This window comes from Pipra filicauda, unplaced genomic scaffold (genome assembly GCF_003945595.2).
Source record: "Pipra filicauda isolate LSUMZ 115617 unplaced genomic scaffold, ASM394559v2 scaffold81_size6448238_pilon, whole genome shotgun sequence".
Lineage (NCBI taxonomy): Eukaryota > Metazoa > Chordata > Aves > Passeriformes > Pipridae > Pipra > Pipra filicauda.
The window spans coordinates 4,286,399-4,430,577 of record NW_024104998.1 but is presented as its reverse complement, the minus strand read 5'-3'; the positions used below and the strand labels follow the sequence as shown (position 1 = coordinate 4,430,577).

At 39.9% G+C, this 144,179-nt stretch overlaps 3 protein-coding genes and 1 long non-coding RNA gene across 8 annotated transcripts; 3 read left to right on the top strand and 1 right to left on the bottom strand.

Annotated features, from left to right (window-relative positions):
* Positions 1-7,075: 7,075 nt before the first annotated feature.
* On the top strand, positions 7,076-31,200 carry TGS1 (trimethylguanosine synthase 1). The gene is made up of 13 exons (XM_027749047.2): positions 7,076-7,177; positions 7,922-7,986; positions 9,745-9,917; positions 11,761-12,613; positions 14,050-14,167; positions 15,120-15,206; positions 16,261-16,432; positions 17,798-18,152; positions 19,022-19,195; positions 20,137-20,280; positions 21,519-21,735; positions 22,819-22,897; positions 30,898-31,200. The coding sequence occupies exons 1-13, from the start codon at positions 7,080-7,082 to the stop codon at positions 31,012-31,014; spliced, it is 2,652 nt and encodes an 883-aa protein (XP_027604848.2). The 5' UTR covers positions 7,076-7,079; the 3' UTR covers positions 31,015-31,200.
* Positions 31,201-31,904: 704 nt separating this feature from the next.
* On the top strand, positions 31,905-33,624 carry LOC120325085. Its single transcript, XR_005566900.1, has 2 exons — positions 31,905-31,940; positions 32,972-33,624. It is a non-coding gene; the product is annotated as an uncharacterized LOC120325085 (long non-coding RNA).
* A 31,130-nt stretch (positions 33,625-64,754) lies between these two features.
* Positions 64,755-116,471, top strand: LYN (LYN proto-oncogene, Src family tyrosine kinase). Of its 3 annotated transcripts, none has more exons than XM_027749051.2 (13): positions 64,755-64,865; positions 86,649-86,722; positions 87,995-88,043; positions 88,136-88,241; positions 88,714-88,812; positions 88,918-89,021; positions 90,448-90,597; positions 91,879-92,031; positions 98,747-98,929; positions 99,814-99,890; positions 107,857-108,010; positions 109,751-109,882; positions 114,839-116,471. In XM_027749051.2, exons 2-13 carry the CDS (start codon positions 86,654-86,656, stop codon positions 115,039-115,041), a joined length of 1,479 nt encoding a protein of 492 aa, XP_027604852.1. In that variant the 5' UTR covers positions 64,755-64,865; positions 86,649-86,653; the 3' UTR covers positions 115,042-116,471. The 3 variants fall into 3 exon arrangements, with proteins under 3 accessions (XP_027604852.1, XP_027604849.1, XP_027604850.1); XM_027749048.2 differs by having other exon boundaries at positions 86,649-86,785; XM_027749049.2 differs by lacking the exon at positions 64,755-64,865 and adding an exon at positions 65,018-65,075 and having other exon boundaries at positions 86,649-86,785.
* A 1,296-nt stretch (positions 116,472-117,767) lies between these two features.
* On the bottom strand, positions 117,768-142,850 carry LOC114002790 (kinesin-like protein KIF20A). 3 transcript variants are annotated; one of them, XM_027749059.1, is made up of 19 exons: positions 142,819-142,850; positions 142,444-142,592; positions 141,159-141,233; positions 137,905-138,024; positions 136,897-137,035; positions 136,626-136,810; positions 133,174-133,270; positions 132,505-132,699; positions 132,301-132,412; positions 130,759-130,830; positions 128,636-128,782; positions 127,850-128,015; positions 126,001-126,171; positions 125,182-125,321; positions 123,555-123,720; positions 121,782-121,899; positions 121,632-121,699; positions 119,883-120,002; positions 117,768-118,674 (listed from the first exon to the last, which is right to left on the bottom strand). In XM_027749059.1, exons 1-19 carry the CDS (start codon positions 142,832-142,834, stop codon positions 118,399-118,401), a joined length of 2,532 nt encoding a protein of 843 aa, XP_027604860.1. In that variant the 5' UTR covers positions 142,835-142,850; the 3' UTR covers positions 117,768-118,398. The 3 variants fall into 3 exon arrangements, with proteins under 3 accessions (XP_027604860.1, XP_027604861.1, XP_039246377.1); XM_027749060.1 differs by having other exon boundaries at positions 132,505-132,696; XM_039390443.1 differs by having other exon boundaries at positions 142,444-142,832.
* Positions 142,851-144,179: the final 1,329 nt, after the last annotated feature.

Genomic DNA, 144,179 nt, shown 5'->3' with positions numbered 1-144,179 from the left:
CAGCCCAGCTGTTGAATCTGGGGAAATACCTCCCAGATGAACCATATGTCTATAATTTATTACAGTCATAGGCTATAACTAAGGAAATTAAAAATAACTGATTGGCTAAGAGGGTGCAGAAAGAGCAGAATTAAATAAAAGTTTCCCATTCATCAAAAGCATTGAAAAGGAAAAGGTAACTAGAGCTTTTGGATCCTCAAGTATGAACTGGAAGCAAGAGGCTTCAGTGATTAGTTCCAAAGAAACAATACATCCCCTAGAATTTTATTGAAAATATTAATCATGAAACACAGAAAATAAGTTTAAAACATATATACAAATCTCTCATGAAAGAAGTACACACATAATTGTTATGAATTTAATAGAAAGAAAATAATAAAGCTACCGGTCACTTTAAGTTTTTTCCTAAAAAGAAGTTCTAGCAAATGGCCAGCCTATTACTGCTAGAGCTTGCCCTGATTTCAAACATTAAGTCACAACCAAGGACATCCTTGTAGCTGCAGATCACGACCTCAGCAGGAATAAGTTCAGTTTCAGAGGAAGATCCCCATATGGAAGACCTCCTTTTTTATTATGGAAGGACTAACATTAAACTGCTTTACTGCAGATAGACAAGGGCACATCCCTGATTTGCCACCCTGTTTCTTGGGAGGTTAGATCCATCACATTAGTTTTGTTACCCTGCAGTTACTTAAACCAGTAGGATCTTGTTTTGTGGCTAGTGGTGGCTGTCGAGGTGAAAAGTTAATGGTTTCTCTAAGCTCTTGCCTATGGCCATGTCCTTTGAATTGTCTTTCTTTGACATCACTTTTTTGGCCTGAAAGCATAAAGTCTTGCATTATTCATGCAAAGTTACTTCTCACTCTTTAGATAAGAAACAATCTTTTCACTCAGTATGTATATGTTATTTAATATAATGTGTTTATGATTAAGGGCTCTTATACAAGGCCAAAAAGTCCATAAATCCACAAGTAAAAATTAATAAGCAACAGAGAAACATAAAGTTATTATTTTCATAGCTATATTGGAAAACAAACCTGTAATATAGCACTATAAAACTTACTTATAGGAATATATACAAAAACTAACACAATTACAAGATTAATATGCTTTACAATAGAGAATATTTAAAGTTACACCCCTTCAAACTAGTTTTTAAGATGTCCCCAAAGCGTTCACAGTTTTATTATGTGGCCTCCTCTGGCTTAAACAACATCAACAGCACTTCCAAAGGTGCAAATGAGCAGTGGCTGCTAGCAAAATAAAATATCTGGCCCATCATCTAGGGATATGCAACTGGATATGATTTAACTGCATTTACTACAGTACAATACAAAAAGTTAAACCCAAGACTACAATGGGCAGAAACAGAAGTACGGGGTTAACAGTGTCTGATAAATGGCTAGACCAAACAGGTACTGTTCCAATTAATTATAGTTCCCACATGATTCAAAGGCGCTTTGAAGGCAGCAGGCACTGAGAGTATTCATCTGGGCTGTGAAAACATATGGAACCAGGGACAATCAAACTCACAGCAGAAGCATTATAAAAGTTATCAGTTATCTTTGTAGTCCTTCCAGCTTTTGCCTCCAAGTGAGAGCTAGAAGATTCTTTATGTAGGAATTAAAGATGCTAGCAACAACCAGTGGGACTCCCCAGTGCTGCATCAAACCAGTTATCTATTCTGTGGCAATTTCTCCAGTCTGGTAAAATGTTACGTATGCTTATTTGGCCTGGTTTATACAGAGAGAGAAACAGAAAAGATGTCACTACTGCAAAAAAAAAAATCAAAACCAAACCACAAAAAATGCACACACACACACACACACAGACAAAACCCAAAACAAAAGTAAACAAAACAACAACAAAGAAACCCAGAGCCCTTCATTGTATAAAAATAAGAGCAAGTAAAAATCATATTCTGTCCTAGAATCACAGAATGTGGAGCTGGGGCTGAAGCACCCCTTTATTCCATGTTTTTCAATAGGTTTTCTCTTAAACACTTTTGCTTTGTTTCTGTGAAAAAGAAGTAATTACTGTTTAACAGTGTTATTGTTTCATTGCAATTGCAAATACCAAACAACCATAACAGCTAAGGCAACTACAATGATTACAAGAACCTGCATCTCCCACAAATTTGTCTAATGACACAATCTGAGTACAATTACAATGTAATTAGAATGCTGAGATTAAGGTGTCTTTAAGAAGGCAATTAGGGGTTCAAAAATCCATGATATAGTAAGTAACACACTTAAATAACATGTCTGGATACCATGTTTGCTCTGTGTCTTTTTAAACATTTGTTTGGCTCATCAACCATTTTTTAAAAAATACTGAATCTGTCTGAGATGGCTAAATGTTCAAACTGGCATTTCTTTCACGAGGAAATGTCCTCCACGTGCACCAGGGGAGGTCTAGGTTAGATATTAGGAAAAATTTCTTCATGAAAACGGTTGCCAAGCATTGGAACAGGCTTCCCAGGGAAATGGTTGAGTCACCATCCCTGGAGGTATTTCAAAGACTTGTAGATGTGGCACATGGGACATGATTTAGTGGTGGTCTTGGCAGTATTAAGTTAATAGTTGGGCTTGATGATCTTAGAGGTCTTTCTCAACCTAAATGATCCTCTGTATTTCAAAATAAAAGCAAAAATTGTTAAATGCTGAACAAGAATTAGAAGTGCAAGGTTTTCATGACTATCAGAGTTTAATTCCCACTGAGATAATGTTGCCACATAGAATTACTTTCTCATGTGCCAGATCAATCATATCTAAGTGTCAAAGGGGACTTTGACACAGAAAAAACACCTTCTCTCAGAGATGGCCACAAAACCATATGTCAAACTATCCTGGCCTTCTGATTTGTATTTGCTCAGTGGACTCTCAATTCACCAAAAAAGTGAAAAGGAGACATTACTGCGAGACTACTAATTCTGCAAGTCATGAATAGTATGTGAGTATTTGGTCATTTGTACATTGGTTAATCCCTTTTTAGAGTACTGGAGGGTGTCTGAAACTTAATCCAATTGTTCCATGTACATCTGCAACTGGTGCAGTGACATTTCCTTCATCTCCTCCTGTTTATTAGAGACTATTTTCAAGCTAAAAGAAAAAAAATGTACTTAGCATGCCATAATTTTCCATACAAATTCCACAGATATGTTACCATTTGCCACCTTCTGTCCCACATTTCATTGGAATAATGTCTCTTTAAGCCACCCTTTCTACTGTAAATGGGAAGCTAAAGATGGAAAGGGTACGGAACACCAGACAGAAAAAACTCGGGTACAAAGACCATTATGGCTGGCATTTGGATCAACCAGAAGCAGGGCACATATTGTAGAAAGTCATACAGATACTTCAGCTGAATCAATTCTTCCTATATATGAATTACAGAGATTAGAGATTCTTATGTAGAGCATTCAGGTCTACATATCCCTTCCTGCTAAATGAGAATACAATGCATTGAGTTAAACACTCCCAAATATTTCTCTCAGCTTATCCACTACAGAGAGATGGTAAAATTACTTGTCTTTGGTAACATGTAACTTAGAACATTTTACTTTGTTTAAATACTTTTCTTAATCCTATAATCTGTTTGTAAACTGAGATGTTGATAAACTAATCATTTTTATTCTATTCAGACACATATCTAATCCAAAAATTTCCTCCAAGAAAACAGTGAAGGTTCTTTTCTATGGGCTCTTACATAAACGTATAATAAACCTCAGCTTGACTTATTGCTCCAGCACTCTTCATATATGGTAAGGGAGATATGCATCTAAGGGTAGAACTCAGTATTACATGAACAGGTAAGAGCTACTGTGAGAATATGTTCTATTTTATAAACATTGCATATATTTGCTTTTGTTTCATTTTTAACAGCTAAAGATGCTATTCTCAGCATCCCTCATCTTATCTTTATTTGATCACTATCTGTCTTGGAATTTAGCCTTGAAAATGGATTTAAAAGGAAAGAAATAATGAAAAGCTTTAAAGCCAGCTGAGAGGCAAGGTCACATTCTGAGAAGCACAGTTAAAAGCAGCAAAGCCAGGATCACTGGGACGTGGAGATTTTCACTAAGATACATTAAAAAAATAACACAGGTAGGTCCAAGAAGGGCTTTGAAGCTGAGGCCCAAGACTCTGTATGAGAGCAAAGAGCAGAAAAGAGGTAAGGGAAGTGAAGAAGTATTTCAGAACAGGATGTGCCAGAGGAAAGCAAGGCTAGGCAGCGAAGGGCAGGTAGCCTGGGGAGCAGGGCTACAGAGACACAGGTTGCTTTGGTGTCATTCATGTGGATCAAGTAAATCATTTCATGTTCTAGTAGAAAGACATGCCATCCCCATACCAACTCAGTGTGAAACAGTCCATTCTTTTCCTACAGGACAGGCTTATTTTATTTTAATATTTTATTTTAAATTAAACATGTTATTTGCCAGTGCAACCTAAATTGAAACAAGTGTTGTTACAGGCATATTTTTGCTAGTTTAAGTGGAACATTCTAAAATCATGTCTGCAAGAAATCACTCTCCAAGTTTATTGCCCTGCCTAGGTCAGACATATCCATGCAGTTGTGGTCCAAAGAGGATATCTCTAGTATGATAGAAACATGTCAGAAGAGAGTAATGAGGAAAGCCAGAGGTATAGACTGGCTCCCAGAGAAGGAACACTGAATATGCCAGGGCTTGGCATCTTAGAAAAGAGATTAAAAGGAATATGACTGATATCTATAAAATCCATCAGCACAGTAGCAGAGTATGGATCAATTGCTCACTTACTCTTTCAAGAAGGGAAGCAGCAATTGAATCTGAGAGAAACCATGTTCAAAATGAAAAAGGTTACTTCTTATGCAAGAGCTGTGGGGTAAACTGGAAAGTATCATGAGAAGAAATCCACTGTCTTACTAAACAGGCAGAAAACGTAGGCCATCAGCTGCATTTTACCTGCTGGTGGCTGCTCCTCGGGACTGAAGGATATTGGGCTGTAATATTATAAAAGAATAGCCAGCTTGTTCTTATATAATAGTATTCTCCGCATTTTACTAGAAATATAACACTGTTTCCTTAAGAAGGGGAGTATAATAATTCTCAAAATATTTTGCAATTCACAATTCAACTTTTATGCACAGCATTTGGCTGTTGCTAAACAATTTGTGTTGAAAGATTTTCACTTTACTGAATTTTCAGTTTTGAAATATCATCCTAATTGCAGACACAGTTATACCCATACAAATGCTAGAACTGCTGCAATCTTTCCCTGTATTTCTAAAGCATTTAATTACTGTAGAGATAGACATACCCAAGTCCTGACTAATGCTGGCATTTAATATTTTTGTTTATATCAGATGTAAGATGGTGTGTGATTCACGATACAATTAAGATTTTATTTGTAAGTTGATGAAATTTGCTTTTGGATGGTTGTTGTGCTACTGTAACCTGAATGGTCAATCCTTCTGCCTCCAAACTCCTCTTTGCATATTTCCTACATGAAATGTCTTAAAAATCCTGAGGACATCCTGCACCTTCATGAGGCTGTATAGCCTTATTACCTAAAATGTACTGATGCAAATGGAATGAGACAGCATAGCAGACAAACTGCACAGCTCATCACACACACTGAATGTAAGTAGTGTAAAGCCCAGTTCCCAGCTTGTCAAAAGCAAACACCTTGTAGAGGGCCTAAAAGTGTGGATGATGCATTTCTTTCTCATACTCTCCCAGTGTCCAGTAGGCAGGCTAACAGATAAGAAGAGATCACAAAGTCCACAATTATTATCTGAGAAACCCTGTCCCAGTGATTGCAGGCTTTGCAATGGTCTTTAGAGAAAGGGATTTTGTGCATTTTACAGATAAGCTCTGAGTAAGTAGAGCTGTATAGTCCATTGCTAAGTGTTTTATGTAGGAAATCTCTCAAACCTTGTGCATCATCATATAAAGTCTCTGCAGTAGAGGCAAAGATAAAATAGGGCACTATCCTGTGGTCTGCTCAACAGTGCACCTTCCCTTGTCTTCTACCAACCTCCTAAACACCCTCTAACTCTCTCAACAAGAGTCAGCAGGTATCAGATACAGTCTGCCTAACTCCACAATGATGTTTTCCCAGCTTATATCTTGATCTGGTGTCTGAAGCAGGTCTTCAGAGGAAAGAAATCTGTGAATAAAGCCCAGTTATCTCTATCACTGTACCCTATCACACCTGGCTGCTTCCCAATGCTTTCCTCCCTCCCCATCCAAACCCTGCCTCCAGACCCTCACTCCGACCTTCCCACCTCACCCTGCCTCCTCCCAGGTTCCTTTGTTCACCAGGCTTAGCTTTCATTTTGACTACGTCTGTCTGCCCTGTCCCCATTCTCTCATCATTTTAAGCCCTCCTGTTACTTCTTCACTAAGCAGGTGGTGAGGCACTAGAACAAGTTGCCCAGAGAAGTTATGGATGCCCCATCCCTGCAAGTGTTGAAGGCCAGGCCAGATGGGGCTTTGAGCAACCTGGTCTAGTGGAAAGTGTCCCTGCCCACGGCAGGAGGATTGGAACCAAGTGATTTTAAGCTCCCTTGCAAACGTTCTGTGATTCTATGATTCTGCTCTGGCCACTACTCCAATATGCCTTGTTCAGGCTTTCCACTTCTGTCTCCCACTCCCGGTTTTACCAGACTTTGGCTGCAGCATCCTTTGTTGCAGGTTTTTGTGGCGATGCCCTTTCCTCCCCTCCTTTCACTCTGAACCCCAACAACACGCAAATACTCCTCGCGGGGCGTCACTGAGAGCACAAGAAGCCGCGTAACCGCGGCTGCCCTCCACCCCCACCTACAGCTCTCGAAAGCCCAGCCACCCCGCAGCCGAGCAGCCTGGGGCGCCGACAGGCGGAGCGGGACACCCAGTTCGGGTTGAAGCAGCTGCGCCTGGAGCGGAAACCCTCCCCACGGCCACAGCGACCGCCCCCCGCTCAGCCGGCGGGGCTCGGGCCGCCCTCCGGCCGCGGCGGGGCGGGCTGGGGCGGGCTGGGGCGGGCTCGGCCCCGCCGCTGCCTTCCGCCGGAACTGCCGGCAGGGCTGTGCGCGGCGTGGGTCTGCCCCCGGGGATGGTGCAGGACCCGGGCGGGATGCTGGTGGCGGAGCTGCTGCTGCGGGCGGGGGCGGCTCGCAGCATCCTCTGCCTCTGCTCCCGCGCCTTCGTCGAGTGAGTAGCGCCGGGCGGAGGGATGTTCCCGCCGGGGAGGTGCGGGAAGGGCCGCGCTGCTGCGGCCGTGGGGAGGGGGATGCGCACAGAAGGACCCCGATAGGTGATGTTTACCACAGGGTACCAGCTGGGGGTGAGCAGAAAAGGGCGAGGGGAGCCCCCCAAACGCCGGCTCCCGTGGGGGCCCTTGCCGGAGCGGCCCCGCCGGCCGCATCCCGCTCCCCCCTGGAGCCGGGGCTGGGCGTCCCCTTCTCCCCTTCCCAAACGGGCGCGGGGGTAACATCGTCCTGATGTCATCCTGAAAGGACCCCGAGCTGATCCTCCTCATCCTGAAAGGAGGAACCGGTTTCTCAACGAGGGAATAGACCCTAAAGTTTAATTCCGAGGTGTTCTGCGTAGCTGCGACGTTTTCTGGGCGTCTCTCTTATGGGCTTTCCCGTCAGGCTTTAATTAAAGTGTTGCTTTTTCCGGATTGTTCTTTTTATTTGCTTTGCATGTTTAGAGTCACAGGGCAGCCCGTGTGGGAAGGGACCTGGAAAGGTCTCCTGGTGCAGCCTTTCATGGGAATGCAAGCCTAGATGAGTTTATTAAGTACCCCGTCCAGTCACATCTTGAAACCTCCAGTGATGGGGACTTTACCGGACCCCTGTGGACGTTTTTTCCATTGCGTGATTGTTTTTACTGTAAAAAAACCGTTGTTTCAGTGATGACTTCCTGCATCAATGTCTGTTTTCATTTTTACAGAGATCGAAAATTATATAAACTGGGATTAAAAGGATTTTATGTCAAAGATGACAATGACAGTACAGGTAACGTAATGAAATGTACTATGCAATGTGATGTGCAGTCATACTTAAAGTGAGTTATGTGTGGTTATTTAAGTTCTGAATAATAGCTTAGCACTTGCTTAGCTTTCAGGTTACCATAATCTTGATGTGGAAGTTTGTGTCAAACCAGGTGTGATATTTATTCCTGTCCAGATAGACTTTACCACCTCACATAATTTTCCCCTGGTGCATGGAACAGATTACCTCACAGGTCTCTGACCTGTTCTCAGATCATAATTTCAGCTAACTCAAAAATAATCGCATAATGGAGAGTCTGTAGATCCTAGATGTTTGCCTGGGAGCAGTTTTGTCCTGCTGCCTCTGTGCCAGCCTAGGACATTAGCTGTTGCTGATTAGTCTGCTGGGCCAGAAGTAGAGAAAAAACAGTAGCAATGATGGGGGAAATTATGATTTGCATATATACAAAGGATCGTATGAGGAGGACCAGGAGAGTCAGTCTCTCCCTTGGCATGCTTATTTTGAGGAATTCTCATGGTGTATACTCTGACAAATTCAACACCACTCCCTCATTCTGTCCTCCTGAATTCCTCACGTATGCCTACATGAACCATAATTCTTTTGGTATCTGTTTTTTCTGTTGCTATGTTGGTAGATCCAGCAGCATATTAGCTTGATTTGAAAGGAAGTCTGAACAGAAATAAAAACTGATAGTTAATAGCACAGATTAGATGGAGGCAGTATGAGAGGAGTGAAGAAGGAGAATGTAAACCATGTTTTTGTGCATGTATATGAGTGAATTACGGTGAGAGTAATCAACTAAAAACAGAAAGGTCTTGTGTTATATGATAATTCAGCAGTAAATATATCCTGAACAATAAAACCAAAAATGTTTCAGTATTATCAACTGTGTCAAGAGCTTTTGATTTCATAATTTCCATCAATATGCAGTTCCTGCTTCCTCAGTAGTATTTATGACTTTGTATACATATGATATTGCTTAACAATTTGATAATGTGCAAGCAGTTGATCAGGTACATCTAAGATAATTTGGTTCTGTAGTTCACACATTACATTTTTGTAAAATCATGTTATCTCTGTCAGTGTGGTTTTGAAAGATTTGTAACAAAACCAAAAATTTCTTGTATTTTAAGTTTGCTGTGACATATACCACAAGAACTCCAGTAAAGAATTTTTGTTTCATAATCCTGGTTTTCCTGTTGTTTTCAGGGCATTATTGCATTTCGCTCTGCAAGTTATTGAGGTGAATGTTCGTGGGGGGTTGACCCCAAGCACCTTCACCCTCTACCCTAGTTCTTACTGCTGCACATCACATTATGTGGTGTGGACCATCCCTTCATACAGTTTCCATCTGCAGTCCCAGCTGTGTTCCCTCCCAGTCTCTTGCCCATCCTAGCCTACTCCCTAGCGAGGGCAGAGTGGGGAAAAGAGAAAGCTATGAGACTGTGCAAGCACTGCTCAGCAATAGCCAAAACATTGGTGTGCTATCCACACTGTTTTACCCACAAATTCCAAACACAGCACTAGAGGCTTCTATGAAGAAAGTTAACTCCATTCCAGACAGACCCAGAGCAATGTTTTTGTTATCAAAGTTACATTTTGGTTCCTACTGATAGTTATGCAGAAATCGAGGTATTTATGAGGGAGATTTTAAATGGGAAAGGAAGCATAAGAGGCAGTTTTGCTGGTTTTTGTGTGCCACAGTGTGGCACTGAGGTATCAGTACCAGATTATAGTCACAAGTAATATATCTGTTAACAGGGGAAGAAGAAGCGTCTGAGGAGGAGAACCATTGTCCCAACGTGAGATTTAAGGTGGATACTAATCATGCGCTGGACCCAGAAGAAGTTGAACTAGACTCAGAAGCTGAGCTTATGAAGAGCATGGGGTTGCCTCTTCAGTTTGGTGGGCAGTCAGCCCAGAGAGACTTTGTGGTAAATCTTTGCTTTCTTTATTTGTTCTGTTTGTGTTGTGTTTCCAGATGTAAGGCTGTGCCTCCTCACTTATTTTTGGGATGACAGTTAATGGAAATGTATTCGAGTTGCCTTTAAGCTGCCTGCCTCGCCTCCTTGTAACAGCACACAGCACCTTGGTCTGTCCAGTTTGCAAAATCCACCTGCCAGTTCGACTAAGCAGGTTTAAGGCTGTACTTTATGCTTCCATATCTGTATTGCTCGAGTGACTAGAGAGACCTGATTTAAAACAGCAATGGTAATGCTGGTGCTGATGTATCAGGAAACTAGAACGCTCCAGTCTGAGCATGCATTTCACACTGTCTGCTTTAACTGCTTAGCTTTTGATACTAACATAAAAAACTAATTTTCAAATCCCCCTTGCAGCTGATAAAGCCAAGCTGTTCCAAAGGACAGGACTGAGGCTTTGGTGCTCTGCTTCTCACAGAGAACATTTGAGCTTTAGAAGGGGGCTAAAGTTTTCACAGATGAGAAAAAGACTGAGGGACATTCAGTGTCCATTTTATGGAATACAGACCTCCCTGGCAGTGAGAGAGCACTTTTGTGCAGAGCACTGCATGGTTCTGACCTGATTAATTTGTAAATAAATAGGAGAAACTTGTATGTGATTTAAATTGATGGCATGTAAATAGACAATACAGGCATCCAACTTTGAGCCCAAGGTATATGTGCAATTTTTGTTACTATGTAGTAATACTGCAAATAAGTTGAATGGGAAAATAATATTTTTTTTTACTAGATTACTGCTAAGCATTGTGCGTTGGACTGGATGTTTTAACATGACATTATAAGGGATGCAGATGAGAGATTAGTGCCAGTTCTCTGATTCTAATGTTCTTATGTAACGTCCTTATGCTTTTGTGAATGCAACAAAACTAGGGATTGCAGCTGATGGGACATTTGGAGTAATATCTGTACATTTTCAATCTTTTGCCTGTGTGAATTCTTTAATCACAGGAAGCATCTGCGAAACAAGTGGAGTTGTATTTGATGAAACCACCAGGTTACCTTAGTGTTCCTTTCTGTAACAGGTTTCTATTCCACTTAACAAGTGTAGTAGCCGAGTTTGTTGTAATAAGTGAAATGGTTGTGTTGGACAAATGAAAGGGCCACCTGTTAAGAGAGGAGGCTGTTTTTCCCTTGTATTTCTGTTTAAATCAGTGTCTTCAAACATATCCGAGATTCAGCTGTGGGCTTTACAGAGCTTATGAGTATAAAGTGATGCTTTTTTTGTGTACAGCACCCAAAGACAGCAAGGATTTAACATTCTGTGAGGCTGAGCATTATATGTTTGCTATCCTAATAAGACACTGAACAGTGTTTGCGAGTCAGGCAGCTACGGGGTGAAAGTAAGGGTCAACCTCCACAGCCCCCTAAAACAGGTCCTTGATGTTACTGAGATGCTGTTGAGCTCAAACCGGTGACCCCTCAATTCCTGACCAACTTCCCTTTAGGATTTTATAGTGTTTCATGTTGATGTCTTTCCTTCTGAATCCTTGAGCTACTAATGACTTCCCTCTCAGCAGCCCTGCTTCTGTCTGTAATTCTGCCCTTTTTTTGTGCATGTCTTTCTACAGACTTTCTTACAGCTCTTTCTCACAACTTCCTCAGAAGTGTCAGACAAGGTTATGCAGCAGGGCCATTTCAGACCCAAAAACTCTACTGCCTTTTTGGGGAGATGTCTAATAACAGTAGGGTTGCACTGAGAGGGATGGTTACAATCAAAGGAGAAATGTGCTCGGAGAGAGGATGAGGCTGTATATACATTGTGGACTTCTAAGAGTGTTTTTCCATTTTATTTTAGGCAACAGAAAATTATAAAAAGAGAAATAATATGAAATTTATGAAAAAGAAAAAGAAGAAGAAAAAAGAGTTACAGCAAAAACATGAGGATAAAAGGGGACAGGAATGCCAGGATGAAGGTTGTGGTGGTAGTATCCAGGCCATTTCTGGTGAGCTAGCCCCAGCTACAGAGCAATGTGAGATGAGCAGTAAACCTCAGATTGTAGTTGAAGAGAACTGTGAAAGTTCAGAAAGCCTTGCAAATGAGGCTTTATCCAGTGATCTTCAGGAAAAATGGGAGAAGTACTGGAGCGAGTATGGAGAGGACCTTCTTTGGCAAAGTTGGTTGCAGAAGCATCAAGAGGTCTCATCATCTGAAGCCATCACAGCCTCTGAGCCTTGGAATAGTCTGGACACCAAGGGAGAATGGGAGCAGCATTATAATGAACTGTACTGGTATTATTGGGAACAGTTTCAGTACTGGACAAGTCAAGGATGGACTACTGATAGCTCACATGGGGACAAGGTGGAAGTTAATGGGGTTACGCAGGAGACTGGTCCTTCGGGAGAAATGAACTTGGTTAGCCAAGGGCCTGAATGCAGTGAAGTGCTGAGCTTGGAGCTGTCTCCCTCTAACACCAGAAGTGATGAAACACTCCCTTCAAGTGCTGAGCTCCACAGTGAAATCATCTCTGGAATTTGTAATTTAAATCTGAATTTAAATGAAGTGGAGCAGAGCAGCGCAGCTCTAACAGTAGCCCACCAAGGTCATCAAGAGCACAGTTTGTCTGACACTGGAAGTCAGAAGGAGCCCTGTGATGGAGGAACCAGGAAAAGGAGCGCATCTTGTGAAAATAAAAGTGTTAACCAGTCAGGTAGTACAAAATCAGCTAAAATTGATTCTATCAGAATTTTTCTCTAGGTGGTTATATATCAGAAACAAGGGCACATCTGTATTATGCCATTTTAAAAAAGTCGATCAAGCATGTTGTGGAATGATTGTATACTTGATTCCTTTTTCTTCCTCTGCTTTTCTGGATGATTTCTCTCATCTCTAACTTGTATATTGAATGTGTTCTTCAACCAGAAGTGATTTTAACAGAACACGTACTTCATAAATCTTCAAATGTACTACAGAAAGTGGTGAGAGAGCACTGTTAGTGCACATTTATTTATCTTGGTATTGCAGCTGTGTCATGCAGCTGATATGTCTCTTCTTACTGATAGTCTAAAACGACTGAAAACTCAGGCTGATGTTCTTATGAATCTGACACATTTTAAGAACAACTTGCTGAGAAAAAAAAAATAGTTCTGCAGTTCCAGGGTTGGTGTTTGTTTTGGTTTTTTGCCTTCTATCTAAAAATGCCATACTTGAAAATAGACTTTTCTTTTCTTGTTGTTTGTTACGGTGGACAAATGTCTTCCAGAGATCCTTTCCAGAATGGAGTTATCAATTAAGCAATGAGCTGCAGTCATCTTTAAACCCTAAATTCATATATTCATAACTAGTGCTAACATGTTATGTGCTAACATGTGCCAGGTAGTAGTGTAGTACTGTGGTGAAAACCAGTGGCTGTTCCTTACACTACTTCTGTGAGGGATGTAAAAGATGGGGCTCCACATCTTTTTTGCCAGTCAGTTAGTTCAGCATGCAGAGAGAGAACCATCTTGTTTGCTTGCCAGTTCTTACCAGTGTTCATTGTAAACAGCAGTGTCACCTCTTTCCTGACTATTAGATGTTTTCTTCTGTGAAGAGGGGGGATAAAACACGAGTTGTCAGCAGCTCAGGACTTCAATTTGGTGGGAAACCTCTGAGTCTGCTGCTAGTGACTTTTTAAGGGGCAAAGAAGCAGGTGTGGTCCCACCTTAATCCTACAGTAGAGTTGGAATGGGAGAGATGAAAGGAAAATCTCCTTTACAACAAGAAATGAGAGGAGTGTTTAAATCTTCTGCTATTAAATGTATGAGTACCTTTGCCTAGCTAATGGGATGGAAACCAAGTTTTACATAAAGGAAGAAACTGTTTCAAATTTTTTACCTTGTAGGCGTTATATTTTTCTTGCAGAGCTGACATAATTTCAAGTTGGTCCTACGCAAGATTTTTAACTCTACAGTGTAACTAATACCAGAAGCTTTTTTGGTATGTTGTCCCTCAGACAAAGACAGGTAAAGATATGTGTGTTTAGCACTTGTGCCTTATTTGTCAGATTCAGGTATGTATGACAGCCTAACTGTAGCTGCGGACGTACTATGGGGACAGGAAGATAAGGAATTGATTTATGCAGAAGAAATATGATATATCTTTTTTTAGGTTCACAGGAGTCATGTAGCCTGAATTCAAATGAAAAAGAACAGTTGCTGCTCCATGACCAAGATGAAGATGAGGACGAAGAGCCTCCTGAATACAGACATGTCAAAGTCAAGAGAAGGCAAGTCATGAAATTTAGATGAGCTTTTTTTTCTCCAGAAGCCCAGGTCCAGAAGCCTCCTGAATTTATAGTAACTATATCTTTGATTGAGGATGTGAGTTAAAACGTCAGTACAAAATGGCATAGTCTTCCATCACTGCTTTATCACTTTGCCTCGCAACAAGCAGTGGATGTTTCTTCTGTTGCTTTATGAAAACAGTGTATCGCCTCAATGACTGTGCAAGGTGACAGTACTATTCTTGTGTCACTGAAGGATACGAGATTGGTAAAATACACAGGAGAACTTGCTAGGTCTAATTAGTGTAGACAATACAAGAACAATAGTAAATAATTTGTATTTTTTAACTGAATTTTATGCTGCCTGTTAAATGTTCAGAGCTATAGCAGTCATAAAATAGCTAATCTCTGTCTTGTCACTGTCTTTTTCTTTCTTCTCTAAAAATCTATAGCCTCAAAGATAAGGAGATGGCTCTTCCTCTCTAATAAATTTGCAAACTCAAAGGTGGAGGAATGGATGGAATTGTTAGCTGCTAATCATGTAGCTTTGGTTTTGTTCTAGTGTTTTCCAGTTGCCATGGCACTAATAATAGTTAATAATATAGTTAACGTAATAGATGATGAAGGCAATTTGGAAATAGAGTGAACAAATGCTATCTTCATCAGTTCCATGTAGGTCTTAATATTAAATATTTTCAGAGGTCATTCAGAATAGTTGGGATATTATAATCCCAATAAAAGGACATATGAGCCTAGAATTGGGTAAAAAAACACAAAAACTCATACACATAAATATACTAGTGTTGTCTGCTTTGTTTGGTTTCAGCAGTGTGTGGAGGAGCTTAGTGAAGCCCACATTTAAATGTTTTCAATACATGAGACTTTTAGTATATCTGCAAAGTAAAAGTGGTTTTTTTTACAGTAAGTAACTTTGTCATCTGTGTTTTCTTCCTAGTCATGAACTGGATGTGGATGAGAACCCAGTGGAAGATCCTGAAGAAACCTGCTCTGTGTTGGGTTTCAAGTGTGGAACAGGACAAAAGTAATTACTTATGAGGAACTCAAGGTTTCTTCATAGCAAGTCAGCTCTCTTGTTATTATTGAAATAGACCATCCATTTCCCTTTTGTTAAACTTTTGAAGATAATTCCCAAAGTTCGTCTCTGCTCTAAATAAAACTGTCATCCTTTGGCTAGAGAGAGAGAGATGCAAAGTTACAGAGACTAGTTAAAGTGCTTTGAAGCAGAAGTGTAACTCGTACTTATAGTCATGTAAATGTTAAATGGCTGGTCAGCTACTTAAATTAGAACTTAAAGGCTCTGACAATGAATGGTCCTCTCAGTTTGGAGTCCTGTGAGCTTAGATAATAATTCATATCTGTTTTGTATTAGAATAAGGTTGCTTTATACTAGTAAAATGTTGCTGTATTAATAAAGTGTTGCCAGGGTGTTGACCAGAGAAATTTCATTTTTGGTGGTATGACCTAAAATTACACTGGTCAGTGCTGTAGGAGGAACATCATAGGGCACAGGTCTTAGCAATTCTGCAAAATGCAGTTGTTTATTACATACCTGTTTCAAAGAGAAGCATGTTATGCAGTTGACAACTTCTGTTCTACTTTATAGAAATTATTTAAGTCAACAGTCCATATTTCCTTTTTGGGGGGAAGTTGGGTTTTTTTGGTAGATTATTTTCTTATTGCATTTGCCAGAAGACAAAAGTAGCTGTTTTGGAAGTTCTCTACAGCCACCAAAAAGATCTTTTATTCTGCTAATCAAGAACTTTTTTCATTTCCCATTCTTCAGACTGGTCTGGGAAATTGCTTCTATCTGGAGTTATAAACGTATTAAAAAAAATTAAAAATCTAAACTCAATTTCATTAAATGTTTTTCAAATAAAAATATTTTAAAGTTTTCTTGAAGGTACATTGTTTTGCAGCTGCATCCATGACATATATTTTAAGTGGAGCAAATGTCTTATAAAGAAATAATTTAGTCTAAATTGTCTTTTTGTAGACATCAACATTCATGTTAAAGCTTCCAGACTGGAAATTACCCAACTAAATACTTGTCTATCTGTCTATTTATTTACTCTCAGGTATGGTGGAATTCCAGATTTCACCCACCGAAGTGTGCAGTACTTGGAGAAAAAAGCAAAACTCAAGTCCAAATACTTGGACATGCGTAAACCAAGGAAGAGCAAAAACACACACATCTTCTTTACAGAGGAGTCTGAAATGACATGCAAAAAAAGCAAAACTTTGAAGAAGGTAGTTTTAATTGTTAGCACTGTTGTAGTTCATATACTTATCTGCTCCTTAGCTCTTGTTGAATTATGAAAATGAAAAACAAATTAATTGCCCACAGTAGATGGCATTTTTAAGTGTTAGTCCACTGCTCTTCTTTTTTTTTTTTTTTCTTTTTTTCTCCTCCTCCTCCCTGCTCATCACCTATTTGAAGAGTATTTAGATCAGGGTGGTTATAGAAAGGCTTTGGTGGACCCTGGGGGCAATCTGTCAAGAGGAACATGAACTTAAATGGCCAAGTTATGTGAAAGTAATTCCTAAAATATGGGTGCACTGTACCTTTAGAGGTGTGTGTGGGTTTCTGTAGTTACTAAAAGTATCTCTGGTTTTAAATTACATGTGAGACCAGTTGTTAGTGCTGGCATTTCAGCAGTGACAGAAAATGTTTATGTAGATTAGTGTATTTCATGTTCTTAGTAATTTGTATCAACAGTTTTGCTTATACCTCTACCTGCATTTATTTTCATCTCTAACTTTATGCTTTTTTTAAAAAAAACTCAGAAATTAATAACAAGTAGAAACCCTTGTTCACTGTACATTTTACTTAATTGAATCTCTTTGAAAATCTGAGGGAAAGATTTTAATGTTACTTTGCCTTCTTCTGGGATGCTTGGCATTCCCTGACACCCAAGTGTAAAACACTGTTACCCGGTGGTGACAACACATGTTGTACTGAACTCCAGTCCCATTGCTATAATTTTTGATTAATTTTTGGTCTTGTACCTGGGGCCAGTACAGTTCAAGGGCAGCTTTAATTATGTGAAGAGAAAAAAAGTTAAAAATTCCTCAGACTTTCAGGTAAGGAACTGCTCCGGGTCGAGAGCCACTCAGAGCAACTGTAATGTAAAAGGGAGCATCTGTGTGTGCCTTTGAATTTGGAGTAGCATCTGCACATTGGTTAGGAGGTAAAGTTGAGCTCTCTGCTGTGCAGCAGAACCCTTTACCACATGCACCATTCGTTACATCTTGGAAATGAGGCAACTAATGTATGAAGATAATTTCACCTGTTTATGCTAAAAAACTCTTCCCTGAGAGGCAGAGTACATCTTTGAATGCAGATTGGAGAAAGATAGTCAATTAAAAAGTAGTAGATTTGGTCTCCTGTGCTGTAGCAAGTCTTAACTATTTATGTTTCAGAAAAAAAAGGGGGCATGCATGTTTAAGGACTTCTTGAATGTTTTGACTCTGGATGTTTTACTGTTTCCACAATACACATGGTAGAGAGTGCCTGCAATGGCAGGTGCTTTTGAACTGTGAGACTTTTAAACTGTGCTCTAGGTAACTGGTAAGCAGTACCATCTGATTATCTGTGATATTTGACAATTGCAGGTGGAAATGTTCCTGAAGCGGGTTAGTAAACCTGAGGAGGAAGCTACATCCCAGGCAGCCGTCCCTCAGAGTAAATCGGAGGCATTGTCTGTGAGCAGCAGCGACTCAGAGGGTCAGGAAGGCATTACTGCCACACAGACTGTGATGCTGAATGCTGAAAACCAAAAGCCACCATCTTCCAGTGCAGCCTGCGCAGAACCTGTAGGGAGTAACCTTGAGGAGGAGGCACAGGAAGCTGCAGAGAGTGGCTCCAATGAGCAGGGTGCAGCGGGGCCAGAGTGTGGTGATGGGCGGCAGCTTGTCCCTCTGGATATTCCCGATTACCTCCAGGCAAACCCAGAGGACGTCAGCCAAGGTACATCAGTTTCCTACAAACTGGTGAAATGAATTGGCAATGGACTTACTGCTGCCTTCCCAAGTTAGTGTTGTGCACCACTTATTTATTTTGTTTATTTAAAGAGACTCATTAGGTCCAAGGGGCAATGAGCATGATTGAGAGCCATGCTAGTCAAAGTAGCTTATTCCTGGAGTGCCAGAATCCCAGGTCTTGTCTTTAATGTTGACATTAAAGATAAACAGTAATTTTTGGTGTTCAACATGGTCTAGCAGGTTTCTAATTGATGTCTTGTTCCTCTCGGCAAGGATGAGGGTGATTGACTTCAGGTCAATCACAGACCATCAAGTTTTGGGTTCTCAAATGCACAATGCTGAGCTTCGTGGAGCATGTGTTGTTAAAATTATTTTCTAGAGGGAAAAAAATCAATATTATGAACTTTTCTATTTAACACTAAACAAAGGAAAAGGGGATTATTCAGGTTTTTATACATAGGTAATCCTTCCTACAGTAATTCAATTATGTTAGATTCCTACTGTAACACTCTTGTCTAGATTGGTTCTTATTCTTTACTGATATAAGGGCATTAAATTGGTCTCTGATCAACTTGTTTGCTCGCTACATAGAGTTTATTGCCATCAGTTGAAGATTAAGGCTCTTATATGATGGGTGAATTCTTATGATTTTTAGGACTGTGACTGATCCCTTGAAATACAGGATGCTCTTTTTTAACTTAAAACCACTAATCTGCATAATCTGGTGAACAGTAATAAAGGACATTTAGCAGTATTTTTAAACAGGAGCATCTTATATCTTAACTCTCCCCTACCTACCAGTTACATTCCTCACCTACAAGAACAGTAACTGTTAACTTTTGCAGTGTCTTCCAGCTGCAGATGAAAAAATAACCACAAAGAAGAAGGAGAAGAAAAGAAGAAGAAGGAATAAAATTACACTGAGATCTATACCTGCTGAGATTGCTGCTGATCCAGAGCTGGTCAAGTACTGGGCACAACGCTACCGGCTGTTCTCTCGGTTTGACGAGGGAATTAAACTGGACAGAGGTGTGTTTAGTACCAAGTGTGCTGACTTTGTGGTGTAACATGTATCCAAACCACTGGCCCTTCTTGCAGTATATTTCTGATTTTCTTAAAGGAGGAACATTACTGAATGTGTGTTTGCACCTCTGGATAAATTCCACACCCCCCAGCAGGCAGGTGAACAGAAGTCTTGGACTTCGGAAGTGCTTCCGGTGTGGGACATCTCTATCTGCGTTAGTCCTGATGTTTGCTGAGGATCCTACTGGACCCAAATTATACTTGATCATGACTTTTTCAGAAACTCAATAACATTTTTCTATTTCTATATTTTATAAAATAGTTTTGTGAAGCTTCCAAATATGCTGATGGATCCAGTTTTGTTATTTTGTTCTGACTTTCAGCAGTCACTTTCAAAACGACTTTTTTCCATTTTTTACATAGAAACCACTTGAAATCATAAATTTATAGGTAAAAGAGGAATTAGGATTAACGTTCTTTTTGTTTGTTGAGTTTGTAAGCCTTTCATTTCTAATGCTCTCCTCATAAACATGCAGATTATTTGGCAGACCAGGCATTGTGGTGAAGAAAATAACATGTCAGATAAGAGAGAATATTTCTGGTTTTGTTTGCTACAGAGCATAATCCTGATGCATAAAGTTTTTCAGAGCTGTGTCTGTGGACTTGTCCTTGATAAACCAGAATCCTCAGCACCAAGTTCAACAAAGCACTTACTGAGATCAAGGCATATCTCTTTGCTTCAGTGAGGCTTTGTTTGCTTAGCAAATCGCTGGACTGACTGGAGTTTATCATCTTCAAAGCCTGTATTTCCTGGTCAAATGCACTAAGCCAAAATTCTTGGGATTAATGCTAAACCTTCAGTTGTATATGGGGGTTGGTTGGTTGTTTTTAAATTAGGTGACCTTGAAATAAGAGGCAAAAATACATTTCTTCCCTTTCCTTTGCAGAGGGTTGGTTTTCTGTTACTCCTGAGAAAATAGCTGAGCATATTGCAGTCCGTGTTAGTCAGTCATTCAACTGTGATATCATAGTGGATGCGTTCTGTGGGGTTGGAGGAAACGCTATTCAGTTTGCACTGACCTCAAAAAGAGGTAAGTAGGTGTTGTATATAGCATTATTTTGTTTCTTCAGTCTTTTTCCCTAAAAAATTTGGGTATGTGCTTTGTTGGCAGATTTTTTTTCAGTGCTTCTGTAGCAACAACAACTTTTTTTCTTCATATTAGTCACAATATGACCTTTCTGTTTTCAAAAAGGGCCTATAAAACTGCTTTTTGATTTTAAGTCAGAGTTGGATTTGTGTTTTACTAGTCAACGTTATTTTTACGTGGCATAGTATCTAGTCTGTCAGATATTTTGAAGATTGCTGGCAAAAGTGGACTTCTGTCAAAGCTGCTACTTTTCCCAATTGTTACTCCAAGTCTGTGTACTCAAAAGCAGGTTATGTGTGAATAGTACTTAAAACAGTTGAATGGAATCACCTGCAGGTGCAGTAGAACCAAGTACAGAAAAGTGGTGATAACTTAGTATTAAGCTAATGCCAACTAATGGAATTGTAGTGAAACATTGAGAGTACTTTCTGTAAAAACATTTCCTACTTGATATTCGTCTGCTCATCAAACACTGGTAAATTACAAGTTCGTCTAACTCTTCTGAGCAAGACAAATGGTAGTTTCTACTGCATTAAATTTGGTAGGTAGTAATCCATTCTATAAGTATTTTCTAAATTTTGCTTAGCTTTTTGTTTTTCCTGGCTAAATTTTTATATTTATTATTATGCCCTTTTATCACCTCCTTTGTGCTGTGTTAGGTGTGGGTTTTTTAAACTCAATTTTTAATGTGATCACCCACAGATAAATGTTTCTTTTTAACAAAGAAGAAGAGTAAGTTTCTAATTGACACCATTTAAGTTGTCAGGCTCCTGCCAAAATTGAAGCAAGGAGGACTTCCTCTCTTAGGTGGAGAGCCTTACCCACTGTTGAGCCTAGATGTGGGGTTGTCACAGCAGCAGATGTTTGAGTGCCAAAAGCTAAAGCTTCCCAGATTTGCAACAGCAGCTGAGCCTTCCCAGTCTTGGCTACGTGGCTTCCCTTGCTGGTTTGTAAATGCAGCTGTTCTGCTCTTGGCAGGTCCTTCCTCTCTGAGGTGCTGTAGCTTCATGTCTGCCACAACCTATAAAAGTGAAGTAGCCACTCACCTCACGGCAGTAGATTATAGATGTGACCTGTATCTGATGGCTACAGAAGGACACCTTCCTTCTGAAACGTCCTGACCGTGGTTGGGTGGCACAGTCCACGGTGACCTGCATGTTTGCTCTCTCTCTCCCTGGCAGTGATCGCTATCGACATCGATCCCGAGAAGCTCAGCCTGGCGCGCAACAACGCCGAGGTGTACGGTGTGGCGGATCAGATCGAGTTCGTGTGCGGGGACTTCATGGTGCTGGCTGCCGACCTGCAGGCAGATGTGGTGTTCCTCAGCCCACCCTGGGGGGGACCTGATTATGCCACTGCCGAAATCTTCGATATCCAGACCATGATTTGCCCAGATGGATATCCTTTCCAAGTTATGCACTGTCGTGATTGTCAGTCATTTACAGGTTTTCTCTTTTTCTTCTCCTCCCTCTCTTGACATGGGGTTTGCACATCCAGTTGCCTGGATGATACGGTCAGCAGCTGAACTCCCAGAAGCGCCACATTTGTTTAATTCTCTTCCCCCAGCCACAGCTATGTGGCTTTGACCACCTAAATTTAAATATTTTTATTTAAAAAATAATAGTTATGAATTATTCTTAAAAGTAAAAAATCCATTAGAGGATTGAGTAGCTTCTTAATTTAAAGCATTAATTCAGCAGTTTTAACTCCTTTATATAATTTTATTAAAATACCCTGAAGTAATCAAATAGCCATGTGGTGTATATATATATAGATAGATAATAATTAGTTATGTGAGCTATGACTTTGTCATTAATTCCACTTTTTGACTGATTTATAAAGGGAATATCTTATTTAAAAAATCTTACTAAAACTGTTCTCAATCATAGCACCAGCCTGTGACTTGGGAAATCACAGAAGAGTGCAAGCAAAATATTAACCCTTTTAATTAATGTATAAAATTCCATGTTAACTTATTAACAGTGCTATTGAGCATTCATCTGGAAAGGTATTAGCAAAATAGTTTCATCAAATATGAAGTATGGGGAGTCTTCTGTCCCAGAATAATCTCATTTGTTTCCTGTTTTGCTAAAATGTAGCTATGTTTATAAGCATAAGAAAGTCTTTGTATTCATGTATGAGAGATGCCACAAAATGGATTAGAAAACAAATGTAAATCAAATGTATTACCTACAAAAAACATTGAGATTTCTCAAATACTTCTCTGTAGTTCAGTTAAATTTTCTTAAAGTGAGTGTTGGGGCCTTTTTTCTGCTTTCCAGGGCACTAGTGGTAAAATAGAATTTCTGCATTTAGACAGTAGTAATTTCTGCATTTCAGAAGAGATTCCTACTCACCCACTCAGAAGACTAACTATAATTTAATTGCATAATGACTGAATTTGAGTCCTACTTTAAAAATTAATGAATATAAAGCAATTTTTTCTTCCTCATTCTTGTTTTTTCCTTTACTGGCTTCTACATTTGAAATTTTCAGGCTTTCCAAGAAGATCACCAACAACATTGTGTATTTTCTACCTCGGAATGCTGATCTTGATCAGGTATGTTACTGGATAAGGGCTTGGTAATCAACAAAATGCTCAGCTGGCATAAAACAGGTATTATAAGCACAAATGTAAGACTTTTCAACTGAATGTGGAGAGTTAGGGTTTTTTAACTTTGACCCTCATGTTAAATGATTTCTGTGTTAGCAGTACTTTTGATATGTTTAGAAATGGGAGTAGCGGATTATTTCCATGATTTTGGCACTGTCCCATCTAAAAGCAACAGATGGGAGGTTCATACAAAAGATCCAAAGTCAGTAGCCAGACAGATACATAATTATAAAAGAAAAAAGATACATTTTAAAAGATACATTTTAAAAATATACATTTTAGCTCTTACTATCTGATAAGTTGCTGAGTCCCAGCCTTTGATGTCTTTCAGTTTATGAAGGAGTTGCAGGAAATTACTGCGTATCCTGCAGTCACTGCTATCACTGATGAGTAGATCAGACACAAATGCTGTGCCACCAGAGGTGGTACTGATGCTTTCTACACAGGTGTGTGGTTCCATATGGACTGCTTGCATTGCAGTGATTCGTGATAAACACACCATTTGTTGCACTGGTGCAGGGGAGTTTGTATTAGAGATTTTTGTTAGAATTTTTTTTTAACCAGTTAGGTGACTAACAATTCCCCTGAGTGTCTGGTTTAGTTTCCTCTGTGTATTTTCTATGCTAATTACGTCTTGAAGCTTTTTGCAAAGAAGGGATCGGTGAGATGATCTCCTCACCTGCAACGTGCCACAGAACTTCCCAGCATTATTTCTTGCTTTTCCAAGAGCTCTGTCTGACTTAGAGCAAGCAAGGTGTCAGGCCGTATGGTGGCTTGCGGAATCGTTGGTGGCAAACAGCTGGCTTGAGAAACAGGCTGAAATTCACATGGCTTGAGTATTAGCACACTCTGATCCCACGCTATGAACAGCACCATTGGTATGGCAGGTGATGATGATTCATTTCCTTTTTGCACTTTAGGCAGGTGAAATGTCAAAGTGGCTTATGAGTCTTTGAACAGGGACCTTAATTTTAGGCATAGTTTCTCTAATTTCAACTTCCAAGCACTGCATTTTACGAAATATTTCATTCCCATGATGAAGAATGACTTTAGCAGTTTTCTGCTCTGCTTATGAGCATTTTTTACTGGGTTTATAAATGGGCAAAGGCATCTGCGTTTCAGTTACATTCCCACAAAAGCATCCAAGAGTGCTCCCTGCAGGCCACATCTATTTCTGTGGAAGAGCTCAGCACCTCCATGTGGTTGGGTCAGGTGTCTTGCCACCTCTGCATCTTGGTGTGATTGGCTCTCAGTGGTGTTGATGTATATCCATGGCTTTGCATTTACACAGATGGCTGAAGAGTAGCAGCTGTTGCTCAAAATCATGGCTTAGTTGTTAAAAGTGCATGGTTGGAGATCTGAATTGAGTTCAGTTCAATGTTCCAGGCTGTGGGCTACTCTCAGGAAGAGAAATCGGCTCCTCATGCCGTTCTCTAGAGATTATGTCAATATGAGAAAAAAAGCCCCGAACAGTTGATGATCTCAGAGCAAGGAAAGAGAATGTCAGTCTAGCCCCCTGTTTAGGGAAATGTTTTAATCCTGTGTGGACAAACTTGTGTCAAACATGACTAATACCAAACGTGACCTTAGTGGATACGCTTTTCCATAGGACACTGGTTATGGGTTTGGCTGCCAACATCTCTGGCTGTATTTAAGAACGAAGCTTCTGGATTTACTGCCACTACACTTCCACAGCCGTGAATCTCCAGAAGAAAACCTTTATTGTTGAAGTTCCTTAATACAGGCAGTTTTCTTCTCAGTTTGCTCATGGTTTTGTCCACGGTTCTTATCTATCTTACTTTTCTCATGAACCAGATAGGGTGGCTTCTGCTGCAACAACTGCCTTGGCAAGGGCCTGTGGGCACCACTGCAGGGGTGTAGCGATGTAGCTTGGGGTGTGAATGTGCTCCATAAACTCCAGGGGCCTATAAAAGCTTGATGGAGTAAACTTTAAACTTAATGAAGTAAACTTTTTGCTGAAGACTAACACCCAAAAACCGAATAACGGATACAATGTTATTTGCTGAACAGATTATCTGCTGCCTTAGATTTGAATGGAAGCTTAAAAACCTAAGTTTGATTTCTGATAACATTGCTCAGGCATGTAGGATTTGCCTCCTCTGTGTCTTCAGAAATTAATTTAGTATGCTCCTAGACATATGTAAGGCTTTCAGAGATCACCTAGCTTTTTCTTTTTATGAAAGATAGCTGTTAGATAGCTAAAGGAGAGCAGGGATCCTGCTCTGGTGAGAAAGCAGGTGGTAACTGACCTTGACTTAGCTATGTTGAGGAACTCTGTGTTCATTGCTTTATTAGTAGACAAGAGATCCAGCCTTGTTCCACATGATTTTATTGCAAAAACAGTGCTTGTTATGTCTGCAGGCAATGCCTTTTCTGTGTAGAGTTAGTGTTGCAGAGAGACATGAGGTTCTTTGAATTTCCTCATAAAAAAAATCACTGAGATCGAAGAGAATTGAATTTTTGTACTTCTGCCTCAAGAGGGAGCAGCGAACCAGTGGAATATGGTCGGTGCATTTACGAGAAATGTAAAACATTTCCCTGAATTGCATCAAATTTCCTTGATTACAAACATGTACTTGTTAGAAAAATTGTAATGTTTGCAGGTCCATTTTTAGGTTGAATCAGTCTTTAACAGTATTCTTTCTTGTTAAGGAATAATCAGGAATTATATATATGTGCATGCACATACATTAAAAAATATTGTTTTATTAATGCCTATGATGTAGCTCACATGTGATACCCTTATTGATACCCATTTCTCTGCAGCATCTGTCCCTCAGTCTTTTCTTTCTATAAGTTTTTTTACACCCTTAAAAAAAAAAAAAGAGAGAGAAAAAGGGAACGTTGTAACAGAGACTTCCATGAGTGCCTTAAGAAGCATGCTTGTTGAGACAGGATGATTAAATATAGTTTATGAAGTGTTTAGCAAGCTGTGCTCTGCCTCATTGTGCAGAGTGAAAAGTGTATACTCACCTCAGAGACACGGATTCATCTCAGGTAGTCCAGTCTCTTTCATGGACTGTTTTCTGTACCGTATAATACTTCTATATCTTAATATTTGCAGCAAAGAACAGAGAGCCTGAGAATTGTTGGTGTAGGGCCTTCTTCCTAATGGTGGGATATATTCCTATCACCTCATTGCAGAAGGCACACTCAGTTACTGTTGATCTCTCACTGATGGTCAGAATGGAGTCAGGAGGCATGATGGCTCCCCCCAATAAAGTGATGAGCCTAAAATGTTGGTGACCTGGTATGTTGTGCTACAGATGTCCACATCAGCATCTTTACCAGCCTAGCCATAATTGAGAAATAGAGTACTGAGGAATCAGGAGATTATTAACTATCCTGACTGTGGATCATTAGTGGCTCAGATACTGTATTGTGCCTTATTGATTATATAAAACTTCACCATGCTTTGAAGACAGGCATACTGTTGTTTGTGATAGGTATGCCTAACTCTGTGAAACTTTACTGTTGTTGCAGATTTTTCTGCCCTAAATGTTTGTGTCTCAGACCTGTCTTATATTCCAAATACTGCTAGAATATAGGAATGGCTTTTTTGTTTCTTGTCTAGTGTATAAAATGATTCCCTGAGCCTGGAATTAAGTAAAGTGCTCTTGACCTTGATAGTCCTACAAAAAATCCACATTATGCTGGTATTTTCCTTTTTTTCTTGTCTTTGTTCCCACCTCATCTTCATCAATCATTCTGAGAAAATCTGGAGTTAGACACTGAAATCTTGTTCTGTCTGCAAGTCTAGTACCTGGATGGGAAAATGTTTGCTGTGTTTCTGTTTTTGCAAGTCCTCTTGTTAAAAGTGACTGCTCAATGAAGGGAGTGTAAAGATGGGTAAAGCTCATTTATTTATTTTAATTCTCTCTGGTGTCCTTCAGAGAACAGAAGATCATACCAGAGAGACCAGTTTAATAAATGAACAGATGGTAACCCCTGTGAATTAAGAAATTTGATGGGAGGCTGGGTGGTAAGACTATTACTGGTCCTGTTCATTTAGCTATGAGTTTAGACTGAAGACCTTGCCAAATGAGACCCGCCAAGCAATGGCATCTTTATTTAGGAGTAAACAGAACAATGAGCAAAGCGGGGAGTGAGAGGCCAGGAGATGAACTCAGATTAATCTGATCATGTTTTTAAGATGCTTGGATATTAGGGGAGTTAGCAGGTAAAGAACTGTGGGTTGATGTGTTTTGCAGGCTGATCATTTCTAAGTGAACATAATTGCATACACCTCAACTGTGACTATCATGTTAATAATGACAGCTTTTAAGCAGCCCGCTTTAAACTCACATCTGTTCTTTGTCCTTGGTAAGAGGTAAAGCCAGAAGTTACCCACAGCATATACTGAGCCAGAGTGACACTTCTGGACTTCAATCTTCCTAAAGCTCATAGTGCTTAAATACTGAACTGTATTTTGCCTACTCCAAGTTAACAATAAATAAATAAATAGATAAATAAATAAACGTCTGGCCTGTCAAAAGGTGGCAGCATCACTGTAACAGTGGCATAATTCACCTGCAGACCTGTACAATATGAAAAATGCTACCTGAGAGCATTTTATTTTCTTATGTTCAGTGTAAAGAATACCATTGCCTTTTTTAAGTGATTTGGGGTTTTTTTTCCTCTAGCCTTTAGGTTGTTTGCAGGGGGAGGGGAATCCTCTTTTTACTAGACCTGTAAAATTAATTGAACCACAGTGTCCATGTGTGAAGCCAAAAAGATTCACACTTTTTGGCTTCACAAGCTTTTGCCTGTCAAGCCAAAAAGCTTGTATTTCTTATCCGTCAGAAAAGTTTTTAGGAGGGGAGAAAAAAATGAGGATAAACATTTTGTCCAGTTACCTTAGGGGTAAGGTGGCTAGAACAGATAGGAAGTCACTTTACTAAAGGAATTTCAGTATAATTAAAAAAAAAAAAAGAAACAAAACAAAAACTGCGAGACCAACAGGTAAACCTTCAAATTCAAAAGTACAGAAGAAGAATATAAAGCAGGTTTGCACCTCAAGCAGCTTGTGCTCCTGAAATAATCTTCTATGTTCATTTCCCTTTTCATATTTCTTTCCCAATGTCTCCTATTTTAAACTTCAGACCAAACCTGTTACCTGCTTTTTTAATGCTCCGTGGCTGTGTCTGTAGCTGTGGACTTTTTCTGTCAGTAGTCACTGAACTGAAGAATGAAGCATCCAGGTGAGAGGGATGCAAGGAGGCAATGACTAAAGCTGCATCCTTTTCCTCTGCCTGGGGAGGCGTGTGGCACGTGCAGAATTATCTAGCACAGCAAAGGAGGCAATATCTGTCTACTTGCATACATGGGCTTGGACTAAAGAACAAACCAGGATAAGGAGAGTTGCCAGCAGGAAATCATTGTATTTGCACAGGAAAATGCAAAGTAAAGAAACTTTGGAATAGTCCAGTTTTTAAAAGAAATTAAAAAGCCTTTTTGTAATTACCGTTCACTGCAAAACCAGGAGATGTGTGTCGGTATCTCTAAAAATAGGTGAGCACCTTTGTTTTTCTCAAAGCATCGTTCCTCAGTCTGCTGTTATTTTTAGAGGGCGTCCCTCTGCCAAGCTGGCAGCTTTCTGAAGCTTGGTGTGTGGCAGCTTTCCCTCACACCGTCAGGGTTGACTAAGCCCTTCTGAGGAAAACTTGGCAACTCCCACGTAATCAAATTTGCAACCACCAGCAATTTACAAATAAACATCATTGCAGAGGGTTGGGTTGAAGAGCGTACTTTGCCAGATCTGTCACTGTGGAGCCTGTGCTCATGTGCTCATTTAAATTTTTGTCACCTTTGGGTTTGTCAAATACTCCTAGTCGTTGTTTGAAATAGTCTTAGTTATCCTGGATTTAGCACTTAGAGACTAGACACGGCATATGTACATTCTCGGCTGCCCTTTGGTGGACCCGTCAGTGTAGGAGCAACATTTGTCTGCATGGTGATGAAGCATCTTGTTTTACTTGGTCTTCTAAGAGAAATATGTAGTAAACACTAGTGTTTAATATCAATGCATTAGTCATACTTAGATATGCAAGTGACACAAACTGTGCCCTGCAAACAGGAGTGCATAACCCCAAGACACTCATTTCAATATTATATTAAGTTGACTAATCCAAGTAATATTTTAGAATACTTAAATGACACTAGCTATAAAGTGCAAAGCCTCTTAATGCTATTTGGAAGGGACAATCCAACTTTTGTTTGTAATAAATTAAAAGTATAATCTTAACATCTTCCTAAAATAAAGATACGGATCACTGCAGAATGTTAACTGCTTTTAGGATTTCAAGTACGAGCAGATAAGTTGTAAAATTAACATTCCTGATCACTTGCCAATTTCAGATTCTTGTGCTATTTATAAGTCAGCCAGCCTCTGCTTTTTTACTTAAGTGGCAGGTTCCTCTCTGACAAGAACATGGAGGGTTTTTTCCTATCACTATTAAATTGAAGGATGAAGAAACCTCTCACTTCTGTTTTTGTCTACAGAAACAAAAAAATGAAAAGGGGGAAAATAAAACCAAAACAGAAAAGTAAATGCTTGATCTAGATAAGTGTGGCGATTTTCTGGGCATGTCAATAAAGGTTCAGAGTATAATTTAAATTAACCTGTTATTTTCTCCTGATAGTAGGTTGATTTTTTACTTACAGTAAAATAGAGGAAGTTCAGCATGTTTATATTTAAACCTGCACAACGGAGTCAAGTCTCAAGGGAGTTTAGAAGTGTTAATAACACAGCCTGAACTTTAAGTTTCAGCTGCTAACATCTTGGTTTAAAGATCAGTTAAAATCCACTGCAGGCTTCTAGACCTTGATCACTTTGTCTGCCGGGGAAGTTTCCCTGCAGAGGGAAACTGCAGGAATAATTTTCCTGCAGCAGCCTGGGAAAACAGAACTGGCTGTGGAGCAGGGACCCCCACTACAGGACAGGTCCTTGGGGTCCAAGATGGAGGGGGAAAAAAAAAAAGCAGTCAGTGTTCAGTTTTGGTGGTTTTCCTTCTGACTGTGCGGTCTGTCCTGATGAGGAATTGGTAGGCTGTAGGCTGACATTCCTGAGAGGGATCGTACTAGGTATCATGAGTAGGAACAGGAGAGGGGAGAGTATTGCATGCTCCAGTCCAAAATGCAAAGTCTGCTGTCTGTCTGGAATCATAAAGCATTAAAGGTGTGCACCAGGCTTGGTCAACAGAGCATGAATGGTGAAATTCTCACTCCAGTGATTGTAAACATGAAGCTGGGACCAGCACTGCCTTGACAGGCTTTCCCTGCCTGCAGATACACTGCTGCCCCCAGCCTTACCTTCCGCGCTGCCTGCAAGTCCAATCAATGCACACAACAGCTCTTTTTTTGGTTGCAATAGCAACAACAAAAAACAGTAACTGTTTTTTGTGAGTTTCTCTGCCTGTTTGGGGGTTGGTTTTGTTTGGGTTGTTCCCCTCCACCCTCCCACTCTTCAGTGCAACCTTTATGCTTCCTAATTCTAATTCCTAAAATTGGTTTTACTCTTCCTCCAAAATTTGGGATTTGAAGTCTTTTAAAGCACAGTTTACAGCTTGCTTTTTGCCACAGCTGGGCGTCTCAAGTGTCAAGTACCCTGTAAACTAGAATTTAGGATCCCTTTCTCAGCACAGCATGTAAAATTATGAGTATTTATCTTTGGTTCTGAAATCCTCTTATTTTCATGATTTGGGTGAGGAGGGTTTTTCAATCACAAGAAAGCCACAAACCACTTCTGTGAGTTAAAGGAGGCGTAGAAGGAGGATCAGAGGCATTAGGTGCCAAGGAAAATTTCCCACCAGTATTAACAGAGCAGAGATGAGTTTTAGGTGATTATTTCATGTGAATAAAAGGTTTGGGGTTTTACCTCTTTTCCCATGCGTTGATTGCTTTACTTCTCATTCTTTGTTTTTCAGGTGGCTTCCTTAGCAGGCCCAGGAGGGAAAGTTGAAATAGAACAAAATTTTCTCAATAACAAACTGAAGACAATAACAGCTTATTTTGGTGATCTAATAAGACATGACATCTCCTGAACTCAGTGTGGATTCTTCCAAGCCCAACCGCCCTGACTGCTGCTTTGCTTAAGCTTTTGTACAGCTGGCTGGTCAGAAATGACTTAAAGCCATTTTCCACTGTAATTTCTGTTTACAGAAGTTTCTTCTCTTTATTGCTACTGTCAATAAATGTTTTATAATAATTTTGACGAATTTGTCAATGTAGAGAAGCTGTGAATTTTTGAAAAAAGATCTTTATAAAATGCAGTTTTGCAAGGTTTGAGCCCTACCCATGGAAGGGGCACTCATGATTTCTTTGCAACTCTCACAGGTGCTACTTCTGTGCTTGCTCTGGTTTTAAGCATCCAGAGGGTCAAGAAGAAAAGCCTGAAAGCTGCCAGGTGTTTCAGGAGCTGTTGTCTGTGCTTGAGAAGCATAAGTGCCTGAACATCAGGTGGAACTAGATGATCAGGTACACCATGAGAGGTTAACGCCAGTCCACCTCTCTGGCTCCATGCTCATTGGGAAACCTTTTCAGGTTTTCTTTGTAGGATGAGGGTTCACATGTTACTTCCAGTGAGTGCTCTGGATTGTTGCAGCACAAGGAGAGAGCTTGTTTGTGTCTGGAGGCAAAGCTCTACTCTCTGGGTTTTGCCATTTTATTAAATTTTATTTTTTTCCTCCTTGACAGTCCTTCTTCATTGCAAAGATATTTTGAAGAAACCTGACTGGAAGTTTGTACCAGTAAACAGAGGGGTATGTGTCCCCCTGTTTTTGAGGAATTTTGGATCCTCACACAGGCTTCAGGGAGGCAGAGGGAACCCAGCTCTTCCTGGTGAGGCCTCCCTGCTCCCTCGTGGTTCGGAGGGGAAGAGTGGCTTTTGGCCACTTCTCCAAGCAGAAAAGGAGACAGGCAAGAAGTACCTAGGGCATGGATATGGCATTCTCACTGAAATGCTTGTACAGTAAGTCCCCAGTCTCAATGTTGAGCTTGTTTCTGACATAAGAGTGTAGGAATAATAATTTTTAAGACAGGTTAGTGCTGCTTCTTCTCTGCTTGGAGTGCAGCAGGATGCTGAAGGCAGCAGAGACTAAGCACTAAACCATGCATTAGTGTTATCAAAGAAAAGTATAGCATAACTGTAGAATAACCAAATAAAGAGGATCTATTTTCCCCCTTAAGGAATGAAACCCAACTCTTCAAATCATTCAAGAGAACAAAGTGTTTGTGTGCATATGGGATGTTAAAAAACATGCAGCCTGACGTGCAAGTTCACAGTGCAGTAAAATAGCACTTGGGAAATAATTTTTTTCAAACTCTACCATCCGTCTGGTACCTGACAAGTGCTAAACTGTTAATGACTGTTACATCCATGCTTTATATAATGTATTTTAGTTTACTTTGAAGATAATTTGGCTAATTTGCATCACTGCATTTTGCCACAGTGCTACAGTGAGGAGGAAGTGTTGTGATAGTGCTGGACTCTGTATCAATATTTAAAGGGAATTATTAAGGAAATAGTATTTCTTAGTTTGCTATTAGATGGTAAGGGAAGTTGGCGAGAGTGCTAGTATTACAAGAGCTCCAAATCTGTTGTGGCAGTGGCATATGAATGTAATGATGCTGTTAAATTTTCACTACAAGCCACAAACAAAAATGCAAGAAAGTCATGAGGCCAAATGAAGATTAGATTAATTTATACTGTGTATGTCACAGTACTCTGTACACTGAAATTTTACTGTATTTGACTTATTGCTGCTTATAGAAATACCCTTGTCTTATTGTTTGGTCCTCTTTCCCTCCCTAAAGTTAAGGGAGTGCTTTAGAGGCATTTTGAGATCTTGCTGACGCTAATTCTATAAAAGGAAGCTTTGAGGGGGAAAGGCCCCTGAATTTACATTTACTTTCCAAAAAGTAGTTCAGTGCCCAGTATACAAAATGTGGAAGCTGAAATATAAAAGGTACATAATTTACTGTTTTAATATTTACTTCCAGGATCGAGAACTTCATGGTAAAAAGGAACAATTTCTCAAAGGTCTCTGCTGAGCTTTGCAAGCACATGAAGTATCAAAAGCAGAAGAGTATCTTTGTTCGTAGCTGTTCCTGTCTCTAACCAAGAAGTAAAACAGTTCTTTTTTTTTTTTAATACAACTTGAAGTTGGAATACACTCTGCTGGGTTGTGATAAGTGTTTGCCCTCATATTTCCACTTGCACAGAACTGGTGAAGTTCCCCAGGGCTTTGAATCTATCAATCTGTTAAGCCTAAAATACATATATGACTATTTTTACTTTTTTGTTAGTAAATTCAACCAACAAGCACTTCATGGAGGACAGCCTAAATTATGATATGAGGTTTTATAAAATTTTATTTTGCTTTTTATTTCAGAAAAAATTAACATGGGCTGAGACGCTGTTAAATTTCTGGACAGCTCATAGCCAATGCTTGAATACCCTTTTGGGACTTAAGCAGTATTTTGTAAATGATGCATTGGGCAGCAAAGAAATTATATTGCTACTGTAAATATTCATAGAGGTTTGGTCTTTTACCCATTTTAAGCTACAGAATAAGCTATAGAAAAATGCAGACTTTTGATTTGGAAGTTAACTAATATTTGGACTAAATGCAATAAATACATACAGTGTTACACTTTCCAGTGTGCTCTTGAACACATCTCTTTTGGTTTATCTTAATTAAATCCAGAATTAAACCAAGCCAATCAGTTTCTTTTTCTGGTGCATGGTATGAGGAGATGCAACGGAACAAGGAGTAAGTACATTACGAGGCTGAAGCTTAATTTTAGGTTCAGGGGGACCAGAGCAGAGCATCATCAGGGCTGAGCAACTGTCTATTCATGGTAGGACAGTTAGCATTGTGCCCTACTCTGAAGGAGGCCCCATTAATGTTAAGGTAAAAAATTAACTGTTCCATGAAGTTTTCATTTACACATTTTAGAAAATCTTCCCCAAGTGTAACGTTTCTGAAATAACATCTGGGTCTATATGTGCAGCTCAGGGGTTATATAAACAAATTAATGTTACGCTACAGTGACCATGGTAATATTTAGCAGAGGGAAACCCCTTAAATAGCAGAAGGGAAAAACTACTTGCAGTAACTCATTGAACGAATCACAGTAGAAAATTGAGTCATTTTCACTTGGTTTACTCTCAGCTTTCATATGCCTCATGGTCACTGTTTGTTTTAGCTGTCCTCCCCTCATACATGGTGTAACTCTTGGGGATGGTCCTGTGTGGGACTAAGAGTTGGACTTGATGATCCTTGTAGGTCCCTTCCAAGTCAGCATATTCCGTGATAAATCTTCCCACCTCCAAATACGAAGGAAGGAGGGTAATCCTATCGTGTAGTATGAACTGATTTACCATTGCTAGTATAGCCTTTCCAACGCAGGTATCTTAGTATTTCTGCCACTGGAATATCTTTGTGTGGTCTAGAGTACTTACAAAAAGTTGATTTTCAGCGTGAGGAAGTTTTAGATTTCTTTATGAAGACAGAAGAAAGATCTTTGCAAGTGTATGTTGCAGCGGCAAGAGACTAAGTGCTCTAAAACCAGGCTTGAAATCAATTCAGACCCTTTTCTGTTTCAGTTGTCAGATGATGAAGCTGTCAAGCAGTCCAGCCTGCTGGATCAGGGCAGAATATTATCGATAGCCACACTCCAGCAAAATACTTTTAAGAGTGATGCTGTGTTGATTCAGTTATGTGAAGTCCCCCAAACACCCAAATTTATTCATACAAAAAAAAAAAAAAAATAAAAAAGCAATTCATTACTTGGAGGCTGCAGAAGTTATCGCTAGCTGAGAGGAAGCAATAGGAATGGCTAAAGCCAGCTGAAGTGACTGAATGTAGTGAGGCTGGATATTCACCCGAGCAGTGAAAATCCTAGCTGCAACCATACAGAGAGGTTGCTGAAGTAAAGATTGAGTCTGCAAACAGGCTTGTCCACCCCAGAGTTTGGTTTCCACCTCTACTCGGCATGGTCCTGTGGTGTCTCTTACCAACACCTGAGGCTTTGGCAGTGCCTGTTGATACTGTGAGCAGGGCTGTTGCCCAGGGTGGAGGTGGGGCAAGCAGCAGCCCATCAGGGAGCTCTGACAGCACTGGGCTCTGCTCAAGAGTTTCCTCAACCAGGGGAATTCCCAGTCAAGCTGCACACACAGCTCTGTGAAACACTCCCTGCAAAGTAAGGGTCAGCCCCGGATTTCTCCATATAAAAACCCAAGGATCAGTGTCTTTTTAGCACGTGGTCACACCAGGTGCATCTCTGGGTGTCAGGGAGTGTGGTTTTGCCATCAACCCCTTGTGGACCCTTCTTCAAGGCTCATGCAAATGTATTTTGTGAGCTCCTCCTTTCCGCATTTTGAGGTTTTGGCCTGCCACCTTGCAAAGTTCCAAAACCAGAGCAAATTTCAAGGTGCTTCCCAGCAGCACAGGCTTCACTGAAAACCTAAAATGTCCCTCTGGGTTTCTGGGTTCTGGGTTCTCAGACCGCTGAGGAAAAAAAAGTGCTGTTGGTGGCAGTCTGGGTATGATGACAGCGCGATCCTTCCTGTCTCTCTCTGTGCCTCAACTCATTATCTTACTTTTTCTCAAGACTGCTCTGCAACCTTCTTGTGAAACCCCTGTGGTTTATTAGAGGAGTGTAATGGCAGCACCAGAGCTTTTAGCACTGCATAAACATGAGTACAGAGGTTCACAGTGTGCCTTTGGTGTTTTGGGAGCAATGAAGTGCCTTTCCCTAATGTTCTATCCTAAAAGTAGGATGTCCAAAGAATGGACATCAGAGAGGATATTCCTCTGCACAGTTATCACAGGTTGATGCGGGTTGAATAAACACATCATATTAGTGCACTACTACCTAGACCTCTGGGGGTTCTTTCATGTTGTCACAGTGTCAGACACAGTGATGGTAACACTGGCAAGAGCTTTTGTGAAAGGCGGTATTATGATCTGACAGCAAAACCTGTCCTAAGTATTCATTAAATTGTTCCAGGCACTGGGACAGCCTATGATTATGTCAAACAAGGGAGCAAATTGTACACTTTGCTTTCCTGGTATGTGCGAACTTAATCTGAAAATCTGCCTAGAAAGGTTAAACACAGCCAGCTTTGTTTAGGAGAACTCCAAACTGGCAGAGCCCATCACCTCAGAGGGTCACTTGTGGGGGGCTACCTGTGCCAAATGCTTGTGCTGGTGCAAGAATGATTTCTGTGGGTGCAGGTTGCAGCTGAACTTATCCAAGGGGTTCTCTCAGGGGTCTGAACATTTGGGTGTTCCCAGCAGATGCAATGCTATCTGTAGCTCAGGCTCTGACCTGTACGTCTGGAAAGCTCCAAAGCAGAAGCTGGAGTTCCCCAGGAAGCAGCTGTGTGGGGAACTCTGGGCTGTGGCTCCTGCTACAGGAGAAACCGTGTTCCAGGAAGTGCTTTTAGTGATGGATGGGCTTTGACACCAAAAAGCCCAGTTCTCCCAGGAAAAGTGAGCGTTGTGGGGGTTCTTCACCTTATATAGAAATTACCCACCAGGGTATTCATTAACTCTGCCAAGAGAAGGTGCTGTTAGGAGTCAGGTTTGAGAAAACTCTTCTGGTCATGTAATGTAGAGTGGGACACCAACAAGCAGGGGATCCTGTTTGGCCAAGGCTGAGCTGAGTACTGGGAGCAGAACAGAGCATGGGACCAGCAGAGCCATGTTCAGTCTGCAGAGCTGAATGCCGTGGTGCCTGGGTTGTGGTTTCTGTAAGACACACTGCCTGTGTTCACTTTTGCTTCTTGCTGCCAAGTTTTGTGACTTCACTGTCAGTCTTTTGATTTTTTTTCTGCAGCTTGTAAAGAGCATTCTCTGAAAAAAACCTCCAACCTTTATCTAAAAATAAATCTGTAGTCCTTGCAGCTAAAAAAAAAAAAACAAACCCAAACAAAAATAGCTGACACAAAAACAAGACCTGAATGCATTATAATAGTTCAGAAATCAGATAAGAATGTCTGAAATGTAAGTAATTTGCAATTACTTTGTAGGTAGGTTCACCTCATATTTTGCCCTGAGGCACAGAGATAGAGGCTGACATGATTTTTCAGCAGTTTGGATTGACCATGCTGCTTGTCCCTGCTGCTGCTCTGATTTATCAGCTTTGTTTAAAGATCAAAGCATTTAGTATAAATAAGTTAAAGTAGGTAAGTCTGACTTCTCGCACGTTTATTTTCTCTATTAATGTGAAGAATGACGATCTGTCCAGTTAGCTAAAAAATAGCTATGCCGGTACAGAAGATGCAAAATACCCTGGAAGATTCATGATCTCTACTGAGCCCAGAGGAGGAACCAGCAGTGAGCAGCTGTTTGACAGCTATGAACCGTGAGGGAAGTGAACCTGAGTATCTGGCCAGCTCAGAGCATGTTGACAGGCATGATAAGCAACAGGGATTAGGGACATGAGAAAACTGCCAAGAGCAGAAATTCCAAGGAGCAGTGGGTCCCAGCCTGGAAGTCACCTGTTTGGGTGACAATTAAAAAGAGCCAGAATTTATAGATCACATTTTATATGTATCTGGTCCTGCAGAAAGTTCATGAGTCTTAAGAGAGAAAGGAGCAGCAGCTTGTCTTGCCCAGGCTAGTGCAGGTGCGTGAGGGTATGTCTGGGAGCCGGCCTGGATTACTGCATAATTTTTGCTGGTGCTAAAAGATGCTACTGCCTTTCAATGCTGCAGAACCATCATCAGCAAAGAGGAATAGCAAAAATCCATGGCAATTTGCAATAACTTAGATAAAGCAGGATTAAGAAAGATCAAATTCCTGCTGGAGTCCATGTTGCGTTAAGCAAACACTGCCCCTTCCTTTCCTCTCTTCATCTGCAATATGAGTTTTGTATTGCTTTTGGGCCATGCAGGGATCTTTACTTTTCATTTACTCAAGAAAAACAATCAGGCAACCTTGGTGACAGGTGTCAAGTCGTGTTTTTGAGACCACACGCTGAGCAGCAATGCTAGGATCCCCACCAGCACTATCAATTTCCACAGCTTATTGCAGAGGAAGTAAACACACAAGTTGCTCCATGCTGGCCACAGCAGGACTCTCAATCCCTGTAGCACACCACACAAACTGCATTTTCAAGAAAAATACCACAGATGTTTCAACTGGTAGGCCTGGGAGCCATGCTGGGAGTAAAGAATAACTGGCCAATGTGACCCGAACAGGCAGCAGGGTGATACCAGGTACCTTCTTCATGGCATCTGAAACTCTTCAAGCTCCCCATGGGTCTCTGAAGAAAACCAGGGGAAGGAGGCAGTGCAACCAGTGGTCAACCCCATCTAGGCAGGGTGGAACCTGCACTGTCCTCTCCTGGTTAGATCTTCATTAAAAACAGGTCAAAATGAGTCAGTGTCCTAAGGCAGTGACACCTGCTGGGGTGTGATAACTGTTAGCTTTCTGATCTTAAGAAAAAATAGCAATGCTGCAGTTTGCTGCTTGCACTATAAAATGTATTTGCTAAGACCATTGGGGGTTAATTATTGGGTTAATACAAAGAGCTGTGAGTACACAATATGAGTAAGAGTATACAGTAGAAATTCTGAAGTTATGACTTCTAGCTGATGCCTGGTTATTCCAGGTGAATGTTTACTTGGTACCACAGGTGGCATGAACCCCAAATCCCTTTCTTGTAGCTGAAGAGAGATTCCCAGTCTTCTTTCTGTCATTCCTACTAGGGCAACCCAGATTCCAATACCAAAATCGGTATCAAAACATGCCGGAGAAGTTACTACAGCTAAGTCTGCATAATCAAGTCATGCAACACCCTGGAAGGGAGCTACAGAGGAACAGCCAGAGCAGAGGTCCATGCAACACACATCACTCTGATTTTATCACAGACTAGCTCTCACTCAGTCCTGTGGGTCACATGTGCATTGGTGGTTGGAGTGATCCGATTAAGTTTCCTCTGGCAGGAATCCAGATTGCACACTCCAGGCGATGTGAGCCACAATAAAGGGAGCAGCCGCAAAATTAATTCTAAAAATGTGTCCATGATCCAAATTAAACTACCAGCCTGGAAATACCTAGAGATAACTAGTGCCTTACCCAGTGCCTTAATTCAGCACCTTGTGGGTGACTAAACCCCATCCAGCTCAGCATCCCAACACTCTCTAACTGGGAGAACTGGAGGATCAATTGTAGCTGATAAAAAAGAGAGAATCACTGCTAGCATCTGTCCTTCTCCATATTTCTGTGTGTGTCTGTCTCTACAGACAGCAACTGAATGCTTATACTTTTCAAAATAATTTCAATCTGCTTTCACTTAAAATTTGTTTCATTTTGAGGTGGGTGATGTCAGGCTGGCTGGCTAACAACCAGTATCTCAGTCTCTAGGGAACAGCAGTCCCAGATGGGACTGTGCAAGCAGGGCCCACCAGCTGCCAGCAAGGTCCCTGTGGATGCAGAGCCTGCATCCAAGCCATGAAGGCTAGTTTGAAGGAGCAAAAGGCAGCCAGGAACTGGAGTAGCACTGGCATAGCCCAGGAAAGGGAACACCCAGATCCTGGCTTCCTCTCCAAAATTATAATTCTTTCCTTTCCATGGCATTCCCTAAGGACTAAAACCATGTGTCATCTCATGTGAGAGCTGCAGATATGCTACCCACCCTTACAGGTATTGGCTCAGAGATTAATTTACAAATAAATATTATTCTGTTAATTATGTGTCTACCATGGGTTTTCTTAAAATACCAGATGCTGCTATGTAAACACCACAGTTATCTAGATAGGTTACCTCACACCCTGCCTCCACCTCTTTTCCATTTCTCTCCATCATGTGATGCCCCAAATGCACACAGCTGCTGGCCATCCTTATGCCCACAGGTTCTTGGGACAGCACGGCCTCAGAGCTGCAATGCAGAAGTGGATCTGCTGGGTGTAACTCAGAAAAGAAATGATGCAACTCTTAGAAATTAATGAAGTAGTAGCAAGTGGGGCAAGATTGTTTTGAAATGAGAATTAATTATTATTGCATACTAAGCTGGTTATGCATCCAGGTTGAGATGTACAGAGTGGGTGGGCTACACTATAGCTGGGAGAAGTGAGGCACACAGCCAGCCCCATACAATGTGTGTGTTTGTGTGGCTGGTGGCAAGAAAATCCGTCACCCTCTTTGGAGAGTACTGTAAATGTGAGCAGAGTCTGCCAGATGGCAGACATCCGGAAAGACACAAGGAGGGAGCAAAGTGTAACTGCATTGTGCATGGCAGTAAGCACACTGGGTCTGTCCACACATGGAAATTTGCAAATCCCAGCCCTTGGGTGAGCTCATGGGAAAACGCTGGCAAAGTCAGACCTCAACTCCCCAGACTCCTCTGAGAAACTGAAAAACCAGGACAAGATCCAGATCAATCTCATCTTCTAAGGCTGCACAAATCTGGAAGAAATGGCAAGCCTGGATGTGGCTGAGCTACTCTTGGTGCAGGGTGCACAGAGGGACTTTAGAAAGACAAACTGACTGACAGCTCATTAGCTCCGGGACTAATTAGAGTCTGGATTATAATCTACAGACGTATTCTCTGTTTATAAACCTGTCTATGGAGTAGACAGAATAATATTTCAAAATCAGAAAGTACAAGGAATGCAAATAATGTTCTTTTTTCCTCCTCTGGCTTCCTTTGCTTGTCACTCTCCCTGGGCAGCCACAGGGTAAGGTATCCTAGAACTCCTGAATGCCAATGTGGAATAGGGAGGGGGAATTTTTATGTAGCTGTTTTCTTAGTTGAATCATGCTACTATTTCCAAAATTGAATTCCATTAAATGAAGACAAGAATGGCTGGAAGAAAAGAAAGTTTGTTTCTTTTTTCCCCCTACAGAATTCTGTCTGTATTTGACTAACTTACTTCCTTCTTTGCAAAACTTTTTGTCTGTTTTCCCTTTCAAGGCAGGCTGAGAAAACAGAAAGCAACATGGAACTTGTGCCTGTGTCCTCCTCCTTTGCCTTGTCTGCCTCAACTCAAGACACAGGCAGGCAAAGATGGGGAGAGGGTGCTTACCAGAGACTTCTGACTTAGGCAACTGACTGTGCAACACACTTTCTGAATCACTCCTCTATATGACAAATAGGGCTAGTCTTTTTGCTTCATGTGTCCTTTAGTTTTATTCTTATCCCAAATAAGAGAAACCTAAGATATCTATCTCAATCCAAATGAAAACAGATAGCTTGGAATAGTTGATTTGATTTACACCAAAGGACAAACCTGTTTAGACAAACTGGTATGTGTTTTAAAGCCAGATACTGATAAGTCTTCCTGATAAGTTCTTCTGAGTTATGCTTTACTCCAGAAACAAAAAGACCTAGCAGAAACACGATAATTTGGGTGTTGATCTGTGATATATTTTAACATCTTCTGTGCAGCAGCCCTTGAGACTATGTTGGGGTGTGTATATGTGTCAAGGATCTACGGAAGGGCGCTTTGTAAAGGTACAAGGCTCTTCCATGCTGCTGTGATATAATGGGTTGTTAGTGACTTGTCAGTTCATGTTTTCAATTACTGTTATTACTATTATTTTAAAACTGTGGGTGTTTCTAAAATTGCTTTATATCAGATAATAAGTATACTCATTCTTCAGTTACACTAATTAGTGTTCTGAGTTTGATTCTGCCACCTCACTGGCTCCAAGAGCTGGGACTGGTTACCACACACACAAAGCTCTTAGCTCTTTTCCATAAATAAATTACAACCTCACAGTTTTAACTCTTAATGTCCCAAAGATGATTATTCCTTCCTCTGGCTTTTCCGTGGCTCGTTCCTGTTACTTCTTTAGAGATTCTCTCCCACCCGATGATGTGTCTTGCAAAAGAATTAATCTTTTTGACCAAAATAAAAATGCAATCCCTAAGCAATATCCATTCCATAGCATGTTGCTGTAGAGCACATTTATTTGAAGTGTCCCTAGCGAACAGCTTCCATATTAGCCTCTCCTAGGCTGCTCTTATGTTTCCTCCCAATTTTGCATGTATTCCCCAGCCCTGCGAGGGTACACTTCTGACCATTGCCAGGCTACAGCCTGGAGTAGCCTGAAAATGCTGTGTGTGCCCATCTAGCTGAAAACAAAGCTGATGAGCAGTGAGTAGAGCAGAGAAAAATCTTGCTTTTAAAAGCTGCCTTAAGAAAATATCTGAATCTGGCCTAAAGAGAAGCAAAGTAGAAGAGTAAGTAATCAGAGCAAAGAGAGGAGAGGATTCAATAGTGTGCATGCATTTTATGGTCCACCTCCTGTCTGAAGAATATAATTTTCTCAGTGAAAATCAAAATATGCCTTTTTAGTGATTGGGAGATACCTAGAGCCCTGAAACTGTGGCACAACCAAATCTATTTAACGAGGTAAACTGTTTTTCTCCTCACTGGCCTATACTTGCATATCACTCACTTGCCTACTTACCTTCTCATCCAGAGGTTTGTTGGTCTCCTGTCGCCAGATGAAGCATCTCAGCTCATTTTCTTACAATATGAACATAAAGCAGCTGCTGGTAGATATCAGCTATGAAGCTCACTTCACACCTTAGGTTTGCCATCAAACAAGTCCCTTCACTTTCCAGGCCCACTACAAACCTGCTCCTTTTCTCATCACTGATACCAGGTTTTCTATTTATGCAGTAGCTTGAATGGCTCACATAGTAGATGCCCATTCCATTGAACTGCCAACATGGAGAGAGATGACATGGCCATCTTGGAGCTAAGGATAGAACCAGGTCTGTTGATGGCTGCCTGGGTGTGTTGGCACACAGGTCACTTCACTACAGCCACCATCCAACAGCTGTGAACTGATATGTGGCTTTACTAAAGGTGCAAAAAGAGTCAAAGTGACTCTTTGCTTAAAAATGCCAGGATTAGAAGATATTGTGTTTATTTTAAGAAAAAAATATACAAATGCTCCTATTTATAGGATATTGATTTGATTTCTAGCAGGTCTATTTGTAGCACATTTCCATCAACACTAGGAGACAGCTTCCCAACCTAACCAACCAATGGTCCACTTACTGCATTAAACCAATACATCTTCCTTACTGTGGTAATTAGTTGTATTAATAAAGCAAAGAACAACCAAATCATAAAAATGAACTCAAAACACTGCTCCTGGCTTGGCTTCTGCCAGGGGACACATTGTAGATGTGATGAACTCAGATGCTTTCCCTTGTTTTTGACGTGCTGGGGACATGTCTTGGGGTGCCAGAAATACCACAGAAGCTGTTTAACTCTTCCTTGAAGGCTGCATCCCAGAATAAACCCCTGCCTTCAGGAGAACAGTGCCAACCCATTATTCACTGCTGTTGAGGAAGATTGTAGCTCGTTAAGATGCAGTGAGTAATGTTTGAGAATGTAATTAAAAAGTTTTTTGGTCATTAATGGAAACTCTTTTAATGCAGAAAAAAGCTTGATAATGTCTGTGATTGTACTTTGACCTGATGAAAGCTCTGAATGGAAACTTGTACAGTAGGTAATATTTATTCTGGCAGTGTGTCAGTAGGCAATGTCTACTGCTTTTATTGCTCTGCGGAATAAAAGTTTTGAATTTTGCTCTGTACTGAACCCTTTATTGTCTTGAAATTGGCACCAGTAACACCCAGCTGGATGCCGGTATGTTTTGTGTTTGTGAACAGACTGATCCATGGGAAACAATCTAGCAGACAAATCAACCTCGTTATGAATTAAACAAAATCTTTACTTGGGTATGAGACATTTGAGCCTGAGGGAGCTATTATTTTGGAAAAGGCCCATAAAAGGACTTTTTAAGACATGGACTTTGTGAGTCTTAAGTGTGATACTCTTAGATTGCCTTTAGTTATGCCTTGCTTTGCACAACACAGTAGACTTTTATAAAACAAGAACTTCTATGCAAATGGTGCTGCGATCCCAAGCTCTGAGTTGAAAGTCAGAACAGAGCTTGGTGTCTTGCCAAGCCAGTGAGATGCTTAAATTCTTCTTCTGCCTCCTACCTTTTTTTTCTGCCTGTCCCTGGGACAGGAACTGCCACTTCCTATCTGTACCTCTATTGCAGACCACTGAAAAATTCCTTAGTATAAGCAAAGAGAGAGGTAGAAAGTTTACCCAGAAATAACTGAGTGTTCAGTACCAAAAATAAGCATAGCATGAAGAGATAATTCTGTGTGCTTAGAGCCAGTCCTATCAACTCTCACAGTCTTGTGGATGTCATGGGATCTGACGTTTTCTTAATTCCCCTGCTGATGGCAATCGAGGAACCACATGATAACCTTGATTTCATTAACACTATGAAAAAAGTCACATGTAAATTTCTCACTTTGTGGTTGTTGAGAAAATATGAAGCCAGTCTTAAATTTCAAAGGTAAATAAAATCACCTGATGGTCATTCTGACCCTTTTTTTCAATCTTTCTCTCTTAACATGCCTAATGTTTCTAAGCTTCTTCTTAGACAGGGCCACACAAAACATTAGGTCATCATGAAATATCCTGTAACAGTCTTTGCATTCACTCCAAGTCAGCCATCTTTATGATTTTTTTTTCTCCTTCACTGGTCCAAAAGTGTGTGCTGACAATCAGCCCACACCAGTATATGTTGGATATTCTCACAACTTACACATGGTTTGTTCTTGCTGTAGCTTTAACAAAGGCCTCATGTGGTCTTTTTCTTCCTAAAATGCTGTATACTCAGGCTAATACTCATTGGAAATAGTTTCCATTCTCACAGACTTCCCACATGACTTTGGGAAAGCCACCATAACAGTTCCATTATTTTTTCTATATGAAATGAGGAAAATTGTATTTCTGTCCCTAATCTGTTTGGGACAGATTGTTTCTTAACACAGGTATGTACAGGGCAGTACCCAGTCAGGCTTTATAATTAATCTCTGTTTACTTTATAATCAATCTCTGTTTACTTTGTATGTTCTTTGAAGCAGGGACTGGGATTCAACTTTCCCCCCTGTCAGGCTGGGCCACAGGAGATGTGACAAAGGGAGGAAGCAGACCAAACTTCCCCACAGCTGTGCACAGGCCATGTGCCAGTGATCCACAGCCTGGACACTCAGAGGTGAGCAACCTTGCACTGGGTTCCATAAAACACAAATCAGAAGAGTTTAAGGTTGTTAATGCTGCTGTGAATTGGGGTGAGCATGACTAACCATCCATGGGCTTTTTAAAAAAAAAAAATCAGGTTCAGTCTTTAATCCATGTCAAAGAATATGCCCTGAGCAGGACTTTTCCCACTGATTGGGATGATACTGTTTGCTTTCTTGTTGCATAGCTTTCAGAGATGGGCAGGCAGGTTTTTGTCACGTGACTTTTTTCTGGACTATGACAAGCTTCAAAGGTAGACTAAGTTTCCTTATTCTTTCCTTGAATTCATATAGCTTTAAGATATTGCCTTTAGCCATGTTTCACAGTTTGAATGCTTGATATTTTCAGGAAGAAATGTGAGAAAGAAAGAAAAACATAATAGTTTCCGATCATCAAATATTTTGGGTGAGTCATTCGCCTGCATCGCCAGATAAATGCAACAGGACATCCTGTAACCGTTGGGCAGTTTCTTTAACTTCTCCTTTTTTATCCCTACAACATAAATAGTGAAGTAGGGAAGACAGTGGCGGTGGAGTCCTGTCCAGACACTCCCCTTTGCTTGGATTCTTTCCCAGTAGAGGGGGAAAGAATCAGTAGAGGGAAGTCAGTCACCTCTGGTGGTACTACCTACCTTGGTACTCGGATGTACAGATGTATTGTGGTTCGCTCCCGGCTGGTGGCAGGGAATTCAAAGGCAAAGCCTCCTGAGGGAGTTATGAGAAGCTGATGTTATTTTCCTGAGCATTTTGCCTTGTGGAGGAGTTTCTGCCATCAGAGGGAGAGCATAGCTATGAGTCTTCACTGGAGCTTTCCTGGAAAAGACCTGGAAGGAGGATTTCTGTGCCACCAGTCCCTTCTCTCACCCACAGTCTTGAGACTAATCTCCCCCAGTCATTTTTTAGCTCTTGTATGCCAGTAGAATTTCTAAGAGATTTCTCTTCTTTCTTTTGGATGCTGATAAAAGGATACATTTGATCAGAATACCAATAAGAGTGATATAACTGAAGTCAAGCAAATGCCGCTTCCAAAACAAGAAAGAAATAAATCAGAAGACCAAAATTCTGGTCATAGACTTGACATATTTAAAGGTAACAGAGACAGAAGGAAAAGTTGAAAACCTGGCAAAATAAAATATACTTTCTTCTTTCTACTCCATCTGCAAGTACAAACAAAGCTTTGAAACTTAGATCTATCAAAAGCCAATCTGATCTTACCCAAAGGCTTTGGGAAAAAAAAATCTGATCTGTGGAAGATATATATCTAGTCGGAAATCTTAGAGCAAGCCTGAGAAACAGTTTGCATGTGTGTGAGTATACATATATAATCACTAAAAATTAAACAGACAACTTTATGTTGACAGATCAAGTGAAAGGGAATTAGTGGAGAGATAGCAAATTAATAAAGCAAAACTTTCAGCAATAATTCTTGACAGAACTTTGGAGGCATGACTTCACATGAAATAGCTGGAATCTCCTGAAACTCATCTCCATCCTCAAAATCCCTTTTCAAGACTTGTCCCTACTATGACACTTAAAAGCTGATGAAACTGGAATGGTCATGTATTACAGAGGATTTTCTTTCATTTTTCATTGTCAGTTCTTATATATTCCCTTTACTTCATGTCAGTAAATGCCTTTCTGTGTTTACAAAGTACATAGTACAGTGGTCTTCGGTTGTGGAAATGGTTTCAAGTAACCTCATTAATAAGTACCAGGAGACAATTCTGTCAATAATAAGTCTCATAACTTCATGATCTGACAGTGAAACAGGGAAGTCAATGTCCAGCTGCTATCATATGTGTTTAATTGTGGCACTGTTCTTCCCCTCTCTCCCATATGCACACAGCTCAGCAGACAGAACAATAAAGATGAGGCTCCTTGGTTTCATTAGTTACTTACATCAGCATTTTCTTCAGGGTGAGAAGTTCCCAATAGTTCTTTTGAACACATCTCATCTGCACTTCTCCCACTCCCTCATTCTTTGAGTCTTTTCCTGATCTGATCACAGGTACATTGGCAGCAGGCATTTTAGCTTTTGTATTGGCAATTTTTTTTCCCCATTTTTCAATCACTGATTCTCCTGTCCTCTTCAAGTGGAAGGGTCACAACACATTTTGTCAACAAAGCATCTTCCACTCCCTATCTGCTCTTCACATTAGATTCATGCCTAAAGTCAAGACTGGGAAGTCTGTGGGACAGGGACTGTCTCTAGGCTAGCATGTATGTATGTTTACTTATTCTCAAAAAGCCCCAGCCCCAAACCTCAGAGTCCTGTTAGAGTAACTAATATTGGTGTGGGTGAAAAAGCTTTAGTCTATTTATTCCAGGAAGCACTCTAAACACTCTTTTCTGGCCTTAACCAAAAGGCAAAGGTTACTATCCACTTCTTCATTGCCCTCCTAACCCTTGAGCTCTTCTTTCATCCAGCTTCAGGCTGTTTGACAATAGTAATACAGAGCCTTTCCTTTTCTCCCCTTTTATATTGCCTTCCTGAATAATTTGGGCTTTCCCTGCTTTTTTTCAAATACTACCTAAATCATATCTACCTCTCCTAGTCGTTCTTACACTATTGTTTTCTAAAACTTTTGATTTAGTTGGCTTAGTAATATATGCTATGAAAAAATGCCACAGGAAAGAAAGTGTTGCTTTGTTCTAGGTGGTATTTTTATTTCTGTATTAACTGAGAACACTTTACAATTTACCCACTAACCTGCTTTCAGTGTTTGTTGTTGTTGATTGTGGTATCCCTTTTCTTTTATGTTCTTATCACCTAGTCTGGTGTAATCACTGCAATCCTTTACTGCTCTTTGTACTTCAGAGTACAACTAACACACCAGTTTAGAGTTGTTCTTATTTCCTTTATTTTTGATGACTGACACAGTTGAGTCAGTTCACAAAAATAGACTTTTCTGAGTAGTTAATTGAAATTAACAATTTGTTTAAATTGTCACAGAAAATAAATAGTGAAGGTGGGAAGGGAGAGTTTTTGTTATGCTTCTGTTAGATCTTTACATTCGTCATTGTGTGTATTTATTTTTGTAAAGCCTGTTTCAACATAACCTACATACTGGATAATGTCAAGAAGCATAACACTCACAAAGCATATGCAGCAGCGTGTTAAGAAGCAACGCGCTTGTTTTCACATGAGGTAATTCTCTGCCCACTGTCCGTATCTAGCCGGCTTCATCTGGCCAAAATACTTCTCTGTCAGAGGACTGCTGTATGGCTTATATGGAGGTCACCACTGTCCCTTTCCTTTAGTACAGCACAAACCATCCTCAGGGTTCATGTTGTTGTTTGCAGACAATGCAGGAGAATGATAAGGGAACAAAGGAAACTGCCCTTTCATGGCTTGGCTTTGCCCCAGTCTCCTGGGGCTGGACAGGCTGGGTGACGGAGCCTGCAGCTGAAGGCAGTGGTGTCCAGGGAAGGGAATACGGTGTTACTTCCCAGAAGCCATGACCTGTGCCTGCAGTTGCATGAGACTCTGGCAAATGCTGCATGACTCCTCTGCACAGGAGTTTGATCCTAGCTGATGCACTCAGCCTCGGAGGACTGTACACAGCTGCTGTCAGAGGTAGGTGTGCAGTGTGGTGGTCTTGGGCAGGTGCTTCCTGACTGTCTTGGAGCTGAGGCTGGATTAAACACCCCTCCTCTGCATAGCCTTCCCTTCACCCACACAGCCAGATGAACAAGAACCATAAGACTGTCCTACAGATGTCTTTGTGGCTCACAAACTTCTGCTTCTGCCTCTCTTTGCCTTCATGTCCTGCCCCAGTACAGTGTGGCAGACATATTCCCACTCACAAATGTGACACCCAGGAAAGCTGTCCTGGGATCCTGGCTGAAGCTCATCCCCATAGCTGGGGGATCTGGTTCCCACCAGACCTTGTTGCATTTACACACTCCCTATCTGAGGGTCCACACAGTTTTGGGATCTCCTTGTCAGCTCCTTCCTGGCACATGCCAGCAAAGTGTGGCTGCTCAGTGGAGAAGTCCTCTACCCTACCGAGTCCCTCTTTCCTCCATCTGTGTCATTCAACCTGACAGGTTCTTTGAGCAGTGGGAGTTCCATGGGACTCCTTCACAGAGATTTTTGCTGTTTCTCTTTTTAAAGAAGTGGCTCATGCCAGTTCCTGTTTATCTTCATTTGTGTTCTCCACTGTGCAGTTGAGGGGGAAGCCACAAGATCAAAAGTAAATGGGCTGCTTAGTCCTTGAAGATTTTATCTGCTGTGCCTGGGGGATCTGTCATGTCAATGACATTTTTAAGTGCTAAAATTAAATATTTTTATCATTCTAAGCAGTTTGTGTTCTGCGCTAATTCTTTCAAGAAACTTCAGTGAGCTAGGTTTCTTTGTGTGTTTACAATGAGTGAGCAGCCTTAACTTTGCTCTGCATGCCATGATGAAAAGTTAATACCGTTGTTGGTAACCAGAACTAGACTCTTGCCAAAACTGGTATTCATAACTTGCCTTCCAAGAAATAATATACTACTGACTGCTGCTACCATGCAGTTCTCAGGCATTTGCTACTTTGATTTTTGTTTATATTTAATTAAATATTAGGCTTTTTTTTATACAGTTTGCCTCAGTGATAAACTTGGAACAAATGTGTCTCAATATCTCTGTTATGTTTTTATGTTTTTTCATCAGGATTTTTCTATTCTTGTCAGTACAGTAAATTGGATGTTAAAAGCTGTATTTCTAAATTGGTTTTTAAATATCAAGCAGGGAAACAGCTGCGCACAGTGTAAGGAAGTGCTGTCCTATGCACTTACTGGATACAGCATCAGGATGCAGTCTGGATGGGTGGGCTCAACCTCATATGCAACTAGCTGGGTGTGACTCTTTCAGCAGTTTTATTTTTGTTCAATAGACTTCTTCCAGTCACTACCTGCAGAGCAGTGAAGAGCTAAAGGAACTTCTTCCAGTTTAAAGACAATCAGGTACGGGAGAGCATGATAAAAAATTGCAGTGTGGACGGTGTTTACGTGAATGAATAGCATGATCTCACTTTGGGGCCACTGTTGCTGATGGTGACCAGGTAGAGCAGAAGGCTTGAGTGGGGTGGGTTAAAATGAAGCTTATTTGAAAACAAAGCCTTAAGAAAACAGAGATTAGCAGACCAAGATAAAACCAGAGAACAATTTATGTTGGAGTTCACCTTCTCACTAATATCAGGGCTAGCTTCAAAGTTGTATTGGGTTGATGAGGGCCCTCTCTCGGAGTTTTGAGTATCTCCAAGAATGGAGATCCTACAGGCTCTCTGGGCACTTGTACATTTAACCACTCTCATGAAGAAAATACTTTTCCTTAGATCTATCTGGAATTTTTACTTCTGTAACTTCAGCTATTGCATCTTATCATCTCATTCTGCCCACCCAAGAATCTGGCACCTTCTCTATAACACGTCTTCAACTAGCTGAAGATTATGATTAAAACTTCACTGAGCCATCTCTTCTTCATGATGAACACAGGTCTTAGATTTTCCTCATGCATCATGTGATCCAGTTCTCTAATCATCTTTGTGGCCCTCTGCTGAACCAGCTCCAGTTTGCAAATTGATCCCTGATGACAAGAGTTGAAAGATAACAGGATAGGAGAAAAGGCAGAAGAATAAAGAGAACAAGGAGGGAAACCTTCAAAAACCAAAACCCATAGCAATTAGGATGCTGCATGCAAAAGAAAATGGAAGGTAGGAAGGCAAAAAAATAGTATGAGAAAAGTGGCCATATAGTTCCAGCTGTACTCTGTAGTGGCTCTTTGGCTAGAGCATCTTAAGAATTTGTTCCAAAAAGCTTTTATTGGAGAGAGCTGTTGTTCCACTGATTCATATCAAAGGTTAGTGTTGATGTGGGTTTCTCTCAAAAATGGCTTACTAAAAATCTAATTAATTTTGCAGCGGTGTGCATAAATTATGGAGAGTATGAAATGGAAGGTTACTCACATAAGACAATTATCCAGAAAAGTGAGTGATTCCAGGTTTTGCACTAGGCTTATTCTCTCACAGACACAGATGTCTAAGACAGACAACTCTGAGACACAGATGTAGGGGTAGCAGATAGTGATGCCCAGGCTCCGATTCCTTAATATTCTTTAACATAAAAGGCATGTCCACTCACTTGCTGTGCAGTCACATTCCCATCTGTTTTGCAACATACTCATCTTGTGGAATCCACTCTCATAAGAGTCACTTGACAGTTTTTGCTAAAAATGGTCATCAGGGCTGTGGCTATCACTAGTAGTAAGTTCCTCTACTTATTCAGGACCTCTGTGAACCATTCCTCTGATTATGAGCTTGACGGATCAACTGGCTGTTGCTCAGTGACCCTGTCACTGTAGCTGGCAGACATGGATTTGACACATCAGGGCACGCAGGTACTCTGGAGGCCGGGTAATGTCAGTCCCTGACAATGCACTACACTCATGCAGAGGTGATGGCAAAGCAGAGCAACATTTTGAGTAATGTTACCAAGCAATGGGACAGCAGCTACCGTGGTTAAAATGTGTGCACGTTTCTGTTTCTAGAGAAATCATTTAGTGTATTACTCAATCAAGAGATATTTTACATTTTCGGCAACATCTGCAAATTAAGAAGTATCTACGTCTGCTGTGAGTGGTTTTTTTCCATTTTTAAAAATATTTCTATGACTAATCAATCTCATTAAGCATCTAGGTAGATGTCAATAGTTATCCAAAACTGTGACCTGTTCTGCAATAATAATGTTATTGATAAAGAGCATTTGAAAATTTACAGAAAGAGATGAAATCTTCATAGTTCCTCTATATACTCTTATTAAGTCTAAATGCCAAACTGAAGAGGAAATCAGAAGTCAGAGAAGGAGGAGAACACGCAGTGTCAGATATGGTCATCTGTGTCCCATTTTAGCCCATTTAAGAGCCTGAAAATGATGCAATTTCACAAAGAGCAAGTCCTCTCTGTCCAACCTAGTGGCCTTCTATGATTGAGTGACTACATCAGTGGACAAGGGAATGGTTACAGATATCATTTATCTGGACCGCTGTAAAACCTTTGACACAGTCTCCCACAACATCCTTCTCTCTTAATTGGAGAGAAGTGGATTTAATGAGTGGACTGTTAGATGGATAAGAAATTGATGGGACTCTTGCATTCAAGGGTAGTGGTCAATGGCTCAGACTCTCAGTGTACATCAGTGACAAGTGGTGCCCCTCAGGGATCTGTATTTCCTACCTTCATTAATGACATAGATCAAGGAATCGAGTGCACCCTCAGCAAATCTGCAGATTACACCAAGCTGAGTGGTGCAGTTGACCCACCTGAAGGACAGGATGCCATCCAGAGGGACCTGGAAAAGCTCGAGAATGGACCCATGGGAATCTCATGAGGTTTAACAAGACCAAGTGCAAGGTGCTCTACCTGGGTTGGGGAAACCTCCTGTATCAACATAGGCTGGTGGATGAACAGATTGAGAGCAGTCCTGCCAAGAAGGATTTGGGGTGCTGGTAGATGAGAGGCTGGACGTGAACCGGCAATATGTGCTCGCATCCACAAAGCCAATGGTATCCTGGGCTGCATCACAAGCAGTGTGGCCAGCAGGTCAAGGGAGGTGACTCTGCCCCTCTACTCTACTCTGGTGAGATCCCACGTAGAGTGCTCTGGGGTCCCCCCAACACAGGAAGGACATTGACCTGCTGGAGCAAGTCCAAAAGAGTGTCACCAAGATGATTAAAGGGATGGAGCACCTCTCCTACGAGGAAAGGCTGAAAGCATTGGGTTGGTTAGCCTGGAAAAGACTTGAGGGTGACCTACCTATGACCTTCTAGTACCTGAAGGTAGCCTTGAAGAAAGATGGAGAGGGATTTTTTTATGAGAGCATGTAGTAACAGGACAAGGGAGAATGGATTCAAACTGAAGGAGAGTAGGTTTAGGTTAGATATTAGGAAGAAATTCTTTACTGTGAGGGTGGTAAGGCCCTGGCACAGGTTGCCCAGAGAAGTTGTGGATGCCCCATCCCTGGCAGTGTTCAAGGCTAAGCTGGATGGAACTCTGAGAAACCTGGTCTAGTAATAGGTGTCCCTGCCCATGGCAGGGGGTTGGAACTAGATGATCTTTAAGGTCCTTTCCAACCCAAACCATTCTATGTTTCTATGAATCCAAGTGAGCTCTTTTAGTGACAATATCCAAGATGCTGGGAGACTCTTAGCAGCTACACATCTTCTGGACAGTTCTGATGGCCAACGCTCTCCTTGTAGTTCCCTATTTGGTGGTCTTCCTGGGAGAAAAAAGACTTGGAAAAGACATATTATCCTTTTGATTTTTCAGGTCCGAAATAAGGGGGTTTTTTTCCTATTTACTTTCAACAGTTTTATTTAACATAAGTTGTAAAGGCTGGAAAAACTGTTGCTACAGTAATTTACAAAGTACATTAGAATCAGATTAGAATCTACTCTGTATCACATAGTTAAGAATGTTAAAGATTGGGTTCATTCAGTTTATCCCTGGGCTTGCACATTTCAAAAGCCCCCTCACAGCTGCACCTGAAGAAATGCTGTTATAGACACACAAATACAAATTAGCCATACTTATCATTAAGCAATTTGCATGCCTAATGCAATGTATGCCTCTCTGTTGGTTTGGGGAGTACACACTGCATTTCCTTTTTCGAGCAAGGTTTATTTACTGCCGAGTACCAGAGTGCCTAAATTTAATCCTTTGTGAGCAAGAGGGCTGCCTCAGTGACAGCAGCATGTGCACATGTATGGAACCTAATTGCAGGTTGCACTGATAACCTTGCTTTGGTAGCGTGAACTGTTTTATTTGTTAATGGAAGTTGTTAAATAAAATTTAATGTTACAGTATGGACCACAGAAAAAAATTTGTCCATATGCTTTTCAATTTACTTCATACGAATGTTACTTCATATGAAAATTAACTTAGCTAATCTGACATCTCTAAACAGGCATGACATCTACAATAATAGCCTAATCCTTCCAGAGCTCAGTCTGAAATTGATTTTGACATTTGAGTTGTATTTATAGTGCCACCCTTGCCTCCAAGGCTGTTGTTCAATACAACAGTAAACCTCACTTTAAATAATAGTGGACCATCACTACAGTGGCTATCTAATACAAAACACTGCCCTGATACATACAGTAGAATATTTTTATGGATTAAATTTGTATCAATTAATTTTAAGCTGGCTTTGCTGTAGTATAAATTTAGTGGCTCTCTCACAGCTAGCACCACTCCAAGAGTCTGCTCCAATGCCCTCTTGCCTCCACTCTGTTCAAAGATAACTATCCTTGGATGTAACCTGCAAACGCCTCATCTTACATGCACAGCTGTCTCTACTGGACACTCACCAGTCAGACTTCATTTTCATAGATCTTACCCTAGATTCCTGCCTTGTCTCACATCTCTTCATCAGTTCTTTTCCTTAACCTTCTCTTTGCCTCAGCATTCTCACAGACAGTCTGCTAATACATCATTGTCATTGACTCAGAGCCAAGCTAGCTAAAGTCAAGCCATAAATCTGTGCAAGCCATAAATATAGCTGGTGTTCCTCAGAAACCACCCCTTAGGCTGCACCACACTGCAGACCTTTGTGGGCAGTATATAGCAAGATACAGTTCATTTCCACAGATGCCTCAGTGGGGACATCAAAGGGACTTGGGAAAGTTCAGGGCAGAAGACACACCTCTGAAAAAATCTGCAAGGTGCTTAGGGGCAACAGTGGAAAGGAAAGGATGGGTGCTGACAGCTTTATGGTGTCATTATGGACCATATCCTAAGCAGGGACGTACACATACTTTCAGAGAAGAAAAGGGATTCCATGTCATAGAATATAGGTATTCTTTTGTTATACTTAAGTATACCACTCACTTTAAGGTAGAGGACAAATCTGAGCACAAAACCTGCCCACATGGAAAAGACAGCCAAAGAGAAATTAAACAGTCTCAGTAGCCAAAAGCCCAATCTATTCACAAGTGCTCCAAGAAGGCTTTATTTTTTTCTCTTTTCCTGGGTTATCTTAGCAGTTTTTAGGCATTCACTCTGGTCCCAAGTACTATACCAACAAACTAGCACACAAGGAATGCTGCTCCCTAACTCTTGCATGCCCCTAAGTCTATGCCAGAGGCTTCTGCCTTGGTTTGTCCCAGGCTTGTGCTCTATGGTACTTCCCCATTACTACCCAGCGTGTTCCTGACCCCCACACCACCATAGTGTGTGTCAGGTTGAATTGCATGTCATATTTCTGCAAGCCTTCCAGGTCTGTGATTGCAGTGCGTCCCAGTATTGCTCTCTAGTCCCCAGAAGCCCCCTCCCTTGGAAAGTGCCACTTACCACATTTTCAAGAGTTAGTCTTGTCTGTAAAGTAGAAGAGGTGTCACCAGTGAAGCAATCTGCCTTTGCTGCCATCCACCTTGTTGCAAGTCCACACTTATTTCTGTCTCCAAGGCAGTAGACCATGCCATGCATCCTTCAGAAATGTATATGCTTCCACTCATCCTAGGAGGTCTCATTTTCCCCAAAACACCAACGTAGGTTTGTCATCCCTCACTCCAACCCGCAACCCTTCACAGCTAAGGACCCATCTATCCAAAGAATATGCTCACAGAAGCTGCCAACAGCTGAGCCCATCCAGGCAGGGCAGGAGCTGCTTGTGTACACTTTCAAATAACCTTTGGAAAGTTTAATGGTTTGTTTAGATAAGGAAAGAAGAAGGATTACTTTTATTTACTTACTAAACCAATTCTGCTAACTGTGGCAAAAAAAGAACAGCAAGCACAGGGTATGCATGGTAGCCAGTAAGCTCAACAGTTCTGTGGCAGCAAATGTGTGGATGCAATAAAGATGTGATGACAAGAAAGAACAGCCTTCATCCTGGACTAAACAAAATAACCTAGAACATCCAAAGAGTGGAGCCAGGTGACAAATACATCCTCTGGTAAGATCACATATGCTAATATAGACTCAGGATAGGTTGGTTACACCATAATTAACATTAGTAACTCCTACTTCCTCAGAATCTCCTGCTACCTCAGACTTAGCCTTCCTGACCCCTTCATATCCTATCCTAAACGCTTCCATGCCAGATAACTTAGTCGAGGCTCAGTGGCTGCTAAGGAACAACTCCTACTAGAGCAGGCACTGCCCACAGGAGATACTGTATGAGATATTTGCTACAAGCTGATCCAGGACAAGAACTCTGGTAATGCCCGTCTTTCACACTCCAAGTGTGTGTGAAAATAGTTTCTGTTTCCAATTTTGTTCAAGATTTGATTTGCTTTTTGCCTTTGTTTTTCAATGACTTCCTACTTTTAATTTGTTTCCAGCTGAGATCATTATTTGGGGGGTCTCACAGCAGGGCTGGGTGGCATCAAAGGTGTTCAGGGTTGAAATTTCAAACATTTCAAAGCCTGGGGCAAAGACCATTGCAGAGCTGCAATGGATGGGACAGCACAGCTGGGATTCCAAAGTCAGCAGGGCCTGGCTCCAAGAACGGGATACAAAGGGCTTCAGGGTAAAACAACAACTGGAAACAGGAAAGTCAGAGAAAAGGTGATTTACTGCTCGTCCAACATACGCACGATTTCAAGTTACAGCAAACAGCTGTCAACCACTCAACAGAAAATGATTAGTCAGGTTGTCCCTGACAATGTGACCCACCCAAATTTCACAGGAAATGATCAAGTTACAGCTGGTGGAGGGACTGGCTGTAGTTCCACTTGTTACACTCCTACCCCACCACCATCTGCTCTTTTGGCTTTCTGGGTTTTTGTGAAGGACGCAGCATGCAAACGAGAGCCTGGTTTGGAAGGGAAGTTCAGTAGCCTTCCAGCATCCTTTTAGACATGCTGGACAGACATTTTGAAGCCTGACCCTGAGGTGGTAAACAAGAGATTCTAGCAACAGCTAAGTTGCTGCTAAGTGCAAGAAGAGATAAGCAGGCTCATCCAGTATGAGGGCGATTCAGCAACTGCATTGCTCCAAATGGGCTCAGCAGCAGGCTTGGCAAGGCTGCACGGCATCAGACGGGCAGGAGATATGAAAGACTTGAGTGCCATATGCCTTGCCAGACCAGCCAGCCTGAGCTGACAACAGTAAAGTATCTGTAAAAATGATCCAAGATGGCTCCTCTCAACATTCCTGATGATGTGCCAGGCCAGGAGACAGGGAATAAAGAGATGTTGCCATTACAGGTAGCGCAGCCGCCTAATACATCCTCCCTGTCCACAGAGGATGCAGGATGAGAACTTTATGGGATGCAGGTGTCACCTCCTAACCTACACAGGGAGTTGTCATATTCCTAAGCCCAGGTTGATGGGTAATGTACCAGCAAAAGTTAGATGTTTCCAGGTTTTACATAACCAAGTGTGGTGGTTTGAAACTCCCAAGAATCTAATTTTTAAGTTCAAGCAACCCTTCCCACAGTTTGCCTCTGTGAGAGGGTTTAGTGATGGTATGGACTTGATATCTTTTTCACCTCATGTGGAGAGTTTTCAGACAAAACACAACCATCCGTTATTGGGGGGAAGGGGAAATATTTACAGAGGTTTATTTACACCCACATATATATTTACATTAAATTAAATTTCTCCTTTTCTTCAATAAAAGTCCAAGAAGAAAAGAGAAAAGTCTTTCTGTCACTCCTCAGGCCACAGTTCCTTCATTTCAGTTTTTTGTGGCACTGGTTAGTGTCCTTCATTTTCCTGAGGCAGCATATTTAAGTATGGCAGTCAGGATTTTTATTCTCACTTTGTGGAAACTTCAACCCTGAGCCCGAGCCTTCGGGGATTTCCTTGTAGATCTTCACTCCTCTTGGGTTAGAACATTGAAGGCAGCTTTCAGTTCAGTCTTACCAGCGCTCTTTTGCTCTGTCTAAGCTCGACAGCTTGATAGAAACAGCAACAGTAGCAGCAGAGGGCACGGCCACCTCCTCCCCATTCCGTCCTGGCTCAGCTCTCAGGACAACTCCGGATTTTCAGCTCCTTTCTCCCTCTCTCTAGCTGCTGCTGCATTTCGGGACTCCCTAAGGGTTTGGAAGTCCTCCACCCCTCCTCTTCAGAGAGTCTCTGGTTTTTGGGAAAATAATAGTCTTACCCCAAACCGGCTCTGTTGATTTTACCTCTGTTTTGCTGCCAGCTCTCCCTCCTGCAGGAACATCTCTGTGTCTTTCAGCTGGCTTCACATTATCTCGTTGCTACTGGCTATCTTTTGGCTTTTAGCCACCGTTGTCTCTGTTCAGGACTGCTCCGCTGCCGCTTTCAGTGTCTTCTGCTGCTGCTGACAGTAAGGAAACTTTTCCAGCTCTTGATTACGGGACCCGGTCCAGCTTTGAAACTATACCGGGTCTCCCGTAGCCTCGGCTGGGGTCTGGGGGCCCTTGGCCCTTGGCCCCCAGAGGGGCTCACTGGCCCCCTGCCTCCTCGTGGCTCAGATCACGGCTACCTCCCTTCTAAACTATCTTCCCTACCTTCTCTTCCGTTTCTGTGGGCATGTAATTTCTGTAGGGCGCACGTGGACTATTGATTGGTCCAGTGTTATCAGTGGGGCAAACCATTACTACCTCAGAGAAAAGGTTTTTCAAACCACCACATCAAGGCAATATTCTTCTTGATGCCCAGAGTTGCTCCAGTGATAACTATTTTCTGTCCCAGATACAAGCTACTTCTTACAAACTCTGTGCAACAAGGGGAGGGGTTTGGTAACTTTAACTGGTATCAATTTTTTTCCCTCAGTGCTGCCAGCTTTGACTTCATTAACTCAACATCAACGTATGTTGCCTGATGTTCTTCTCCCAGAGGAAAATAAAAGCTGCATGTGCTACATGGATGCTTCATACTGCTGTGTGTCTGTGTCCAGGAATGGGACTACCTGCCTACTGCTACTGCAGCTGTTAAAGAGCAACTTGAGCACGGCAGCAATGCTAACGATGGTCCAGTGCCTTTCCACGAGGAAATTTTCTGTAGCAAATGCCGAATCCTGGAAAAGGAAAGCTACTCTCCCACAGCAGACCACTGTGGAAGCTGCCTCCAGAAATACCATGTTGTTTCTGAACTAACAATTCGTGTGGCACAGGACAGGCAAGGTGCAGGCTGGATGCCCATCCAGGCTAGCGATACTAGGTGTAATGCCCTGAGTATAAGGCAGAAAACAAACAAGTAGACCAAAATATCACCACTGTGTGATCTTGCTAATTTGAAATGATCACATACCTGCTTCTGAATTGGCTCAAATACGTTTTTTCAGGTAATTCAATATTAGTGATCACAGAACTGTGTACTAAATTAATCATCAATTAAACACATTCTTTAGTAGCCTCTTCAGACCAATAAGGGTATCTGCAAATGGCCACAAATCTTTGAAAGCAGAGGGCTCCTGTCACAGCTTGTTTCCAGCTCACCCTTCTCATTGCTTATCCAAATGAGTTGTGAAGAACCATCAGTCCAGCTGCTTTTCTTGGCTCTGTAAGATGATATTCATGAGAAACACAACAATCCTTTATTTGAGCTGCCATTTCTACAGAAAGGCAATTGGGATATTCTATAAAGTCCACGTAGACCATTTGCAGCCTCCATCAGGTTACTCAGGATACTGTCCCACCAACACAATCTAGTTCATTCCAGATTGTTCTCAAATTGGTTTCCAGTGTTGGATGCATTTTGATTCACTAAATAGCAATTTTTCTGCTCAGAGTCATGAAAGAAATGGGAACAAAATGGAAAAGATTCCTATGTATAAAACCAGGTAATAGCAGGTGAATAAAATATTTAAAATCAGCGAAGACAGAAGGAGCAGCATTTATTAACTTTCAGAATTAGAATACCTCAAGACAAGCACTTTTTCTATGTGCTGTAATATTTTGAGTTGTTCATCAGAATTGGAAGTAACAAGATGAAACAAAAAAGGCTGAATTTAGGATTTATGGTCAGAAAATATAAGTGTAATAAAATGTAAGTGGCTATGCATTAGGTGGACCACTGTCTACAGAAAAGATGCCAGCTTTCCCAGCTTTAGCCTACTGAGTATGTCTAGTGTTAGTCTGAACAACAGGTCAGTAGAGGGACCTGTGTATTATTCCTCAAAGTATTTTTAAATATTTTCCAAAATTTTAGTAATAAATTTAGTCAAGATTGTAAATTATTGTGTGATACATTTCAAATAAACACAGTGGAACTACCATTAGAAATTAAGAATGTTTTTCTTTGTTTGTTTTCATTTCTCTTAAGTGTTGCAAAACTTGTTTTCCCAGGCTCCAAACTGGAAACAAGAACAGGAACTGATGAATATCCACACATCAAAGTGCAACTTATTGCCTCATACTTGAAAGTAAAATTTATTTCCTACATTATTTTTCCTTGAACAAATAAAAGCAACCCATCTTTATCACATGAAGAGCACATTTCTTAGAATCAAATTTGTAAATATTCTTATTACGTTGGTCAACATGACTTTCTCTAAAATAGTAGGAAATAAGAATACACTACAATAAGAAAGGAAATGATGAAAAAAATGAATGTCAAAACATACTGCTTTTTTTTTCTGGGGATTTGGGGTTTTTTCTGTGACAATATTGGGTGAAGAATGTCTGACTTGGATTGCATTTTTTGTAATCCACTCTTCACTGCTTGTTTTAAAATTGCTACATTATTATAAAGTAGGTTGACAATTTGGATTTTAAGTACTTAATGATAATGCCTTGAGGAAGAAATAATATACAGAAAACCAATGCAAGTGGTGACCAGGTAAATGCTGGAATTTCTAGAGAAAAGACATTCTACCCTGTTAACAAATTGAGAATGAGTTTCCAAAACTCTAGCTCATACACGCCTCAGTGTTTTAGTTTTACATATGTCTTTGCTTTATCTTTACCTCTTCTTCTATGAAGAATGTAAATCCTTGTAAACCTAATTTTATACAGTGAACTTTTCCCTGTGTTTTTGTCATTGAATGAACTCAGGTGTTCCTTGGAGTCTCTCTCAAATTGCTGTCCTGTCTGTGCCACTTATGCTTTAATGAGTGCCTATTATTTTTCTATTACTGCTTCTTTTATATTATTTTAAATTCTTTTATTATATTCTGAGTTGTGAGGGACCCACAAGGATCATTGAGTCCAATCTTAAGTGAATGGCCCATTCAGGGATCAAACCCACGACCTTGGTGTTATTAGCACCATGCTCTGACCAACTGAGCTAAACTCAGGCTATGCATTCAAGCATCCCATAGAAAGTACTCAGCAACAATGAGATTAAGGACTATATAAAATATAGAGTGAAGTTTGCTGTCTGCTTTCATTGTCCATGACAAAGTTTGATTTACTGCTGAGAGCCACTGTTCCCCACAGTTTGTGCAACTTCACGCTCCCGGACACAATCCAAACAGTGATCAGCAGCTACCATACATGGGTATGTAGCTGGACTGGTCTGGACCCTACAGGGTGATGTACAGGGCTCTGAGTCTACTGACAAATTTCTGGACTGATCCCTGGCCCAGGCCACTTACCACTCAAAAAAATTCCTGAGGTGAGTTGGAAGTGAACACGGTGTTATGGTTTAACCCCAGCTGGCAACGGGGTTATCCCAATACCACACAACTGCTCGCTCACTGTCCCTCCCCAATGGGATGGGGAGGAGAATTAGAAAAAAGTAAAAACTCAAGGGTTGAGAAAAGAACAGTTTAATAATTGAAACAAAATAAAATATAATACAAGTAATTATGATAATGATAACAATAATATTATTATTATTAATAACAACAACAACTGTAATGAAAAGGAGAGAGAGAGAGAGGAATAAAACCCAAGAAAATACAAGTGGTTCCCAATATAGTTGCTCACCACTCACTGCTTGATGCCTAGCCCATTCCTGAGCCATTATTGGCCTCTTCCTGGGAAACTCCCCTCAGTTTATATACTGAGCACAACATTTCGAGGTATGGAATATCCCTTCGGCTAGTTCAGATCAGCTGCCCTGGCTGTGCTCCCTCCCAGCTTGTTGTCCACCTGCCTGCTGGCAGACCATGGGAACCTGAAAAGTCCTTGACTTAGGGTAAGCACTACTGAGCAACAACTAAACTGCAGCGTGTTATCAGCATTATTCTCATACTAAATCCAAAAAATCACACTGCACCAGCTAATGAGAAGAAAATGAACTCTATCCCAGCAGAAACCAGGATACATGGGCCAGTTTGGTATGGTCCTCATGTTCTGGGTGCCAAGAGCACAGACATGGACTCCTACACCGCCAGTTGGTCTCCATACTGGAGCACTGCCTTGCAGCCTTGCTTAATTCAGCAGTAGAGACATTGCCTGGGATTCAAATCTTCCCAAAGCAGAAAATCAATTGCTGAGCGTGAACACTGGCTGGCTAACGTGACTCACAGTCCTTCCTACAAGGACTTCCACTTCAGTAACAAGCTTGAAGTTCAGTTCTTACCCTGTTTTATACCACCCCCCAACTTTCTTGATCTATACACAAAGACATTTAAAACACATGAAAAACAGCTGATCTACAGATGTAAGGGAGGTTGGAATCAGCTCTTTTTCCCTTTTGATGAATATATAATGAGAGAGAGAATTACTTTTCTGCTTATGCTTTCTAAAGTAGATTTTGTACATATTCCTCTAAGCAATGGCAACAAGGACACACAAAACCACAACTTATTTCACATTATACTAACAATTTGTCTTTGTTTTTATTTCTTATGAAGCACAGTGTATTTATTCCTCTCTAACCCTTTTTTATATTACTTCTTTCAGGGCAGAACTGATGAGTTTGTGCTATGCCTCCTCAATCTACTAATGCACAGCAGCCTATTAGGGTAATTCAGCATCTCTTTTATTTTTCCAAATTATTCACATTATAGGCAAGTGTGTATTCTACTAGACTTCTAGACTCTATTATGCACTTATAAAACTAAATTTTATTTTCACTAATGCTTTGATAAGAGAAGGTGAGTGTTAAACTTAGTGGAATACTTGATAATGAAATGAAGAAACGAGGAGGAAAGGAGGGAGAACAAGATAGATGTGGGATCTGTACCCTATTTCTCCAAGAAGAAAGATACAATATCAACGTACTTACCTGATAGAGAAAATGGAAACATGAGGCACTAACAGTGAACTTCCAAACAGAAATAGCTCATTTTACATAAGCCTTTGGAATCCAAATCTCCTACCAAAAAAAAAAAATCTCCAAACCCAGATGATGTATACTTAGTTAGATCTTTCCTTTTTGTATAAACTTGTCATATGTAAAAAGGTTGCTATGTGGTTGTTGGTTTTTTTTTGTTTTATTGTTTGTTGTTGTTGTTGTTATTATTATTATACACCTTTACATAAATTGAGGGAAGGGAGAAAACATTTACCAACCTTTTATTAATACCAACTTTTTATTAATTATTGAGGAATTCCGTACTGTCTTACCTTATAATAGTTATACCGAGTATCTACATGAGTTTATTTTAATAACTGATGATGCAATTAAAAGAATACCATAAACTATTGCTCACTGCGTTTCAGAGATGCTGAGGGATATCTGGGACTGATTAAGAAATGTGACAGATTATGGTCTCACTGTTTCTACAGACTGTCTCTTCCACAGGATCATCAAGCCTGTGTGCTGGAGTCACAGACCAAGACAGGACTGCAGCATGCACTAGAGAGAAAGGATTGTGCCAATTGCACATCACCACGAGTGGCAGGTCTTTATATCAGCACTAAAGATCTTTAAGTCCTATTGGCACGATTCAAGTTCTTCTCCAAAACTCAGCAGTGTGAGCTGCACTGAGCTATTTTCAGCTATTTATATGCCCCCTTACAAATCCCCATCAGCTCCCCAATCAACTTCAACTTACAATTAGACTGTATTGGTGGACTTCAGGAAAGTGCACAGAGGTACCTTTGAATATCTAGCATTTCATACCGCTTTGACTGTTCCTCAAGCAGCATCCGCTATTGTCAACACTTTATGTGGAAAGCTTAAATCTCCGTAACCTGAACTTGCCCATGTGGTCTGGCAGCATATATATGACACCTTGACTCCAGTTCTTGTAAAGCTTTTCAGCTGCATCCTCTGGCTGTTACGTCCACGCATTCATATTTCCTGTTTTGCTGACCTGTGAAATTTTTATTTCACTTTTCATCAGGCTAGTAAATCATTCTTAAAAGAAAAGAAAATTTGAAAGATAAGCTTACTTGTTCTTTGCTTCTCCCAACCCAGCCTCCAAGGGACCTTAAAAGTTCCTTGCAGTGGAATTTTGGAGTTCAAGATGTTTTTCAGACTGCTGGTTGAACAAGATAGCCTTTTCTGTTTTGTCTCTCAGACTAACGCCGTTTTAGTTAGCTGTAACTTTTAGTGGAGGGTCGCTTCCCTCACGAAGTTCGCTCTGGGGCACACAGGCGCTCGCTGCCCTGCGGCAGCGCGGCGGGGGCATATCCCGCATCCCTTGCCCCACCTCGTCCCCATCACAGCCCCCCCTCCGCGCGGCGCTCCCTTCTCCAGCCGGAGGAGCTGCGCCTGCCTCCCCGCCCGGAGCCGCCGAGCCCGGGCCGGGGCCGCCCCCCGTTCTGCCCCCTCTCCGCGCTCTCCCCTCGCAGCCCCGCATGCAAATGTGCCGCGGCAGCAGGAAGTCACCCGGCGGGCCGTGAGCCAACCGCGGGCCGGGCGAGGCTCCTGCCCGGCCGTTCCCCTCTCCCGGCCGGCGGGGCAGCAGCGCCGCGCCCCGCCCGCCCGCCCAGAGCAGCGCGCCGGGACCCCCCGCTCCGCGCCCCGGCGCTCACCGCGGAGTTCGCTCGCTGCCGCTCAACTTGCGCACCAGGGAAAGTAAGTGCCTTCCCCCGGGAGCGGCGAGGGGCAGCGGTGCCGGCTCTCCCCGCCTCACCCGCGGGGTGCTGCGGGCAGGAGCGGGGGGTGCCCGCCCCGCTGCCTCCGTGCCCCCGCCCCGGCACGGTACGGGAGTACCAGGCGCTTTCCGGGAGGGTTACCCTCGCTCCTGCCCCCGCGAGGAGGTGCCGCTGCCGCCCGACCTTCCCGGTAGGACTGGATGGGGTCTTAAGGGAAATACTGCATTTGGGATAAAATAATCATTCTCAGAAGCATGGTTTATCTCATACCCCTTTGCCTGTCTTCTGCTGTGGTCTGGAGAGCTCGGGAGCTTTCGGGCTGTTTCGTGCCGGGAGGCGTGTGAAATTAGCTGATCATAGTCTGCAGTCGGCGTTTCAAGCCAAAGCGATAGCCTTGGCTGAGGTGAGGTGGTTCCTGGGTATCCCTTGTTACACTGCTTTTTTCTAGGAGAGTAATTCCTGGTGTGTCTTCCAAGCTAAAGCTGCTTCCTCTTAACTGTACGTTCAAATGTGCTTCGAATTAAAGGACAGATGAGAAAATGGTACTGTGATGTTTGGTGCTTGATGTTTCTTGCAGACTACTATTGTAATGGTACTGTGTGCCTAAGGAATGATCTAGAGGAGTTTTCTCCTAGCAATTTTAGTTTAGGAACTGATGTCATACCTTCAGTAAAGCAGTAAAGAGTTGCTGTTGAAATTGCATCTTTCTAGTGTTAGCAGTGAATGCCTTAGCAAGAACTCCTTCTGTTGCCTTGCTCCCTTCTGTTGGCACTAAAGACCAAAGGGATTAACATTTAAAACTTGTTTAACCAGATCATATTCCTGTGGGTATACATAGGGAGCACAAAGCTGGTTTCATCTGAAACTCCTAATCAATATACCGTCCCCTGCCTTTAGTTCCCACCTTTGAAAAAAGAGAAACAGTCTGATCGATCTTAATGTATTTTAGCACATTGTAATACAAATTGGAAATTACATTTTTTTAGCTTGATCACATAAAGTTACTGTAATACTTTTGTAATTTAGAAACATTAATGTTAGTTGCAAGTATCTGTAAAGTACAAGTGCCACGTTGATAAGTCTGCACTCATCATAATATCATTGTAGAGTTGCTAAACCAAAAAGCGGAAGATTTTGGTTGAGAAATTACAAAACTATGTTGGGGAAATGTAGCTCAGTTTTACCAACAGGAGAGTCAAATTGTGTTTGTGTGAATTGTTTCCCACTCAGCATTGAGAGCAGAGTACGTGTTACTTATCTTTTATGTGTCGAGACTTTTTATCTTTTTAATAGGTACTATCAACAACACTCAAAGTATGGATGAGAAAAAATTAGTAGTTTTCTCTGAAAAAGTAGCAACAGGCTAAAAATCAGTTAGATACTGTTAATAGGATGTTATGAAATCTTGGGCAATGATTGAAATTAATGAACTCTGAGATCAATAGATTTCTCATTCTATGGATCTCTTCTGAGATTTATAGCATTTTTCTTTCTCCATTTCAGCTTTGTGAGCTACTGAGTAGTTAGAAAAGAATCCTTGATTTAATAACATAAAAATCTATTTTAATTATGTGTTGTTGAGATATATTATTTTTTTAACCATGATGATATAGAATGATCATCTTTGTACAGTAGCTGGCAGATTTGAAGCTAGTCTTTTCCCTATTTTTGAGTAAATAAGGGTTTTTTCCTAAATAAATATACAGAGGACAAGAAAAAGTTTAGGCCTTTTCTTATAAGTCCCTTGACCAGTGGAGTTGTGCAATGACTCTTTCTGACAAGGCAATGAATTGTGAAATTTTCCAGTACAAAGTTAAACCCTGTTCCCTTTAAAATGTTTAGTATTCTGGGATTTAATGTTACCCTTTCAAGAGAGTTTCTATAAATGTGAAATTATTCCTTGCATGTATTTATGAATATATAAGTATTTATGAATGTGCAAGTAACTATTTCATAATACTTCCTCCTTCCAATTTATCTGTGTACTTGAAGTAGCCTATCTTCCTATGGCCTTATCGACTCCTGTAAGCTTAATGGCACCATAGAACAGCAAGTGTTGCGGAAAGCAATTCCTAAAACAGGCAATGAAAAAAAGTCCAAAGTCCTCCTGGACTTGGACTTCGGTTAAGATCAGCTTAGTACCTGATCTTCAGTGGGGTATCTCAAAAGACCAGAGACGCTACATCTGGCCCTTCTTGTGGTGCACATCAGGGAGCAACATTTGACCTCCACGTAGTTATTTGGGAAAGTTTAAGAATTGCTTTCTTTAATCTCAGATGTGATTCTATTTCTGTCACATAAAGGAGATGTTTGTGTGCCTATACGTTACTTGGAATCTTAATGGGAGTCTTTGAGGTTTTGGGATGAACACATGTTGACCATGAACCAATTTTTATTTTTGTTAAAGGGCTAGGTGATCTGGGGAGGGGATGAGATCTCTCCTCCTTTCCATATGTGCATATTCGGAGGCACTGAGTGACTTTATTTCTTCACTGTTGAGGTTTAGGGAGCCCTTTGCAAAACTAAATGAATGCAGAAGACAAGTAGATAGGGCATGAATGAATAAATAAATAAAGGCAGGGAGTGGGCATTAGATGTAGACTAGGATTTCTAGCATTCTGCTGTAGTAGCATGGCTGTACACAGAGGTGTACCTCTGCAGCAATAGTGATTCCTGAAGCTGTCATGTGCTAATGCAAGGGATAGGAGGAGAATCCGTGGGCCGGGGATCCTGAGGATTGTGTGAGCTTTGTATGTGGGGGTGATACTTCCTTTTGAAGCTATGGAGCCGAGTGTGTAAATAATTGCACCAAACCATGTGGCTCTGTTAAGTAGTATTTATTATAATTTTACCCCTTTAGGATTTCCATCAGAAGAACAGCTTTATTCTGTAGAAGCAGCAGTTGCTCAGCTGAGAATTGGGATTTTTCTCCTGCAGATCATATTCCTACTTCCTTTTTTTCCCATTTATTTCTCTCCCGTCTTTCATGAGAATGCAGGAGTGCTACAGATGGTATAGAGAGAAAGGCTTAGAGACTTACTAAGCCATACCACAGGAAACTATGTAGATAAAAAATGTAAAATTACGTTCGTATGAAAACAGTCTTTAGTGACACATATATAGGGAGAAGGAGACTGGTGCCCTATAAACAGTAATGGTACATTCTCAAAGACATTAGCATCTACTGATAAAAGACAAATGCAATATAACTGTCCTTAGTGTGACTGTTCCTAGTTTAAACTTTATTGTCCTTCAGGGAAGGATGGAAAGGTCTGTGCTTTCATATTTATTTTTGCCTGATTCAAATACATTTCCTGTTGACATTGTCATTAAATGCTGTAATTTCCGAGACTGAATCACTCACATTTGTGTTCAGCATCTTTCCTGAAAAATGTGGGTTCATGGAACAAAACGCTAAGACAGGATTATTCTTGTCCTGGACGCATTTCCTCCAAATATTTATGAGATACTTGTATTTGTTGTATGCCCTAAAGAAATACTGATAGAGGTAAATAGATCAGTTATTTTTGTCAGCCAAACATCAGAAGAGAGAGGGTATTTTGGTAGTAACACTTTGCTGGGAGAGAAGGACAAGACCAGGGAAGGGTGGAGGGGGTAGTGGTTAGATCGCATTTCTCTGAAGGAAAAAAAAGGGTAGATTAGTACCATTCAGGCCAGCAATTGCTCTCCCTTAGGTCAGCGTCACCTATCTTTTTCAAACTGCTGGCATCTTAAGTATCTACAATTGGTTCCTGTGTTTGCACAGTGTCCTATCTTACTTCTTCAGTTCGAAGGACTCAAATGATAAACAGTCTGAACAAAGTGTCCTTCTTCCTCTATGGTCTCTGCTGCATGAGGCATGAGGCTACTTCTTCCTGTGGCTGATATGTTGTAGAAATTGCTACTTTAATTTGCAAAGGCCAGCTGTGATAGGAAATAGTGCTGTCTTAGACTGGAAAATGTGATAGCTCACCACAGGGGCTGAAGTATGGGATGCAGCTACTCTTCTGGAATGGCAATTTTTGTAGTTTTCTCTGTTTTAGCGGGCTGCTCTAAGTATGGAAATGATAAAAGTTTGGAGGGAATGGATTCCCTCTGAGATGTGTTTTTAACTATTCCTTTGTTGGTTTAACAGAAAGCTGTTTCAGGAAGTTCATCAACAAAAACAATCTGTTAAGTCAGCTTTTTGATGTGGCATCTACAATATATTGCTTTGCCTTTCATGTTTCCTTCATTAGTTTGTATATAGGTGTATACGAACCTGTTCAATAATTTTTTTTAATTAATTACTCAGGTTTTATCTCAGATGTTAGTGCAGAAGTATATTTGTCTGCTAAGCAGGTTTGTTCTTTCCACATATGACTGTACTAGGGGCTTAGAACAAAATTAATATCAAAAGCTAAAGAATATGTCTGAGTGAATTCCTGTGTAATGATAACACATTTATAAATCAGTAGGTCTGACCTATGACTAGGTTTCACTCTATTCAGACAAAGAAAATATTTCCTGGTGGTATCAACTGAGTAGGGAAAGGTCTGGATAGTACCACATCTATTGAATGTATTGAAATTGCTTGCTTGAGTATCCATTGCCAGCATTGTGAGGCTTACATTCATTAGGTATAGTGGAGACAGAATGGTTTTCTCCAGGGCAGCCCCAGCCTTACCAGGTGTTTTGATGGGATTTTTAAAACCCTTCAGTAAGTGCTAAATGTCCTGGGGTATCTGTGATTCAGGTCTGGGTGGACAAGAGCTGGAGAACCAGTGTTAAGAAGTGGTTGCCAGAGCTGGTGTCAGTGTCACTGAGGAAGTGAAAGTTTTTGGTAAACACACAGGAAGGGGATGGGCAGGAGAAAGAGGAAATCCTATATTGGATGTTTTATGTGCAACTTGTTCAAAATACATTGCGAGAGTCATTTGAATGTGCTGTTGTGGTGTAGCAGAATGTGCAAATGGGATTGAAAGTACATTTTTGTAACTTCAGACCTACCATTGCAAAAGATCTGCTAAACTGTGCAAAGGCTAGAGAGAAGCATAACAGACCATGAGGGATGTAGGAAAACTTGCCTTTTAAGCAATTCTTCTGCTGTATTGCTGGTGTGGCACTTTGTCTTCCTTTTTCTGTCCAGCTGTATCTGGATTGGCTTCAAGAGAGATTGCAGCCACTGTCCTGACACCAGTGGAGGAGCACCAAGCCATACTGAGGTGAACACTAAGCCCATTTCTCTTGGGATGTAGATGGCCTGATTGATAGTTTCTGCTAGGCACGCAGTAGATAGCAGTATTTCCACTAAGCCTGACCAGTAGAACTTGTCTCTTCTGAAAATCCCCCGCTAAATTTCCTTGGAAGCAGTTCCCATCCCTCTGCCGCAATGCTTGCCAGTGTTTCTGAAAAGGTCCTAGACCCATACTGCTTCAAATGCCTTCATCAGTAATAATGTGCTGTTAGTTTGGGGCTTTTTCTCCCCAGTTTCCCTGAAAAACCCATGTTTCAGTCTTTACCCTGCTGTAGCAGTACTCCCTGCTGCTGTTTCCTTTATTGCTTCTCCCATCATTCTTTTATTTTGCCAACATAATTTTGGTGTTTCTTTCTCTCCAGCTTTGTCGTCAGGACTGTCAGTGGTGTAAACTGTATGTTTCATCTCTTGGTTTAGATGTCTGTAGGAAATTTTCATTTCCCCTTCTAGTAGAGTAAGCCTCAGATCCTTTCATAATCCAGTTATCATTTGTAATCCATTCATGCTGCCTTATTAGGGAATATGTGCCCAGAAATATATAACCTCAGCTTCATGAAGAAGTCTGGTGGAGTACCAACCTGGCACTACTGACATGGTCTTCAAAGTGTTTTAAGAAGGCTGTGCCTCCATAAAGGGCAGCTTTGTACTTCTGTAGATGGTCAACAAGAGTTGACCAACTTCTATGTAGAGTACAGTTTATGTGTAGGTGCAATCTGTTCTTAGAGACTACTGCTGTTTGCCACGTCTGATTTAAAACAGTGACCTCAACCTGACTTGAAATGGGTTAGTTTCTACTATGAAAATGGTCAGTGAGGATTGTCTGTTGCCCCTTTGTCTGCCCTTCTGTAATGTTGTTTGACCTTCTCTGGTCAAGTTTCATTTCTGTCGCATGCAGGTTTTTCTGTGCTGTGTAGTGGCACATGGAAAAGGTTTCTGAGCCAGCGTTGACTCTCCGTGTGAACACGTCTGGTTCAGTGAAGCAGAGCGTGGATTTACCAGCATGTGTGCTGGCCTGAAGAAGAAACCAAGGCTTGGTGTTGTGGGGGTGTGGTGCTAAGACAACAGCTCTTGCTCCAGGATCTTGCTGTTCTCCTTGGTGTTGGTGTGCTGAACAGTGAACCCACAGAAAGTGAAACTTAAGAAACTTAGCTTTGAGAAGGCAGTGCAAGTTGCACTAGCAGAAAAGAGGTTTGGCTGGTGGAGTGAACAAGTGGGGGGAATACGCTTCAGGTGAGATACTTCTGCTCTTGATGGAGCATTTAAGCAGGGTTGAGGGCATTGGATATGAGTGTAAAAAAATGGAAAACTCAACATTTGAGCGGTTGATTAAAATCAGAGATCAGAACAGTATTCTCTTCTGTAATGCATTTGACTAGGTTTAGATGGGTGAAAGGTCCTTTTCCTTACTCCTGCAATAAACAACAATACCAAGATGGTTGGTATGGTACGACACAGGAAAGAAATTTCTCCCTTGAGCACAGAATACAATTTCAGTGATGTGACTGTATTGTTTATTACGGGTTCTATACCTTGTCATACTGACTGAGAATATATGCTTTCCTAGGGTATATTCTCTCCCTATTAGTTATCATCCTTTGCATTTGATTGTTTTTTCTTATTTTATCTCTCTGCTTCTGCAGTCTTCCTGCTTCATTTATTTCTCAGCATTAAGCCCAATTCTGACTTCTTAGGGATTTTGGCCTCCTCTCCTGCACCTTTTATTATATGTTTTGTGTTGTCCTGAGAACTTCCTGTGCGTGTCCAAACAATGAAGGAGTCTTATTGGTTTTTTTCAAGCATTTTCTTTGCACAATGCTTAATACTGTGGAATTCAAGTGTAAGTTGTGGACTCATTACTGTCCTCCTGAAACAAAATTGGATAACCATTGTGAACACTGATTTGTTCTTAGTTCTTGCTTTGAAAGTTAGCTGTGTGGACTGTGAGTGCTGAAGTCACAAATAAACATTTGGGCTTGTGCACAACCTAAGATAGTTTTTTAAAGTACAGTATAACCACATGTCCTGCCTATGAGCTATATACCTGATACATGAAGTTACAGAGCATATAAACTTTAATGAGCAGCCAGTATGGTTGTAATAATAGTGCTGTGAAATTCTTCCAGTCTGCAGTATGAATGTGAAAATTATATTCATGGACCTCCGGTTTACCGTGAGTCTAAATCTGCCAAAATTATCATGCGTGCTGGCCTACTCTTTAAGGTCCGTGTCCTGCCCTTTGTGCAGACAGTCCTGATGTGAGTCTCTCGAAGTCTGTAGGGGTCATTCAAGCCGTGTGCTGCCACTTACAGGATCAGAGCCTGGTTCAGTGGAACTGGCTATGGTTGTAACTGCTAGGTCTTCATCTGCTATCAAGTGCAAGGCTCTTGGCCATTCAGCAGGACTAGAAGCAACAGAAAATACTAAATCCTGTGCAATCCAGTAATGATATATCATGAATACAGAAAGGTTTGTTGTTTTTAGAGGGTGAAAACAAGAAATGTCCAGGCAAAGTCAAAATAGTAGCAGAGGTCAAGGTATTAGTCCGTTTTTGAAAATGCAATAAATTAACGTGTTGAGAATATGCAACATGCTTCTTCAAGTCAGTTCTCTATTGAGATCTTCTATTTAGTATAGAATAACTTCTCCCAAATGTAAAAGAACTTCAATCAAGTAATATACTTGCACAGCTATTGTCCTGGTAATTTGGTGAACTATGTTCATTCTTGCCCTTGAGGGAGATCATCTGCAAAAACATATGTGTGTTTAAAATCGAGGGTCTCCAGGTCTTCCTTATAAAGTTTGAAGCTGAAACAGTCAACTGAATTATCAGACCAGCTATTCACAACCCTTCCTCAAAGAGAGTTCCCAGATTCTCACTCTCACTCCTCTGTGAAAAGGGAAAGAATGTAAAATATTTTAAATTTTGGTTAACTTTAGAGAAACTTCTTATTCATGCTCAAATGTGCAACAAATGTGAAAAACATGCTTAGAAAATTGGATGTGAATTCTTATTCATGTTCATTCAGACATATTTCCTGCAATGACATATTTCTTTTTACACTCTTACTGTCACCCCAGCTTGAACATGTAGTTTACAAGACTTTAGTTAGAGTATTATTGTGACTTTCAGACCTGAATTGATGAAATTTTGCTGTCCCTTTGGATATGTTTGGTAGACTTAAGTGAAGTGTACCTGTATCTGTTTAAAAAAAAAACCCCAATGTCAAGGACTTCAACTAAAAACATTCAAAAATTGCTTATCATATAGCTCATTTAGTTCTATTTATCATGTTTGCAGCAAACTGTTGGTTCAGATGATATCCTTTGGTGCCTCTGCATATATACCAAATTGCAACAGTTGCTTGAAACAGTTTACTAAACTGGGCCAGAAATCAACTGGTAAATTCCTGGTTTAGGAAGGAATATAATTAACACAGAATTTAAAATTAAGTAAAATAAACAAGTTAGGAATAGACTTTTGTGAAGAGCCAGAACCTGGAGGATGTTCTTGCACCCTTGAATTTAAGGGAGGTTCTGCTACTTAAGATCAGTGAGAACAAGACAAGGTGATTCCTCCCAAGGATACTTACACAGTTAGTGCTGAATGTTGTTCTAGTATCCCTGCAAAGATTAAATGGCACAGAATTTCATTTCTACTAGTGTAATTTACTGGCACCAGATTTGACACTGTCTGATTTATTTTTTTTTTCAAGAACTGTGGCAACTTCCTCTTGTGACTTAAGAAAACTTGTCCTAGGTTTGCCAACTTCCAGGAGGAAGTGAGCTCTGAGTGTTAGCTCATGTCAGCGTGAAGGATTTAACCCCAAATTTTCATCTGAGCATGGAATTCATTCTTGAGTCCGTGTTACATACCCCAGTATAATGTCCTGTGTTTCAGGAGGGTTCTTCTGTGTATATCTAGTGCTGTACGGCTAATGAAATACAATACAGTCTGCTGGAGAAGTAAGTGTATATTGGTGTTTGAAATAGTAAAAAAAAATTCTTTTTTTCTTTTGTGAATGTCAGTGCTTTAGACGTGCTCAAGACATTAGATGATGCTATTATAGCGAATGCTATGTTTTAGTTGCAAGTTTGGTCATGAGTAGATATCAGCATTCAAAAATGGAGGTGAGAGCAGCTGAAGAAGCTCTCTGACCGATGGAGCGGGATGATAAATGCAGCACGGGGCAAAGTAATATGAGTTACAAAAGGACTAGGCTATTAGGAGCCATAGTTAGGATCCATTGACACAGAAGTCATTCTGCACTGATTTAGTCATAACTGACGTAATCCATATCGAAAGCAAATTGTAGAATGCATAAAACCAGATAGGTCTATAATAATTGATTTATTCCCTGGTTACCTAGTTACCGGAATTTGAAAAAAAACAAAACCTAAAATACATTAATGTTCTGGTCCCCATTTCTCTCTTTTATTAAACACACTGAAAACAAAGATGAACCCAAAGGAGAAGTGTTATACTTTCTATGAGGCCACCCTCAAAACCTTCATCAGGGCTTACTGGCTGTGTATTTGCTGCCATCCATCATGTTTTCATTGGCTAGTTGAGGGATTTGGACAGGCTGGATCGATGGGTTGAGGCCAATTTTATGAGATTCAACAAGACCAAATGCCGGGTGCTGCCCTTGGGTCACAACAACCCCATGCAGCACTACAGGATGGGGGCAATGTGGCTGGAGCACTGTCTGGCAGAAAAGGACCTGGGGGTGCTGGACGACAGCAGCTGACCGTGAACCAGCACTGTGCTCATGTGACTAAGAAGGCAAATGGCATCCTGACTTGTATCCGAAACAGTGTGGCCTGCAGGACCAGAGAAGTGATCATCCCACTGTATATGACACCAGTGAGGCTGAACCTCAAGGCCTGTGTTCAGTTCTGGGCCCCTCACTACAGGAAAGACATTGAGGTGCTGGTGTGTGTCCAGAGAAGGGCAACAAAGCTGGTGAAGGGATTGGAGCATAAATCTGATGAAGAGTGGCATAGGGAGCTGGGGTTGTTTAGTTTGGAGAAAGGAGGCTCAGGGGAGACCTTATCACTCTCTGTAACTACTGAAAAGGAGGTTGTATGAAGTAGGGGTGGGTCTCTTCTTCCAAACAGCAAGAGGAAATTGGCTCAAGTTGTGCCAGGGGAGACTTAGATTGGATATTAGGAAAAATTTCCTAACTGAAAAAGTGGTCAGGTGTCAGAACAGGCTGCCTAGGGCAGTATCAGACTCTCCATCCCTGGAGGCATTCAGAATACCTCTAAATGTGGCACTTGGGGACATGGTTTGGACTCAATGATGTCAGAGGTCTTTTCCAACCTTAACAGTTCTATGATTTGATGTTGTGATAATTTCAAGGTCTTCATGATCTTTGCGTTCTATTTACAGTACAGCAGTGGGTTTGAATTACAGGCATACCTCAAAGCAAGAGAACACATCTGCAAAATACTCTTTATTGCCAGCAGCATCTTTAACTAGTTGAAGGCCGCATTCATAAATAACCATCCTCTCCCTTTAGTCATAGTAGCTATTAATATTCACTCAAAAAATGTCCTGTCAGTACATTTATCCAGGCATGTGGATGTTGAGCATTATGCTCCCTTGCTTGAATGAGACAAAGGTTTCAAGTATCAGCTGCTACCTGCAAATATACCTTCCTTTGCACCTTCTGGAGAGGGCAGACAGAGTAACAAATTTCAGCTGAAGAGCTAGTTGGAGAACAGCCTGGTGATGATTCCCCAAACTCACTGTACGTTAGCAAGTTGCTCGCTTCGTCCCTTGTTGTCTTCTGAGTCCCAGTGTAAACAAGGAGAAGCTCTTGTTTCTCTTTCATATGTCACGTGGTAAATGCAGACATGGGGTACTGCACATGCAGGACCACTTGTTCCTTAGGGTAGTTTGTTTGTGTGGCTGTGCCTTTGGTTTCAAGTACATCGATCAGTGTACTGAAATCAACACCTGAGTAAACCCACCATGGGTAATGAACCAGGCCTTTTGGACTGATGTAGAAGCCCTTGTTGCACTCCTCTCAACTACACCTTGTTTTGGGAGGCAAAGTGTTTGTGTGTGAAGAAGGGGAGGCCAGAGAACTAGGTAAGTACCGCTGGGAGTGAGGAAGGATAGTTCCGAGATCTGCATTCTCCAAAGAAACAGCGTGAAGCTTGTCCTATCCTTCTGTCACATCATTTGTTATGAGAATGAAGACCTTTGGGCTACTCCTGGACCTCACTCCAACCCCCTGTTAATTTAAGGGTAGTTTCTCGTTTTCCTATGCCACAGTTACTGCTCTAGTTGTTAAAAAGGGAGGAGAGAAGGATCCTCATCCTAGTGGTAGACATGAACGTGCGTAAAGCTCAGGGCAAATACTAGACTAGTGAAACTTTAGCACACTGCCATTATTGACCAAAATGATTGTTTTAAATCTGAAAAAAAATTTATGTGAGTCATAGATACACTCGGCTTGGAATGTAGACATAGTCCTTGGGGTTTGCTAGCTGGAGTGACACACTTCCTAATAGTTAGGAAAAATGTTGATCCTCTTCAGTGTAGTGGTTTGGCCAAATTCTCTTTTGGAAATGCATATTTGATTATATGGAGCTGCTGTTTGTCATTACTGAGTGTTTTTACGAGTCAAGAAAATGACATTTTTACTTATAGTTTGCATGACACTTTTAAGTCTTTAAAGTATTTTGGGAACCTTCGCTTTAAGTTGGTTAACATATTGGTACAGTTTTTCTGTTCCATGTCATATGATCCTTTCCAAGAATTTGGAATAGAGGTATTTATTCTGTTAGGTCAAACTAAGATGTTATTTGACCTTTTCCCCTATCTTCAAAAGATATAGTGCAGTGGAAAAAAGCTGAGGAAATGGAAGATGTGGTTGCCTGAGGGCTGGCAAAGTGAATTAATTCATTGTTGATATTGATTCAAAATTCTGGAGGATGCAGTTGAGGCAAATGATTGTAATAAAATGAAGAGAGTATTATAAGGTCAGAAAACAGATGTTAGTTTAATGTAAGTCTTGTTTTAAAATTAATGCCAAAAATACTGACTACATGAATCTGAAACATTTTTATAATATATAAAGTCTATTATACAATGTTAACAAAATTACAGTCTTGTGTGAACTAACTTTCTTGTGTTTTGGTCTTTTTTTTCTTAAATCGAATAAACAAGAATCAGTAATTTGTACAAATTTGGTTTCATTTCAGTGTAATGTTTTGTTTCAGAAGTTTGTTTTCATCCTTCTGAAAGCATTTTCACATTATTATACCTTTTTTTTTTAACCACTGCCATTATTCCTGCATGAAACCAAGCTTTTAACTAATCTAGACAAAACTGTAATGGATTTACAGAAAAGTAGAGGATGCTGCTTTCTTGGTCAAACTCCCCATCCCTGTTAGAGCTACCTTTTGTGTCATCAACTATGTTGATATTTATTATATGTGTTATGCTGTCATTTATGAGTTCCAACAAATGTTGTGTATCATTTATCTGAGCACTGAATAAACTTATCCTCTCCCTGGACACTTGAAGGCAAGACAGGCAAAGGTTGGAAAGTGGATTAGTGTCACTTGAATTTAGAAAAATGTTTACTTTGACTGATACAGTAAGTTTTACCAAAGCACTCCTGTTACAAAGGCTGTGCAGAGAAGTACATAATCTGTAAACCTCCCCTGACCACACCTCATTTCTATATAGCTGTATTGGATCACTTCACACTTCGAAGTTTGAGATATGATAACTTAAGTCAGTTATTTGCCATTTAGTATAGTAATATGCCAATTAATGTTGGTTCTTGCATCACTAAAGAACCTGGTCTAGTAAGTAAAAACAAAATAAAACAAAAAGGTACAGTATAGGAGAAAAGATTTTCATTATGATCCAACTGTGCTGCTCAGAATGGCTCTGCCTATCCCAGAAACACATCAATACAGCATGAGTACTGCAAATCCAGATATCTTATCTGACCAAAAGTTTCCTTATGTTCTTTTGTCAACTGTTCTTACGTCAACTGTTGGGGGATTTCTGCTGAATGACCTCTCCTATGAAGACAGGCTGAGGTGGGGTTGTTCAGCCTAGAGAAGAGAAGGCTCCGGGGAGACCTTGGAGCAGCCTTCCAGTATCTAAAAGGAGCCTCCAAGAGAGCTGGAGAGGGACTTTTTACAAGAGCATGTGGTAACAGGACAAGGGGAAATGGATTCAAACTGAAAGAGAGTAGGTTTAGATTAGATATTAGGAAGAAATTCTTTACTGTGAGAGTGGTGAGGCACTGGGTTGCCCAGTGAAGCTGTGGATGCCCCATCCCTGGAAGTGTTCTAGTCCAGGTTGGACAGGGCTCCAAGTAACCTGGTCTTGTGGAAGGTATCCTTGCTCACAGCAGGGGGCTTGGAACTAGATGATCTTTAAGGTCCTTTCCAACCCAAACCATTCTATGATTCTAATGCACAGTCCACTTCCACTATCGTTGTATGGCAGCACACCTTTTTGCCCTGTTGTAACTTGAATTCTTATTTTAGAAGTATTTAAATTAGGAAATGGACTTGAATTATGAATGTTGCAGAGTCCTAACCCCAGATTTCAATATGAAGGCAAATGTTGGAAAGGAAAACAGGTCACCGAAGGGTGGAGGACGTGGTGATGAGAATTTCAATGAGAACAGTAGTCAGCTTGGTAATTGATTCAAGAAAGATGTCTGCTAACCCAGATTGGTTTAATTGGACTGAGATATTTGTGCATTAATGTGAATCAGGGCTCTGAAGAGGAGGAGAAGAAATACTGGTGCAGGGCTTAAAACTGAGTGTTGCAGAGGAAGTAGAAATGTGATGGATTTATAACTGTAGTAGGAATGCAAGTGTTTGGGAGCATGAAGGTGATAGGATGATACTTTCCGTGACTGCTATAGGAAAGCATAAAAATTAATCTGAGATAGCATGGCCAAAGTAGAATTTGTCTTGGTCACAATTGCTAAGGAAGAAACTGTGAAAGGAGCTCAACAGGGTTGTGGTTCCTGTCTGCTGCACTTCCCCAAACTCTTGGCAGGACCACTGTCTGTTACCTGTTACATTAGCATTACACTGAGACTTTTCTAAAATACTTTCATTTGCAATGAAAAAATAAGGGTCCCCTTGTGATATTAAGAGGCATTAGAAACACACAGGTGGCTGAGAATATTGTGCAGAACAAATAGTCTGGCAAAATAACGGGGAGAAATTTAATATCAGAGTGTAAGGTAATGCCACTGGAGATATGAAAGTCTGCTGTGACAACAGTTCGCCATTATGAAAAATGAGACAAACCTGGATGTCTTATTGGATCACCAAATGTTTATAAAAGGCTAGTGTGATGAAAGTGTGAAAATAATAAAGTAATTTCTGGAATATATATGCATCTTGGTAATGTATTTCTGTAGATGGAAGAAGTAATAATACTATTTGCTTCAAGGCATTGCTGAAAGTCATCTTGGAACACCTGGCCAGCTCCAGCCTCTTGTTCTTAGAGGAATGAGTTCAAAGTGGAACAGATGTAGAGAAGGGCTGCTAGGATAATCAGTGGAAGTGGAAAAGACTGATAGGGTTTGGTCTTTAAAGCCTAGAGAAGAGGCTGAAAAAGATGTGACTTCTTCTCAATCTCCCAAGAGGATGAAGGGCTAAATGCCGTTATTGTTCCCAAAATGTGCTTAAGACTGGGAATTATGAGACAGTTTCTAAGCCAAGTGGAATGAGGTTCTGAAACCTTTCAGCAATAATATTTTGTTCTTCTGCACCACCGCCCATTAACCTCACTAAAAACAGAGCGTGGTAAACTCACTTCTGAGCTTGTATGATGTGATTGCATTGCTCAGAACAGGTCTGCCTTTCCCAGAAAGTAATTTTGACCCTTTTGCTCTGATCATGGGTCATAAACTAGATAGCTATGTGATCTTGCTCTGATAGATATGCACCTTTGCAGTGTTTGACTTAAATGAGACTAAGTTTGAAGAAATTCTACAGTAACATGCTTGTTGCAGACTTTTCCACTACAGTAGTGTTGGTTACACTACTTATTTCTCTTATTTGCCTGTTTATATAGATATGTATGTCAAAATATTATTTTAGCTTTGTCTCACCTTTTCCACAAAAAAAGATTGAAGCAGTTAAAAGAATTCCTCATTATTATTCCTTTTTTAAAAATGCTGTCACCTGGGCTAGTGCTCCTCACATCACAGGAGCAATGACAGTCCACACAGGACAAGTCTGTCCTAGTTAAACACTGAGTAGATTCAGGTTATTCATGCTCCTTTTTATATACATTGCAGGGAGCACATGGTGATTTGTGCCCATGTCTCTGTGTGTGTGTGTCTGTGTATGCCATGTATATGTGTATCATATAAGGGCTAAATTCTGTTTGGGAGACATAGAGATGATATGATCCAGACCTACAGAAAATAAGCTAAATTTAAAAAGATATTAAAATACACAAGGCAAGGATTGAATGAGACGCAGATAACCATTTAGCAGAAAGGCAAGGGAAGAACAAACTGCTTAAGTTCCCCTAGCTGGTCTCAAGTGCCAAAACAAGATGTGGGAAGTGAAACATGCCCAAAATGAAAGCTGACCCGGGATTTCTGTATTTGCATGAGTCTAGTTAGATGAAAGTTACCAGACAATCAGGTCTTACAGTAAAATTTAAATTTGTACCTATAGATAATACTGTATTGTATTATTAAATAAATATATATATATACACACATATTTTTTATATATATGTGGTGAATTGCAGGTAAAAGAATAAAACCGAACAGAGGCAAAACTAATAATTTTTGAGACATGCAATAGGAATAGGAATCTACTTCAGTTCAGTTACTCTCCATTTTGGTTCTTTCACTTTACTGCCAACCACAGATAATTTATTTTTGTCGCTCTTATTCTCACTCCAGTCTAGTAGCAAATCTTCACTGGCGCAAATATGTGTAGAGCAGTACTGATCAGCCTTTTCTGAGCTCTACCACCTCAAGTTAAACTCCTCTGTTGGCAACTTGGCAGTTGCTTTGCCATATGATGATAGGTCAAAATTAACCCAGGTTTCACAGGCCACTCAGAGATAGTCCTTCTCATAGTCCAGTAACAGAGGTATAGAAGATCGTGCAACACTTGGGTGCTACAGATGGTGTGGAAGAAGATCAATATAAAGTGGAGGTCAGCAGTAACAGGGAAGATAAATGAATTCCTTAAATTTAAGATTTTTCCCTTTTTTTTCATGGAATAGTAAACTTGAGCACTTGATTAAGTGATGTAGAAAGCTGGATGGGCTTCTGAGAAAGCAGGTTTTTGTGTCCCTGAGCAGAGTGGGCTTATGATTCTTCCTCCCAAGCAGTTTTAATCTAAGTTGATCACTGACTTTGAGACACTTCTGCTTTGACCTTGAGGGAATTGCAGAGAAGTCTCATATGCTCAGTTTCATATGCTCAGTTGTTTAGATCTGATGAAGGCATCACTATGTTACCTCTGACTTTATAACTTGTGAAGTAGCAGCAAACTAACTGGCATTAAAGGCCAGAATGAAACATCTAAAACAAAGGAGAGCAAATATATTATTTTCAATTTTTGAAAAAAGTATTAAAAATAAAACTATTTACTCCTTTGCTCTCTAAACTGCTTTAAAGCTCCATGTGTGTTAACAGTTTTTTATATATATAGGTGTAAAGTATTGCTTCCTGTTCTTTGGTTCAGAAGTTTAAATATAGAGCAACATTCAAGACTCAGAGTAAGTTGGGGGTCTTGATTAATTTTTTTCTTGTTCTTGTGCATAAGAAATTTGTGGTTTAAATGAAGAGTTTAGTCTTCATATTCAGTTGAATACAAATGTATGTACCTGTTAAAATAACACATGTATATAGCCGATAAAAGCCTAAGCCATGCAGAGAATTCATGTTTAGATATATAATTATTCACCTTTTGAACAGATGTTTATTTGATAAATAGAGTTCCTTGTATACTCAGTGTTGTACTTCTAATTATTTTAAAAGTTACTTTATTATTGGAAAAGCCAAAGTATAATCTGTGAGGATTTGAGAATCATTTTAATGAAGAGATGATTTCAATCAAGAAAAGGCCAGACATGTCAGGTGGATTTTTAGGAAATTATTTCTAATGTACAACATATATACTATATATGTAACAGAATCACAAGGAAGAGAATGGTTGTGACCATAAACAAAACGAAAAATGAGATCACCTTTGTAGATGATGTAAAGGGTAACTGCCAGGAGGAAATGAAACCTCAAATGCTGCTGATGGTGGATGGACAGGGGATGGTCACATGAACCTTGACTACTTGCAGTAGAAAGTATTGTGGCTTTAGACACATTACATGGTGCTAATGTAGAAAAAGGCTGGTAAAACAAGAATATTCTGGAGACAGACAGCAGCTTTTAACCCTGGAAAAATGTTTCACTTCTGACTTCTGCTCCCTGTGATCCATTTTGGAAATATGACTCGTGTGTTGCTGTAGCAAGATGAAATAGGGCATTCAGAGGGAAAATTCCAAGTAAATGTCTTGTAGACATCAGAATCGATGTCTGTGGAACAACCTGCTGCAGAGGCTCTGCATGATGGTGCTTATGGATACCCCTGGGGCTTTTTGAAGTGTGCCTCAACTTAGATACTTGTTGCCATGCTGCAGCTGTTGACCCAAGTACTTGTCTTTACCTTTTAGCCATGAAATACAGTATGCTCTTTGTTAGAAGAGAAGCTGTTACTTTTTTAGATATCTGTTTATAAAGATTAGCAGCTGTGTTAAGTAGAGTTTCTTTTAATTCAGTGTTTATCTTTCATGTCTAGTTGTGTGGACAGGGCAATAAATGAAAAGCAGGGATGAAAAGTAGTGTCTCCTGTATTGCAAAAGTGTTGGAATGGGAAACATCTGAGTAGGGACTGACAGCATTTTCTCTGTTGTCTAAATTATTTTTGTCTCTGACGAACAATAACGTACTTTTATTTATGATGATGCTGTGCTGTCTGTATTGCTCTTTGCTTACTGTATTCTCTGTCTCTTTATATATCTGCACAAAACACTTCCTTGATGCTCCTTGTGATATGGCAACAGAGCGCTATGCAAATGAACATTTTACACCAAGTGAAATATTTTATTTATGCATGAATGTACTCCCCCCCTTCAGATTTTTCTTATGACTACTGTATAAGCTCAGATAGATGTACACTGCAAACAGATTTTATATTTCAGGGTTTCTTTTTTTGTATGGGTAATTTGCTAGGGTAGAATGTTTAGAAAGATAACTTTGGCAATGATATAATATTCTGAATTTTGAATATTTACAGTGGGTGTTGACTGAAACTCTCCGATCAGTGTCTGCTCTTCATAGTAGCCCTATGAATCTTTACATTGATACCACTCTCAAAAACCTGGAAAAGGCCCAGATCAGATTTCAGTGTAAAAATGTATCATACTGTGCTGGAAACAAATACATCTGTCACTGCAGGTGAACTGGGCAGTGAGGCTTTTGAAACCAGTACAGTTACATTTGCTTCGGGTGTAGGACTAATCGAACAGAATTTTGGATGTGCAGTCTGGAACCCGGTGCGCATCGCTTTACAAAGGTCTAGCATGTACAGAAATATAAAATCCTGTGGCCTTTGAAGAGTTCCAAAGTGTTTTGTTTCACACTATCAAAAGAACGTGTCCTCATTGATCCAGTTTTGACTGCTTAGAAACTATTTTTCAACTCTGTTTGTGCTTTGTCTCCATTGCCTGCCTATACTTGTTTAGAATAGGCAGTGCTTTAGGAGGTTACCTTTAGGTAAACCCTTGATATCAACTTGCTCCTACTTAATGTTCAGTCCTTGGGACTATACTTTAGTAAGGGTACAGTAGGCCCCATTGAACCAGCTATGGGCTTCAGCATTAACTGTTGGGGCTATTTGCTAATGCAGAACTAGCTAAATTCTCTGAGGACTGTGGAGTATCATCTCTATGAGGAAAAGAAGCCATTAAAAACAGTGCTTCATGATGAGGCTCAGGATCTTCTCTTTGTTGGAAGCCATCACATATGTTATCTCACATACTGTATTTGTGTGATTTCACGTGACATCAAGTAGACTTCTGTGTGCTTATGAAGCACCTGCACATAGGCATGACAGATCTGTTATTGTTACTCTCATGAACAAATGATAACCTTGAGCTTATCAGCACAGCCTCACAGCAGTCTTAAGTTTGTGTGCTTTAAGCTGCAGAAAAAAATCTGAGTAAAAATGCTTCTCTCTGGGTCTACACCAGCACTGAGCACAATGCAGTCTTTAAAGATATGTTCAGCTTTCTTACAGGAATAGGAAAGGGCTTTTTGGCTGACAACTTAGATCAAATTACCTTATGTCCTCCGCTTTAGCTGTTTGTTCTGTAGAAGCAGAACTATTCAAGAGCAAAAAGGTTAGCCTTTAGGTGGATAAATACCTGATCTTGCAGATACAGCAGGTAATTAAACACTGGGCTTCCTGATGTCTAGGGTGAGTTTGCAAACACCAGTCTGCCTCTGGGTGTACAGAAATTTCCTATGAACCATTAACAACAGAACAAGAGTCATCAATATACTTACAGTTATAAATAAATAAAATAAATAAAAAATCCTTCTCAGTATTTCAAAACAACCCATGTGGAGCTGAGAATTTGGAAAACTCTCCCAGTGGGTGTTTTCACAAACTAAAATTAAGCATTAAAGATACTAAGGGAAGATTCTGGCTGAAGATGCCCCCCAGTGTCTTTAGATAAGTATGGTAACACTGAAATGCTAACAGTCAAGAAGAGGAAACTGTATTCTCTGCCTATTGATTTTCTGTAGGATTCCTTTTATTTTTATTTCGAGTGAAGACGAGAAGGGGCGCAGTGGGTTCTAATGGTGCTTTTAAACCAATATCACAGTTCACTGCATCACTGCTGAAACCTTATCCACCAAATCCAAGGTTTGTGGGCAATAGGTGACAGATAATTTGCAGAAATGGTAGGAAAGGAACTACCTTCCTCTCATGTTTAGAAGAAAACATTCTGTGGATATGTCAGTGCATCTGTCATTATATGGTGCTTCCTCAATTGAAGGATGGGAGATTGAATAAAGGTGATATGGGAAGTTGAGACTTGCCATGTGGGACTGCTTGTTGCCTTGGTTTATTGGTATAGTCAGTTAGGATTGTGATTATCATCAATATTGTTACAAAAGCACAAGTCTTAATAAGAACTCACACCAATCTGGTTAATGTTCCTACTTGCAGGATGTGTAAGGCACCATCCCATTGAAACAGTTGTATCTGCAAGTGGGTACCTATACTACTACTTTACCTGTTTCTCTATATTTTTTATCTGAGAGATGAAGGTAAAAGTGAGATGTAGTATGGGGTGTTACAATCTGCTTTAGCTTCTCCAGCTGTGTTTTAGTCACTGTTTGTTTACTTGAGCCCATATTTGCACTGAGCTCTTATTTTAAGTTTTATGTTGTTCAAAGAACTGGCTTTAAAGATTAATTAGGGCAAGGGGGAGTATGACTGTGTGCCTGCAAGGGAAAATGTGACTGTGAACCTAGCATTAGAGCAGTGACCTGAAAGGAGGGAGAGAGGAAGGAAGAAGAGGTTTAAAAAGCATTCGTAGTGGATTCTTTGAAGAGTAAGTATAATTACTCTCCTCTGAGGGAGGAATGTAGAAATAATGTTGTATATATGCTTGCTGAAGTACTGTGTAATTACATCATGGGATCAGGAATCGGGTTCCAGTCATGCAGATGCTAACAGCTGTATCTCATCTGATTTAGCATGGATGCAGATCCTGAGAGAAGGATTATCCTTCTAAATTGTATTGGAAAAGAAATACTTGTGATTTGCCATCACTGATATACACATCGACTATTTCAGACTGCTGTAACTGGCGCGTGTGAACAAGGAGATTCATTACTGAACGTCACAATATCAGTTTGTCTGCCATGGAGCTGGGACTGCACAAGTCATCAGCTTCATGTGAGAGTGGGGATTTGAAACAAACAGAGCTCCCTGCTAGACTGGCGTCTGCAAAATGAAGTGGGGAGATACAAGCATTGCTAGATCCAGCTGCAGTGTTCATAATTTGGATTGGAATTTCTTCCTATGTTTTCCAAAGCAGTCTTTTCTTTAAAACATACAGATAAAAGTTGCCACTACAGTAATTGTGTTTTTGTTGTATCTATTCCAAAGCTCAGAGAAGTATCAGAAAGATACAATGGGTTTTGTCAGGGGAGGGTAGACTGAAGAGAAAATACAATAAAACTGAAAATGTGGAAATGGTAAATAACTATTTACTTCATATGTGGATTGAGACAAGAAGTAATTGCTTTCCTTTGCAACTGAAAAGAGCTTTCAGCATGTGTGCCTAACCTTCAGTTGTCCTTCCCATGAACTATTGTGTATGAGAAGGAAGCATGTTTTTGCTATGTAGCCCAAATGATTTCATGGGAAAGGGCTTGGTTTATGGCATAATGATTTTGTTTAATACCTTTTTTATTCCAACAGGAAATATGGGATGTATAAAATCAAAAAGGAAAGAGAATCTGCATGGAGATGGGCTAGATTTGAAGAATCAACCAGTACGTAAAACTGAACGAACTATTTATGTGAGGGATCCAACGTCCAATAAACAGCAAAGGCCAGTAAGTAGATAGTCTCAGGGGAGAATTCCTGTAGCAAGATCAAAGCATGACTGGCATAACTTAAATTTCAATCCAAAACATGTGCATGGAAAAATTCAAATGATCATTAATCCACAATTGGGCTTTTGGAGTTGTGCAGTTCACCCTCGATGAATAAGTACTTAGGGAAATAAAAATTAAAACTTGATGATTTGCTACTTTATGTTTGTCATATTTTTTGCACGAAAACAGTAATCCTTGGCAATGTTTGATATAGATATAACTATGACTGTAGAAGACTGCTAGATGAATGTAAAAAACCTGCAATAGTTTAGAACCGTTTTAAAAAGCATCAGTGTTGGGATTTTAATAGCTGTGGGATCCAGGTGCTGATTATTATACTTAGAGGCTGAAGTAATCACGGGCAATAGTTTACCACCTCTGGTTAACTTTCCTTTTACTCGCTGAAGTCCACTACTTGACCTTGCGTGAGGTGTGTAGGTAAGGATGGGAGGAGAGGGTGCAGTGGTGAAGGGAGCAGAGCTGTGCTGTGGGAGGAACAGGATAAGGGTACCTTCATGTGTGCTGGTATTGGAAAAGAAGGGTGCTGGGATGGGGAATACCACTGGGTACCAAGTGGGTTTGCTAATTTTCAGATTGACTGGTACCTATTTTTCCCCACCTTCTCTACCGTGCTGAGGAAACCGTGTCTCCTGACTGCCCTTGTTAAGGGACCATAGTCTCTTCAGGTGTGAGTGGCACCCTTCTCTCCTCTCTCACCAGCTGACACAGTGAACTCAGCATGCTCTCAGTCAATGTACACACAATACAAACTACCATTTTTTTTTTGATTACCCTTTTTTTTTTTCTTGCACACTTCCAGTGACATAACCATGCTTGTAGTTCTCTAGCATGACAGCTACATGGTAATAACTGTCTTGTTAAAGTGCCCTACCTAAAGCCTCTTCAGCAGAAGTCCCAAAGCTGTAAACTTCATCCCCACAGCTTGTGGCCCATCTTCATGAGGTCTGAGCTGCTCAATTTAAAATCTAGTGGCGACTTACTATACTTTTATATTGTAGTTTGCTTTTGAAGAATGGTGGGGAAATACTGGAGCATTTCCTCTTAATGTAAGACATGTAAGATGATACCAAAGCAAGTGAATACTATGTAATTTAAGATCATCATAAAGATCTAAAACTGCTTAATTAAAGACATATTTTGTTGTAGGCAAATCCAGAAGCACAGCTATTACCAGGACAGAGGTTTGTCAGTGAAGGTACGTTTTTATAGAAATCTTACAACTGCATGCTATGCCCATGTCAGCCTGCAAAATGATGTGAACATTCCTTTGTCTTTCTACTTTTCTAGACACAGAGGAGCATGGAGTCATTGTAGTAGCTTTGTATCCCTATGATGGCATTCATGAAGAGGACTTGTCCTTCAAAAAAGGAGAAAAATTGAAAGTTATTGAGGAGTAAGTGTGACAGTACTGGTTGTATTGTAGATTTTCTTTGGGTTTACCTAATTCCCTCTATAATGTCTTGCTATCCTACTCATAACATAGGTCTATGAATGGTAAGTGAGCTCCCTTATATATGATAATACAAATGCATGTGGAGTTGTGCCAAGTTGAATGGGACTTTGAGCAACCTGCTGTAGTGGAAGGTGTCCCTGCCCATTTCAGGGGAGTTGCAACCAGAGGATCTTAAAGGTCCCCTCCATCCCAGACTGTTCTATGGGTCTGTAGTTCTCTGACTTGACAGCTGCCCTCAGTAACAGCGACCAACGTTGATCCAGTGGAGCCAATGGCTTCTCAGACAGCTTGAGTTTACAGGAAAGATTATGCTTCTCTCTCCAGCACGGGCAGAGCTCTCAACACACTATAACCTAAATAACAATATATCTTATTTTTCATTGTGAATACTACTACTGTTTCTGTTTTTCAGGCTGGGAGAATGGTGGAGAGCAAAATCTCTCACGACAAGGAAAGAAGGCTTCATTCCCAGTAACTATGTGGCTAAAGTAAACACCCTGGAAACAGAAGAGTAAGTTCTCCCAGGCTCTAAATACTGGCTAACTTCTTCACCCTGGTGGTGTATCCTTTGTGGATGGGGAGAGAAACGGTTGTAACTCTTTGAAATACTTTTCAGATGGTTCTTCAAAGACATAACCCGAAAAGATGCTGAAAGATTACTCCTGGCTCCTGGAAATGGTCCTGGAGCTTTCCTTATCAGAGAAAGTGAAACATTAAAAGGTAGGCTTTGGGGTGGGTTACTTTGGAATTGATATAGAGTTAAAAACACACAGTCAGTCTTCACAAAAAATGGCATCAAGTGGCGCTGGATGTGGAGAAGTCACAGTGTGTCCTATTGTGTGAATTTTCTGCAGTTCTGTAGGAGTGAGAAGGATGAGAAAACCACCAGGAAAATAGAGAAGAGAATAACACCCAAAGCTGAGATGGGGGGAAAAAAAGTGTGATTACAGTGACAAGAAGCAGGAATGGATGAAGTGCCATCTTTTCTTGACTTAATGTTTATAACTCCTCTATTGAAAGACTCTTTACTGTAATAGTGGTTGCTGCATTCTATAGTCTTCCAGTCTGCATCCATTGCTGCAAGTTTAAATTATAGTTACTGCATAATGAGGGTTTTCACTTCTACAGTGTAGTGTGATTCTGTCCAAAAAGCTTTTGGGTAAAGTTTTGTGCTGTAGGCAGAGCGCTTTGCGCTGAAAAGCTTAGTGAATTTTCCAGGCTCTTCAGCTGGGACTTTGGAAAGAACATAGGAAGCCTCTGGACTCTGACAGCAGTCTGACTGGATGTTCCAACTGAATGCTGTAACACTGCATCCTCCAGAGGAAGACACATGAAGCCCTTCAGCAGATCATGTGTCTGTCCACTCCACAGGGTGGCTTTTTTTGGCCCCCATACTGCAGGTTCTTGATTAGATGTAGCTCTGTAATGGGCCTATATCATTGTTTCTGTGCTCTCAGATGAAGACTCCTAAATGAAGTTTTCAAAGGAAGACTCCTAAATTCTACTTAGAGCGAGGCAAAGTACCCCCACTGTCACTGGATCTGTGTGTGAGGAGAGATAAAGGGGTGGTTTCTTATCCTTTGAAAATGAACAAGAATTGTGCAAGTAGAAGAAAGGAAGAGCGCTGTAGCTAAGGGTAGATGCTCTCCTACCCCAGCTTAAATCCCAGCTGATGTTAGACTCCCTAGGACTAACAGATATGCTCTTCCTCCTGTATGCCTCAAGCCATCTCCAAACTATCCTTTTGTTAGTTGGCCCACAACAACCAGGGTGTTCCTTTTTTGAAATGCTGATCTCTGATTTTCAGCTTCTGTCTGAGTAGTGTGACAGCCCCGGTCTTGATTTCCCAGCCAAGCTGGGGGACTTTCCGCAAAACTGGGCATTGAATGTGGAGCTGCCTAGAATATGGAACTCCTGAGTTTGTTGAGTAAGATTGAAAAAGAAAGTGTCACTGTAAGCATTTTGGTGACCGGTTCAGGACCGGCTATGGGCTAACCTCCTCCTGTTGATTGCAAAATGCTTTTTGAGGAAATAAGGGAGTAAAAACAAAACCAGGCAAAATGGTGATTTTGTTAAGCTCAACTGTATATGTGTGGGCACTGTAGACTTTTCTATCTGTTAATGATAATTTCTTCTTTATCCACAGGCAGCTATTCTCTCTCCATAAGAGACTATGATCCACAGCATGGCGATGTTATTAAGCACTACAAAATCAGGAGTCTAGACAATGGAGGATTTTACATCTCTCCAAGAATAACTTTTCCCAACATCAATGATATGATCAAACATTATCAAAGTAAGTTAAAACAATTAATGAATTACTCAATAGAATGCAGCCATTATTTCCTGGGATGGAAAATAAATGCTTTCTTCTTTTGTTTCAAAGCTTTTCATCTTTTTTTTTTTATTTTTCCTAAATAACTCAGGCATGCATGTTATCGAAGATAAAGTAAAACTGATTGGAACCCAAGTAATGTTGTTATCATAATCAGACCTAATGCTGTCTGTCCTGTGGCATACCATTGTGAAATAAAGACTAGCTTTATAAAGCATCTCATCAAAGTTATAATGATGTGAAGCTGTAGTAAGAATTGCCTTCTATTTAAGTAAATTAATTCTGTATTTAAGAGTAAATTCTTATTGACAATTAGCAGAAATACATATAGACTTGTGAATGTCATCTTGTACCTAGTGTTGAGTGTGAAATCGTTTTTATTTTTCCTATAAATGTATTTTTTTAATAATTTTTAATGGCATTTTGAAGGAAGTAAAATTCCATAGACTTCAAAGAAAGAAAATTACACCCACACAGAATGTATACATTTATTTAAAAAAAGAGTGGGGAGAGGGGAGGGACAAGTTTCTACCTATGTTTTACTGCAAAACTGGCTTTTAATTCTGCATGATCTCCTAGTGGATAGCTCCAAAATACAGGTTTTTTTGGTCTTGTAATTGGGAAGACAGAAAAGAAAAAAAAATAGGACATAAAATTACATAGTTATTTTTCAAAACCATTCTGAGGACTTGGCCATGAAATTTTTCAGAGTTGTTAGATATGTGTGCTAGTTCTTTGGCACAGCTGGAAAACCTGAGAATTATTCAACATTTATATAAAAGTTGTAGCTGGTCAGTGTCTGGAGAAAAAATAAGGTTGACCTACTTAGGCTTGCATGCACATCTGTCTGAAACCATGTTGCAAGAAAATTTAATGACAAATTCAGAATACAGGTCCCAAGCCTGACTCCAGTGTGGATCTTAACCAACATACTGTTAGTAATCAGATCTGATATTGTATTTATTTGGTACCAATTGTACTAAAACCCCTTAATAATCTGCCAGTAACCAGATGCATGTGATATTTCTTTATTAAATTTGTCTCTGAAAACCAAATTTCAGATCAGAGGCACTTAAAATTATGTGAAAGCACCAGGAAGGCTACATTCTAATCACAGCATCCGATTATTTTGGCATTATTTGAGGTAGTGCACACCTATAATTAAGAGATGTTTGTCTCAAGTCATGACTCACAGAAGTGTAATGTATTTTGTATTTTCTTTTTTTTTTCTTTGAAAACCAGAGCAATCAGATGGTTTATGTAGAAAGCTGGAAAAAGCTTGTATTAGTCCCAAGCCTCAAAAACCATGGGATAAAGATGCGTGGGAAATTCCACGGGAATCGATTAAATTAGTGAAGAAACTTGGAGCTGGTCAGTTTGGAGAAGTCTGGATGGGTAAGTTTATTCTTTTGAAATAAGTATTAAACTCTGAAAGAAGTGTCATTTCAGAGTCATTCAGAAATGTAGTGGACATGAACCTGGTCTGATATACTTGTAAAACAGCCAAATTAGGTCCAGAATATGTCTTCTTGTGAGGAGAGAGGGTTTGTAAAAGAGGGTAGATACCTGACAAATAAGTGGAATAAATCCTTTTGGAGTCTTTTACAGGGAAAAACTAGTGAGTGAGCACTGTAATTTAGAAGGTTAAAGACAATAAGGTTTTTTTGGTAGGGTTTTGTGGGGGAAATAGAAGGTTATAGTAAGATGTGGCTCCCAAGTCTCAAAATTGATGGGTCTCTCAGAACTTTGCTTCAAATCAGAAAGTGTTAAAGAACATGAAATAAAAAGAAACAATGTCTTTTAGTGAATTGCCTATTGAGATTTCATTGTATCTTCATAAAGAAGATGCTGTGATGTAGTGCATGGGGCTGCCAGACTGGGTGAAAAAAGAAAGCAGACTTGACCCAAGCGTATTGTCTGCCAGTGTCTGCTTGGAAAGTAGGTGACTTATGTAGTAAGAAGACTAGAGGTTGAACACCCTCTACCTTGAATTATCATGCAAGTTCCCAATAATAAAACTGTCATAAGACTTACAAGTTGTAAATGTTAATATATACACAGCAAAAAATGATAGCATTAATTATTATCACCTAAATAATTATCTTTGTTGGCTTACAAGCAATATTTTCTCAGCCTTGATGACTTCCTTTGGCAAGGGTCTATGTCCAGTGTCACATAGGCATAGTGAAAATGGTTTAATCGTCTTGCTTTTGAAATGCTGCCTCTTCTGACATCTGAGTATTCTTTTGGCTTCTGTATTGCATGTTCTGTGTGCTATTCATTACTTACACACTTTTTACCATTTACCGTCTTGTTTGGGGTAAACTATACCTTCCTCCCGAAGTCTTCATTAGGATGTTTTTTAAGGCCAAATCATTCTGTCATTAGCCTTTCCTTGAATCTCTTTTTTGGATGTTATATTTAAATTGGAATAAAATTGTTTCAGTTATAATAGTAATAGATGAGATGAAGGTGATTATTATTAATTTTAAGGTGTAAGATTCTATAGGTAAAGTATTTCTGAGCAACTTAAGAGTGTATCCCAAAGCTTGCTAGAAGACACAAAGCTATGAAAGGGTCTCTGATGACCCATAAGAGTGGGTCAGTCTGGCAGGAATGTCACTGCTTTGAAGAGATGCTCTCATTTAGAAAAGCAAAGCACAGATTGGTGCTGTTTGAGTAGCAAATTATACACACAACTACAGCGTCATTCAGAAAGCTCTAGTTCAGTCATAGGTGTAATCTTTTGGTATAAATCATATAAAAATGCAGGCAACACATCACTATAGAATAATATAGCCAAATTCAGCCTTTTATCTGCCTTCATGAGAAAAGGCTTAAGAAACCCTCTAGCTATGATATACATGAATGACAGTTTAGATATTAGTCAGGACAAGTGTCAGTCATTGTGCAGTTATTTCTGTTTAATAAATCAGGACCAGAAATGTTCAACTGACACTGAAATACTGTGGAAGACTTTTGGTAGGAGGTAATCAACTACTTGAAGACATAGATCATTTTGGGAAGTGACTAATTATGCACAAAGGAATAAAACTTTAAAAGGGTGTTTCTGGTTCAAGATGTTTCCTCTTGTTTGTGTCATTATTTTAACATCTAAATTGGGCCTAACCCCTGTGTCTGAAATGCTGCACTGTGAGAAAAATTAATGTACTGTAAAAGCTATCACTGTGTTTCCTCTTCTCTGCTTCCTTTCTGAAGCAAAAGAAGATGATTTGCATGGCACAAGTCTACTCAAATCAGTAGCATGGTTAATACTAGAACCAAGGAAGTTCAAACTGGAAAGCGAACATTAGGTCAGCTATGTGGTGCAGGGTGTCAGCAAACACTGTGTATTGTAATGATCAACCAGGGACATTGGGAGGTATGCAAAGGTACTGAGAAACAACCTAGTTGTTACGCTGTCCTGACTAGAGAGCCGGTTGTTGTGCTACCACCTCACATACAGCAAAATTATTTTTCAGCTGTAGTGTGAATTAAAGAGCAATACTATCCCATGGTTTAATTACTAAATAAATTTCTTCTTGATAAAGGACACTTAGAATTGTGGTTTCAGAGGGAACAGTGTCCCACTCAGAGGAACTGTGCTTCCTAGTAAAGAAAGATGTAGAGCTACTAGACCTTTGTGGCAAAGGGTCACAAAGATTATGAAAGGACTGGAGCACCTCTCTCTTGAGGAAAGGCTGAGAGACCTGAGACTATTCAGCCTTGAAAAGGCTTGGGGATCTTATCAATGTATGTAAATAGCTGAAGGCAGTATGCAGAGAGGACTGAGCCAGGCTCTTCTCAGTGGTGCCCAGTGACAAGACCAGAAGCAAAGGGCACAAACTGAAACACAGGAGGCTCCCTTTGAACATCAGGAAACCCTTTTTCATTGAGTGACCAAGCACTGGCATAGGTTGCCCAGAGAGGCTGTGGTGTCTCCATCCTTGAAGAGAATCAAAAGCCAACTTGACACAGTCCTGGACAACCAGCTTGATTGGGTGTGTTAGACCCTGGTACCTTCCAGAGGCCCCTTCCAACCTGAACCCTTCTGTGATTCTGTGAGACATGGGAATATAGAGATAATACTGTTACTGCAATGTGAAGATAGGAAAGCGTATCTTTTATAGTATTTTCTTTTTAGTATGTCCATAAGTACTTTCTGGGCTTCCACGTTGATATCTTCTTCGTGAACATTTTGGAGCTTATACTGTGGGACGACTAAGAAAACTCTAGGAACAAAAAACAAGCCCGAAGCACTTGGCTGTGTTCCTGTATGACCCGTGCAGAGAATCTTTGTCACCTATGGAGTGGGAAGCTGAATCTCCTCCACTTCTGAAGAGTTCCTTTTACACTGAGAAAACTTGCTACCAATTTCTCATATTGTTTATCACTGCAAGTGCAATTTCTTCATTACAGTTATGTGCAATTTTATGCATTTTATAAAGACTTTCTGTTTTTAGGCTATCAAGTTAGTGTTTAAGTGTGCAATTTGGGCATCAGCTGTGCTGACACAATAGATGAAAACAACATGGCAGAACTGTGCTCACATTTTATGCACTGCACCATGGAAGTGGTTAGAAAGCTTCAGCCTCCGCTCTGTGCCTTCCTATTTAATGGGCTGTATGGAGATGAGCAAGAGATGGAGCTACTGTTGTTGTGTTGTTCTGTTCTTCAGCTGCGTGATGGCTGTAGTTGGTGAAGAAGTGAAGTGCTGACCTGCAATAGGATGCAGAGAAACTGCTGTTCTCAGTCTCTTCCCTGGTCTCCCCTGCAACAGTAACCGCCTGAGATATAATCTTTCTTTTAATAGTGTCATACTTCTGTAGCCCAAACAAGTTGTTTCCAGTATATGCTGCAGGGAATTACTGCAAAAGCAGAGGAAGGAGAAAACTGCATGTCGTAGGCTTGTTCACAAAGTTGTTCATCTTTAGACCTAGAGATCTGGTCAGAAATGGTAGGCTCAACTTCGTTATTGTCTGTTGTAAGTTCATATCACAGCTTGGCCTGATTAATCTTGTGCAAGAATCTGAGGACAACCTGGGTGTCCAAGATACTTCTCTGTTAAAATAATAGTAATCAGCTCCAAGATAGATACCTGAAACACTAAATTTTTTTGAGGATTCTATTCTAAGATGTAGAGAAGAACATTGCTACTGCTTGCTTCACATTTGATTTTTAACAGAAGCTGAAACTGCAGAGAAACTCACTTCCTGCCATGGTATGAAAGGTTTTTAGACCATGGAGTTCAGTGCATCTGGGCAACTACTTTGGTGATGTGATGAAACAGAACAGCACTGCAAGAGCAGGGTCTATGTTTTATGCATTTTTGTTCCTAGTGTGCACTGATATGAAGTGAATCATGATGCTCTGTGGTATCAATAATCCATGAAGAGAATTCTCAAGCAGGGCTAAGAGGAAAGTTAACAAGGCAAATGCAGCCATTATAGTGTATTTTATTAATGAGGCACATCTTGCTTGCATTTCAGGTGTAAAAGATTCTCTTATTCAATAACCTCTGAATTAGAATATTAGTAATATTTGTTTTGAAGGTGTATTTTCTTTTGCAGCTATTAGAAAAAAACAGAGTAAATCGTATCACAGAAATCCTTTTGTTACAATAAAAGACATCTAAAATGAACCAAGAAAACTTACTGGTACATCTCATTGGTATTAGAAAAGAAATTTGACAACACATAGATGAGCTGAATGTTAGTTGCAAAAAATCTGAATTTTATGTCAGATGTTCTAGATCTAAGCAAGAATTTCATTGTTTATCTATCTTCTTGAATTCATATTTAGGTAGCAGTCCTAAGTTCATTCAGCAGACCGTAGTTCATTCATATGATATGGCAAGCAATACTGTGACACAGCAAGCACTGGGTCTGCACTCAGAGTCGGGCTCAGTTCAGCCAAGGCAGGTGTTAGTGAATAGTTCAGAGCCCCAGGCACTGTAGGAAGCTGGGGGATGATGCCATAGCCACCCCTTCCCACAGCTCCCAGCACATTACTGGAATCCTTCTGTGATGCAGATTAAGCCTTAAATTTGCTGTCACTAAAGCTCTTTGAGGTCATCAGTTTTCTCTCCACCTGAACAAAGGCTGCAGTTCCTTACCTGAACAGTAAGAGTCTGCCTGCAAAGCAGATTATCTTTTGGGGCACTACCACAGATGTTCTCATAGCAGTGATAGGTGACCTGGCATGAGGACTAGGACTTTGTTGGGCTGGAGTGGTACAGATGCATACTAAAAAGATGCTGCCTGCTCTAGGTCCAGCCCAAACAAAGCTAACACTGGTTTTGCTGATAATGTGAGTGGGAAAGGTGACAAATTCCAGTTTTGCCAAGCTCTTAAGGTCCACTTTTTTGTGCGTGCTCATAGAGTTCATGACCGCCTTTCCTCAGGGTTTTGGTGTCCCATCCCTGCCAATACCTGATTTAATAAATGAACATAGAAGTAATCAAGATCAATTATTGCTAGTGCTCTCACCAGCTATTTGCTTTGTATATTATGACCAGAGGGTCAGAGTAGACTTTTTTACAGCAGAAAACCTCAGTGTCACTGAGGCATTGCAGTAAAGCCGAGTTTCTGTAAGTAAGACCCTAGTTTGATAGATTTCTGTAGTGAATGTAAAATATTGTTACATAGCTAATGGTGTGTTGCTCATAATTGCTTCACAGAAATAATGATATTGATTAGTATGTTCAGTAGAGACTTCAACAAATTGGGAGTGGAAATCATGCTCTGTTTTAGAGTATGGGATGGAATAGTAGAAATGATAGAAATAAACTTTCTGATTCTTAAGCAGAAAGAAACATATTTTATATCTTTTTCTCTAATAGATATAAATATATGCCTGAGCTTTAACAGCAGATTTGACCTGTAGCTGTAATTTTTTACTGTTAGGTAATTTAGAGAAATGTCTATGTTATGCTTTGACCTGACCATGTTTGGAAAAATGGATTTAATAATTGTGCAGGTGAATATTTTGTGATTGACATAGTGGCTTTTCTCAGGTGATGATTCTTCTTTAAAAAAAAAGAAGATGCAGTGGTTAGAGCAATCACTTAAGATCTGAGAACTAGGTCCTTGCTTTGCCACTGATTTCTTTTGTTAGGATGATAGTATAAGGAAGCGGTAGATTCCAGTTTGGAGGTGGTGATAGTCTGCATTGTTGCTGCATAAGGCGATGAGTCTATATCATTGAGTCATGAAAGTTTTACCTCTTCTGAGAAATATTTCTGCAATGTTGCAATGGGTATGACGGGGTACAAAAGTTACATTTATATCACTATCTCTTTCTTTCTCTCTATTTCTTTTATTTCTCAAATTAAATGACTTCATGAGATAAACTTTAGTATCAGTGCTTGCTACTCTATTTTTAATACTATTTTAACATTTATTTAATGCTTGGGAAAATCAGAAAATTATTCTCTACTTTTTTTGTAACTAGACTATTACATTAGAAGGTTTGATAAACAAATGAACCACAGCCACAGTCTCCTTCACTTTTGTCATGAGCTATGTGATAAGAAGTTATCACATTTTAAATCTTGTGCTGAACACTGCAGGATTGCAGTCCTGGCAGCGTATCCTTGTTGGTCACAAGAACACTTGTTTGATTGCACTTTCCCGTAATGCTCCATTTTGAGCACTGAGGGTTACGGAAAGGATTAGAAGCATGAGACTGGCATGCATAAAATAGCAAAAAGTCATGGGATTTAAAGATACTCCAGAATCTTGCAGTCAGTCCTTGGACGCTATTGGATTCTGAGAAAATTTAAGTGGACTCTCATTAAAACATGTCTTGACAAGTTTTTATGCGCTACTTGTGAATGAAAACTTTGTATGAAGTCAGATCACTTGCTTGCTTTTTTTTTTTTTTTGAGATAACTGATTTCTAAATATAGGGAATGGATCATTTTTCACTGCAATGTTGTATCAGTTGCAAAATAAAAAGGAATTTAGCATTTGTGCTACATCTGGCACTTGCTTTCAGACTCTTAGCTATTCCTGGAATCTAACATCACCTGCTTTACAAATTCCTGCTAGTGGGGTGCTGTGTGGTGCAGAGTGACTTCAAGTGCACTGATTGTATTCCCTCTTTGTAGGTTACTATCACAATAGTACGAAAGTAGCTGTGAAGACCTTGAAGCCTGGAACAATGTCCGTGCAAGCCTTCCTGGAAGAAGCCAATCTTATGAAAACACTTCAGCATGATAAGCTCGTTAGGCTTTATGCTGTAGTGACCAAAGAAGAGCCTATTTATATTATAACAGAATTCATGGCAAAAGGTGAGAAAAACATTGGATCTGCAAGCAGTGTTTTAGGTGAACTCTTCTGCTTCTCCTAAATTAGTCCCCTTTCTTTAAAAAGGAAGGAATGATAGAGTTATTTTTTGAGTGCTCAGGTATTAATTGAAGAAGAACCTATCCTTAAGATAGGCTGAGGCTTTAATTTTGTGATCTATTGCTGCATTTGTGAATCTGAATTTTCAGTTTTCTTAAATGCAGCATTTTTAATTGTTTCTGAATCAGAGGATAACCCCAAAATAGCCCTGGTTCCTTTGGACTCCCTACATAACTTTTGTTTCTGGTATCATAGCAAGGCAATTAAAATATACCTTAGAAATTGCCTTATGTGGCCCTTGAATTGATAAAGGTGTGTGTAATAAGGTGAATGAGGTGTGGTCTTGCAAGGATGGCTGCACTACTAGAAAAAGACAACCTTTATAGAGCATTACTGCAAAAAATATACAAGGTTTCCTTCTCAGATTGTCTTGGGTGGTAGCTTTTCTTGCTTTGTTCTGTTTTCAAGCAATTTTGTGTTGAAATACTTGTTCTTCATGACTTGGAAAGGACTGATGTGAGTACTTCTACTAGACAGTTCCTGATGGTCCGTAGACTAGCATGCTTACCAAACTCAACACCACTAAACTGAGATGTGGTCTGATGGGAGTTTTCTACCCCCAGGAAAATGGCTAAACTCAGATATCTGACATGCAGACTTGGATGTTACAGTTGGTAAAACATGCGAAGAGACTGTCTTATTATGGTCAACTTGAAAATGCATCAAAACACTTCACTGCATCAATTTTGTGATCCGTAACATCGGGGACTGGTGTGACCTTTCTTTTGGTAATAAGCTGCACTGACTTAATCTTTCTCTGTTGTAACAGGAAGTTTGCTGGATTTCCTGAAGAGTGATGAAGGAAGTAAATTGTTGCTTCCAAAGCTAATTGACTTCTCTGCTCAGGTAAAGTTTAGGAAATATGCTCAAAATTAGTGGGGTTTTATTTTTTTTAGAGTCTGAAACTCATGCTGGGCAGCTTTATCTTCAGGGTTTTTTGCATAAAAAATTAATTTTCAAATAAATTTTGAGTAAATAAGGTTATTTGAAAGGAGGAAATACATAAAAGAGGTTTCAAAGGGAATGTGTGAGGTCACTGCTGGTAACTTACCTAGATGTCAGTGAACCCTGATTAGATGGCAGCAGTACACATCTGCTTTCCTTTGTGGAAAGGCTGCTTTCAATTTGAGCAGCTATGTGTTGAAAGTGTAAGTACAAGTTTGTGATTTTGTGCTTAGGAGATTCCTTAAATGTTAATAAATGTGTCATTTTTGTACTTCTTAAGTTAGGTTAATTGGTCAAACGTCTTTTAGCCTCAATTGACTCTACTTGGTTTCAAATTCTTATGTAAGTTATTATGAAATGATGTTTCAGTATACTAGTATATGATTCATGAACCAGGATGATTGTTTCAAAATATACAAGTTATCCCGTGTCATAAATGAAACCTGGAGAGAGAGACCCCAGAGTGATTTGTGTTTCACAGCCTGGATCAGAGGTGCCCAGAGCCCAATTTTTTGTCTTCGACAGTTACCAGCACTAGATGTCCAGGGAGGCATGTAACAAAAATAGAGTAATAATTGTGGGTTTGTGAGTTGTAGTTCATGTTACTAATAGGTAATGAAGGCATTTCTGTTAGGTTATTGCTAATCAATCTTTTAGGGTTTTTATTATGCATTGGAGTTTACAGATATTTGTACCCTATTACAGTAACTTGTTGTAACTCATGAAGAAAGATGGGAAAACTCTAAAAGGTATGGCAAAACATTCAGGATTTATACCAAAAATTCACAATAAGAATATTATATAAATATTTTATATAACCATTGATATACAGATAAATATAAGATTAGAAATATTTCTTTACCAAGAGGGTTGTCAAACAGTAAAATAGGTTTCCTAGAGAGGCAATCAGTGCCCCAAACCTGTCGTTGTTTAAGAGGCATTTGGACATGCCCTTAATAACATGTTTTAACTTTTGGTTAAAATGGCCTGAAGTGGTCAAGCAGTTGGACCAGATGATCATTGGAGGTCCTTTCCAAACAGAATTATTCTATCCTATAGTATATTACATATCACGTGTTGTTATGTAGATGTTCAATATATCAAATACAGATTTTTATTTATCCAATGCAGGAGCAATTTTTGTTATAATTATAGGTTTCGTGTAGCTATAGGCTTTCTAAGTTTTAAGAATTCTTTGAGTAATTTGTTCTTGAGAATTTAGTGGGATAAAAGCTTTGTAGATGTAGAAAACCTGCTGGATCCCAGGTCATGGCCTGAAGAGATGAATAACAGTGGGCAGAAAAGAAGAAAAAAAAGGGAACTTTGAAAATAGTGTGTAAAATTCAAGGGAGAGAAGAACACCTGTGAGCAGTGATATGAAAGGAGACCTGAGATGTAAAGAGAAAAGCACATGTAGTTTCACAGCAATGGAGTTAGGGATGTTGTGTTCATTTTAAATATTGTGTTCACAGAAATTTAAGGCTTAAAAAGTGCAATGAACTAGAGCAGAACTCTAACTGTGTACAACTTGGGTAAATCGCTTCAAGATAACAGGGGTCAGAGATTGTCATTTACAAAACTTTGAAGGTCAGGTCACTTGAAATGGACATCACTTGTCACCGTGATCTGACAGCAACCTCTCAGAGCCAATTCCTGCACTTGGCCTCAGAGGCCAGGACCTTGTGCTGCACAGGTGATGTGAGAAATCCCTCTTGTCACCTCTTTCAAAAGAAATTCCTGAGAGCGAGCTGTGCATTGGCTTGGAGTGATCCTGAAGGGGTTTTCAGGAATGCCTCCCTGAGCATTTCTGGCTGCAGCCCAAACAAAACTCTGGAACAGAGATAGCAGGATTTTTCTTGTGGAAAGAATCTGTAGAGTTTTTGAGCACATTTGTAAAGAGCCCTTAATGCCATTGGGTAATAACAGGACTGTGTAGAATAGACTTGCAGGCTGCATGTGTGTGGTTCCAGACTAGAGATTTCCCTCTGACCAACACCGATGTTCCACTGGTCTTCTCTGTCTCTGACAGTCTGAATGTTAATTGATGGGTCTTTAGGGTAAAAGATGGGACAAAAATATTTTCAGACCTTTGCTAAGGTAGTGGCAATTTTACTGCAGACCTGTGGATCACACTTTTCCAGAATGTAGGCTATATATAAAGGAGAACACAAAATGTATGTAGCGTTTTTGGAATGCCTCTAGTTTGTACAAATGGAGCACTAATTTACTCTTACAGCAATGATGTTAACCTCTCCGTAGAGCTAAGGGGAATGAAATTTGGAGAGATATGTTTCAGAAGAGGTTAAAAATAATATGGAAGGAAGCTTGTGGTGAAGTTCTTAACATCAGGTCGGTTTTTTTTCCTTGGTGGACACACAGTCATTACTGTCTAATCACACTGTTCTGGCAAGGCAGTTTGCCAGACTGTCCCAGCTTCTCACCAACACTGGAAATGCAAGAAATTGTAGCTGAGCATTAGCTTATTTTTCCCCTCATACATCTGTGATGTTATGTGACACAGGAGGGACTGAGAATGGGAGAAAGAGAGGGAAGGATGTGGTCTGTGTACTATTAGAGGGCTGAAGAATATAGTGCAGGTAGATGTACAGGAACCCTCAGCTGAAGCTGATTTTCCAAGTGTTATTGGAGAGCAACAACAGCTGTGAGTTGTTTGCATTGCCAGGCTGTCTTTTAGTGCTCCACTTGCTGAGCTTATTATGCCTTTGCCTTGAGCAGTCTTGAAAAAAAAAATATGTTTACAAGAGGTGAAACATTCTGATTTTGAAAATGAGGACTGCTGTCCTAGGTGAAATAACACCTTTTAAAAAGTAAGCCTTTTTCAAGCAATATAATCAAGTATATAATCAAATATACTCCTGCTCTGCTAAACTGATTTTGCTGTTTAGTTAGATGAACACACTCACTGATGGCCATTTTTGACAGAGATAGTTGTTACTTGATTACACTTACATCTAGTGCCTACTTTAACTTACAGCTGCGGATTCTGGATTTTGATGGTTTTCTTTCTGTACTAATGGTCATGATTTATGAAATTAAGCTTGTAGAAAAGATGGCAAAAAAATGCTTGCTAGGAAGGTGGTCCAGCTCAGATTCTAAAGCAACCTGCTCTCTGACAGAGCTGAAGGTATCTCTTGTGTTTTAATTAGTGCATATGAGCAGGGGCAGGGGGAATCTAGTGTTAGCTGTGCCCTGGCAAAGACAATTTTATTCACTGGAGATGAACATTAGATGTCTCTGAAATGAGCAGGTTTTAAAGGAAGGTGAGATTTGCAAACAAATCTTCAGGCACGTACTATCTGCTTTAGTACAGAGCAGAGCTGTGGCATCTCCCGTAGAAGTCAGCAGAATTCTCAGTATGTCGGACATGCCAGAAACAGCCAGGAATATGGAAAAAACAAAACCTGAGCCTGCCTCCCTGCCTACATGGCCACTGTTTGTGCATGGGTCAGCAGCATGGCAACGTCTTTGGCTGCTCTCACGGCTGCCTCGCATCTGGCAGGCATTACCTGGCACAGGTGATGAGTGGTTCCCAGTGGTTCCCCTTGCTGGGCTCTGCCTGCCAGCTCAGCCAGCAGACTCGGGGAATCCAAAGGTGCCATTAGCTGTTGATTCCTGGGTGCAAGTCGGAGTGTAAGCGAATTTCATTGCTTTGTCCATGGTCTGCTGCCAGATCTGGCTAATGCAGCGGGCCAAGGCGGTCCACATGGACATTGCCCAAATTCCTCTTGGTCATTTACAGGCAACAGCGTGGCTCCTTCAGCACTTAAGCAACTGGCAAACTCTGGATTTTACTAGTTGTTTTCTGTGTTGTTTTAGAGGAAATTTACCCAAAGAGCCTCCGGTTCTTTGTTTCACAGTTCTTGAATTCGTACTTGCTTCTGTTTGATGAGATCTGCTAAAAATGTATGATGGGAATTCAGAGAACCTTTTGTATGTGTAAACTCTTCCTGCTTCTTATGCAAATCCATTATCTTCCTTGTAGCACACACATGCATAGTGGCTGTGGTTAGGAAAATGATATCTGTTTTTACTGAACATACTCATGGCATAACTTTTGAACTGGTCAAAGCTTTGTCCTAAAAACAGTCTTTTTCTTTCCCATGCAGTGCCGATACTTTCATTAGTTCTCCTATGACCTACAGCTTCACTGGCAACTACTTTCTGCCTTCTAAGGCTACAGTGTCATTGAAATAATAGTAAACTTAGAATAAAATGAATAGAGATTTTTAATGCAGTGTTTTAATTCCTCCCGCCCCTCTCTTTTAAGGTCATAGGGAAAAGTCCTAGATTACAATTAATTTTAAGTCTTATTTGGCATTGTGGCATTTCTACTGCATATTCCTTTTCAAGCTTCTTTGATTTTTAATGATACCCTCTAATGTTCTAGTGCATAATTATATACATTACTTTAATAATACCTTTTTTCCCCATGGGTCTGCTTTGACTACATAGCGGCTTGACTGGATCAAGAGGAATATGATTTTGCAACCTTTCCTGACTTCACCTTTAGGATAAGCACTGCTGCAAACTGAAAATTGTTATTGCACCGATAAATCACTTGAAGATATGTGTCTTTTGCAATAGTTCTTCACAGACAAAGAGTCACATGAGGATGAACTCTCTTTTTGAAAACTCTGTGATCAAGAAGTGTGTTTTATTTTATTATGCGTTTGGACATTATTGAAAGGTACCTGAAAGGTACCATTACTGAAAGGTTAATCCTAGACCAAAGACAGCTCTGTCCAGACGAACAACATATCTGCTTCAAACCTTTCAAAACTGCAGACTGCTTTTAGTGAGGCTTCTCCCTAGGAACTGAGAGAATTACCAAATTTAAGGCAATGTGAAACTCGGGGTATCCTCTGCTTAAAATGCACCAACAAGATGCTTGTGTCCACCTAAGAGTTTGGTACTCATTTCCAGTCGGGTTTTTGGGATGCTCTGATTCACCACCAGCTATGGGCCTGAGCAAGCCCATGTGGGCAGCTGAGAGCAGCTCTAAGGCCACTGTCCCACACCTGCCATGACTTTTAGCTGAAGCTTTACAGTTACAGAGGCTGTCTTGTGGAATGATTTATTTCTCCCAGAAGACCTTTCTCCCATTCTTACCCTGCGTGCATAGTTCCTAGTATGTAGGGATTTGTTGGTTGGTTGTTTTTAAAAGGATTTAATTTGGGTATTTCTAAAAGTGTGTCAGTAGTTCATTAAAGGTGATGGGGAACTGCTCCTTTCTTGGCAGTAACACTTGTGCAGTGTAGGCAGAATCCTCTCTTAAAGGCCACAAAACATATTTGTGAAGTTCAAATTAGCTTTCCCATCCTGCCTCCTGAATAGAAGTTCCATGTAACCGAACAGTCTTGACAGGTACCAATGATCATTAAAAGACAGGGAAAAAGGCTTTAATTTTCTTTTGTTCACATGAATTTCTCTACCATTAACAAATCATTTGGCAATGAAAACCCAACAATTATCATTAGAAGTTATCACTTGGGCTCTGGCACCCATTCCCTTGATCAAAAAAATCTTAATTTTTTTCTTTCTTCTTTTCCCACAAGCAAAGATTTAACATGACTAGACATGTGAATTCAGTTGTCCAGTTGCTGTGTTTCCCCTCCTCCCATTCAAAATTCCTTGCTCATTATTCTTTTCCTACTTTGGAATTTTTTTGTATGCCCAAGTACTTGAATATGCATGGCTTCTTTGAATTTTTCTGATTCAATACAGTCAAAACCATTGTCCTGGAATTTTACAGAAATATAGTTTGTATTTGCTGAAATTGTAATGAATAATTTGTTTTCATATTCTTATTTGTGACTAATCAGATGATGACTTTGGTGAATCTGGCAAAAATAAGAGAAAATAAAATGGTCTTTCCAATGGCTTTTCTTGGTTAGACTTAGGAATTAAATATCACCATCACAAATGTCTCTTTTGTGAAGTGGTTCTTCACTCCCTAGCCAGCAGTTTGCCCAAATATTAAATTTGTGCAGGGAAGAAGGAGAAAAGTTGATTCCTCTGTGATATTTGATGTGTTTTTGGTGATATTAGTGTCTGCATTTTGAGTGTATCTGCCAAGCTGGCTTGTCCAGCCTCAGCACTGATCTTACACCAAAACCTTTCTTTTCATCTCTCCTTTTCCCCAAACACAAGTAATGGCATGGGGAGGAGAGAGAGGCAGAACAAGCTCTGAATTAAATACTGCTCTTCTATTGTGAAGCAATTATTTTGTAAGTGTCTAGTAAGACTCTCTGTGGCAATTATTCACTAGTAGCTGCTTCTTTCATTATAAAACATCTTACTTATTTCTAGAAAATGTGAAATGCAGGTGTTCTTCATTCTCTTAATTGTCGGAGTTTCTTTCTGGTTTGATGTGAGAACCCTCCCTGCATTGTATAAGGGCAATATCACACTGCTCTGAAGAATATATTGGTTTGTAAGAAGAGGTTTGCAGTGGAAGGAGGTGGGAGGGCAAGTGGCTCTATTTTTCCATTGCTTAAACCGAAAAAGAGGAACAAAGACCATGTGGTTTTGTGTTGTAAGTGTGTGCCTTTGCAGAACCCCTCAGGGACTTTTTAGAAACAGATAAGCAGAAGTGATGTTAATGCTTTCTTAAAATTTGGTCAAGTGCTCCTGCCTGCTTTACTGCACAGCAGAAATTAGCACCTCTGGTGCTGAGAAGGGATCTGTCTATATGTCTTCTCCTGAGGTGGAGAGGAAAGAGCCTGTGAGGAGGGCGCTGGGGGCTGGCACTGGCAAAGGACTCTTACTGCTTTACTGCTGCTTCACTGGCAAATCTGAGAGTTTGTGTGTTCCTCAAACCATGTGGGCAAGAGTGAGTGGTCTGTCACCCACCCACAGACATCCCGGAGAGGTACTTGTGGCACAGGCTGGACTGTGGCTCTTGCCTGGGAATGGCTCATCAGCAGTCTCACAAGAAAGATAAAATCTGACAGCTCACAAGAACAGGTTTTACTTCTGTTTTTTTCTTAGCTTCTCCTAAACTTTTGGACAGAATAATCTACACATCAGTTTATTTCTCTGAGTTTAGAAACTATTATTTCAGTTTGGATTTTTTTTCTGAAAAGTAAAATGTTTTTCTTTAGGAAAAAAAAGGCAATCTGGACAAATACTAAAACAATCATCCCTAGTGCCTATTTTGAGGACATTAATCCTCTTTAACTTGGTTTGGAAATCAGTTTGGGCTGCTGAAATACAGTTATATTTCCTTATGATAGTATCTGAAAACTGGCTGTTGCTAAACGCTCCTCGTGTATGAACAGGTACATGTTGTTGTAGAATAAAATAAAGTTGTTTGCCCTATCTTAGTAATTGTTTCCTGATTGCCCAGGCCTTTACTGAGTAAATAGAAAGCTGTTGGTTTTGGTGGTTCTTTTAACACTCTCTGCTCTGTCGCTTCATCAGACCTTAAATGGAACATCTGTATCTTAACTTATTCATTCCTTCCATCTTCCTAGTACTTGGAAAATAAACCAGTTAGTAGTTCGGGAAAGAGAATATTTTAATAGAAATCTTAGGAACATTTTAATTAAGATTTTGTTTCAGGAAATGTCTTTCATACATGTCTAATCCTGCTAGTTGTTATTCACCCAAACAATTCTTTCAGAGCTGTTACTACTGTAAGCATAGTTTTACAGGACTGGATCTGCACATAGGTTTTCCATGGCAACCCCCTTTTCCTTGCTTCCATGTAAAAAATGCTCCAAAGACACCAATAATGAATAAATGGATGCGGCTTTGCTGATACCTTGGAAAAACAGACAGGTCAGAGCTGCTAATGGAGTTGTGTGGTGTCAAAATATCAAAATAGCTGTTCTTTTGCTTACAGATTGCAGAAGGGATGGCATACATAGAAAGAAAAAATTATATCCATCGAGATTTGAGAGCAGCGAATGTTCTGGTTTCAGACTTACTGATGTGCAAAATTGCTGATTTTGGACTAGCGAGAGTCATTGAAGACAACGAATACACAGCAAGGGAAGGTATGTCTTTTCATTTTTGTCTTTAAAACTTCAGCCTCTGGGAGGCAGTGAGGCTGTATTTAACAGTAACATGGTCACCAAGGACAGAAAGTCCTGTAAAGACTTCCTAGAAGCAGCATTCTAATGCCAACAACTTCTAAAAAGAATAAGGAAACAAATAACCTCTCTGCGCTCTCTGGGCTTTTTGATGAGTTTATTTTAAATAGATTTGAAAAACAGAGAAAAAATGAGAGTACTTAACTGCACACAATTTTTTTTTAATTGAAGAAATTAATTATACAGCCACAGCTTCCATCTCACAGAATCAAATGCCAAGAAAATATGATCTTTTATTCTCTTCACATCCTTAATTCCTAATTTCAGATAGGGAAAGGAAGGAGCCCTAGCAGGTGTAGTTGCTGGTAACAAGAAAAGCTTTAGCAGGACTGGTTCCCTTTTAAAGCTGCTTTGGGAGCTGCAACATTAATTTGCATGTTCAGCAGCATTGCTGCTACTTGTAGGGACACTGGAAGACAGTTCAGCACATGGATGGAAGCTAAGAGTGCAACAGGGTCAGGAATGGCAAGAGGAAAAACATGCTGTTAAAGATACATGTTTGGGGTTTGCCAGGTGTGTTTTGCTAATGTTGTCAAGGATCCTTTCAGGAAGTGCACAGCCAGTTCGTTGTAGTGAATAGTCTTTATTTATGCTTCCATGCACAGATTGCATAAGGGTAGCTTTTCAGAGTGAGTTTGTTGGCTGGCTTTCCCCTTCTCGTTTCAAAGACACTATGTCAGGTTTTCACACAGTCTGGATGGAAACTGGTAATGCAGGACAAGGGGGGAAGAACTAAGGTATGAGGAAGAAAGAGAACAATGCGCTACAGTTGAAATTAAAGGAAGATGAGCTATTCAGCAGTCACTGAATTACAGTAATTCAATATATCAGAGCAAAGGGTCTGATTAAGCAGTTTTCAGAGGTACAGACCCATATGTGTGTGTTTTAGCTATCTCTGAACATTGTGTATTGATTAAATTAACTTTTCACATTATACATTTTTTATGTTGAGTTTCTTTGATGTGTTTTCTGCCATTCAGAAAAGTTTTCTAGTGTAAGAATGACAGAGCAGGCTAAAAAGGGCTTAGAGACAATCTGCTTATATTGCTTCTCATTGTCAAAAGAACTAATGTAGTATTCCCAACAAATGCTGCCTGAACATTTTTCATTTAACTGGAAGGAGTTTGCTTTTATTTGGCAGTTTCTGGAATCAGTTAGTTATATACGAAGGACAGTAACCTAAGATATGATTTTTTTAAGGTATGTCTTGCTACTGCTTTTGCATCTATGGCTGAATGTGAAATGCATTCAAGTGTATGTTCAAGCCAGACTGATGTTATTTAAAATAGGGAAAGTTAGTTAAAATCTTGTGAAGTTCCAGGTGATGGGAATTGTAAGATTGTTGCCTGACCACTGGGCAGAAGGGAAAACAGTGACTATAATTTTAGCAACAATTCACCATACCTAGGGATCAGAAGGTGCTATGTAACTTCCAGCATCTTATTTGCCCCTCTGACACAGGACATGCAGTGTGGCAACGTGCATCCTGCGGCACATCTCTGCTGATAACTCTTGTATAGAAGGAATTTTGGTAATTTTGCTAACTTAGGTGTATCAAAGGCGAGTCATTTATGACCTTTTACTGACTTGATATTGAGTGTTTAAATTCGCCTTTGACTGTTTGTGACTGTACTTCTTTTTTAGGTGCAAAATTCCCTATTAAATGGACAGCACCAGAGGCAATTAACTATGGATCTTTCACTATCAAATCTGATGTGTGGTCATTTGGGATTCTCCTGTATGAAATTGTTACATATGGAAAGATTCCTTATCCAGGTATGGGCCTGGGTTTTTCTCTGTGTTTATATTTTGGTGTTAAAAAGCAAAGAAAATACATACAGAAAGAGCTGGCATCTGACAGTAAGTGACCCCAGTGATATTTGAAAAATATCTTACAGGTAATCTTACTGCTTTGAGAACTTACAGTCACTGTACATGTAAACCACATGCCTCACTGGGGTGAATTTTAGCTAGGAGACTGAAGGCACCATGAACACATAGCTGTTTTTATACTTTCCAAAGGTGTTACATTTACAGCAAATGCTGCATTGTCACAGATCTCTGCTTTATGAGCAGAAGCACAGTCCCCTTGTGAGGATGCAGTGCTGCAAGTTCTAACAGTGCTGTGTAAGCTGCTGGGGTTTTTTATAGGGTAATATGTGAAAGTACTTAGAAAGCATGTTTTCACAAACAAATAGGCTGTAATAATTTGTCAGTGCTGGCTAATCTAAACAAATATGAAAGCAGACCCTAAGGCAGTGTTGATTTACCGCTAGGAATATTTACTATTCGTTGTTCCATATAGCTCAGGTATGAGGCTGCAGAGGTGTACACATCAATTGTAGCTGCATTTAGGTAGCTGTGAGGTGGTTATGTGCTTCATGTTTCATTTTTCATTGTTAAACACAATATGTATTAATGTTTCCAGCACACAGACACTGCTTGTATGAAGGGGTTTTTTAATGCACATGAAATGGTGACATCTCAGGCATAGATGATTAATTCTGAGCAAAAGACTGCATTCATTTAAGCTTACTGAGGTTATGGAAAATTGACCTAAATTCTCTTCTCTTGTGGGCAAATGGGGAAAGTACAGCCTTGCTCACCTGTACTGCACATATCATAAGATGGAGTAACTTCTGAGAAGAACCCTTGGGATCTTGACGGGAAAGGGAGAACAGACACTTCATCCAAGCAAAACTTTCCCAGTGCTTCCAGTGCTGCAGCTTTTGCTGTTTAAACAGTGAAAACATTTTCACTACCACTTCATGAGCAGCTGGAATTCTGCATCCTGAACTGCCAGAGATGGTTAAGAGGCAGACCCAAGTCCCTGAAATGACTGAACACCTCTGGCCACAGGGAAATGGGACCTCCCATGAGACTCAGGCAGCAGGAAAGGGGTGATGGCAGCCAACTTTACACTATGTTATGGAAGAACATATTGACCTTCCATACAAGAGGTAGAGCCAAACCAGACATTCTCATTGCACTGTAAGGTTCTAGTCCAGGAAAACACTTAAGCTCAGGACTAGCCCCCTTAAACTTCAAGAGGTGATAGGACTGCACTTAGCACAGCTAAGTGTTTAAATATATGCTCTGGGTTGGTTTGTAAGTAAGGGCTATAAAATATGTGATTGCATAGCAGGTCCTCCCAAAGCTACTCTAAAAAGTGCTCCTGTCCCCAGAAAGGATCAGACAGGAGTTGTATGCAGCCAAGTTAACAAACATTTCTTCCCACAGTCAAGTTATCTGGTTTTTTTTCCCCTGTTAGCACATGCCTGTGTATCCAGACAGTTGTCTGTGCTGAGCTAGGCTCACAAGGTTATTTCTGGATGCCTTGAAAATTGTCCTTCCCTGAGCAAACCTACACACTCACCTGGAAACCAGCACTACAAAAATACAAAACCCAACCCAATACTTAATTCTGCAGCTAAGTCTGCTTTCTCTTTACCTCCATAAACCATATCATATTTTTATTTTAGGAACAAAGTCAATCTGTACAGCAGACACTGTACAGCTGTAGTACTGTGGGAAAATATCTCTTCTAGGGCAAGTCTGGGCAATATTTTTTTTTAAATCTGGGATCATTTTTATGAGCACCATAAATAGTCCATGCACTGTGGATTCATTTGTCAACCAGCAATTAGAAGTAGAAAGCTCTTGACTGCATATTGGAAGATTTTAATAGTTTGCAGGTATTATTTGCATTAAAAAGGAAGAGGTATATATATCCATTTTAAATAGAAGTATAAATTGAAATAGCCTCTTAGACTGAAAGTTGATACTGAGAATCAGAATCACAGGAAAATAAATGGGTGACCCATTTACTTTACATGAAGAGATATGACAGATTTGGGCAAATCATCCCAGCATGGCAATAGTAACCTGATGATAGGTTGTAACCAGCAACCACTGGAATGAGTAAACTGATTTTTCTCTTCTAATTGGAATGCTTCAAATTATTATTTTCAATTATTAACCAGCTCTAGCAACCAGAGAGTATTCAGCATAAAGCTGCATATGAAATGGTTTGAGTTGAAACTGGCAAGTAGTTAATACCTGTGAGGAGAATCTAGGTAAGAAACTTGGTAGGAAGCCTGACTAATCAAGAAACTTGGAGCTTTTGTGATCTTTGTTCTTAAATTCCAAAAGCTGTTTCTCTTCCTAAGAAACTCAAAGCAATTAGTGGGACTATAGGTTCAGGAACTACCTCTGAAATATGAAACAAGTTTTAAGATTCTCTTAAAACTAATTTCTGGGTGATTATATAGTATGTCAAATACTGGCAGCATCCACACTTGCATTCCAGTTGTGTCTGCTGCTCTTCATAAGGTATGACCCTTTCTGTACAGTGGGACTCTTCCTTCTACCACTGTGTTCACAACATTTGCCAGGCTCTAACGTAAGCAAATATGTCTTTGAGAAGCCTAACAGGTACCACAGCATAAATTAACAGACATGTACTAAAACTTTAGAGCTAATGTGCCTTACTAGCATTCAAGAGGGTGTAAGTGTAATAAATTTGCATGTGGGACAGATTTCTTTTACTAATTAGGATGTAGTTATGATGAGACAGCCAATTCTCTAGGCACAAAAAAAAAAAAAAAAAGAAAAGGAAAAGTTAAACAAGTAGCTATTTTGAGAATATTGCATGGACTGTGGGTAAGCATTTTTCTTTTAAATAAAACCCCAAACATGTGTAAGTACGTACATGTTCCAGTAGTTATTTAACATAGTTTTCTTGCAGGGCAGATGAAACACACGCTTTGTCTTTAGCATTTGGGATGTAATAATTGGTCCTGCAGACACTAGATCTAAGCACAATCCTGTAAAGTACTTAAACCCAAAAAAACAGTCCCACTCTGCCCAACAGCAGCAGTCCTTATGTAGCAGCACACAGTTAACTAAGACTTTGCATATTAATAACTATTTTACTGCACATATTATATACAATCCCTTTCTTTAAGCTCAAGCAGTCAGATCACTGTTCTCTATAAAATGCTTTATTGACTTTCTTCCTGTATTTAATTTGTCTCTATATAGCAGTAATTCCTTATTCTGTGACAACATGCCGTTCCACTACTTCAAAATACTTCTTTTCTGCACATGGGCAGTATTAGCTCAGGAAAACTTCCCTTCTCTTTCCAAAGAGGAACTGAAAATACAAAAGATGTGCCCAAAGTAAGCACTTTAATCAAGACTCAGATTACACGGCTGATGGTATTTCTGGAATAGGTTAAAGCCAAAAGGCTTGAGCTGAAGTCAGCTATATGAACTATAGTTATCTTGAATAATCCAAGTAGTTATATGGATAAAGTTGTCATTTGGTTGTAATTCAAATATGTCCTTACCTGCCAAGTGGCTTAAATCATAGCCATAGTAGTCAGATAATGTATACAAAGATCTGCACAGTCTGCAGCAACAGAGCTGCACAGCCACCAAGTACTCGTGGGAGCATCACATCTGAATCTCACTGCTGACCTTGCCCAGAGCAGGACCCATCCTGCATCCTCTGAGCCAAGTGTAGCTGCTCTCCCCACACCTCTGGGGAGCTGGTCTATGCAGCAGCAGTGACTGTCACACATGGACCTGACCAGAGGCAGAATTGCCTGAGAAAACCACAAGAAACTGTAGTCTTGGGCAGAGCTGCACCACGTGGAACATTCAGCCTGAGAAGCGGCCAGTGGCTGCGGGTGCTTCTTGTGTGGCCAGTCATCAGAACAAACAGCATTCACTGAGTACAGAAAACTTAGAGCCTGTGTCCCGGAGAAGGTAATCCTGGCACCATTACTCCACTGGGTTGCATTAGATTTGCATAGGAAGTGACAAGCCAAAAGGCAGGTTTCTGGGTAAGCCTAAAAAAGGAAAAGCTGGCCCTAGCATAGCTGACCTTCTGAGAGAAGGTGTTGAAATCATTCTATGAAGCAGTCTCTCAAGGGTTTGATAAAGCGGGAGGCATGATGGGAAATAAAAAAAGTATGGAAGAAGATGATGGAGTCTAGGGCAGGACTCTCTCATGTGATATTAGTTGGCATGTGAGACTCAGGACACACTTCTTATAGTTACAATTCATACTCTCTAAAAGAAAACCGTAACAGGGAAACAAAGCAAAGCTCAGTACAGATGGCAAGATGGTTTTGCATGACAGTTACAGGACAAGGAACAAGGGAGAGGAACTTGCCTGTTACAAGTAAGGATTTTATGAGTGACTGTCTAGTATCTTGCAATCAGTAGCACTTACAGAAAAGCTGATGTAAAAGAAAATCTGAAAGTGTGGCAGCAGAGTCCAGCAGGTAGGCTGCTCTCTATCTCAGTATGGATGGGGTCTACAGCAAGCAGGTTAGTAGCACTGCAGCTAGAGACAAAGGCTGATGCCAGGGTGGGCTTTTGCTGTGAATCTCACTGCCACTGGAAGCAGAATAAATGGTGGCAGAACTGGTCAGAAGAACAGAACAGAGATGGTTCCGGAGACAAGAATTATGATCTTGTTAGACTTGGCTCTACAGAGGTTGCAACACTCAACTGCAGAAATGGAAAACTTCTCCCCAGGATTTTCAGAGCAAGTCCCTCATTGTGGTGCATACCTCCGCCTTGTTCATTGAACTCATGCTAGTCTACTCTTTAAAAGTAGCACTAGTCTTGTATTACTGGGTGAAGGTCTTTAAAGTGAAGTAAATAAAATGGAGATAATTTCATAAAATCTTTCTTTTTTTTTTTTTCTTTTTGTTAAAGGTATGAGCAATTCAGATGTGATGGTTGCTCTTCAGCGTGGGTACCGAATGCCACGCATGGAAACCTGTCCAGCTGAGCTTTACGATATCATGAAAACATGCTGGAAAGACAAAGCAGAAGAGAGGCCAACATTTGATTATCTACAGAGTGTGCTTGATGACTTCTACACAGCAACAGAAGGGCAGTATCAACAACAGCCATAGAAGAAAGAACACTTTTTCTATGGACATGGATCATTGGCACAGACTATCATTTGGAGAGACTGCTCAAAACCAATTACTTCATGAGTTCAGATGTCTTAACTGAGTGTGGAAGCTGAAACACTGAAGGAAAGAGTAATTCTGCAGAGAAATAATAATGTTTATATTTGTTTAAACCAGTTCCTCTAAAACTTGAATTTCTCCTTAAATGTTCTGTGTTTTGCAGCTGTAAAAACATCTTAGAGCAAACAGGCTTTTTGGGGTAGGGAAGTAGAAGGAGGGAAAGCCATCAGGCCCTGGTACAGCTTGACAATGCCTTCTTAGGTTCTAAGTCATGCAAATATGTTACAAGGAGACCTTTATAAAGCGGTGAGAGGATCCAGGAACAGCTGTTTTCAAAAGAGCAAGTCACGAAGAAGAACTTACAGATTTAAGACATGCTGATGTTCTTAAATAATCTTTTTTGAAATACAGCATATTGTGAAAATTATTTTTATATACTTGTTTCACATTAGTATCTGGCATACTGTCACCTCTTGTAAGACTTTCTAAACAGATTTCCTTTGAGGAAGAGTTATGTATATAATTCTTTACACAGAAAATAGTTCTGTTTTACTGCTGTATTACTCATACTAAGTTTAAAATCATTTTCAAAGCATCACAGATGCAGAAGTACAAGATGAACACCCGTGACAGCAGAAGCAGCAGCACACCTGGCTCTGTGTTCAACTTTCAGCTTCCCATAAGGCCAAAGTCATCACCTGAAGTCCATGGGAAAGCACAGGATTGTGAAGGAAGTTAACACTTTCACTGTAGTTGCTAAAACTGTTACCAGTGAAAATATTTTAATCTTCATTTTTAATCCTCTGTGATTATTCATGAATATTCCTTATGTTTTTGCTGCTTTAATCAACTAACCTCAAATCTGTTTTAAAGCTAAAACTAGCTCTAGCACTATCAAAACCAATTTGTGGAAATATGCAATAGGATATCAAGTTACATTGCAGTGACACTGTCGTTTGTTGCTCCGTATGCAAATCTAATTCTTAGAGTGAATGCAATTTGCTAAGCTCTGTATATTGAATTGTTCTATCAAATTACTTACCAAAACAGATGAACTAGTGCAATTGCAGTGTAACCACTTTTTGTTTTTCAAAGTGACACCGGTTCTTACAACTGAAACCCAGTACCCATCTTTGCCACCCTTCAGCCCAATTATTTAGGCAAATGGTACTTTGCAGAAGCTTAAAACCTTTCTGATAAAGCTTCAGTGTGCCTGCAGTTGAAGTTCAGCAGCAGAAATATTCATAGCTTTTCTTTTCCATTGGCTTCCTTCAGTCAAACTGTGCAGTTTAAGCAGACTATCAGTTAAATATGTAAATAGTTTCTATTGTATGGTGATTTTTAATTTTAATAAACACACTTAATCTGAAGCAAGTTGTGTGGTAGTAATTTCAGATAAAACAAATGGCTGATGTTGTATCCAGTGGTAGCTTCATGTGGAACAGGGAAACATCTGTTCATCACCACTAACAAGATTAATGGATTCTGGTTTCCTTACAGCCATTCAGCCTTGAGAAGCTGTAAAGGACCAAGCTAACCATTTTTGCATCCTTCTTGTGGTTTCTTTTTCACCTGGAGGGCATGAAGAGAGGAAGCCAGTCCTCAGCTATCCTTTAAAACAGCTTCTTAAAATCCTTTAATTTAATAGCAACACAGTCCTTTAGCAACTGTTTGGAAAACAAACAGGCTAATACTTCAATACAGGCTTCATTTTATTTTAAGAAAAAAAAAAAAAAAAGGCATAAGAGCAGTGGCTCTGGGAACAAGAGGTTAGTGTTGGTAACATACACTCTAAGACAAGAATATAGTCAAGGTATAGCACGAGATAGTTTGAAATGCTATTATGAAAAGTTTCCAGTATTAGCCTGTTCTGATGATTTTTTAAACTTCTGTTTGAGTATTGCTGTTCCTAAAGCAATTTGTACATAACAGCTTTCTTACTCAGGGGATCAACAGTCAGTGTCTGGTATAACTACACCAAAATATTTTTTAATAGCTGGAATGGTTAGTGTGGGAGTAGAATAATATTTTATAAATTCTACCTTGCAGGGATTATAGGCCTTTACAACTACTGAAGCCAGATAACCCTGTTCAACAGAAACAGTTCAAAACATGAGAGAAGTAGTGGCTGAAGTGCAACATCTACAGCCTGGTTAAAGAGGTGTCAGAGTGGTTCCTGATACCAGCATTTGCATAGACCAACCCAAAACTCTAAAGACCTGGCAAGAACAGTCATACCAGAGAAGGACTGTCCTCAGTGTCACACAGGAAGGCTGCACCACCTAGTGTCTCCCCAGGGAGGGTGAGGTTCTTGCTCTGAACTTGGTCCCCTTTCCACTATGAAAAACACCATTACAGGGACTGATCCATCCAATTTACTTATAGATTCTACAGCAAGCCTCCAGCACTTGCAGGCATGGTACTTTCACAGTAGTTAGAAAAAAGCTCCCCCTCACTGACTGAAAAGGCTCTAAGAAGTCCATTTCAAATTTTATCATATTCCAGTCTTCCAACCTTAAGTTACTAGATAACAGCTAAGTAATATAATCAGGGCTGTGATTCTTTCAACTCAAGATCATCCTATATCAATCACTATGATCATTTGGCCTCTAATTTTATTATCTTTCTTTATCTTGATTTTACTGCTTTATAAAATGAACAGCAACTTAATTTAGCAATAGAAAATTTTATTAAGTAGATTTTTCAAAGTTTAATGTATATTCTTATTGGAAATTCAAATTATATTAAAACAAGTTTCTTTACAAAGCCAAGTTAGCTGAAAAATAGCAAGGAGCCAGATAAGGTCTCATTTTATTGCCTCTTTTAGCAGTTTGCTTAGTTTGGTCCCAGAAAGGCAATCTCCAGGTCAAAGCCAGAATATTAACTGAAGAATCAAGCTATTTTAACTACTCGAGGTTAAGTTTATGAGCCATCTGATTTCTACAAATCAACAATGAAATAAAATAATTTAAAAACATAATTAGCAGCAGATTAGAATCATCCCACTTTGCATGAACCACACATTTATCAGTATAGATGACCATGATAGCAGTTACTCAAGAATTAAAATACATATTTGTCAAATCACACCCCTATATCAACAGTAAAAGCACAGGTTTAGACCTAAACTTACATAGCTCTAAATTCAAACACAACTCAATTGAAAAAGTTCTGTATTAAACATTTTGCTGTCAGTTAACATGACAGTGAAGATGGTAGCTAAGAGTGAGAAAGAGCTATCAGCAGTTTAATACTGATAAAGAAGCCCAGAAATTGTACACTTTGATTTATTGAATATTATTCTTTTGCTTTATGAGGCAACAGTACTTTCTTTCTTGAATAGGGTGAAGCCTCTTCATACTTCCCCCAGCCTTTACCAAGAGGTGTACAAGCAGTGGTTGCTACTGGGGATTTCAGGCTGGCCAGCAAACCTCTCCTGGGTTTCTGTTGTTTTGGCTTCTCTACCAAGAAATGTTTTTTCCGTTCTTCAAGTTCTTTTTGCAGGGAAGACACTGTTTCTTCAAGTTCGAAAACACACTTAGCCCAGATCTGAAGACTACTTATTTCTTGATCCTATGAGGATAAGGCTGCGTTAGGTAAGTGAACACTCCAAAGTCTTTCTAATGCAGTTAATTTTCTGGTTCAGATTATTCTACTGTACCCATGAACACCCTTTATTACTATGCCAAATGGCTACTCAGTACCCATTTCCTCTAAATTACATTAAAGTAATTAAAAAAACAGCAAACTATAGGGCTGCCAAATCTAATTAGAGACAAAGTCTGACTAAAAAGCTGATGCTAAAATGCTTAGCCACACTTTGCAAAGAATTCATGTTGTTCTAGGAACCAAATAAAGGTGGCTTTCCTGTCTTGCAATATCTGAAAGCGAAATTGGTCAAATCAAAACTCTTATCATGTCATAAATCTGCTAACCAGGACTGAATAAATGCTTTGAGTGAGCAAAATACAGAGAATTAAATATGCTCTCTAATCTTTGTAGTTAACAAAAAGTCACCTTCTTATTAAGAATGAACAGGAAGATGACTTCCAATTAAGAAGGTCGAGTCAAATAATTTTCAGTCTCAGACTAAAAAGTATGCAGAAAGTAATTTAATGCTCAAAGAAAATCATCACTAATGAGTATTATAGCCACCTTGCTTCACTTGCAGATTACAAGTGAGTCATAGACTAAAAATGTCAAGAATTCAAAATTTTCATTTGTTTTTTTTTTTTTTCTAGGAATCTAGTTGTTATCTGAGGTTAGATGCTGTAAACTTTAGGAAGTCCCTGCTTTTGAAGGAAAGATTTCTATTTCTGTATTAAACAGTTTACCTGCCCATATCTCTTATCCAGCTTGGCCACCCCGGCAGGACTGTCAGTGTAGCTTTAAAGCCATAAATACTTAGGCCTCATTGCACTAACATTTGTGCACTGACACCTTGCTTGCCTCAGCAACACACTTCATGACTAGAATTCTAAGTAGTATTTTCTTTGCTTGACAATAATTTGTGGCATCTATTTAGATTAGCAAGATTTGTCAGCAGAGAGTTACCCTCTTGATCAAGTCTATGCCTTAAGCTGAAAATTGAGTCAAAAAAGATTCAAAGTCAAGGAGTGAAAACACAAGGGCTTCGAATTCACGATTCAGGAAGTTAGGAGCAGAAAGAAGTGCTAACATCCAAACAAATTGCTAATCTGAAATGTATAAAGATGCAAAAGCATCCAGTACAACTATAGATACAAGCCATATTAAAGTTGCTTTTAAAATTGTTGACAAACCTTGAGCATGATTGTGTGTTTCAGTTGACTGTTTTCTTCTGCCATTTTTCTGTAGCCTTCATTAGTTTCTAGCAGGGTTTCATTTAGTTTCTGTATTTTAAACTTCAGCGACTTTATAAGCTGAAAATAAAGCCCATACATGCTGAAGTTCATGACAGCATGTTTTACATTAATTTTGTTTATGACTAGAACAGTGCAAACTGCAAGATCAAAACAACGAAGATGAAGTCTGCTTCTCTCAACCTCTAACGTCCCAACTCATCGTTTTGGGTGATAAAATACAGTTGGAGCATTCAAAGGCTATTGTGCTGAAGCTACTAGATTTCCATAGACTTGTCAGTCACAGAACAGCAGCACAGACTAAGCTACTTCTGGAACAGCCTGCTCCATGTCAGTAAGGGTATTTAAAAGAACATTTTTGTCTCATTAACACCATTCATATAAAGAATTGGATCACAGTTACCACAGAAGACCTCACCTTTCTGATGAGAATATTAATGGATTAAGTCCCAAGAGGCAAAAGAAACTCTTAAGCAGAAACATTAATGTTGTAATTAATTTACTTCTACAAGGTTGGAAGGAAAATATATAGACTGCTAAAAAACCCCACACCCTTTGCCCACGTTTAATGGCTGAATGGGAAGAAAAAAGTGGTGAATTACTCATCACACATGCACTGATATGTGAGGCAAAGTAGCAGAAGGGCACTGATGGAACCAGCTGTTTTAAACTGTTGTCACATCAGTTACTGCCAGGCAATCTCACCACTCTAACACTTTGTAGCCACATGAAACAACCAATAACTGTATACCCATGTCAAGTGTAAAAGCCAAACTTTCACCACAATTTGAAAAATAACATAGGAAAATCATGTAGAGAGCTACACCTTCATCAAGAATAGGAGTAGAAAACGAATGCCAGGGCCATTACATGAGACATTAAAATTGGTAAGGCCAAACTTATTTTTGGAGTACTCTTTCTCAATAGAAAGGGATTTAAGTTCACTTTCCATTTACATGTTTTATTAGACCCAGTTGGAAACTATTTCTCCAGTCCCTACTCTTATTTGTTATTAGTGAAAGGAGCAAGGCTTGTCTCTCCCCTTCTTCCCATCCTCTTTAAACATGGGAAACTAACTGTAGCCTTACAAGAAGATCACTCAAGGTATACATTAAAAATGCATACCTAAAAAAAAAAGTAATGTTTTCCATAACAGAGCCTCCAGCTCATAATTCCCACCTCTATATGCTATTCAGAACACAGGGATCTTGTTTGAAGAACAGAGGCATTACTCTTCACTTAAGTTTAAGGGGATAGTGGAGTTTAGTACTTCCAGAAAGGACTAATTTAAGGCACTGTTTTGGCTCTAGATCAAAACTATTACCAGATTCTGTAACTGTTCCCCTGTGCAGGAGCAGGCAGCATTTCAGGAATGAAAACACTGAGGCCATGGCAGCAGTGTTTACAATAAATTCCAACACAAGGCTACATACTTCCTCACTTCCAACTTACTCCATGTTCACAATACTTGTTACAGTAGTAGATTCCTTTACAAACTAAAGTCAAGTCAGAACACAGACAAGCTCTGGCAAAAGTCATCCACAACTGGGCAAGGGTTTTCTTGTAAACTTGATGCCCATTTGCAGGGATCTTCATGCTTTTGTCTACAGTGCAGATTTTTAAGCATTGAACCATGACAGAGCTTACAACTGTTATCCCCAAATTTGTTACAAACTAAGCAAGAGCTACCTCGTCCTTCTCTTCGCATTGTTTCTGTAATCCTTCATTGGCTCTCTTCATTGTCCTGTCCATAAGATCTATAGGCAAAAGAGAAGTTTCCTTGTTTATATTCATTACCAAAAGTAAATTGAACTTTGAATACCCCAATTAGATTCCTACCTCGTTCCATGTTATTTTCAGTAGTCAGAACATCCGAGTTCAGACTACCCAGAGCCAATAGTTTCCCTGACTGTTCATCAAGTTGCCTTTCCAACTGCAGTATTTTCCTCTCTCTATCCTGAAAAAATAAGGGCATATGGTAGAATTTGTCTATATTTCTACTTGATCTGATGCACTACTGCACATCCTTCAATTACATCACACATGTATATATAATTTTAAATAATTTCACAGGTAGAAGGTGCAATGGTTATGGTTAGGAAACCACAGTAAAGAATAACACTCAGATCAAAAGACCTTCTAGGAAGAAGTTACTTTACACAGGAGTCAACTCTTCCAGTCTGAAGATTTCCAAACTGTACTAGAAGTAATCATATGGCAGAAAGGAAACTTTAGTGCATCTGTGTTAAATACTGTTGCCAATTAGTTTGCTAAATAAGGAAGAACATACTTCAGAGAACTACATTTTAATCTCAATCTCTTTTTCAGTACCTGTCAGATTGCTAGGATGGTATCTCAGAGTGAGAAATTAAACAAGTGCCACCATAAAGAAAAGTTATTCATCTGATTCTGGTTCTCTGAAGCTGCCTGCTCAGATTTCACGTTATGCTCTCCTGTGTGAACTAACACTTTTACATCTTAGGGATTTCATTAGTTTCTTATCTGACTTGCTACTAAATCCATCTTGGTCTTTGAATCTTCCCTCATGCAGCCTTTTGGCCACTGTAAGATGCAGATATAAATACAGAGAGCACCACTGAACTATTAAACTCTTCTCTGCCACCCCAACATGGTGTATAGGTAGCATTTAAATGAACATAAGAACAGTCTAAGTGAGGTAAAAAAGACAAATGTGAAGGAGCTAGAAAAAGAGATGCCATTACATAATACAGTGTTGCTTGTCAGCACCCGAATGGAAAGCAGTAAAAGTAGAAGTGTTTTTTATATCACAATCTACAACAGAAACCCAGTTCTCTCATGTCTGAAAGGAATCTGCCTACTCATGGAATGCAATGTCTTACCAGTTCCAGAACAGGAGACTGCAGTGAGAAAGCCCCTCTGGTGTACACCACAGTTCTATTCTTCCACTACATATCTTCTGAAAAGAGCGAGACCCACAGGTCTCATCTGCTGCCTGGATACACTTAACCATCTATGCAGAGGTTAGAAAACCGAGTTGCTCATGGCTAATGTGGCTGAGTTGCAAAAGGAACAACAACTTACTGATGCCAACTCTGAGCATTTCTACATTTAAATACATCCAGGAGATTCAGTTCTCTCCTGCACAAAGTTTGATTTCTGATTAGTTTGTCTCACAATCCTGCCCCTGTCACCTTCAGAGCAGAGATCCATTATAATTAAAATAGCTGCCCTGTACCAAATTCCCCACTGCCCTTTCAGACTAGCATTTTACTCTGCACCCAAAGATCTCCAGAAAGCCAGACTGCTGTATACACCATTCCTCTAGGTGATCCAATCATTGCACTGCAGAGATAAAGATGACTTGGATTTAACTGAACTGTGGCCTCAAAGTTCAGGAAGTTCAGCTATGCACTAGGTAGTGCACTAGATATGCACTAGATAGTGTCAGACAGACGACATCTGTATCCTTATGGTTAGCGCTGAACACCAGAAGAGCAAGGCTGAACAACTGCTAGTTATTTTGACTGCTCAGTGTTATATTTAGAAATTCAGAATGATTCTGTTACAGAAAAGCAAAATTTACAGTTAAAAGGCTAGTACACATTTTTTTTAGTGGCAGTCAAGTCATACCTCAACTTTCTCTTGTTCAGCTAGAAATTCTTCTACGGGAACATAATGGTCTTCAATTTGTTCCATTGCACACATATATGCATGTTTCTTAATGGCCTCTTTATACATTTCAAATTTGCTCTCCAGCTTTTCTTCATAACTGTCTTTCATATCTTCCAAGCGGTTGCTGAGGAGAACATATTAGTTTTATTTAATATTTTTGCATTCCAGCTATTATATTTGGCTACCTGTATTCAACTGGCAATATCAAAGTTATTTGTGTAATCATAAATCGTGAAGTTAAGAGATCAAGAAGTATTGTTCTCCTTTTTAATTCAATGATCCTACGGACTTGCCCCAAAGCATAACTTCTGCTTGGCATATACCAAAAAAAGTGCTATAGAAGAACATATATTTAATGTCTGTCAAACAAAAAGTTTTATAAAAAAAAAATCTACCAACATAGAGCAATAGAAATGATTACACCCATTTAGACGTGATATTTGAAGCATATTTCCAGGGGGTATCTTTCACTTTGGGTTTCAGATGTAGGTTTTTTTCCATTAAAGATAAATGCCAAATTCATTTTCATAGAATCATAGAATGGCCTGGATTGGAACTGACCTTAAAGATCATCTAGTTCTAACCTCCCTGTGATGGGCAGTGACACCTGTCACTAGACCAAGTTGCTCAGAGCTCCATCCAACCTGTCCTTAAACACTTCCAGGAATGGGGCATCCATAGCTTCTCTGGGCAACCTGGTCCAGTGCCTCACCAGCCTCACAGTAAAGAATTTTTTTCCTAATATCTAAATTAAACCTGCACTCTTTCAGTTTGAATCCACTCCCCCTTGTCCTGTCACTACATGCTTTTGTGAAAAGTCCCTCTCCATCTATTATTTCAATACATTACACATTACTCCTGCCACAATTTAAAAACATGCCCCATCAGTGACACAGAACATCACCTCAGAGGAAAAACATCAATGCTGTTTCATGTGTTTGGCCAAAGGCAACTAAACAATTCTAAAGTCAGTGCAGGTGTTAAACCATAGTGTGCTCAGCTAGCAACTTGGTGTTATTCTCTGTTAACAACTCAAACAGCAGGAAACTGATTTAAAGAAGAGTTAAGAGGAAGTAAATTCAGTTTGAGCAATCTGGACACACTTATGAAAAATCCCCAAGTTAGTAACATCAGTGTAGGCAGGCATGTAATTTATAAGATAGTAAACTAACAGTGGCTCGTAAGTCATGCAGAAGAGTTCACAAGAGTGATACAATTCAAGCTACACATGCGTGCATGTGTATGTTTTGGCACAATCATAAGCCTCAGTGGGGTACCTGTAAAAATCCTGCACATCTGCTAAATAGTAATAACATGTCAGGACAAGCTCCAGTAATTACAAATGAAACAGAGAAAAGTTCAACAGAACGCAGCCATTACTTTTTCATTGTACATGGGAAGAGTCTGATCTGTACAAGTTTAATATTCTTTCTCCCCTTTCCATCAGAGATTTTGAAACTGTCCAGCCCTAACTTCTCTAAGTAACATGAGTATGCATACACATATATATGTATATACGTAAATATGCATGCATTTACATATGTGGAATACTTTCAGTCTCAGAGAAGACTGAAACACGACTTGCCTCCAGGCTTCTTCTGTTTCCAACAGCTGTCGAAACATTGCTTCTGCCATCTCTTTACGTATCTTCACCTCCAGAAGGAGCTTACTTTGCCTTTCTGCAACTAGCTTCTCCTTTAAGTTCTCTGTAGTTTTCAAGAGGTCCTAAATTTAACATATTTCAGTTCAGAAAACAAGCCAGAAACACATATTGATATGCATGTCAAAAAAAGATTCATACAGGCCACAGAGGGTATGTTTACAAGTGTGTGTTTTCAAAGTGACTGCACCAAAGGTTAAGCATTTTCAAACATGAATTTCCACTGCAAAGACAACCTTTGTCCTTCTTCATGGTTTCTGCTATCAAAAGCTTCACTGCTGTTTTGGCATTTAAGTACTAATTTCTACAACGGTTTAGCATAAAGCCTACTTGAGTTTTACAGTTTATTACTATTAGATTGTGTTGCTTTGCTTTTAAAATGTTGCATCTTAACTCATTCCTGCTGTCTCCAAGAAAGCACAAGCAACTAAATAATGTTATTTTAAACATACATGCTGCTTCCTTACTCTTCTTGTTGAGCAATCGGTTGAATTCCAAATTTAGCACTTGATCTAACTAGAAAGTCACAGGCACCCTTCCACAACTACACTGAACTAGGCCACTTTGAAGTCTAGGTCTGTCTGACACTAAGCATAAGCTTAAACTTCCCATTTGATGCAGCTCCCAGCACAAATCCTATGGTAAAAGATTATATTAGATAATTATCTAATATAGATTATATTAGATATTATAACTAATAGCAATTGCTTTCTTGGGTTCAGTTTTAAGTAGATGTATATCTACCTCATGACTCAGAATGGTGATGTCCACTTCCTCTTCTGCAGAGGTTTCAGTACTGTCAGGAAAGTCATCTACAGATGTGTTAGCATCAAAGTGCATGATAGGTTTGCCATCACCTCCAACGAGCTTGGGTGAAAAATAACCAAAACTTTTGGGTAGGATTGTCTGGATAACCTGGAAAATCCAGAGTTGATTTATCAATGCTGTCGGTATTGCAGAATACCAGGAAGAAGTGGCACGAGTGCATTGTTGTATTTACACAATATTTAACGATTACAAGAACATTAATGAATTTTTATATGTCTTTTAACAGAAAAAAAAAATAAATCAATATGAATAAGACTTTAATACTAAAAAAAAAAAAAAAAAAAGAAAAATGGAAAGATCATCTACCAGTAAACTTAGTATGCTTGTCTAGAAAGGCAGTTTCTCTCCTACTAAAATAAAAGGGTTTTAGTATAGTTTCCTGCAAAGGTAATGAAAAGCAGCAAATCCGTAAAACATTTGCTCCTTCCTGAAATACCATGACCAGAATTCAGCAACTCATGGTAGTTACATAAAGATTTTAACCATCTATGTTGTAGGACAGCATACCAGAGAAGTTTGTCTCTACAGTGCACACTCATGATGAAAGTTGCAGCTGAAGAAAATTAGAAAAATCATCCTCTCTGAGATCATATTAGACATGCTATTACAGACTTGTAACATGTCAGAACTAATCCATGGCCCCAGACTAGAAAATTATTATTTCTGTCATGAAATACAACATAGCCCACTATCGATAGAGGCCCACTCCCTGCAAACAGCAGCTTCCAGGGAACCTGAATGAAATTAAGGCCAAACATCAACACCAAGTCCTGAATTTAATGGGAGATTGACAAACAGAGGTAGCAGAAAAAAAGAGGGCAGGCAAGTCAAGAGGACAAGGATATCATGAGGTTAAGCAGGAAAAAAACAGAATATAAACCCAACTAGAATTAAATCTGGCTCCTGTCATGAAAGACAACAAAAAATGTTTTTTTACAAACACATCAGCAATAAAAGGAGGGCTAAGAATAATCACCATCCTTTATTGGATGCAGACGGAAGTATATAGTGACAAAGGACGACAAAAAGGCTGAGGTACTTAATGGCTTCTTTGCCTCAGTCTTTAATAGTTGTCCTCTGGGTACTCAGCCCTCTGAGCTAGAAGACAGAGACAGGGAGCAGAATGAAGCCCCCATAAACCAGGAGGAAATGGTCAGTGACCTGCTACAACACTCAGACACATGCAAGTCTGTGGGGCCAGATGGGATCCACCCAAGGGTACCCAGGGACCTGGAGAAAGGGCTTGTTAAGCTGTTTTGTTATTAATTACTTGCACTTAGCTAAACAGGAGAAATGCAAGTGCAAAAGATCTCAGGCAGCTAATAAGAAAGCAGTTACTCCTTTTACTACCAACTGTCCAAGAAGTTGTGAATAACTGTCATCTTGTGCAACAGATGTTTAACTGCACACAAGTTAAATGATTCATCAAAAGTTTGAACTGAAAGCTTGAATCTGTTCAGATATATGGTATAATCAGTCATATCTGAAAGTGCCTGGACTACTTTTTTTTTTTTAACACAGAACATGGGTGGTATAAAACTGAACAGCCAGTCAGCTACAGTTACTTTAATTTCTTACCACCAAAATAGTTTTGAGGATGGGCAAGACTACTAGAAACCTTTTAGAGGGAAGCCACATGCAGAAGAATTGATATGATGCATCAGAAGTCAGAATCACACTCAAATCCATACAACTTGATCATTTCACAAACCAATAGTGATTAAAAAAAAATGCAGAATAGCAGAGAAAGTAGATGCACTCTTACCTGTCTGGCTATAGCTGAAAATTTCATTACATGTAATGTTTCATCATATGTGGAAGCATGCTGATTGATGTTTACAATCATACAAGCTTTGCCTTTCCCACAAAAAAATGGCTGAAACAGACGAGTCAGTTTGCTTTCTCTGAATGGAATATAGCTTGGCTTCATCCTCATGGAGAAAAAAAAAATAAAATTGTGAAACGAAATTTTTAAAACTGTGGGATATTGTAGCTTACCTCAGTTCTGTTTCTCTCTTTCAGGAAAGAGATCCTGTAGCATGCTCATATTTAAGCCTAAGCTATTTCACATCAAAGAGCAAGGTCTTTGCTGGATCTCATAAGCTCTCCAACAAGCTGAACTATTTAAAAGTAATCTAGTGTCTGCATTGCAGTTCCCTAGTGTTACAAAGCAGATAGTGGAACAAGCCAAAAGCTAAATACAGGACATCTGTCAGCTGCCTGATGAATCTACCTGTATAAATTGGAGGTGGAAGGGAAGAGGACAAAATGAGAGTTCTGTACACAAAGTACATTGTTTATATGCACAAACACACACACAAAAAAAATCATAGTAGTTCTCTGCAAATTGCCTTTTTTAGTTCTCCACAAACAACAGTTTTGGGGCAAGAATGTTCTTTTCAGGTGTTCCAGTGACATCTGTAATAAAGAAGGCTTACAAAATTTTCTAGATTTCCATCTTTCTGACTCTGCAAACTACTTGCAGAAACGTAAAGGGATACTTAGGGTTTCAACCTAAAACTTGGCATGTTGTAAACAACTTGACACTTACTTTGGATTTTGATTTTGCTTCAATGCTGCAATGCATTTTCCAAGGATATGAAGAGAATTGTTAATATTTCCTGCTTCTTTTAGTCTATCTCCAAAGACATGTGTTTTATTACACCTCTCTGATCCAGCCAAGTCACAGAAAGACAACCTGCACAAAAGTTATCCAGAACACGCATATGAACTTATTTCTAAGTAGTATGAAAATAGAACATCACAACTTATTTTTTAGTGTGTCTGAAGCACAAATGAGTGATTTTTTTTTTTCAGCCTGCCTAGATCACAGAATCTGAAGTACAACAGAATTAGTTGTACTTCAGTGTCGAGCTGTTGCCCAGAAGGCACTACACACTGTATTCAGCACTAACTTATCTATCTTCCCATTGTGTATAAAAAGATCCTTAAACAAAATTGCTGATCCTAAGGATAGTCTACTAAGCACAAAGTAGTCTGCTTGTAGCATTCATCTAAAACTTCGTAAGCATTCTAACACAGAATTCAGTTTAGAAGCCCATATTTTGTTGTAATTCTGAAGTAAGTACTCTCAGACAGGATGAGATGAATTTCTGAAACAGTTTTGCACAGTGAGGCTCTTTGGCAATCACCTTCACCAATTCAAGTGCTGAGAGGACTGCAGGATAGTAGTGAGCTTCAGTGCACTGCAGTCTGCCTGTTTTGGATACAGAACCACCTGTTCCCTTTTGCAAACAGGCCAGAAGTCCTTCCCAGCTCACCTTAGAGCTGGTTTGCTTGGCTATAGCAATGTGTGCTACTAAATTCAGACCACTGAACTGTCTCTGATAGCCAAGGAATTTAATCAATTTTACTTCATATTAGGACAGTCCTTGAAATACAGGAAGCTCTGGAAGTTGGATAATTTATGTGACCAAACCATTACTCACTTATCCATAAATCTATTTAAATAAAATAATGCCTTTGTAAAGACCATAACCTTTCACACAGCTGAAGTAAGTTCTGTATGTATTATTAAGGCACATATTTCAACTGTGTGAAAGGGTATGGTCTTATGTTCTTTATCTGTTTCAGTACAAGATGAAAAGATTTTTTCTTCCTCAAGCAATATACAAACTCTGTCATTCACCTAACAGCTGCTACAAGCTTTGCCAGGGTAATACAGCAAAAAGCACAGATGCAGTCATTTTCTCAAGTTATCTTTTCTTAAGAGTATTTATCACTGTAGCATCTGACATTAGAAGGTGTTAACTCACAGTGAGGTATATTTATTACCATCTCTGCTTAGCAGAGAAAAAGAGAGAAATCAGTAGGATCTAGGACTGAACTAAAACATTCTGGTACAGGCTGTCTTCATGTTTCCATATAAAGTTAAATGGACAATTAATCAGAAGGAAAAAAAAAACACCACCCAAAAAATGCTCTCTTAATGGCTTCAAGACAAAAGATTAGTCTGCTTCCTCTAAATCACAAAAAAAACAGACTTAAGCATAAGGACTTAACGCTGCTCTCAGTGTGCACCTACATTAGCATTTTAGATTAGGAGAATGGTTTAAGCAAATCACTTGATGATTCCCCTCCTACTGCCGTGGAGCAGCCTCAGAGCATGTCACCTGCATTCTTTTTGGATGATAGACTTTAATTTGAATTCTAGGAACACATCAAATATGTTGCCACAAACGTTCAACTGATAAACTCTTATCTGGTCCCAAAGTAGAAAGATTATATACTGGCATAGTTTGCACCTGGGGTCTTCAGCACTAACTGCTGCACCCCAGCTTTAAAGATCAGCTTCTATCAGCCAGCCACCTGAATTCTGCTTACCAGAACATATAGTGGTGTGTTATATAGTACTACTCTGTCACCACCTCCCCATTATGTAAGACAATATCCATATTTCCCTCAATTTATGTACTACTGACAGTTCTAACAGGTTACCTCCAGCCAAACCTTAACAGAATAAGAGACAGGAAGGCACTTCTACACCTGTCCCTTTTGGGCTTCCAGTCAGTTTTATGTGGCCAGTCCTGATTTCTGTCTCAGCTCTCAGAGAATTTATTTATTAACAGAAAGTTCACCAGTTTACCATGCTTACACCTTATCAACTTTTCCAAAATATTTACATTCTGGTAATCATGTGAAGCATTCACTTACTCTGAAACTCCAAGAACACGCGGCTGTTGCTCGTCAGTTAGCTTTAGCAGCCTGATGGAAAATATACCGTGACTGGAATGGAACAAAGTCCTTTTAATAATCACAGTTACGAAAATTAAGCAGTCACTGAAGCAAAGTAAAATTTGTGTGCTACAGAAGGCTCAGTGCTCAAGAAAGAGCAAGAATTAATTAATTACTTTGCATTAGTTACCTCTGCAATGCATTCATTCAGTAGCAAAAAGCAGCAACAAAAGCTGTATTTTGTGATTTTCTATTTCTTTACATACAGGAAAAGGAAAAAATATCACATGAAGCCTACAAACTGTCTTGGAGAAAAAACAAGCCATTTCACTTAAGTCTGCTCTTCAAAAGAAGAGCACTCAGGTAGCCACTTTGTATAGGAATTTTAGGCAGTATCTAAACTCGGTATATCTGAGGAATCAACTTAGAAATAAATGGTGGAGGGAAGGGACTAAGCTAAAGTTAAACAGTTCTATAATTTTGCCTACTTCAATATGCACAGTTATTTCTTCAGTTTTGAAATAATTCGGTTTTCTAGAAAGGTTGAATGTGTAACATTCAAATGCAGTTACTCTCGTTTTGTCATCAAGCTAGAAAAGCAGTGGACATGCTGTCTGAAACCAAACAGAAAAGTCACAGAAGCAGAAGTGCCCTGTTCCCAGTTTATCTGATAAGTCAGGAAACACAAAAGACAAACTTCTCCAGTATATGCCTAAAGCAGCAGGCATTCTAAACACAAAACTCTTTCAGAAAAGCATGAAATTTAACAGCAACTGTCTTTGGCTAATACAGAATAATATAACTCTTGCTTTTTAGCAAAAAAAAAAGCAGGCTTACTAACACTATGATTATATAAGCTAAAAATACAAGATGGCCCTTCCACATTTAAAGGACAAATTAGTAAGAGGTCATTAAAATCGAGAAAGGCAACATTTTCAATAGAAATTATTCCACCTTCTCTATTTTCTCCCGCTCCATCAAAAGCCAGGTTCTCCCTGGTCCCTCTCCAGAGCTGGGTAAAAGCTAGGAGTTCAGTTCTTAAGGTTGCAAGTAAGCTCATCCTGAACACATCAATCTAAAAGCATCTAGATAATCTAGCAGCACTGCAAGATACTGCATGACTTGCTCCTTCCTACATCCCCTAGTGACAGGCTCAAGGTTTACAAGAATTATACTGGCAATAATGAAGAATTAATCAGCTTTTCCTTCAACATCCTCACACAGCCATTCTCACTCAGCACCCATTAGCATTTGCCAAGATGTATAGTCCTGTTGGCACTCAAAAATTAGTGTGATTTGATATTTTTGGTTGTACAAAGATACGAATAGCAACCCAAGTCCAGCTATTAATAAAGTCATAGAGTCTCTCCTAGTTTTCTTTCAGAGAGAATTTCATAACAAAACTATAATAGTCAAGGAAAGTATTAAACTACTATTGGAGGGTGGTTCATTTCAAACATATTCTAAAGTCCCCTCTTTCCCCTCCATCTTTAGAACATGCTTATAATTAGAGGAACAAACCTTCTACTTGATTGCTCATTCATTCTAGTACAAGCAAAGCTTCGGTTCTTGTTTCCTATTTTTAGTATTTTGCAGGCTTCTTCAGTGCTTTGAACATTAATCCACTTTAAATCTGTGGAAAAAAAAAAAGAGACCTTTTACATACACTTCTGATCATTAGAGAAATTCTGTGAAACTGCCTAGGTCATAAAACAGCATTATTACCTTTAATATAAGAATTTCCTTCTTGATCCTCACAAATTCTTAAAACCCTGCGCCTTTGAGACTTCGTAGATAACACATTTAATAGGTCATACACATATTCATTATAAATTTCACAAAAGGAAATCCACACAGATGCTTGTGTTCTTTGGTGCATATTAGTCCTATGAATGTCAAGTGGAACAAAGTTCTTCTCTGCTAACGCAAAACAGAAAAAAGTTCAAAGACCATCCAACTCATTAATAAATCTTCATTCAGTATATAGAACCTTCTAAGAGGAGAAGGCTTGGATACACCTGTGTTATACAATTACATAAACAGTACTGTGTAACTTGGACTTTACCCAAGAATGTTCAAACTTCTCAGCAGTCATCTGTACCCAGAATATGCCCAAAGTTCTAAGCTATTGCCCCCACTTTACCACAAGCTTCCAGCAGTTTATACATTATCTTTGCAGAACTAAGTCTGCCTCTTCTCCAAAAGGACCAAAACTATTGAAATATTTTTACAGTTGCTTCTTCTTCAGAGCTGAGACATTAAAATTTGGTCAAAAAGTATATATATCTACTTTGTAGTATAATACAGAGATTTTTTTAATCCACCAATAGTTACCCTCTTATATTTCTTAGTTTCTATTATTTTTTCCCCACACACAAAAGTTTTCCGCTTTACCTAGTGAATTAGAAGGATGACTGTTTGAAGTACAGCTGGAAGGCTCTGACTTCACATCACAGATATTTGTCATAGTATTTAAGATGTTCTCTGTCTCCTTGAGAAAATAAGAGACCATTATATCCACATGGACAGACTATGAGGACAGCAGAAGTTAAAAATTATAGTAATTCCAGTATTTAAGATTTAAATATTGAAGTAGTTTTAAGTGCTATACCACCCTTACCTGGCTTCAGGTGAAATATTTTTAACAACAATGAACTATCATCAATAAACACTCTTTCCTTCACAAGAATTATTGCTCACTGCTACTTCCAGCAACCTGTTTTGGTGGCCAGTTGCTGCTAACATCAGAGACTTAACTTCACAGTCCTGAGAGAAACAAGATTCTGTCAGACTGCAGCAGCCCAGACTGCCTTTATGACCTACTGGACAAATCTGAACAGTGCTTCAGTCAACCAAAAGAACTGGAGAAGTAGGTTTCCCCCTAGGAGTAATTGACAGGGTGGTAGAAAATGGACAAACCAAAACAGAGATTACTAATTTGTCTGCTTGTTGCAAATCAGTGGCTTGTGCCAGGTCTGTGAAAGTATGAGTCAAACTTACTTTAAGAGTGGAATAATAGCTTCATAAAGGACTTAAAGATCTGAAAAACCAACAGTCTAGGTTGGTTTAATTCAGACTGAATTAAAAGGCCATTAAAAATAGATAAAAGCATAGTTTCTTTAAGCACACACATTTGCTGAATTTCTTCACATGAGCAAAGTTATTTAGAACCTGCGCAGATTCACCAAAGCACAGGCTTCAAATTACCTCCAGAAAAACTAGTGTATCAAAGTAGCAACTCCCACTATTTAAGAGATTCCAACATCTTTACATACTACCTCCCTGTATTTTATAGCCCCACATAATTCAGGACATTCACTCTAATTTCCCGAAATGCACTACTGATAGAGGGTCATCCTACAGTAGAAGGGAACAGATTGAGGAGAAGCAAACCTATATGTCTTAGCTATTCAAATGCAGCACTAAGTTGGTTATGGATTGACTACTGACACCAGTGTTACCCACTTGGCATATCCAAACTAGATTTCTTACAGAGAAGCATGAAGCCATACTGTCAGATCTTCCATTTTAAAGATAAATAGCATAAAATAAATTACAACAAAAATCATACAAGCGATCATTTTGCAAAGACTGTACTGTCTATATGATTGTGTTTCTTGAGTAGTTAGAATTATAAGCACAGCATGGATTCTATTCATTGTTTGTGAAGTACAAAGCAGAACTCTAAAGCAGGGTATGGGACTGATACAGATGGTATCCCATCTATGCATGTCAAAAATATAACAGTAGGAAACCCAGTAACCACAGTGCTTGTGTGCATGGTAAGATAAAGGTATTGCAACAAAAGTGAGTGAATTAGCTACACTGCTATACTGTTCTTCAAATCATAACACCAAATGCAGAAAAGAGCATGAAAATGCCTGAAAACAAGTGGGAACAGGAACTGACATGGCTAACAACAGAAGATGACATTAATAGAAGATACAAGGACAGGTGGGAATAGGAATGCAAATGACTTTTAATCCAGGAAAAAACAGTATTTAATCCCATGAATGGAACCAAGAAAGGGAAGGAAAGAGAGGGTGTGAACCATGCTAAGCAAGAGCTTTTGCAACAGTACTGTATATGGAACACAAACAGTAGAACAGTAAGCACTGCAGTAACTCCAGGCAGTTAAAACAGAGAATGAAAGGAACAGCAAGCTCTTTCTGCATGACGTGTAAACTGAGCCTGGGAAATGAGCCTACAGAAATCCATGTAAACTAAAACCAAGTCCACTAAACCATATCTCTTCTCAGATTACAAGCTTGAGTGAGCATCCAAACAGTGATGCTATTCATTCACAAACTATCAAGAAGCACAGCTTCAGAACTGGGGATTGCTGAGTTATCAACTACGAAGCATGGTACCACACAAACAAGGTCTGGCCACGTAATAGCTTCCTGATGCATTTTTACCTTTCTTTCCTGATAGTGGAGGGTTGCTTGCTTTTCACAGCAGGGCATCAGCATCTAGATCACCTACTGCAACATTCAGTAACTAAGCCATTAATAAGTCAGACTGATTTAACAGCAGGGAATATTTGTACAGAATAATCTTCAAAATAAGATATTTGACTTCCTGTTCCAGACGTTGAGCTCCTGCTTCTTCCTTTTTCCAAAGCTGTAGTTTCCATAAAGTTTTGAAAAATATTTACCTAGTAACCTCCTGATCATCTCAATTTTTCTTTAAGATACTCATCCCTGTACATGCACATCAGACACTTTCAAAATAAATATGCAATCTTTAGCATCTTTTAGTTTTTTTGTCCAAGATATTTCCTTAAGAGTTAACCAGACTCAGACTAAACAAAGTTTTGGTTTGCAGAGCTTAAATTAAGCAACAGAATTTAGAGTGGAACTTTACATATGAATTTGATTCATAGAAGGATATTCTTTCAGGGTTAACTGGAGTACTTTAACAATGTTAGTATTAAAGACCACAGAAAAAAGAAAATCCAGTCAGCCATTACTTCTATAATTCCCAGAATTCGTTCAGAGCTGCCTTGAACATTAATCAGCTGAGCTTTCTGGGATTAAATTCACAAAATCACAGTTCAGGTTAAAAATGTTCTGAACAAAAGGAAACAAGCCAGACATCTTGTGACAAGTTGCAACTGGGCTTAGAAGTGTAGAATAGCCACACGAGGATGCCCATTTTCTGGTGAGACTGGTTTCTTACACTGGAAACAGAAATTACTATATAATAAGAACAGGAGGCTGCTACAATAAAGACTTCTCTATTCTACCTACAATCTTCAAAGATCAGATCTAAAATACAACATACTATCCCTTAAAGCAGACTGGAGTCTTCCTGAATCAGAAACTTTTCTTATGAAGGTACATAAAACACAGGTTTATAAACTTTTTAATCTGCCTTAAGACTGTCTTCCACCAAAAGGGATTCTTCTTGCCATCATCTCTCCTGAGCTAGTAATGTCACTTGAATGACTGCACCAAGGTCCAGCCTGGGAACCTGACCTACAAGAAAAATCACTTAACAAAAAGCAGGTTTTAGATAGGTCCTATAACTCTCAGACTTTTCACGGGCAAGTGTCACCACAGTGTCAGAACTGCTCTTCTATAGAGGAAACTTTTTCTATAGAAATTCAGATTTGGCTTTACAATGGTTTTTGGTTTGAACTGTGTGCTGCAGAAGTTCTTCCAGTTTACCCTGAGCTCCAAAACCAGCCAGTTCTCTTATACAAAGGTTCAACAAGTATCCATACTGTAGATTTATATAAATCTAAAGAATCAATAGTGGAATAGAAATTTTAAAAACTTCCTGTCTTACAGAACAGCTTTAGGGAGCTTCATTCAGTAACAAGGAAGTATTTGGTCACTGACCTCTTTCAGTGATGCAAGAATAGCAGTTTTTAAGGCTTCTTCTTGTTTAACTTGTGCATCTTCTAGTTTCTTAACATCATTGCTCAAATATGGTTTGAAGTTCATCTTCAGATAATGTCTTTCCTTTATGTGGTTAAAAATCACATCAAGTGAGCGAGGTAAAACACCAAGATCTTTTGAAGTCCCTTAAAAATATTAAAAGATTAAGTGTAGACATTCATATAAGCTTGGTTTTTATAGGTGTACTTTTCTACATGCAAATATTTTATACCTTGGATAGTGAATGTCTTGCCTGCATTTGTAACCCCATAAGTAAACACCAGTCCATTCACTCCATTGACATACGCTCTTACTATTTCTTTCATTGAGCTTTCAAAAAATTCACTCTGAGTAGTTTCTGGTCCAAAAACCTTGGAGAGAAGGGGAGAAAGGAAAAAAAGGAGTGACAAATGGCACAAAGAAGTTTAATAAATCAAAATATTGAGTGCTCATTAACAGTGACTAGTTTTTCACAGCAAGCTGGGTAGGAGATACCAGCTTAGTTTTCTGTCTTGCCTGAACCTCTTCTGATTCAACGTTTTCTCTTGGGTTCTCACAGGATGCCTGCTTAATTCTGAGAGGCGCTCAGGCTTGCACTCATTTTTGAATATTTTCCTACTCCTAATATAAACTGCTCAGAATGCTACTGAGCACATGCTGTGGATATTTTCAAGAGCTCTGCTGGTGATGTAAAGCTCCCCTTCTCACTCAGCACCAGTTACCCACAATTGATGAGAAAAATCAGCATTACAACAGTCTAAATGATTCAATCCCTGGTTTATCTTTTGATACGGTAAGAATAGGATTTCTTGCAGTAGGCAGAGTTAAGAAATTTACCTTCAGTATAGAAGGCTTAAATAGTCAGGCTGCTATTCTTTCAAAAGTAAGTTCATAAATACATGCTTACAAACTTAAGATTTCCTGTACCACTTCCCAGATGAGAGCATGTGCAGGAACAGCAGAGTAAGTTTGTGCCTACAAGAAGCTTCTGTAGCATCTAATCAAAGAAAGCCAGAGAACTGCCAAAGAAGCTTCCTTGCCTCATCTAATAGGCATCTCCACTGTAACACAGCTTTCTTGACAGCTTATTAGTAATTAACAAGCAGTCTTTTTTTTAAAGGCAAGTACCACCACATGTAATTAAAAGAAGAAAAATTAAATTGCATGATATGGTACAAAAATCAGCTTTCATGACAGTGGAAAAAAAACAAAACCAAAAATTTGAAACAAGTTTGCCTACCTGAGAAAATGTGAACCTGTGCACAGCATGACCAGCCCCTCTTTCACTGTTTTTCATTGCAGAAGACTCTTTGGGTGCATTAAGAATTACTGTCTGGGCATCTTCAATAGTTACACAACTCTAAAAAAACCCACAAGACAAGGTAAACCAAAACACCACACAAAATTATTCAGGAACAAAGCTATCTGAACAAAACAAAAAACAAACAGCAAACTCAACACCCCCCCCCAAAAAATCCCAAACAAACAGCCAAAAAGCCTATTGGCTTCACCTATTTACTAGACCTATAAAGAGTTGCTCAATTTGCATATATCATCTTGAGGCACATAACTACGAAGATATCCACTTCACATGAGAGCCAGAGTGTAGAAAAAGTTAAGGTGATCCTCTGGGGTTTTCTAAGAGGTAAAAACTTTTTCTAGTGTTTCTTCCAGCAACTTTTTTTTTTTTCTTGGAAACACTTTCTGAAGGCTGGTATTTTTTGACAGTGACTTACACAAACAAAGCTATACTGAAATCTACTGGTTTTCCACATCAATCATTTTCAATGTGAAACAGACTATGAGCAGTATTAATAAAGTAAAATAAGTCTAAATCATTATCCTTTGATTGATAGATGGTCTTACCAGTAATGAAGGAAATTGAATTAGTTTCAAGTAATTTGATTGCCATTTCTCAATTAAATAAAGATGAAATACAATTACCCAGAACTCACTAACTAGATAAATGTAGGATGCAGTGTCAAAGGAAAATTTATTTTACACCAGACTGGCTACGAAAAATGCAAACTGAACTACCAGTATATCTTAACAATGTCTTGATGCATCAGCTGCAAGGATTGATTGTAGCTAAATCTGACATTTATATTCAGACACTGGCCAGAGCTGTTAAGACTAATAATCCATATGTAGCATGTACATAGGAAGTACTGCTCTTCCTAGGAGCCTCAATCAACAAGTATGTTTATTAGCTGCTATAGACCTCATAGCTGTCTACAACTTGCTCATTGGGGAAGAGGGGCAGGCACCGATCTTTTCTCTCGGGTGACAGCTGACAGGACCTGAGGGAATGGCAGGAAGCTGTATCAAGGGAGGTTTAGGTGGGACATTACAAAAAGGTTTTTCGCTCAGAGGGTGGTTGTGCCTCCCAGGTTGTGCTCCCAGGGAAGTGGTCGCAGCACCAAGCCTGTCAGAGTTCAAGAAGCATTTGGACAATGCTCTCAGGCACGTGGTGTGACTCTTGGGGTTGTTCTGTGCAGGGCCAGGAGCTGGATTTTGACGAGCCTTGTCAGTCCCTTCTAACTGAGAATATTCTGATTCTGAGAAGATCTAAGAAGCTGCTTTCTGAACTTTGACCAACCACTTGCTCACTGTGCCAGGCTCTAAACATAGTCTTTAACATTCTTTCCACACCACCGGGAACAGGAATGCAGGTCAGATGTACCAAACCCTAGGGAGCTACCGAATAATCCAATATCTGCAGCATGTGCCATCAGCTGCCACTGGCCTCATAGAAATTTGTGAATAGAGGCCTTGAAGTAGTCAGATCTGCAAATACAGGAGCCAGTTGGTAGCACGTCACTCTGCTTGTCACCTCCAGCTAATCCCACAGCTAAAGTGGCAGGAGCTAGGCCACTTCTGGCACTATGCACATTGTTTATATCCAAAAACCAAAACTTCCTGCTCTCCTGCAAGTGACTCTGGAGAATCACTGATTGTATCAAGAGTACAGCATTTCTTCCAGAGGTCTTAAGATTTACTTGCAGAAATCATTGTCGCTATAAGCAACAACAGATGAGTTAATCTGTTGATTGTCTCTTTTTAAAGCATCAGCCTGCAGCTATAAAAAATAGGTTTTGGGTTCTACTTTTGTCTTTTCTTGCCACATATTTGGAACAAGGATACTTTCCTGAAAATTATGCATGGCAGGGAGGAAAAAAAAAAGAGGTAAAAATAAAATAATTCTGATTGATTAAAGAGGTAGGAAGGGGGGATTACTGGATTGTTTTGTGGGGTGTTTTTTTTTTCATTTGTCACCAAGCATTCTCCTCTTGGATTCAGGTGATAGTAAAGAAAATAGAAAACACTGAAGATGTTGAAGATCTTTCAATCACTCCATTTTTGGACACTGAGAAAAAAAGTCTTAATCCCATGCAAAACAGGTTATACAGCTAATATGTTGGAAGTTCAACTATTTTAGCATGACCTACATGAAGACAAGAGCTTTAGAAAAATCTAGTACAAACTTCAATGATCACTTTTCCTCCCTGTTTCTAAGAATAAATAGTTTCTCTAATGGTCAGGAGGTCAGAAATGTCAAACCCCAAAGAACAATGAGACAAACAACTCATAAAACAGTGTGATTTTGCAAATGAATTTACACTTAGAGCCAGTTCAGACTGTGGAATTTACCATATTGGAAGCACGGGGGCAGTACACACTATTCAATAAGAGCTGCCTAAGGAAAGGTGAATGGAAGTTGAGGGCAAGGTGGGGGCTGGTGTGTGAGGATAATCCAAATAAAAACAATACAAAGGGTTCCAGCTCTTGTAGATCAAATACAAGAATGCATTTTTTAAAACCAATTTAAAAAACATAGATCAGAACTAATATTAAATCCTTTGAACAAGTCAGGAACTAGAGGTCTATCAGAGACCCTGCAAAGACAAGGGCTGAGAGATACACTGCAGGGACCTTGTCCTCCAAAGACAGCTAAAGGAATTCTTTGCATCAGTGATCACGATGGAGGGGAGTATTTCTGCATGTTTGTGTGTGCACTTGTGTGTAAAACACTGAAACATCTGAATCTGACAGTATAAATGGTACAGGTTATAGAACATTTTGACAGGATGAGCAGCAGGTAACCAGGATGAGGTAGGAAACTACTCAAGCATTTCAAAGAAGCTCGAGGGTCAGATATCCAAATTACTCCTAGAATTGCATAATCTCTTCTATGAAATCCCTTTGTTTCTTGAGCACTGTACAGAGTTAAGAGTCACACCAATTTTTAAACAGCATACCCAGTGGAATTTTGCAGAGCTACAGGTGTGCATGTCTGTACCCCACAAATCATTAAAAACTGTGGTTTAAAAAAATTTAAAAAAAAAAACAACAAAAAAGAAATCCCATTTATCTAGGTGTCCAGTAATTCTATTTGAAAGCAGTACCTGGCATATGTAAAAAAGTTCCACCTTACAATAGTGCATGTTCTTTGGGAGAGAAAAAAAACTTATTTCTTAATTCTACAAAACTAACCTGAGATTCATGGCTTTCAAGCTCTGCTATAGAAAAGGGCCTCACTCTCAAGAAGACTTTCAGAGGTTGGTATACCTATTCAATAAAAAAAAAGGCACAAAACACAGTTACAATTGCCACTTTTTAAGCAGAACAGCCCCAAATCACTCATATCAGTATACATATCTGATGCAGTATTTCCTATTTGATCTTAATGCCTCACTTTTTCCTTCCTTGTGAAGTTCAGACTCTAACCTTCCATTTGCTTCTTTATCTTTTACTGTCCTTAAGTAACACCTTTTTTGTGTGCCACCCCTTCTTAGCATTCTTTCATGACAAAGCTAGTACTTTGATTTTAAAAGAGCACACTATCCCAGGCATAAACTGCACTGCTTCCACCTTCTGGTCTCCCTCTGTATTGAATTCAAGCTGTGTTTTCTAACACCTGCTAAACAGTACTGCACTCCCATTTTGTATGGAGCACGTTCAATTAATAGATTGACACATTCTTAGCCTCAAGAAACCACTTCCTTACCATCATTCAGACACCAGCCACTCATCTTCCCCACAGTAACACCCATGAAACAGTTCTCAGCTGCTAAGAAAGGCTTTCTCATCCCCCAACCATTACACAATGGTCTCCCCACACAGGTAAAGCAATAATAGCAGGGAGCTTTTCAGAGGGATTCTAGCATTTCTTCCTTTCTCACAGAGCTTCAAAGTCTTTACTTAGGCAACTTTTCATTCAGCAGATGGATTTACTCCAGTTGTCCCATGACCAGCACTCCACTAATCATACAAAATTAGATCACCTGAGGAAAAGTCACCCAGGAAACTTACCACTCCAAAAAGGAGAGATTGCTATACTATCTTCACCTCAAGTGCAGAGCACAGCATTACAGATTTTATTTCCAAGCACCTAACAAGTTTTAAACACAGGTTTGTATGCTTTTTCGTCTTACTAAAAAGAACAGCACAGTCTCATTACATTCAAAGTGTAATTACTGAAGTCCCTTACTTTTTTTTTTCAAAAGCTTAGCACATGACATAGCATTGACCACGTGTATTTGGTACTGGCTATGACCTGTGTGTAAGCAATGAGAAATAAGCAGAAGAGTCAAACACATCTAAGGGGTAGAGAAGCAGAGCAGTTCTTATGAAAGAAATATTTGTCAGAACTAAAGCTTTTTTTTTAAAAAAAACACCAAACAATAACAAAAAAATACACAAAACCCCCAAACAAAACCCCAGATAAACAAAAAACCCCCAGCATCACCAGAAGACATCTTGTAAAACCAATCCACACCTGCTGTTCCTCCATATTAGGCAATACTGTTGACTCCAAGGGTGAAGGTTTACCCTCAACATTCAGAAAAGAAATTGATTCCAACACATCAGATACTTCTGCAGAAACATAGTTTTTCCCCTCATCATCCATTGTTCCGTGTAAAGGAACTTGCAAGGAAAAAAACAGAAAAAAAAGCCCATCATTTTCTCAGAGAACAGACAAAAATACAGGCGGAACAAAACAAAGATGAGGGCAGCTTGTATATAAACAAGCACGTCTGAGGAAGATAAGGCCACCTGGAGAAGTTTGGGAGTATGAAGGAACCTTAAAAAAACAACTGGCAGGTTATCCTAGGAAAGAAACACACAAGGGAAAACAAGCTAACAGCTTCACTGGGCACTGCTCTCATCCAGCTGGAAGTGTTGCCACCCCCACCCCGCAAGGCTCAACACTCCCCAGTCCCCAGGGTCCGACCCATCCCCACTCCCCGAGGGGCCCAGACCCCTCCTCAGGGAGCGCCCGGGCAGCGCCGCTACCTTGGCGCGCGCGGGAACCCGCGAGCCGAGCGCGCGCAGGGGGAGCGTTTTGGGCTGGGGGAGGCGGGCGCTGATTGGCCGAGCGCAAGCGGGGGGGGCGGGGCGGGCGGTGACGGACAGGCCGCGCGCGGGCACGGGCACTGCCCCCTCTGCCCGGCAGGGGGCGCTGCTTCACAGCGCAAGGGCCACGGCGCCGCCGGAGCTGTGGGAGCTGTGGGAGCTGTGGGAGCTGTGGGAGCTGTGGGAGCTGTGGGAGCTGCCGCCGGCCCGGCAGGGAGGGCGGGGACGGAGCGGAGCGGGACGGAACGGAGCTGCTCGTGCTCGTGATGCAGCGTCTGTATATCGTCCTTAATAAGGCAGCGCGGTAAAGAAGAGGTTTGAACGGACAGCGGCCGTTCCAGCGAGGAACGAGGATTGTACTGCCCGACAAAACCGTGCCGAGGGTTGAGGGGGGAGACGCGGGTACCAAAATGTTTCCATCCAAACGAGTTACATAAACTTATTGTGGGTGTTACGTAAAACGTTTCGACACTCCCGCGGTGTTGTCGTAAATCAAGCAGAAAACAAATAAATCCCGAAGCGTTCGGGTCACGCAGAAGCCGTAAGTGGGACAGGTCAGGAACTGCGTGCCGCAGGGAGCGAGAGATGAGCCGCGCTCCGGGACGGGACCTGCTCCCTGCTGAAGGAACCCCGCGGCAGCCTGAGGTCCATCACCTTCCACAGGCAAGCGGTCTGCTTGCCCGGTAACCCGTGGAAAGCCTGTCCCTTCATACAGTAGGCAGGCAGCAGTACTTCTGCACGGCACAAGCCTCAGTGCAAAGGTGAAGTTGCATTTGTGTTTAAGTTGGAGACAGGTGAAAAGAAAGATACGCACTCAAAAGACCGCAGAAAACTGTGGTCTGTGAAGTGCCATAGCTGCTCAAAGAACATAGATGGGGCTTCAGGTCATTTAGGTATGTTTAAGAGGCACCACCCAAGTCAGAGGTACAGCGGGCTGTAACCCAATAGAAAGCTATTTCATACAAAAGGTTTTGACCAACAGGAAAGACCAAAGATAGAACTGATGTTAAAGCCTGCCAGCTCTCCCTAGATCCACTGAAGTGCCTTCAGAGGGGTAAAGTTAAGCAGAGGGAAGACTACTTAGGTGAAAGTTAGCAGCTAATTGTACACAAAGGTCAGTGGGCTTCAGCAGTAACACTTCTCATCTGCTACTTGTTT

Bases quoted from the DNA above. Each gene is read 5' to 3' on its own strand.
- TGS1 (XM_027749047.2), top strand. From the start codon at position 7,080: ATGGTGCAGGACCCGGGCGGGATGCTGGTGGCGGAGCTGCTGCTGCGG. The intron at 12,614-14,049 runs GTAGTACAAAAT...ATCTTTTTTTAG, and splicing joins TAAAAGTGTTAACCAGTCAG to GTTCACAGGAGTCATGTAGC. The intron at 16,433-17,797 runs GTAGTTTTAATT...TGACAATTGCAG, and splicing joins AAAGCAAAACTTTGAAGAAG to GTGGAAATGTTCCTGAAGCG.
- LYN (XM_027749048.2), top strand. From the start codon at position 86,654: ATGGGATGTATAAAATCAAAAAGGAAAGAGAATCTGCATGGAGATGGG. The intron at 89,022-90,447 runs GTAGGCTTTGGG...CTTTATCCACAG, and splicing joins AGAAAGTGAAACATTAAAAG to GCAGCTATTCTCTCTCCATA. The intron at 109,883-114,838 runs GTATGGGCCTGG...TTTTTGTTAAAG, and splicing joins TGGAAAGATTCCTTATCCAG to GTATGAGCAATTCAGATGTG.
- LOC114002790 (XM_027749059.1), bottom strand. The intron at 136,811-136,896 runs GTATAAAATATT...AATATTTTTAAG, and splicing joins CAAGACATTCACTATCCAAG to GGACTTCAAAAGATCTTGGT. The intron at 128,016-128,635 runs GTAAGTGTCAAG...TTTCTCCATGAG, and splicing joins AAGCAAAATCAAAATCCAAA to GATGAAGCCAAGCTATATTC.